Source organism: Erythrolamprus reginae, chromosome 2 (genome assembly GCF_031021105.1).
Source record: "Erythrolamprus reginae isolate rEryReg1 chromosome 2, rEryReg1.hap1, whole genome shotgun sequence".
NCBI classification, from domain to species: Eukaryota; Metazoa; Chordata; class Lepidosauria; order Squamata; family Dipsadidae; genus Erythrolamprus; species Erythrolamprus reginae.
Window position 1 is genome coordinate 329,588,711 of NC_091951.1, and position 143,754 is coordinate 329,732,464.

Genomic DNA, 143,754 nt, shown 5'->3' on the forward strand with positions numbered 1-143,754 from the left:
CTTTGAATTATTCATTAGTGTTATTTTTCTTTTTTTCTTGCTATTCTGTGTTGAAGATTTAGTGATGGGAACATTTGTACATCAAGAAAGACAAGATATACTTTGGGAATTACGAATAAACCTATAATTTGGTGTAAATCTGAAATGATATCTAACTTATGATGGTTAGCTTATCTAAGCTAGTAATTCCTGGATTTGTAACTCATACAGAAATGGGCCAAACAACACCCCAGCAGAAGCAAATTCAGTGACCTCTCATCAATCTTACTTGTTGAAACTGATTGGAGTTTTCCTCCCTCTATTTAAAATCCTTTACATCAGTGGTTCTCAACCTGGGGGTTGGGCCCCTTTTGGGGTCAAATGACTGTTTCACAGGAGTTGCCTAAGACCATGGTGTTAGGAACTAAAGCTTCTATTGTGGTACCTTGGAACATAGTTTAACAATCCGACCAATCAGGCGTTTACAGTGGGGGTGTCCCTCTGACCTTCCTGCCAATCAGCTTAAAGCTCTGTTGGGAGAATTCACTACACATGGTTGGGAGTCACCATAACATGAGGAACTGTATTAAGAGGTCATCACATTAGAAAGGTTGAGAACCACTGATCTAAGCAGTGATAAGTGTGGAAAATTGGGCAAAAGGAGGGTGAATTCAATCTTGCTATTGAAAGCCTGATTTGAAGCATCTGCTCAGAAGTGCTTTTTTGTTTTAATGCTGCTAGATGTATTCCCAAATGTTTATTTTGCAGCTGATTCCAGAGACTGGATCTTTCTAATTTAAAAAAAAATAAGTTGAGACTGGAAATCTAAAATATGTCTACTACTGCTGGTCCAAATTAAGAATATCACAATTGGGAAACAGTAGCCTGAATGTAGACTGCCATCCAACAGCCTATTCTACTATCTGTAGGGAATTAAGAATTTCTTTTGGGGATATGATCTTTTAAAGATAAATTTGAGCAGGTGGCTGCAGAAGCATTCTTGGTGAGATGAACATTTAACCATAAGCAATGTTTAGTTGGTATTTTATTTTTTTCCCTCAAAATGAACAGAGCCTTCAAGAATTATTCTAAACCTTCAAAAAAATTGACATGCCTACAGCAGCACCTCATTCCCCGTAGAGAAGCTTGTTTTTTGACCCTTTTTGGAATGACCATGTGATTGCCATGAATGATATTCAATTTAAAATAGTGGAAGGGGAGAAACTTATTGTAAGCATAGCAAGATTGTAAAAGGTTAAACAAGATTTAACCTTACTAGATAAATGGTCAAAGCAATGGAAACTGCAGTTTAATGTTTCCAAATGTAAAATAATGCACTTGGGGAAAAGGAATCCACAATCTGAGTATTGTATTGGCAGTTCTGTGTTAGCAAAAACTTCAGAAGAAAAGGATTTAGGGGTAGTGATTTCTGACAGTCTCAAAATGGGTGAACAGTGCAGTCAGGCGGTAGGAAAAGCAAGTAGGATGCTTGGCTACATAGCTAGAGGTATAACAAGAAGGAAGAGGGAGATTATGATCCCGCTATATAGAATGCTGGTGAGACCACATTTGGAATACTGTGTTCAGTTCTGGAGACCTCACCTACAAAAAGATATTGACAAAATTGAACGGGTCCAAAGACGGGCTACAAGAATGGTGGAAGGTCTTAAGCTTAAAACGTATCAGGAAAGGCTTAATGAACTCAATCTGTATAGTCTGGAGGACAGAAGGGAAAGGGGGGACATGATCAAAACATTTAAATATGTTAAAGGGTTAAAAAAGGTTCAGGAGGGAAGTGTTTTTAATAAGAAAGTGAACACAAGAACAAGGGGACACAATCTGAAGTTAGTTGGGGGAAAGATCAAAAGCAACATGAGAAAATATTATTTTACCAAAAGAGTAGTAGATCCTTGGAACAAACTTCCAGCAGACTTGGTAGATAAATCCACAGTAACTGAATTTAAACATGCCTGGGATAAACATATATCCATCCTAAGATAAAATACAGAAAATAGTATAAGGGGAGACTAGATGGACCATGAGGTCTTTTTCTGCCATCAGATATCCATGTTTCTATGTTTCTATTTGAAGAAACCCCTTTACCGCCTGATAGTAAATCCTATGCCAATTCATTCCAAGTGATCCAGAACAAGTTACTTTAAAGAAGATATCTCTAAAAAGTGACTAGGCTGTGTCCTCCAGTGTTGATACGAAAATGAAACAAAGTTCTGAGGACTCTTACATAGTCTGATGAACAGTTCTTAGAAAATAAATAGTAGTTATCTCTCAAACGTCTAGCTTAGATTGAGATTAGACTTAAATAGGCTTTTGAGGAGTATACAATTCTAGCCTTCCATGTCCAATTAATATGAGTCTTAGGTTGAGTTTTGAGCATGAAACTCTGTTCAAAGCATCATAAACAGTTCTTTCTTGACTGAACATGATCCCGGTTGAAATATCTAAATGTTACTTCTTTTTCAGATTATACTTGGATGCTAAAACTCACAATGATTGTCAGCTCATTTGAAATCTGACTCTTTTCCCCTTTCTCTTTATTCCTTCTTTAGGCGGGATAGTTCCGGCCAAAGATAATTGCAGTCTTGGGAAAAAAGAAGTGGATTCTCATTGTGTTTGCATATCCCCAGAAGAGGACTGCAAGTAAGTATAGGTGTGAAATATTGTATATCTTATTTTTGCTGGCTGCTGATTTTTCTTCAGCAGGGAAAGCATCCCTGGTTTTTGTAGATACATATAGAGAGCAAATTAGAAAATTTACATATATATGGGGGACTACATACACACACACACATACACATAGCAGGTGGCCAACAACCATAAGGTTTGTGCTTTATGTCATCAGTTACAGCTGAACTAATCAGTGATTTCCGAAAGGTTTGCAAAAGTAAGGTAAAATTCAATAACTCCTAAAGACTAATAATAAAATGGAGGATAACTGTTGTGGTTGGCTCTGCCCAGCTCCTACCCCAGGGAATGGGGAGGTGGATGCAGGGGAAAATTCCACATGTCACAGGCCTGTGTTATTGCCGACAGAATCAGATCAGAGTTTAGTTTCCTCGGACGAAGAAGAAGGTGGGAGTGATTCGGCAGAGGAGGGCTTGGCACACAGCCAAGGCAGTCAATCTTCCTTATCTTCTATAGCTTCATATGATTACATGTTGGACCCACGCAAGCGCAGAATTATGCGTAGAAGAGACCAAGTAAGAACATATTACAAGAAATAAGGGAGGCCACCTGTGTTTGGGTGGGGCTCCAGTAATTAGGGCTGCTGCTATAAATAGCAGCAGCCGGATTTGGCCATTGTGGAAGAATATCTGTTGCAGTTTCGTCTCAGGAATCCTGTGTGCTGGACTTTGTTGCTTTTTCATGCCTTTGAAACCAAAGCAGAGCAGCGTGTGTGTGTCCCTTCGTTGGAAGAAGAAGGGGTGTGAAGTTACTCCACAGCTGCTGGCTAAGTACTTAATGACTGCTTAAGGGAAATTGTACAGACTATCTGGTTGTTTTGGGAAGAGTGCTCTTTGCAATACAAAAAGAGTGCTTAGTTTATTTTGACTTTTGTGATAAAGAACATTGTTTTGAATTTTCAAATGTGTGTGTGTGTGAAATTTGTATCCTTGAATTTTCGGGAGGCTTCTATCAGAGAGCCCGGCAGAACAATATCCAAAACTATGTCAGGATGTCACTTTCTTCTAAGGGTCATTATGTCCCAGTGAATATACCTGGGTTGTTGAAAAGAGATAAGCTCAGTGAAGGGCTGCAAAAATTTTTACTACCTGAGGCCGTGGTTTATTTTGTGGGTGTGGCTTGCCAGCCATGTGACCAGGTGGGAGTGGCTTGGTGATCATGTGACAGGGATGGCTTAAATGTCATGTCACTGGCTTAAAGGTGGCCAACTTGACATCACTCACGTCAAGGGTTTGGGTTAGGGTGCCTGGCTTCTCTTTGCCTCAAAGAGATACAATTTCCCTAACTATTTACTATTACTGAACATCCAAAATATACTATTAATTCTATGTATATATGCCATTTGTGTACATACATATTACACACAGGCACACAAAAATATACATTATCTACTATAAAAGCTATATGTGTATGTGCACACACGCGCACATGCACAGATCTTCTAAAATTATACACATTCGACTTCAATTACTGTGATAGGAAAAACATACCCAGAGCCCAGGAGAGAAAAAAAGGGGAAAAAATTCTACCAGTTCTGTGTACCTGACTGTACCCGTAGGAGCCCATCACTAGATAAGCTGTCATACTGAAGTATTTAGAAGTCTTTCTATTTTGCAAAATTTTCAACTGACTTGCACTCTGCAAATCTCTGAGCTACTAAATGTTTTGCAGAATTTCAGAACAAAGTCTTGAAAGGAAAAACCTAAAATAGAGTTATTTTAACCTAGAAAACATTACACAATAGAAGTAAACAAAACAAAAACTCCATATGAGATTATTAGTACTCTTTTTGATAAAACTCAAAATACTGCCTGGTTTTCTCCTGGTAGTAATTGTGATCCCTCGCCTTTGTCTGTACAGATGTTGTTTAAAATTGCTGATAAGTTAAGGCCTTGTTAATATCTGGCTAGTACTCGGAGGGAAAGAATTTGTAAAAACTACTTAAGCACGTTTTAAAGAAATGAAATCACAGGAACATTACTACTGGTAGTTCACAGGGACATTATTACTGTTATAAATCAAGCAAACTAAAACATTAATTTTATATAATATTCCCAGGTTCAAAAACATATTGTAGTTCAGACAATTTATGATTTTTGCTACCTTAAAACACAGTGCCTGCTGGTGAAGGGAGATGAATGGTCCTTTAAAAGTTCCAATGGGATTACCTTCTGTGATATAGAGTTTAAAGCCTTGCCTATTGGGATAATAGAGTGCTAATTTCTTTTTAATGAGCCAGTTAATAATGTAAAAATTAACATCAGAGACATTGTAGAGGAGAGACAAATTGAACGTTGGTGATTATACAGGCTTAGTTGCACAATATGCTAAACTCTTGAATAATTGCAGATCGTTGGCCAATAACATATTTGAATATTGACTATTCAGGCAATGAAATATATTGTAGGGATACGGAAGTAAGGAAAACTAATGGCATCTTATTGTCTCCAAATATATAATTTGTATTTCCTGACTTTCCAGCACTGGCTCAGAAGGTATTTGTGTATTGGATGTACAATCGGAACAAACTGTAACAAATCCTAGCTGTCCTTTTCTGGCTGAAAAGTGCAGGAATGATGAACAGGTCCATTTTATCCACAATGGACCTTGCAATGATGACACCCGGTTGACCTGGGCTATTGAGAGGGCAAATCTTTCAGCAAATACAAGAAAGAAAGAGCCTTGTGGATATGATGTGTGCTATGACTGGGAAAGATGTTCAGGTAGGTCTCATGAACACTTCAATCTTTGATTTGTTTGTTTTTTTAAATTAAATGCATTAAAATTAGTACAAAATTCTGTTTATAAATAATGCATGTTACTGTTTTTAAAAAATATATATATGCAGAATTAGGTTTCAATTAATCAAATACTCGTTGTCCACATAAGTCAACTTCTATGATATAATGGGATGTCCCCTGCTTCTTCCTCCTCCTCCCTATCCACTTTGCTCTTCCTCTTTTCTCTGTCTACTCTGTGAGAAGACATCCTATATCTGTGATGGCAAATCTATGGCATGCATACCACAGGTGACACGTGGAGCCATAACTAAGGGCTGGCCAGCTGATTTTTGTCCTTCCAGAGGGTGGGAAAGGCCATTTTCACCCTCCCTAGGCTTCAGGAAAGCCTCTGGAACCTGTGGATGGCAAAAAATGGCCCAAAAGGCCTCCTGGAAGTTAGGCCCGTTGGCCCCATTTTTCGCCATCCACAGGCTATAGAGGCTTTCTTAAAGCCTGGGGAGGCTGAAAAACAGCCAGAAGTCTGGAGTGTTCTGAATAAGGTATCACTTTTAAATTGTCTTTTTGGAGACTTGTATTAATGCATCATAGTAGGGTAAAGTGATCAGATTTTTATTTTTTTGTTTTACATTTACAAGAAAGAAAGAAAAGAGAAAGAAAAGGAAAAAAGGAGGAAGGGAGGGAGGGAAGGAAGGAAGAAAATAAAGGAAAGGAAGGAAGGAAAGTAGGGAAAGAAAGAAAGGAAAGACATAAAGGAAAGGAAGGAAGGAAAGAAGGAAAGGAAGGAAGGAAAAAAGAAAGGAAAGGAAGGAAGGAAGCCACCCTCTTAGTCAGGGATTTGGATGCACCACACTTTCCACTGCTTGGCAGCTAGCACCAGCAGCTGAAAAAAGGCGGCGGTAAAAGTTGAAATTGCCATGTCTCCAAGCCACTCGCTTGCTCCCTCCTTCTCCGAAGGCACACTGTCCGTCCGTGCTCTTAGCGCAGTCTGCTAGGGACGGCAGCACCGGGCGAGCTGGAGCAGCCATTCCTGCCCATATGTGACCAAGCTCCCATTCGGGTCATTTGGGTGCGGAAGGGTGGTGGAGGGTGGCCGGCGCTGCTTGCATCAATTTCCCGCCAAAGCAGGTGCTCCGATGGCAGCAGCCCTCAGTGGCAGGCCGAGGCAAGGTGGTGGCGGCAGTGGCGAGGTGGGCGGGGGCTGTGTTCAGGAAGGGAAAAAAATGGGAAAAGTTCTCCCAGCCTTAAAACGGCCCCGAGGGGTCCCTGCGGTGTCCGAGTGGTTGCGGCTTCTGCCTGGGCTGCGGCATCCCTTCCCAGCTTCCCCGGTCTAGCCCGCCTGGTCTGCTCTTCCATTAAAAAATCGGGACATTTTGGAAAGCAGGAGACAAATAATTCAAAACCAGGACTGTCCCACCAAAAGCGGGATGTCTGGTCACTTTATAGTAGGGTCACATATATATTTTATTTCATGCAGTCCTGAGGCTGATGAGATGATGAATGAGCGAAAGCGTGATCTTTCTATGTAAATATGCAATTGACGTGCCAGTTTTTGAAAAATACACTCCTTAGTATTTTTGTAACGCAATACAGGTCTGGAATAAAAAATACTTGGATGACTTATTTAGGATTTTAGTGGTCACAAATGACAGCTAATGTTCAAGACCATTTACTGCAGTCCTCTGTCAGGATCAGGGCCTACCTGATATAATATTCCAAATTGCAGAGAAAAGAATTGTAATCATTGTAATGATTTTAACAATGTAAATACTGCTTAGTCACAATGAATCTGCAGATTGTAATGTAATCTGATTGGCTGACAAAAGTATATATACATAATGCACCTTTGCATAGTTGAGGCCTGGCTTGAAGGTATTATGGCTTAGTATGTTTTAGAGTGGCTTGTGAAGTAGTGTGGCTTGTGGTGGCTGAAGACTTGTAGCTGAATATTGTAACTGAGAATATAGGGTTACTACGAGGATTCATCGTTACGACCACCTGGGGACAGCAGCGGAGCCAAAGCTCCTCAAAGCCGCCGCCACCACCACATCCGTTCAGGCGAGGGAATCTCCACGGTGGGCGGTGTCGGTGACTTTGGAGATCCCGTGGAGACCCCCACGCCCAAATGGAAGCAGCGTCGGTGGCTTCAAGGGACCAACATCCGGTCCTTCTTGGTGCTGCGTTGCTGCAGACTCCGAAGTCGTCGCCGCCACCTCCATTCAGGCTAGGGGATCTAACAGCGCCAAGAAGGACCAGCTGTTGGTCCCTTGAAGCAGCTGCCGCCTCCATTCAGGTTTAAGGGATCTCTGCAGTGGGCAGCGGCAGTGGCTGCTTCAAGGCACCAACAGCCGGTCCTTCTCGGTGCTGCGAGATCCCCTCGCCCGAATGGAGGTGGCGGTAGCGACTTTGGAGGCTGCAGCAACGCAGCACCAAGAAGGACCAGCTGTTGTTCCCTTGAAGCTTCTGCCGCCACCGCCACCACCGTGTAAATCGAAATATTCATGTAAATTGGAATATTCCGACTTACACGAAATTCGACTTACGAAGTCCCATAGGAACGGATCGACGTCATAAGTCGGGGACTACCTGTAGAGAATTGTGAGTATTTTGTATAGTAATTTCTAGAGAGAAATAGCTACTATGTAAATAATTAGTGTAGGTTTGCTATGAAAGAAGTAAATATTTTCCTAAGAAACTCTGCAGTACTTATCTTCAATGGTTTGAGGCAGGCTGGCTAGCTGCTTTGGCTATATGGGTGGGCTAGCTTCTGCAAAACGTTACTCCAATATCCCCTGCATATTTAAGGAAGAATTAACACACCTTAAAGCTTTAGTGGGGAGAAGGAAAAATGTTGCTGTCCTTCTTAAAAGCATAGTATCAAATTAGTCTGTTAGATGCATCCTTTATTTATTTAGCTTTATTTAGAAAAGATTTTTAAAAATGTGTGGTTGTGAAATATTCCTGAAAATGATGCCCAGATCACTGTTCGTTATGCAACTTGTTTTTCACTGTGCTGTAGGATATGAGCTTTCCTGTAAATTGCCTTGGCAGAGATTTCTACAGAAAAAGATTTGGCTTGTCTTATTTTTAAAAAGCCTTCTCCGGTTAAAGTTAAAGTTTCCACCTGCTCTTGCTTTAAAATTCACTATTTAAAAACAGAATCTACTTTATATCTGTTCCTAAAGAACTGTTGGTAGAATTGTTTCACATTATATTGAGGCAGGGAAACAAAGAAATTGCAATTTTAAGCCTTAAAACATCTGGTAAGAAGGTGTAGGTCAGGGGTGTCATCAAAGCAGGATCACATGAAGTATCAGGACTCCCCCCCCCCTTTGCTAACCTGGATATGGGCGTGGCCAGTGCGTGACGCATCTGTTTCATGGGCCGGGAGTTTGACAGTCCTGGTGTAGATGAAGCTGTTGATGAAATAAAATTAAAACTCCCCAGTTCTATCTCATCTTCAACATTCTGAATAGAAACACATACACACTGAAAATTCCAATCTTTTTTAAGTTGTACAATATAACCTTCCCTACTCATCATCCATCTGCTGAGGAGCCCTTTTGCCACTCCTGAAAAACTGAATGTGCATCTCTGCTACAAAACCTTATTGCAAGTGTTGATTATAATCAGGCAGAAAAACCCCAAATCCCCAGCAACTTCTATTACAAGGATAGTTTTTAAAAAAAAATAAAACTTAAGAAGTTGTTATTATGGATCAAGAATCAATTTTTGTTAAGAAGATTTATTTCAGTCTTATGATGTTTACTGCAAAATAGGTCCAGCATTTAGATATAGGGGCATACTAAATGAAAATACACAAACCCACAAGATACTAAAGTATAAGTAATCCTCAATATAGATCATAATTGAACCCAACATTTTTGTGCTGACAGACCAAAGAGATATTTTAACTCAGTTTAGGAGCTGTTTCTTTAAGAGATTGCATCAGGGGAATGTAGTAACAGATTGCACTATGGGTAATGTAGTACATGTGACCCCTTCTGCCTATTCCTATTGGCAATCAAGCTATACCCAGGCTGCTAGGTAATGCTGCCATGCTTTCCAACGGCCATTTTTAAGCCTTAACAAAGGACCACACAATTATTAATAATAATAATAATAACAACAACAACAACAACAACAACAATAATTTATTAGACTTGTATGCCGCCCCTCTCCGAGGACTCCTTGCCCCTCTGCAATTGTTTGCAGATAGGAGAAATGAATCTCTTTTCACCAATGTGTAATGGGACAGATTATGGACATAAGATCTGAGGAATTTCATCTCTTAGTAAACCTATGATATGGAGATGCCAGACAATAAATATAATCTGTATGATTTACCATTCGTGTGGAGTTCTGGCTGAATGAGAAAAAGCATTTCTAAGCTTGGACCCGAACAATTTTTATTGTTAAATGAGACAGATGTTAAGTGAATTTTGCTACACATCTTGCCACAGTTGTTAAGTGAATCCCCGTAGTCATGAAGTAACATAATTGTTAAGTGAATCTGGCTTCTCCATTGACTTTGCTTGTCAGAAAGCAAAAGGTGGATGAATACATGATTTTGGATACTGCAACCATCATAACTGCAGAAAATACGAGCTCACCAATAGAGTGATCAACGCCTGGAATTCACTATCTGACTCTGTTGTTTCTTACCCCAACCCCAACATCTTCAATCTTGGATTGTCTACAGTTGACCTCTCCCCTTTTCTAAGAGGTCTGTAAGGGGCGTGCATAAGTTCACCATTGTGCCTACCATCCCTGTCCTATTGCCCTGTGGCCTTTTAAAACTTTACTTTTATGTTATGTTTATATAAACTACTATCCTATACTTGATTGACAAAAATAAATAAATAATAATAATAAATAATAATAAATAATAAATATTAATCAGTTGCCAAGCATCTTAATTTTGATTATATGATTGAGCAGATGCTATAGCAATAGCATTAAGACTTAAATACCACTTCACAGTGCTTTACAGCCCTCTCTAAGTGGTTTACAAAGAGTAAGCATATTGCCCCCAACAATCTGGGTTCTCATTTTACTGAATTTGGAAGGATGGAAGGCTGAGTCAACCTTAAGCCTACTGAGATTTGAACTGCCAAACTGCTGGCAGTTGGTGATCAACAGAAGTAGCTTGCAGTACTGCACTCTAACCACTGCACCATCAAGGCTCTAACAGTCATAAGTGTGAAAATGGTCGTAAATTTTCTTTTTTCAGTGTCATTGTAACTTTGGACGTTCACTAGACCAGTGTTTTTCAACCAGTGTGCCGGGGGCACACTAGTGTGCCGAGAGACGTGGTCAGGTGTGCCGTGAAGCTCAGAAAGAGAGAGAGAGAGAAAGAAAGCAAGAGAGAGAGAGAAAGAAAGCAAGAGAGAGAGAGAAAGAAAAGAAGAGAGAGAGAGAAAGAAAGCAAGAGAGAGAGAGAAAGAAAGCAAGAGAGAGAGAAAGAAAACAAGAGAGAGAAAGAAAACAAGAGAGAGAGAGAAAGAAAGAAAGAGAGAGAGAGAAAGAAAGCAAGAGAGAGAGAGAAAGAAAAGCAAGAGAGAGAGAGAAAGAAAAGAAGAGAGAGAGAGAAAGAAAGCAAGAGAGAGAGAGAAAGAAGCAAGAGAGAGAGAAAGAAACAAGAGAGAGAAAGAAAACAAGAGAGAGAGAGAGAAAGAAAGAAAGAGAGAGAGAAGAAAAAGAAAGAGAGAGAGAGAAAGAAAGCAAGAGAGAGAGAGAAAGAAAGCAAGAGAGAGAGAAAGAAAACAAGAGAGAGAAAGAAAACAAGAGAGAGAGAGAGAAAGAGAAAGAAGAGAGAGAGAGAAAGAAAGCAAGAGAGAGAGAGAAAGAAAGCAAGAGAGAGAGAGAAAGAAAAGAAGAGAGAGAGAGAAAGAAAGCAAGAGAGAGAGAGAAAGAAAGCAAGAGAGAGAGAGAAAGAAAACAAGAGAGAGAAAGAAAACAAGAGAGAGAGAGAAAGAAAGAAAGAGAGAGAGAGAAAAAGAAAGAGAGAGAGAGAAAGAAAGCAAGAGAGAGAGAGAAAGAAAGAAAGAGAGAGAGAGAGAAAGAAAACAAGAGAGAGAGAGAAGAAAGCAAGAGAGAGAGAGAAAGAAAAGAAGAGAGAGAGAGAAAGAAAGCAAGAGAGAGAGAGAAAGAAAGCAAGAGAGAGAGAAAGAAAACAAGAGAGAGAAAGAAAACAAGAGAGAGAGAGAAAGAAAGAAAGAGAGAGAGAGAAAAAGAAAGAGAGAGAGAGAAAGAAAGCAAGAGAGAGAGAGAAGAAAGAAAGAAGAGAGAGAGAGAAAGAAAACAAGAGAGAGAGAGAAAGAAAGCAAGAGAGAGAGAGAAAGAAAAGAAGAGAGAGAGAGAAAGAAAGCAAGAGAGAGAGAGAAAGAAAGCAAGAGAGAGAGAAAGAAAACAAGAGAGAGAAAGAAAACAAGAGAGAGAGAGAAGAAAGAAAGAAAGAGAGAGAGAGAAAGAAAGCAAGAGAGAGAGAGAAAGAAAGCAAGAGAGAGAGAGAAAGAAAAGAAGAGAGAGAGAGAAAGAAAGCAAGAGAGAGAGAGAAAGAAAGCAAGAGAGAGAGAAAGAAAACAAGAGAGAGAAAGAAAACAAGAGAGAGAGAGAAAGAAAGAAAGAGAGAGAGAGAAAAAAGAAAGAGAGAGAGAGAAAGAAAGCAAGAGAGAGAGAGAAAGAAAGAAAGAGAGAGAGAGAAAGAAAACAAGAGAGAGAGAGAAAGAAAGCAAGAGAGAGAGAAGAAAGAAAGCCAGAGAGAGAGAAAGAAAACAAGAGAGAGAAAGAAAACAAGAGAGAGAGAGAAAGAAAAGAAAGAGAGAGAGAGAAAGAAAGGCAGGGAAGGAGGGGAGAGATAGAAAGAGCAAAAAAGAGAGGAAGTAAGAGAGAAAGAAAGAGGGATGGAGAGAGAGAGGAACGAAGAGAGAGAGAAAGAGGGAGAGAAATAGAGCGAAAGGGAGGAAGAGAGAGAAAGAGAATTTTTTTGTCCAAACTTTTTTTAGCCCCCCCCACTCTCCCCCCGCTCAATGTGCCCCATGATTTTGTATATGTAAAAAAATGTGCCGCAGCTCAAAAAAAGGTTGAAAATCACTGCACTAGATGAACTGTTGTAAGTTGATGACTATCTGTAAAACTAAATGATGAACTGATCCCAATATTTTTATCTATTTACAGAAGAAAGGTCGCACTGTGCTTGTCTGCTTCCAAATCAATGCCCAAAGGGTGAAGAACAGGTCTATTGCATTCAATACGGGTCTAGAAACCAAAGAAGAACATCGACCCTCTGTGTACTTGGAGCAATGAAATGTGCCAACATGAAGGCAACGCTATTGCATCCTGGGACGTGTATGCCATAGACTAAGGTGGCAAACAGATACCAATGTATTCAGTATCATTTTCAATCACAGTTAAAAAATAAATTCATTGAATTAAAATGCTGATATAAGAACTGATTTTTTGTTTACATCCTACTAATTGTTTCAGTTGAGTCTATATGAGATTAATGAATCTCAGCATTTTGAGAGTCTTGAGAACAAGCGGTTAGCTCATTCATAATATAGCTACCATAAGAGGCTACTTAGGCATTGATAGTGCATAATGATGGGCATGGATATCACAAAATATCCTGAAGTCAAACTACGGCGCCTAACACACGATAACACACGATTTGAGTATTGCCCACAAGATCATATGCTACAACGTCCTACCGCTCAATGACTACTTCAGCTTCAACCGCAACAACACAAGAGCACGCAACAGATTCAAACTTAATACGAACCGCTCCAAACTTGACTGTAAAAAATATGATTTCAACAATCGAGTTATCGAAGCGTGGAACTCATTGCCGGACTCAATTGTGTCAACCCCTAACCCCCAACATTTCTCCCTTAGACTCTCCACGATTGATCTCTCCAGGTTCCTAAGAGGCCAGTAAGGGGCGTACATAAGTGCACTGGTGTGCCTTTCGTCCCCTGTCCAATTGTCTTTCCTTTCTCTCACTTATCATATATATTTTCTTTCTTTCATATATCCTCTCCTCTAAGTTCACTTTACCCTTATATATACTACTACATGTCTATTTTTCTTTCTATGTATTTGTGTATTGGACAAATGAATAAATATAAATATATAATATAGACTACAGTAAGCAGACGTCCCGCTTTTGGTGGGACAGTCCTGCCTTTCACCAATTTGTCCCATGTCCCGTGACGTTTTTTAAAAGTCCTGATTTTTTTTAAAGACATACGTTGTCTTGAAAGATTGCATTGGAGCCAGGAAGACTGGCTCTTCATCCTTTGATCTCGTGTGATCACATGGCTTGAAGGAACCAACCGGCAAGCAGCTCAGCTTCAACAATGAGTGGGGGGAGAGAAAAATGAAGCAGTGGTCTGAAACTTTGGTGCTATCGGCTACAGGTTGCTTTGTGCATGCCCAACAGAGAGAGAGAGGGAGATTGGAGGGTTGGAGAAGAGACCCAGCACGCACTTGTCATTCCAGTATAGAAGCAGCCTGAAAACAGAACAGGAAAGCTATTTTGCTCTCTTCCCTCATCTTACTTGGACCAGATTACCTCCGGAACTGCCTGCTACTGCACGAATCCCAGCGACCGATAAGGTCCCACAGAGTTGGTCTTCTCCGGGTCCGGTCGACTAAACAATGTCGTTTGGCAGGCCCCAGGGGAAGAGCCTTCTCTGTGGCGGCCCCGGCCCTCTGGAACCAACTCCCCCTTGGAGATTAGAATTGCCCCCACCCTCCCTGTCTTTTGTAAACTACTCAAGACTCATTTATACCACCAGGCATGTGGGAGTTGAGATATTCCTTCCCCCTAGGCCATTATAAGTTATGCATGGTATGTTTGTCTGTATGTTTGGTTTTATTATAAAGGTTTTTAGTTGTTTTATTATTGGATTGTTACATGCTGTTTTTATTATTGTTGTTAGCTGCCCCAAGTCTACGGAGAGGGGCAGCATACAAATCCAATAAATAATAATAATAATAATAATAATAATAATAATAATAATAATAATTATTATTATTATTATTATTATTATTATTATTATTATTATTATTATTATTATTATTATTATTATTATTACTGCACTTTCTACTGCAATAAAAGGGCCGGACTGAGAAACAATATACAAAAACAAACGCTGAGGTTAAAGTCTATAGAGATTTATCAGTTGTCTGTCCCCCCCCACCGTGCCCCCCCCTTTAATGGTGTTCTGCTTTACTGAAGTTATAATCTGATCACCTTAAACCAGTCTCTTTTAAAAAAAATTGCATCCTAGAGATTTGCTATTTCCATAAAGGCTGTACATGAAATGTTGAGTACAGTGATGCCTTGACTTTCGCGGGGGATATGTTCCAAGACCGCCCGTTGAAAAGTTCAAATTTCTGTGAAATGGAGATGCTGCCTTCCTTCTGTTGTGGTTAGCTCCGGCCCTGCTCCTGCCCCAAGGACTGTGGATGTGAGGGAGACACCCACATGCTGCAGGCTATTTTGCCCCTGGTGGAATCTGCTGATGAAGGCTCCTCTGACCAAGAAGACATGAGTGACAGGGAGGAGAAGAGTGTGGCAGACAGCTCAGAAGGAGATCAATTTATCTATCTCCTCCTTGGATTCAGAATAAGAGTTAATGATAGAGCCACACATGCGGAGAGCGATGCATAGGCAACAACAACTGAGAGATTATTATCAAAGAAAATGAGGCCACCTGTGGTTGGGTGGGGCTGTGGTAATTAGTGAGGCTGCTATAAATAGCAGCCTATAGATTTGGCCATTGTGAAAAATTATCTGATCGTTGTGTTTCATGACTGCTTTGCTGACTTTGATCTTTGTGTGCTGATTTTTCCCCACTTTGAAACTAACCCAGAGCAAAGTGTGTTTCACTTTGTGAAAGAAAAAGGACTGTCAATTGCCTCATAGCTGCAAGCTAAACTGATAAGGGACTTGTACAAATTACCAATTTGTTTGGAGACAAGTGCTTGACGTAACTCATGTCAAGGGTTTGATTTAGGGTGCTGGCCTCTCCTTGCCTCAAAGAGATACAATTTCCCTATCTATTTACTATTACTGAACATCCAAAATATACTATTTAATTCTATGTATTATATGCCATATGTGCACAAACATATTACACACAGACACACAAACATATATACATTATCTACTATATAAACTCTATGTAAAAACACACACCACGCATGCACAGCTCTTCTAAAATTATACACATTCAACCTTATTTACTCCGATAGGAAAAACATACCCAGAGCCCAGAAGGGAAAAAAATAAAAAAATTCTAAAGTTTGCTACTGGTACTCGCGTACCTGACCATACTCGTAGGAGCCCATCACTGGTTGGAAGGGACCTTGGGGGGGTCTTGTATTCCAACCCCCTGGTCTGGCAGAAAATCTAATACCATTTCAGACAAATGGTTATCCAGTCTTCTCTTAAAAACTTCCAGTGTTGGAGCATCCACAACATCTGGAGACAAGTTGTAAAAAATATAATAATAATAATAATAATTATTATTATTATTATTATTATTATTAATAATAATAATAATAATAATAATAATAATAATAATAATAATAATAATAACACACCAGACATCCTGATTGTGGAGAAAAAGAAAGTATGGATCATCGACATCGCAATCCCAGGAGACAGCAGAATTGAGGAGAAGCAGCTAGAGAAATTACTGAAATACGAAGATCTAAAATCGAGCTGCAACGACTCTAGCATAAGCCCGTGAAAGTGGTCCCAGTGGTACTTGGCACGCTGGGCGCAGTACCAAAGGATCTCAGCGGACATTTGAAAACCATCGGAATTGACAAAATCTCCATCTGTCAATTGCAAAAGGCCACTTTACTGGGATTGGTAAACATAATTTGCCGCTACATCACGCAGTCTTAGGTGCCTGGGAAGCGCCCGACTGGTGATGAAATACGAAATCCAGCATAGTGATCTCATTTGCTGTGTTTTATTGACATAATAATAATAATAATAATAATAATAATAATAATAATAATAATAATAATAATAATAATAATAATAATAAATAATAATAGAATTCCCACCACCTGGTATGCGTTTATTAAATCCAATTTTCTTTCTGTGGACATACAGTACACAGATTTTTATTATCATTCCTTTGGTTCTGCACAAAGAGAGCTAACTTTTCCCCCACATCCAGCTTCTTGAATCTCTTCCTCCTGTCTGTATTTCTGGAGCAATTCTGTCTTTAGTTAATTTCACAAACCAATTTCCAGTGAACAGCTCTTAATCTCTACTAGTCAATTTCAATCTGTTTCTTAACAGCTTCAGAAAAACAAACAAACCCTTCCTTGGGTTTGATTTCCTTGTAAGAAGTGCAGCATTACAGAAATAAGATTGATAGTATTGCACCCTTAGTTTATATTGGACCCAATTGTACAGATAAGCGGTATTTGCCTTTTAAAAAAAGATGTGATAAAAAGCACTAGAAGACAAAAATATTTTAAAAACTCACCTTTGCCCGCAGGCCTGGAGCCGTTGGTAGAATTCAAGTCTGCATACACTGTGGTCCTCAAGTTACAACCACAATTGAGCTCAAAATTTATGTTGCTAAGTGAGAAATTTGTTAAGTGAGTTTTGCCCCGTTTTACTTTTCTTGCCCTATTTGTTAAGTGAATCACTGCGGCCAGTAGTGGGTTCCAAGTTAGTTGCTACTAGTTCACATGCAGAGAAACATCCTGGGTGGGTGGGTGGATCCTCCTGCCATCGCTATCGGTCCGAACGGGGAGCAACCCAACGCTGCCTGCGGTTGTGAAATTAGTAATTTGGTTGTTAAGTCATCTATGTTTCTACATTGACTTGGCTTATCAGAAAGTCACAAAAAGGTGATCACATGACCCCAGGACACTGCAATTGTCATAAATGTGAATCAGTTGTTGTTGTGGTTCAGCCTGAGCAAGATCAAAGACCAGCTGCATCTCTGCTGGCTCCATGCCCGGGGGAGTCTGAGAGCAGAGAGGAGAGTTCTTGGCAGCCAGCCAGGGGAGATAGCAGTCAGGAAAGTGACGAGGAAGAAAGGCCTGGGAGTCCTGGGGAAGGGCTATCTCGAGCAAGTAGCTTGGATTCTCTGGAGTTCCTGGAGTCATTGGATGATGAAGCACAAGCTATCATTAGTATGCGACAGAGACGCATAGATCAAAGGAGAAATCAATTACGTAGATATTATCAGCGCTGAATGAGGAACACCTGGGGGTTGGGGGTGGTCCTCATTAGCAGGGAAGGGTTTATAAGGCATGCGAATCCTTTTGGCAGCGTGGAGTGTTATCAGAGTGGAGTTGCTGTTATCTGCATTTTCTCTCAGCGTTTTTGTTCCTGGCTCATGGCCCAGCAGTCTTGAAGACCCGTGGGAGGTGTATGTCTGTTATCTCAACAGCCTCGTCTGGCATTAAGGATCCTGTGTTTCTGTATGAACAATTACCTTCATGTATCTATTTGGAGTTCCAGTGTTTTCCTGATTTGTAAGGACATTTTCTGTTGGCTTCTTTTCTCTTTATCATTATAAAACTGTGTTTGGATTCAACCGGTGTGTCTGGCTTATCTTTTTGGGTTGGTCATAGCTTCCGGAGTGACCCAGACAGAACAGTTGTTAAGCATCACATGAGACTGCAACAGTCAGGAATGAAAAATTATCATAATTCACTTTTTTCAGTGCCGTTCTAACTTAGAATGATCACTAAGCGGAATTGTTGTAAGCCGAGGACATAGAGGGGGTTATGAGGGAGACTTGGCAATTATCTGTACATAAGGTGCCTCCTTTTGATTAGATCAGTGTTTCTCACCTTTAGTAGATTTAAGGTTTGTGGACTTAGAGGAGATGATATGTCGCCAAGCATGGGGCAGTTAGATCATGTCCCCCCCCTCTCTGACCATTAAATGTTATGTGTGGAAGTGATTGAGTTAATTGACTGCTTTTTAATGTAATGGGGTTTTAGCTTATAGTTTTCAATTATTAGATTTGTACACATATTGTTTTTGTATTGTATTCTGTGAGCCACCCCGAGTCTTTGGAGAAGGGTGGCATACAAGTCTAATAAATAATAATAATGAGGAGGAGGAGGAGGAGGAGGAGGAGGAAGAGGAGGAGAAAGAAGAAGAGGAGGAGAAGAAGAAGAAGAAGAACAAGAACAAGAAGAACAAGAACAAGAAGAACAAGAAGAAGAACAAGAAGAAGAACAAGAAGAAGAACAAGAAGAAGAACAAGAAGAAGAACAAGAAGAAGAAGAAGAAGAAGAAGAAGAAGAAGAAGAAGAACAAGAACAAGAAGAACAAGAACAAGAAGAACAAGAAGAAGAAGAAGAAGAACAAGAACAAGAAGAACAAGAACAAGAAGAACAAGAACAAGAACAAGAACAAGAAGTTGCTAAAATTGTTTGGACTTGTCTTGATGAAGGGGGAAGTAATTTCTTTCTTTTTTCTTTTTTCGCTATATTTCCCCTCCCTACTCCCTTTTTGTTTCTGCATTTTTATTTTTCAAAATTTTCTTCATTTGCATTCATTCCGTATCTTAGTATTTTTAAACTTTAGCTAAAAGTATTACTTAACAAGAGAGTATTACTTAACACTAGGTCCGACTGGTATTTGTAGAGCTTTCATCCCTTCTGCCTCAGTTGAATTTCCTTTTAGTTTTGACCCCGATCTGTACTATCCGACTTCTTCCTGATTCACTCTGTCTCCATAATGGAGTGCACAAGCTTTAGTGGTAGACGGGGTTAGATAATTCAGCCTTTTCTAACATCATATTATTTCCTAAAGAAAGGTTCCTGAGTTTCTTTCACACAAGTACCAGCCTTACAAATGCATCCTTCAAAAAAAAAGAAGTTATGTACCTAACTTTAATGTTTTTCCCCTCTTCTTTCTTTCAGTTTTACAAAGTTATCTGCTGATTTGGGTGGTTTGGATTGATGTAACCCTTGTGAAGCTTTACCTGACTTTTTGGACCTTTTGGAACTAACAACAGGACTTAACAGTTACGGGGTGGAAGGGTAGCAGTTTATGATCAAGCAAAGTGTGGCCTCAATCCAGGAGAAGTCCCTTTTCCCCAGCAGCAGAAATAACTACAAAGAGGAGCAGGGAGAGTCTTTTGAGGGGAAAGAAAAGTAAGAAGGAACCAGTAGCAGCCTCTGAGGGAGCCTTGACCTTATCAGGAGAGAAACTTACTTCTCTCGATCAGTTGCACACAAGTTCCATGGGAGTTTCAGTCATCCTATAGTGCAATATCGGGTTTTCAATTAAATTACACAGAACTTTTGTGTTTTCATTTTTATAATGTATTATTTATTTATTTATTCATTCATTCATTCATTCATTCATTCATTCATTTATTTATTTATTTATTTATTTATTTATTTATTTATTTATTTATTTAATTCGATTTTTATGCCGCCCTTCTCCTTAGGCTCAGGGCGGCTTACAACATGTTAGCAATAGCACTTTTTAACAGAGCCAGCATATTTCCCCCACAATCCAGGTCCTCATTTTACCCACCTTGGAAGGATGGAAGGCTGAGTCAACCTTGAGCCACTGATGAGATTTGAACCACTGACCTACAGATCTACAGTCAGTTTCAGTGGCCTGCAGTACAGCACTTTACCTGCTGTGCCACCCCGGCTCATATATGTACAATGTACATTGAAGACGGCATTTAATTTTGTTGTACGGTGTGCAATGACAATAAACTCAACCCAACTCAACTCAACTAAATTAAACCTTGAATCTATTGGATATAACATGGAGCAGAAAGAAATTCTGACAAGTTTTTAAGATCCTGCTATTCTGCCCTATAAAAATAAAGATCATTAAGGGATATGGTGTCCGCTAGCAGTTTAGGTGGCTTGCAAAAAGATTGGGTCAATTAATAGAAGTTTTTGGGATCAATATTATTAGCCTTGATATCCCTGGCACTGTCTCTAAAGACCATACACTGAATGTTTGTCTCCTTTCTACAGTTGATTGACCATTGTGAAACTTATAAACATAGAAGATTGATGGCAGAAAAAGACCTCATGGTCCATCTAGTCTGCCCTTATACTATTTTCTGTATTTTATCTTAGGATGGATATATGCTTATCCCAGGCATGTTTAAATTCAGTTACTGTGGATTTACCAACCACATCTGCTGGAAGTTTGTTCCAAGCATCTACTACTCTTTCAGCAAAATAATATTTTGTCATGTTGCTTCTGATCTTTCCCCCAACTAACCTCAGATTGTGCCCCCTTGTTCTTGTGTTCACTTTCCTATTAAAAACACTTCCCTCCTGAACTTTATTTAACCCTTTAACATATTTAAATGCTTCGATCATGTCCCCCCCCCTTTCCCCTCTATCCTCCAGACTATACAGATTGAGTTCACTAAGTCTTTCCTGATAAGTTTTATGCTTAAGACCTTCCACCATTTTTGTAGTCCGTCTTAGGACCCGTTCAATTTTATCAATATCTTTTTAGTGAGAACTGCAGTTCTAGATCAGCCAAGGATCATATCCAGTAGAGCATTGTTATATTCTTCTCTTGTTGTTGGAATGCCTGCTGTGTTTATTTCTTGGCTTTACTTTCCTCAAATGGCTTGCACTTTGGATTCCACTGACCATGATATTATTTAGCACTTCCTTGTACAACTTTTCAGGAATTAGACCTTTTAACATCCGGAAGGAAATGACTACTGTTCTTATCTCTCTCAAGCTATTCAACTTTTAGATGAAACTGCCAAAGATCATCCAGAGTTTTGAAGTGATATATCAGTGTCGATGGAACTTATCTGTACTGTTCCTTATCGTCTAGTTCCAAGGAAATAATAGATACCCTTGAAAATTTCTTACATTCCATAGCAGACTCGATGCGAGAAAACAAGCTAAAATTAGATTGAACTTGGTTCAGGAATTGAGTTCATCCCTTTTGGATGTAGTTGAATGCATATTCAACTACATCCATCTTCAATAGCCTTTTCTCCTTAAGTAAAGAGAGTTAATATGCTAATGTTTAAAGTGTTCGTCTAAGCTTCTAGAGAGCCACATTCAAGTTCACCCTACAATCATGGAAGTATGTTGAGCGACTTTGGTCCATTCATTCATTCATTCATTTATTCATTTATTTATTTATTGGATTTGTATGCCGCCCCTCTCCGCCTAACTCTCTCTAAGTCCAATCTGTTTCACAAGGCTGTTCTTGTGGAGAAAATTAATATGAGGGTGCAATTGTCAGCCCTTTGAGATAGTCCAGACCAGAAACATAAATCATAATTAATAACACTGTCTTTATTGCAAGGTTACATTAATAGAATCCTGCAAATCTGCATGTATTTCTCTTCTCCTTTATTTTTCCCCTTTATTCTGACTTTCCAGAAAACTAGGGAGAGCCTCTTCTGAGATGCTTCCCATATTCTCTTTCCCCCTGTAGGCTGAGATACCTTTTGCATGATGATTGTCTAGGCCAGTGGTTCTCAACCTGGGGGACCTTTGAGTGCTCAAATGACTGTTTCACAGGGGTCACCTAAGAACATGGAAAAAGGCAAATTTCCCATGGTGTTAGGAACTAAATTTTGTTGTATTCTGGTGTCTTGGAACATATTTTTACAATCTGACCAATCAGGCGTTTACGGTGGGGGGTATCCCTGTGACCTTCCTGCCAATCAGCTTAAAGCTCTGTTGGGAGAGTTGGCACCAGACTTATGGTTGGGGATCACCACAACATGAGGAACTGTATTAAGGGGTCACGGCATTAGAAAGGTTGAGAACCACTGGATAGGCTCTCCTTCCTGTTTCCCAAAGTCATTCCCACACACCATTACAGTTATAAACACTGGTTTGAGCATCTAGAGGAAAAAGGTAGGACATGGGGTGGCGCAGCAGGTAGAGTGCTGTATTGCAGGCCACTGAAACTTGTTGTAGATCTGCAAGTCAGCAGTTCAAACCTCATCACCGGCTCAAGGTTGACTCAGCCTTCCATCCTTCCGAGGTGGGTAAAATGAGGACCCGGATTGTGGGGAAAATATGCTGGCTCTGTTTTAAAAAAGTGCTATTGCTAATATGTTGTAAGCCGCCTGGAGTCTAAGGAGAAAGGCGGCATAAAAATCGAATAGATAGATAGATAGATAGATAGATAGATAGATAGATAGATAGATAGATAGATAGATAGATAGATGATAGATAGATAGATAGATAGATAGATAGATAGATAGATAGATAGATAGATAGATAAATAAATAAATATAATTGACTACGTGGATGCATTATTCATCCTAGAATCTTTATACTGATCTTAAATATTCTGGATCCCATTATGTTTTTTATAGCATTTGCTTGTTGGCATTATTTGAATTTTGTTCCTTTGGTAACAGTGCAAAGTAAGCACCCTGGATTTATCATTGTGCTTATTTCACAAGCTCAGTAAACTTTCCCAGAAGCTGAGCTGGTAAACAATCAAAGTGAAGGAAAAGTGCCAAACCTCTTTGATTAATGACCAAGCTCTGAGTTAGGGATTAACCTGAAAGCCCAATAATACAGATTTGCTTTTTATTGACAAGTTATCTCAGCAATAGGGAAGGGATTGATTTTCACATGAATATGCTTAGAATTGTAGCCATAAAGCCTAGAAACATAGAAACATAGAAACATAGAAGTCTGACGGCAGAAAAAGACCTCATGGTCCATCTAGTCTGCCCTTATACTATTTTCTGTATTTTATCTTAGGATGGATATATGTTTATCCCAGGCATGTTTAAATTCAGTTACTGTGGATTTATCTACCACGTCTGCTGGAAGTTTGTTCCAAGGATCTACTACTCTTTCAGTAAAATAATATTTTCTCAGCCTAGGGCATTCTGCCTGCTGCTGAGATATTAATAAAAAGAACTTACGATGGAACATTACAGAAGGTTGCGGTAGATCAAACTAGGTTCAGAGAAGAAGGCCTAGTAAGTGTGTGTTATATAATCCAAGAGACAATGCAGACAGACATAACAGGAACAAAATAATTACTCTGGAAGCAACACTATAATAGATTATCTATGTATGATCACTCTACGGCACTCGGTCATTTTGAGCCCTGAGCCATTAAAGAAGTGGGTGTATTATATATACAGTACAGTTCTTCAAAAAGTTTCAGCTAGACTTGCCTTTGTTCCATTATTTCTCTGAATTCCTGAGAGCTTTGAAAGTGCACAAAGGGGCAAGACTATGCATACATAACTAATTTGTGCCGGTGTGTTCTGCCCACTTCTTTTTCAGAAAACAATCAAGGAAATCATGGAATAAATGGAAGAGAAAGAGGAAACATCACAGGCAGCCTTACCCTTTAGGTAGTGTCACAACTTTCATGTTTCAGGGGAAGGTGTTTCTGTTTTCTGAGAGTACAGATGAAGCTTTCATAACAAAAAGAGAACTTCCAGAGTATTTATTTATTTTATTTATTTATTTATTTTGTCCAATACACAACTCGGTTACTGAAGTCATATTTTTTTACAGTCAAGTTTGGAGTGGTTAATATTAAGTTTAAATCTGTTGTGTGCTCTTGTGTTGTTGTGGTTGAAGCTGAAGTAGTCGCTGACAGGCAGGATGTTGCAGCATATGATCTTGTGGGCAATACTTAGATCTTGTTTAAGGCGTCTTAGTTCTAGGCTTTCTAGGCCCAGGATTGAAAGTCTAGTCTCGTAGGGTATTCTATTTCGAGTGGAGGAGTGAAGGGCTCTTCTGGTGAAGTATCTTTGGACATTTTCAAGGGTGTTAATGTCTGAGATGCAATATGGGTTCCAAACAGATGAGCTGTATTCGAGGATGGGTTTGGCAAAAGTTTTGTAAGCTCTGGTAAGTAGTGTGAGATTGCCAGAGCAGAAGCTACGTAGGATTAGGTTTACAACTCTTGAAGCCTTCTTGGCTATGTTGTTGCAGTGGGCTTTGGCACTTAAATCTTTTGTTATTAGTATACCGAGGTCTTTAACCGAGTGGGGATCATTGTGATAATTTGATTATTCAGTTCGTATTTGAAGTTCAGATTCTTTTTCCCAATGTGTAGGACAGAGCATTTGCTAGTTGAGATTTGGAGTTGCCATGTGTTAGACCACTCAGAAACAGAGTTCAGGTCTTTTTGGAGAGTAGTTGTGTTATCGGTGGGGAAGAAATCACACTGCCACAATTTTTAAAACAAGATTTACTGGTATGAAAAGTCAACTTCTTTTAATGTTTTAGGACTGCTTGCTTGTTCAAAAACATTTTTTTTATTAAAGTTTATTGTAAGATAGAGTCACAAAAAGAAACAAAAGCGAGAAAGAAAAGTGCAAAGTAAGAAAAAAAATAGTAGCAACTTCTAACTTTGTTCAGTGCGGTAGAGTACAAAAAAATAACGAATTACAACTCTTAACCTTTTGCTTCACATTTCTCAACATGTCAAACCATTTCTGCAACACAAAATCATTCTAATCATTAAAACCTAAAATCAAAGTTTCATTGACTTCAGTTTCAAGGGAAGCAGAATATTTCAGAATTGTTACAAAAAAAAATATCTATCAGCCCAACATCTGTCTCTTTATTTTAGTAAGACAAGGTGAAAGAGAGATGGGTTGCAGCAGGTGTCCAAAACTAACCATCTGCTTGGCAGAATGCAGATCACTAAATGCAATTGTTTAGCCTGCCAGATGCTAACATCATTACAGTTATTATTAGCTAGTCAAAATTTCTTTTATCCCTTACTGCAAGAAGTACTCAACTTAAATTCCTGGGACTGCACTTCAAGTGGCCCATAGAAGTGGAAATAATCTAATATACTGTATAACTGTAAGTAATTACATTACCAGCATTTAATTTGCAAACACAGTAAAACTTAATTAGTTTTGAGGTCATTTTGTCAGCTATTATTTTTTGGAGTGTGACCTCTAGCCAGTGTTTCCCAACCTTGGCAACTTGAAGATATTTGGACTTCAACTCCCAGAATTCCCCAGCCAGCAAATGCTGGCTGGGGAATTCTGGGAGTTGAAGTCCAAATATCTTCAAGTTGCCAAGGTTGGGAAACACTGCTCTAGCCTATCACTGATAAGCGAAAAGTGATTCTTGGTAAGAAAACATTGAGTATTTTTTCCCTACTGGGCTGCTTTAAATAATAAAATGTTTGCAAACATTCTTTCCATGTGCTATTTAACAGAAACAGATATTTTGCAAATTTGAATAAAACTCACTCTGGTCTCTATTTTTCTGCCTTACACATTGTCCGCCGAGTTCTAATATCAATGGGATTAATTATTGGGAAACTTGTTGTGTATGACAAGGCCTTATGCTAATGACACTGACATTGTCTCCCTTGCATCTGAGGATGCCGGCCTCGCATTCCGTCATAGTCTGTGGGTCAGAACTTCCATTCACATTGACACAAATGCTCGTTCCAGTTTCGCTGCATTGTCCAGCTTCTTTGCATGTGCACGTATTGGTGGACTCTAAATAACGAACAATTGCAAAGTAGGATATTAACCCAAGGACAACAGAAGATCAGATGTGCAATACATAAAGCAACCTAAAATTTCTTACCATCACAATTCTCCCACAACTGACAGGATTCACAACTGCTCTCAGATACGGTACGGGCTCTGCAGTTTTCTTCACCCACTAAATGGTATTGCCTACCTCCACATTCGAGGGCATGTAACTTGCAAATAGTTACCCACAAGCTCCTCTGAGTTTTGGGGTTAGTAGCACACACATCCAGGGAAGAGCTGGAAAGGAGAAAAAAAAATAACTGCAGCAAATCATCCGCAATACTCTTGCGACTTTTAACATTAGGAACACACTGTCTGAATTCTCCAGGCTGGGTGAAGTCCTTGAAAGTTTGGGATGCAACCTCCAAACTCTGCTGTCAAATTGTAATTCATTCATTCATTCATTCATTCATTCATTCATTCATTCATTCATTTATTTGATTTGCATGCCGCCCCTCTCCGTAGACTCGGGATGGCTCACAGCAATAATAAAACAATATAGAGTGCTGGTGAGACCACATTTGGAATACTGTGTTCAGTTCTGGAGACCTCACCTACAAAAAGATATTGACAAAATTGAACGGGTCCAAAAACGGGCTACAAGAATGGTGGAAGGTCTTAAGCATAAAACGTATCAAGAAAGACTTAATGAACTCAAATCTGTATAGTATAGAGGACAGAAGGAAAAGGGGGGACATGATCGAAACATTTAAATATGTTAAAGGGTTAAATAAGGTCCAGGAGGGAAGTGTTTTTAATAGGAAAGTGAACACAAGAACAAGGGGACACAATCTGAAGTTAGTTGGGGGAAAGATCAAAAGCAACATGAGAAAATATTATTTGACTGAAAGAGTAGTAGATGCTTGGAACAAACTTCCAGCAGACGTGGTTGATAAATCCACAGTAACTGAATTTAAACATGCCTGGGATAAACATATATCCATCCTAAGATAAAATACATAAAATAGTATAAGGGCAGACTAGACGGATCATGAGGTCTTTTTCTGCCATCAGTCTTCTATGTTTCTATGTACAACAAATCTAATAATTTAAGAAAAAAACACTAAAAACCCCATTATTAAAAGCAAACATACACACAAACTGTATAGGCTCGGGGGAGATGTCTCAATTCCCCCACGCCTGACGGCAGAGGTGGGTTGGAAGAGGAGAGTATTACACAAATAGAATTTAATCATGTGAATTGTCTTTAATATAAATAAGCTGCATACATTTATTAACTAGTATGATGTCCTCAATCTCCATACATTTCCCAACTTTGTGATGGAATTCAAGGGCAAGTCCTACTGTAGCCTGAGGCTGGGAATTGTCAACAGTCTAAAGGCAGGATTGCCTCCCAGGATATATCCTGGATTCAGTTGATGACATTGAATGAAGCTCTGCTTCTCCTAAAGCCTCACTTCTCCCATAAGATCTTCACATTAATTGTTTTGATAGGAAAGGAAGGGTAATCGCAATAATTTCCTCAAATCAAGCTTGTCTCACCTTGTGTAAAAAATGCAGGAACTAGAAGGGGAAAATTATGAATTTAAATTTTAAAATATTTTAAACTTTTTAAAAATCATATATAGTGGTACCTCTACTTACGAACTTAATTTGTTCCGTGACCAAGTTCTTAAGTTGAAAAGTTTGTAAGAAGAAGCCATTTTTCCCATAGGAATCAATGTAAAAGCAAATAATGTGTGCATTTGGGAAAACCACAGGGAGGATGGAGGCCTTGTTTCCTCCCAGGAGGTTCCTAGAGAAGGCCTACGGAGGCTTCTCCCCGCCTTTTCCAGTCCTGTTTCCTCCCAATAGATTCCTAGAGAGGGCCCATGGAGGCTTCTCCCTGCCTTTTCCGGTTACAGTTTCGGAGGCTCAGGTTTGTAAGTGGAAAATGGTTCTTGGGAAGAGGCAAAAAAATCCTGAACACCCGGTTCTTATCTAGAAAAGTTCAAAAGTAGAGGCGTTCTTAGGTAGAGGCACCACTGTAGTTCTAATCTAGCACAATGCCAGGCTATGTTAATGGCAGGGATTTGCCAGCAAGTCATTTTGTGCATGTTGGTCCTTGCGGGCACTGTAAAAAATGGATAGTTGTTTGAATAGTGACACATTCCCAGTAAATATCCTTGTCCTTAGGGAACAACCATGGGATCTTTAATTCTTTCGTAAACTACTCAAGACTCATTTATACCACCAGGCATGGGGGAGTTGAGATAGCTCTTCTCCTAGGCCATTACAAGTTATGCATGGTATGTCTGTGTGTATGTTTGGTTTTATAATAGGGGTTTTTAGTTGTTTTTTATTATTGGATTGTACATGTTGTGTTTATTATTGCTGTTAGCCGCCCCAAGTCTGTGGAGAGGGGCGGCATACAAATCCAATAAATTATTATTATTATTATTATCTTTAATTCTAGCCAAACCAGTGCCAAACTATTCCATTTAAACATCTCCAAACCATCCATTCCTTCTCCTAACGACTAGGCAATTCCTCAAGCGGTTCTATCCAACAACGAAGATAGCTTCTTGTTTTTGCAAACAAAGCTCAAGGATTGTTTCTCCAAAGCTTTTTAATTCATCCAGCACCCACATATTTAACAGAAATGGCGAATCTATTAAATCCACTCACCCGCATTCATTTGGCAACTTACACACACATTGAGTCTCAAAAACTCTCTCCCAGGGTTGGCACTCAATCACTGTTGGATGTGTAACTGGAGGAGCAACTGAAATGAAAGAAGAAGCATAGCAACGTTAGAAGAAAAGAGAAAGCCAAAAATAATTCCCCCAGCACAGCTTCAGGAGTTTCTCTGGAGGAGGATTTGAAAAAGGGATACGATACTTTAATGACTAAACTAGGGTTTACATTTTAGAACTGTTAGAGCAGTTTTATGGCTATTGAGAGCCCAACTAAATAACCACTGTTTAAAATAACTTCATTAAATGTTCTCTAGATGCAATTGTTTAATGGCTACTGCAGTAATAGGAAGGTTTAAAGCAGGGGAGTCCCACTTCAGCAACTTTAAGACATGTGGACTTTAACTGCCAGTATTCCCCAAGTCTGGCTGGGGAATTTTGGAAGTTAAAGTCCACATGTCTTAAATTTGCCAAGGCGAGGTACCCCTGGTTTTAACTATTCCCCTTTAAACGTGATTAAAACAAAAATTATGTTCCACCTTCCATTGCAATTCGATTTCTATAATGCCTATCCAATTTTAATATTTGCATTTTAGGCTATGCGGTCATTTTATATGAATACAATACATGTAACATACAAAATAACTGTTATATTTTTCATCCCCCTTTCAGTCTTCTGAAACCCAGCTTCCTATCATTGGATGAAAAATGGGGATTAAAACAAACTTTTAGGCTGCAAATTGGCTCATTAGAAGAAATAATTTAATGGAACACAATTATTGCACTCAAACAAAAAAAACAGAAGGTGCATGTGACCTTTTAAAAAAAGTCTAAAACTAAGGTACAAAACATAATATTAGGACTATAAAGTGTAAATGTTAAAACTGAATTTATCTCATGAGAGGCAGTACTTGAATCAGGGCTTCTGTTCAGGTCGTATGTGACCCGAAGCCAAGTTTGAGTCCCTGTAAAAAAATTTCCCTGCATATCTGAAACTTGAAATTTCATGACTTTTCATCATTTCAGGGGTTCTCTCTATGAGAATTTTTTTGGGGGTGGGGGTGGGGGGTTTCTTTCTTGCTGAAAAACAAAAAGTCACACTTCTTGTGTTCCCGGGTCACCCTGACCCGGACCGAAAACTCTTCATTTGAAGTGCTTATGTTTGGTCAATTTGAATACTTTTTTCACTTGGAAAGTAGTTCGAACATTTCTGCACACAATGATATGAAAATTGAAATGAAAAAAGTAATTCTTATTGGTTTATTTTGCTGATAGAATGCGTGCCCCCCCCCCCCCGGTTTTTGTGAAATACGTTTCAATTTATGGATAGTTTTGCTTGCAAAAACACGGGGGGGGGAGGCACATTTATGTGCAAAATAAACCAATAAGGATTAATTTTTTCAGTTCAATTTTCATTCCATTGTGTGCAGAAATGTTCAAACTTGTTTCCAGGTGAAAAAAGCTTTTAAAAAGACCAAATATAAGTACCTAAAATGATCAATTTGCAGTCCGGGTCAAATAGACCCGGGAACATAAGATTAGGGAGTTTTCTCGAACTGAGCAGCAGGGTTAAAACATATTGCAACCAGAAACAAAAAGAGGGAGCTCCCTTCATTTCATGTATAACAGTTTGTTGAACCAGCAACTGGGTTAAAAACCACTTTGGTGTCTCTACCAGCTCTGAAAATAGCAAACTAGCTTATGAGGCAGAGATGGTGATGAAGATGATACTAGCATCTAACAAACGGATGCTATTTTCTAACTATTTAGAACTGAAACGTACCTATTCTTCTACAATGGATTTCAGCATAGTCAGGAGACCATTTCAGACTAGGTTCACATAGAAGAAGAGACGGCCCGACTAGCTCCATGCCATCTGGGCATGACAGGTGAATTTTCTCTCCAATATGATAGGTAGGCTTCACTGGATTTCCTGTCAGTTCCCCTTCCAACCATGGCAAAAGACAAGCTGTTTCTAAGAAAACAGAAAGAGGCAAAGACACCAATATTTCAATTGCTGTTTTCTATTTTCCTGTTGAAGACAATCGCCCTTACTTTTTTCAGCTGCGTTTTGAGATTGAATCAGAAAATAACCAAAGATATATATATATATAAGTGTGTGTGTGTGTGCGTGCATGCATGCAAAGTCTACGAAAACATATATATATATATATATGTGTGTGTGTGTGTGTGTGTGTGTGTGTGTTTGTGATTCGACACAAAATGTAACCCTTCCCTGGTACAGAGCTGAAAAGATTGGATACTGTAGCCTGGAGGTTAATTCTCTGCCTTACAAGGAAAAGGTTGCAGGTTCAAGTCCCAGTGGGTATGGCTAGCTGATGTGGCCAAAATAAGGCCGAAATAGATCTATCCTAGTCTCCCTTAATTTTCAAATTCAGCAAAAACATGTGACACATACAGATAGAATTGTCGGCTATCAATAAAATTAACTGCCTTGGAAATGGCCCTGGGTTGGGCCAAGAGGCAAAAAAGGAGCTGTAATGTTCCTTCAATATACCAGGGTGATTCGACACAAAATGTAACCCTTCCCTGGTACAGAGCTGAAAAGATTGGATACTGTAGCCTTGAGGTTAATTCTCTGCCTTACAAGGCAAAGGTTGCAGATTCAAATCCCAGTGGGTATGACTAGCTGATGAGGCCAAAATAAGGCCAAAACAGCAAAAAAAACATGTGATATATATATATATATATATATATATATATATATATATATATATATATATATATATATATATATATCAAGAATAGTCCTAAAAATGCGAGTTCCAGGTACATACGTGAATGATGAGGCAGCAGCCATCTCGATCACCGGAACATAGAAACTTTAATAAAACCACTTAGCTTTCGTTAGCGTGCTGCTAACTTCGTCAGAGTATTAAAATGCCGTGGGAGACAAACATCTTTATAAAGCATTACTCAGTCTGCTCATTACCCGCGTCACGGGGCCACACCCTTCCCTCCCCCCTGCGGTAAGCCTAATTGTGGGCTTAATCCTGCTGGCTGAAGGGAGATCTACCGCTTTTGCTCGTGTTTGTTTAAGGCACCAACAACGACTTAAAGGAGATGGGTCATTAAGATTGGACACAGCCCCCAGCAGAATTCCCCAGGCCAGACATAGAAACCAGCCAAATGAGGGTGGGATAACCCCCCCATGAGAAACAAGGGAACATACTGGAGCAATACGGAGGTAGAGGTGGAGGGGCACAATTTAAGTCTAACATAGAGGACAAGGGGGGATTAGAACAGTGTAGACCTAGGACGAGGACATGGGTAAAAAAATTGCAAGAGCAGACATGTACCACTATAGAAAGTAACAACGACAATGGGGGGAAGAAAGGAATAGCAAACACCTCCGAAGCATTGCCTCACAACTCCACCCCCTCCCTTGGGGAGGGAAAAAGGCAACAGACACGAGTAAAAGCGGTAGATCTCCCTACAGCCAGCAGGATTAAGCCTCACAATTCCACCCCCTCCCTTGGGGAGGGAAAAAGGCAACAAACACGAGCAAAAGCGGTAGATCTCCCTTCAGCCAGCAGGATTAAGCCCACAATTAGGCTTACCGCAGGGGGGAGGGAAGGGTGTGGCCCCGTGACGCGGGCAATGAGCAGACTGAGTAATGCTTTATAAAGATGTTTGTCTCCCACGGCATTTTAATACTCTGACGAAGTTAGCAGCACGCTAACGAAAGCTAAGTGGTTTTATTAAAGTTTCTATGTTCCGGTGATCGAGATGGCTGCTGCCTCATCATTCACACATATATATATATATATATATATATATATATATATATATATATATATATACATACATACATACATACATACATACATACATACATACACACACACACACACACACACACACACACACATACATATATATATATATATATATATATATATATATATATATATATATATATGTTTTCGTAGATTTTCCCGGGTACAGGTATGACGGTCTTGGTATATTCGGGTTTCTTCCCGTGTAGGATTTGGAAATTTCTGGCGACGTTTCGACGAGGTCTCACTCGTCATCTTCAGGCTGGTGTTTCTGTCCTTCTTCTCAGGCGAACACTGCGAGACCTGAGCTGCATTCCTTCTATAAATACTGGTGGCTGGATGTGGTTTGATGGCTCAGCTGTAGTGTTCTGTTTTGGAAATTAATTTGGTACTGTCAAAATCAATTTTATGTCCTGTAGTTTTGAAGTGTTGGAAAAGGGAGGAGGTTTTTTTCTTTTTTCTTTAATGCATTCTTATGTTCTGCAACACGTGCATTTACTCTCCTGTTCGTTTGTCAAAACTACAGGACATGAAATTGATTTTGACAGTACCAAATTAATTTCCAAAACAGAACACTACAGCAAAAGAATAATCATGGAAGCAATCGAGATAGAAAAACATCCCCAAAATATGAACAAGCGGGATGATACCTCTCGCTTACCAGACATCTGGAAACCAGCCCTCAAACATATCCCAGCCATAGAAACCAGACTCAGAACACACATTGTAAAGCAATCAAGCAGCCTGCAAGTTCCAACTACTCAGGATATCACGCCTAATCTACAACCATTAACTAATCAGCATACCTCAGCTACATCAACGACCCCAATTGTTACCCCACTGACTCACCAGGAAGTTTCTACACAGCAGGCAATTGCTGAGCCATCAAACCACATCCAGCCACAAGTATTTATAGAAGGAATGCAGCTCAGGTCTCGCAGTGTTCGCCTGAGAAGAATGTGTGTGTGTGTGTTTTCGTAGATTTTCACGGGTACAGATATGATGGTCTTGGCATATTCCAACACGGGAAGAAACCCGAATATGCCAAGACCATTCATATATATATATATGTGTGTGTGTGTGTGTGTGTGTGTTTTATGTCGGATCACCCTGGTATATTGAAGGAACGTCACAGCTCCTTTTTGCCTCTAGGCCCAACCCAGGGCCATTTCAAGGCAGTTAATTTATTCATAGCCGACAATTATATTCTGTATATGTGTGTGTCACATGTTTTTTTTGCTGAATTTGAAAATTAAGGGAGACTAGGATAGATCTATTTCAGCCTTATTTTGGCCTCATCAGCTAGCCATACCCACTGGGAATTGAACCTGCAATATATATCTCTGTCTGTGTGTGTTTTAAATTGTATGCACTGTATATCTCTTTTTCCTGCAATTTTTTTCCTTTTCTCTAATTCCCCTCTCCCTACTTTCTGTTTTTATAATTTAGGTGATGAAAAATGTGAGGACCCAAATTAAATCCTGACATTTTAAAATATAAAAAATACAACAGAACTAAAAAAAATGGCTATTTATCCTATCCAAGCATATGCAGATACACGTGAAGAGATTCAAATGGTCTTCCAAAATTTTCAGTTCACATTGGACTACAATTTACATCATACTCTGAATAGTGAATAATAGAATAAAAGTTTTCTCATAGATTTAGAGCAGGAATGGGAAGCCATCACCCTTTTATGACTCATGGCTGGGTCAGGAATTCTGGGAGTTCAAGTCAGAAAAGGACCATGGTTCCCCACCCCTGATTTAGAGATTCCCAGGTTAGGTTCCTCGTTTTCATTCTAGCACTGTCTAGATATACTGACTTCAGCTTCCAAAATTTCCTACTCAACATATCAATTATTAAGAGGATAAAATTCTCATGTTTGAAAGGTGCCCACATTGGGTAAACAAAGTATTGGGCAGAATAAGGCAGAATAAGGACAGAATATTCTATATAACTATATAATATTTAACTAACCAGATTTTTAAAGAAAAAGATTTAAAAAGATTTATTGGGAGAAAAAAATCCTAGTGCATGATCATGGTGCATGATGAACATAAAACAAAGTGTTTGTGTAATGTGAAATTTAAAGGGGAATCATTTACATCTGCCCATAAAAAGACACAGGAGGATAAATATTATGGCTTCATCCTTTGATAAAATAAAGCAGAATGGTATATATTTGTATAGATATTTTAGTATGCGGAACATTTAGTTTTATAATAAGAAATCTATAAAATGATGAAGCATAAAGAAAAAGGTGACAGTTGTTTTCAGAATTGTTATGATTATATATAATTATTTCTGTAGAGTGAAATAAAATAAAATGATACATGTGGGAAAACCATAATGTATTACCCACTTTTTTCCCTTCTTTAGAACAGAGGTAGGAAGAAATTTGTCATAGAAAAGAAGAAAAAAGAATTATTGAGGACAACCACACAGAGAAAAAACAGAAGAATGCTAATATGATTTTGGCAGGAAGGGGAAGAAAAAGACCGAAAACAGAAAAGAAAGAATTATTATAAATGTCAAAAGCCGCTCCGAGTCCACAGAGTGGGGTGGCATACGAATCTAATGAATTATTATTATTATTATTATTATTATTATTATTATTATTATTATTATTATCTCACTTACAATAGTTTGTTAGTTGTATGAATTTCAATTCTGCCTGGGAAATTCTGGAAACTGAAGCTGTGGTTGTTGAGAAACACTGTCAACAAACATTATTTCTTCCAGGTGATAGGGCTTATTCCTCCCAATACCAATCTTTAGGGAATATACCACCAAAGTAATGATATCGTATTTTTATCCTACTTACAGTCATTTTAAGTTATCTCTTTGGCCATTTTGGGAATAGATATAGGACTAAACAGACTTTTGGTTTGTTTTAGCAGCTATTCTCTGCTATTCTGATACATACTCTGGCAGTTGATTGCTCCAATCGTCCATTTCAAGCCTTCAGCACAGGTAACAACTGGGTTTCCTACAATTACGTATCCAGTGTTGCAAGCATAATGGATGCTTTTCCCCACAGGATAGAATGAATCAGCGTCCTAGGAAAAACCAACAACCTTGAGAATCACTGAACAGAACAAACAAACAAACAAATCTTTATATGCAGAATATTCTTGGGGAATATTTCAACAATACAAGTGTTTTTTTCATTGGCCTATGCATTTTTGAAATATCAATAACAGTTGGAATTGAGTACTTTTTTCTGCAGAATAATAAGACCACAAAAAACCTTCTAGCAGTAAAATAGTCCCTGGACCTTTGGTGAAAAAAGTTAAAAACTCAAAAACATCTTGCATGTCTTCCAAAAAGAGGGAGAGAAGGAGGGAAAAAAGAGAAAATACTTTGTAATGAAGTATGTTGAGTATTGTAGTCCTTCTGTTCTAGCTGTCCTCCTTCCAAAGAGGTTGAACTGCTACGGTCATGCTACCAGGAAAATCAGAGTGTTGCAATGCCAATGCATCAAAGAACACCACATATGGGTGGGGGTTTTTTCTGAATAATTTAATATAAGATAAAGCTGCTACAAAAATCTATGCCACCAAATAAAAATTGAAACATAGAAACATAGAAGACTGACGGCAGAAAAAGACCTCATGGTCTATCTAGTCTGCCCTTATACTATTTCCTGTATTTTATCTTACAATGGATATATGTTTATCCCAGGCATGTTTAAATTCAGTTACTATGGATTTAACAACCATGTCTACTGGAAGTTTGTTCCAAGGATCTACTACTCTTTCAGTGAAATAATATTTTCTCACGTTGCTTTTGATCTTTCCCCCAACTAACTTTAGATTGTGCCCCCTTGTTCTTGTGTTCACTTTCCTATTAAAACACTTCTCTCCTGAACCTTATTTAACTCTTTAACATATTGAAATGTTTCGATCATTTCCCCCCTTTTCCTTCTGTCCTCCAGACTATACAGATTGAGTTCATTAAGTCTTTCCTGATACGTTTTATGCTTAAGACCTTCCACCATTCTTGTAGCCCATCTTTGGACCCGTTCAATTTTGTCAATATCTTTTTGTAGGTGAGGACTCCAGAACTGAACACAGTATTCCAAATGTGGTCTCACCAGCGCTCTATATAAGGGGATCACAATCTCCCTCTTCCTGCTTGTTATACCTCTAGCTATGCAGCCAAGCATCCTACTTGCTTTCCCTACCACCTGACTGCACTGTTCACCCATTTTGAGACTGTCAGAAATCACTCCCCCTAAATCCTTTTCTTTTGAAGTATTTGCTAACACAGAACTGCCAATACAATACTCAGATTGAGGCTTCCTTTTCCCCAAGTGCATTATTTTACATTTGGAAACATTAAACTGCAGTTTCCATTGCTTTGACCATTTATCTGAATGCACCAATTACCACATCAATCAAGAAGAAAACCTTCTGCACACGAAATCCACACGCGTGCCTTCTATAAACAACCAACTCAAAGACTCAAGATCCATCCCACCCTTAAAAGGACCAAATGGCAAAGAATATAATGATGAAGCCATTAAAGCCAACCTCTTTAACACATTCCTGGGCTCAGTCTTTGTAAACAGCAGTTACTCATGTCGAATATTTCAGAGTCATACCACAAATAACTACAACAATCTAACGCAAATCAATTTTACAGAAGATAATGTTGGAAAGGCTTTACACAACCTAAAACCATCCCTATCTATTGAACCTGATGGACTATGTGCATACTTCTTTAAAAAGCTCCCCTCATCCATAGCTGAACCTCTAAGTATAATTTATGAAAAATCCTTCAGGACTAGCTTCTTACCCAACTTATGGTCACTAGCTACAGTCATCCCTATTATGAAAAGTGGAGATCCAAGTAATGTTGAAAATTACAGACCAATCTCTTTATGTTACATCACCTGCAAAGTCATGGAATCAATCAATCAATCAATCAATCGTAATAGTCTAAGTTACATCTCTATATTTGCACATAAATTTGGAATCCAAGGAAGTCTTCTATGACTTACTTACTTGAACATATCCATTTTCCAAGGGAGGTGGTGATGGGCAGGATTCTCTGACAGTTCCAGAAGTATCAAAGCAATGTGGCTCAAGTGTTCTATAAAGCAAAATGTGATACCCTTCAAGATATTTGTCACCTTTGTTTCAAAATGTTTAACCTGTCATCTATCTATCTATCTATCTATCTATCTATCTATCTATCTATCTATCTTCTATCAATGCAAGTTAGCACCCACCTCTCTCCTAGGAGAATGAAATATTTTAGGAAATATTAAAAAGGCAGAATGTTATATTTCCCTTGATGAGAAATTGAGAAACATGCTCTTGGAGACAGAAACTCAGCCCCAGCCACTGGCAGATATTTCGGTGCCAGTTTATTTACAAAATAAAAGACGTCAGCTCCAGGGTGATGGAATTAAGACATGACCCTCCAGGACATAATAGGATTATCTATCAGTAGAACTCACCACATGGCACAACCAAGCCCCTTCATTACATCACCCAGCAAGGTTCAACCAAATTTGATTCAGGCAAACATGACTCCACATAGGAGTCTGGCCGTAACCAACAGGAACAGGAACAAGAATCTCAAATTCAAAGCCCAAGAGACTCTGCAATCCATGTGGACAACTACCCAGGCCTTCTAATCCATGTGATCCTGGTCACCATTAAACCATCTTTCCATGTTGTCGATGTTTTTCTCCCCTCTTGAACATTTCTTCCAATACTATCTATCTATCTATCTATCTATCTATCTATCTATCTATCTATCTATCTATCTATCTATCTATCTATCTATCTAATCTATCCATCTATCCATCCATCCATCCATCCATCCATCCATCCATCCATCCATCCATCCATCCATCCATCCATCTATCTATCTATCTATCTATCTATCTATCTATCTATCTATCTACACTGCCCAGTTCACTTAAGTAACTGGTTTACAATAAAAAGAATACTATAAAGTATAAACAAAAAAAAGTTCAAACAAACCTAAAAACAATATTAAAAATTTAGCTATTACAAAATTGCAGAGGCAGGGGGAGAACCCTCATGTCACACCAAACACTACCAGGGTTGCATATCCCTCTTAAATCACCCATGTCAGTCGAGAGAACCAGATCTTAACTCTCTTTCCGGTGGCCAGAAAAGTGTGGGGTCACCTCACTTCTGAAGGTAAAATGTTCCAGACTGGGGGCGAGGCAGGGGAGGCAGTGGCAGAGAAGACTCTAATTGAAGACACTATTTCACAAGATTATTCAACATTGAATGTATTCACATTATTTTTTGCAGAGTATAAATTATATGGTACTATGTACACTGCTCCAAAAAAAAGGGGGGAACACTTAAACAACACAATATAACTCCAAGTCAATCAAACTTCTGTGAAATCAAGCTGTCCACTTAGGAAGTAATACAGGGTTCAATGAGAATATTTCATTCATTCAGATCTAGGATGTGTTATTTGAGTGTTCCCTTTATTTTTTTTGAACAGTGTATACAGTGGTACCTCGAGATACGAGTTTAATTCGTTCCGGACCTGGGCTCTTAAGTCGAGCAGCTCTTATCTCGAACGACTTTTCCCCATAGGAATTAATGTAAATAATTTTAATTGGTTCCAGCCCTCAAAAAACTCACAAAGTTAGTCTAAATTATGCAGAAAGACATGTTTTTAATGAAGAAATGTACATGTACATATAAATGAATAATGAAGTTTCTTTCACTTAACTTGTAAACTTTCTTAAACTTTTAAATTTACATATGTTCAACTTCTCTGCCACCCAATCCTGTAGGACAGAGGTCCCCAACCCTTTTTGCACCAGGGACCGGCTTTAAGCGATCAAGAGAGGAATGGGTGAATGAATGGACGGAGGGTGGGAAGGAAGGAAGGAAAGAGGGAAGGGACAGAAACAGAGGAAGGAAGCAAGGAAACTTATTAAAGGGGAGAGTAAGAGAGGAATGAGTGAAGGGAGGGAGGGAGGGAAGAAGGTGGGAAGGAGAAAGAAAAGAAGAAATAGAGGAAGGGAAGGTAAAAGAGAGAAAGAAAAAGAAAGAAAGAAAGAAAGAAAGAAAGAAAGAAAGAAAGGGGGAAGGGACAGGAACAGAGGAAGGAAGCAAGGAAACTTATGAAAGGGGAGAGTAAGAGAGGAATGAGTGAAGGGAGGGAGGGAGGGAAGAAGGTGGGAAGGAAAAAGAAAAGAAGAAATAGAGGAAGGGAAGGTAAAAGAGAGAAAGAAAAAGAGCAAGAAAGAAAGCTGCAAGCACCCCCCCGAGCCCCCCAGGCCGGCTGCAACCTTTTAAAACACGCGCGCCGCTTCGCAGCTGTCTCCTGAAGCCGAACGCGGAAGTTAGCGTTTGGCTTCAGGAGACAGCTCCTTGGCGCTTGTATCTCGAATTTGGGCTTGTAATTAGAACAAAAATATCTCTCCCCTCCCAGCTCTTATCTCGAGTTGCTCTTAAGTAGAGCAGCTCTTATGTCGGGGTTCCACTGTATAGTATATATCCATGTACTGTATCATATGTATATGCGTGTATACACACACGCATATCCCATCTGCAACTGATAATAATTTGAATATGTTTGAGGCTGAATAGCTTTGTGGATGTGAGTGTCAAAAATATGTTTATATGTAGATCTTAAATTGATAATCGATAGTATTCCTACCGAAAATATTGCAACTCTTCATCCTCACACTGAGGGTTTTGAAAGCTTTCACCAATGCAAGATCTTCCACCACCCCGTGGGGGAGGATTATTACAACTCCGACTTCTGGATTTCCTTCCTTCAGTACATGGGCTCCAAGAAGACCAACAGCTCCAGCCTCCATTAATGACTCCTGTAACATGAAAGAAAAGTTGCAATTTAACACCATACTTCAAAAAACATTGAACCTCTGGAGAAGGTGCAGAAAAGAGCAACCCAAATGATCAGGGGTCTAGAAACCAAGACTTACGAAGAGAGACTGCGGGAACTGGGCATGGATAGCCTAGAGAAAAGGAGGGCCAGAGCGGACATGATAGCAGTCTACACGTATATGAGGGGTTGCCACAGAGAGGAGGGGATCACTTTATTCTCCAGGGCACCAGAGGGCCGGACGAGGAACAATGGCTGGAAGCTGACCAAGGAGAGATTCAACCTGGAAATAAGGAGGACCTTCCTGATGGTCAGAACGATCAACCAGTGGAACAACCTACCAGTGGACGTTGTGAACATATTCTGGACATTTTAAAGAGGAAATTGGACTGCCATTTGGCTAGGATGCTATAGGGTTCCTGCTTAGGCAGGGGGTTGGACTTGATGACCCGCATGGTCCCTTCCAACTCTAACAATAAATAAATAAATAAAACCCCCATGATCAGGGCTGGAACTGCAATATCAGCTATAAGACACAGAACCCCTGATGCAAGTCCATTAGTTTTCTATTTACCGTATTTTTCAGAATATAGGACACACCTTTTTGCCCCCCAAAAGAGGGTGAAAATGTTGGTGCATCTTATACACCGAATACAGCCAGTTCCTGAAGCCCTGCCCCTGCATCTCATTTTTGTGAAAAATGGGCCATGTTTCGCAAAAATGGGGTATGCAGAGAGTGTGGGAAGCCTATAAATTGCTCCTAGGGGGTAGGGGAAGACAAAAACACCCCCAATTGTGCAAAAGGTTGGCAAAAATGGGCCTTTAAAAAAAAAACGGGGTGATTTTGCCCTCCCTGACTCCCTAGGACTGCTCTGCAGGCTTCCCAAACCGTCTACATGCCCTGTTTTTTGCAAAAAAATAGGTGAAAAAAGAGCAGCTTTTTGCAAAAGTGGGTGTGGTTTCCCCTTCTAATTATGCCATCTAGTATGACTGGAGGAGGAATTCTGGGAGTTGAAGTCCACTATTCTTAAAACTGTCAAGATTGAAGACCCTGGGTTAGGGGTGCAAGGGTCTTCAAACTTGGCAAGTTTAAGACTTGTGGACCAATTCCCATTCCTGAGATAGCATGAGCGAAGGAGGAATTCTGGGAATTGAAGTCCACAAGTCTGAAGCTTGTAAAAAGTGTACAGGGTTGTTAAAAAGTGTACATGGTTGTTAAAAAGTATTCTGCTATACTGGTATTTTATTAAATAATATATTACTACACCGTTTGGTTCAGAATACTTTTTTCCTTGTTTTCCTCCTCCAAAATCTAGGTGCATCTTATACTCCGGTGCGTCTTATACTCTGAAAAATTGTGTAAATACCTCCAGAACTTAAGTCTTCACTGTAGGGATTTTTTCCCCCAATGGATGCTCCTATTTCTCCCTTCTTTTTCTGAAATGTTTAGTTTTCATCTTTTATTGAACTTGGATTTTTCTTGATCTGGAACATTTGTCAGTACTTTGTAGCATTACCAACTAATGAAGGAGGAAGCACATTAATCCTGCGAAAGGCCCTTCTGTTTTCCTTTGAAAATGTACTGGTGACTCATTCCTTTTGTTTTTTGCTAAGCTTCCTCCTTTTGCAATTGTGATTCAATTACCTCTATAACCTGAGAAATTACTTCCTGGCCTTGTGCTACTTTAAGAGAGAATAGAAAGTCTTTCCTTGTTCTTCCTTGACTACAAATTACATTGTATCCAATGTGTGTGTTTGTGTGTGTGTGTATGTGTGTTGGTGTATGTATAGTACATGTACGGTGATACCTTGATTTAACAACTTAATTGGTTCTGGGACAAGGTTCGTAAGGTGAAAAGTCCGTAAGATGAAACAATGTTTCCCATAGGAATCAATGGAAAAGCGATTAATGCGTGCAAGCCCAAAATTCACCCTTTTGCCAGCTGAAGCGCCCGTTTTTGCACTGCTGAGATTCCCATGAGGCTCCCCTCCATGGGAAACCCCATCTCCGGACTTCCGTGTTTTTGCGATTCTGCAGGGGAATCCCAGCAGGAGAATCCCAGCAGCGCAAAATCGGGCGCTTCGCTGGCAACGGAAGTCCAGAGGTGGGGTTTCCCAGCGAGGGGAGCCTCAGCGAAATCACAGCATCGCAAAAACACCGAAGTCCTCAAAACCCCACCTCTGGATAATGATAATGAAGGAAGAACTATGGTACTTACCTGGTTGATCTTGTACAAGAAATCCCAGTTCACAAGCTGCTCCAAAGGTATACGGTTTGCAAAAACACATGCATTGTGTTCCTTCCACAGCTGGCTCACCGCCGTTCTGACATGGCTTGCACTTGCAGGGGTCATTCTCAGTCAAATACTCTTCAATTGCCTTTTTCAGGAACAGTTTTTTGGATGCAGCACATGGTACTTCCTTCACCAACTCATAAAGCGGTGCTAACTAAATGGAAGGCAGACCATTAAGAATTGCACTATTCTGCCTGGATATGTTTGGTATACATTAGCTTGAATTCTAAATTAAATCTACGCAGATGAGCACTGTCTGTAACATTTCATATTTACATTGATATCCAAAGGACAAAGTTATTTATTTATTTGTTTGTTTGTTTGTTTGTTTGTTTGTTTGTTTGTTTGTTTGTTTGTTTATTGTTCATACTTAACTGCCAGAGAGGGTCTCTGGGTGGTATAGGGGTCCTGGGGTGCAATATTATATTAATATGTTGTTGTTCAGTCATTATGTTATGTCCAAAACTACACAACCCCATGGACCACAGTATGCCAAGCCCCCCTGTCATCCACAGTCTCCCAGAGTTTGCCGAAACTCCCACCCACTACGACAATGGCCCTATCTAACATCTCATCCTATGTCAACTCCATCTCCTTTTGCCAAGACTGACTTGATCTTGGGATTTGGGGATGATGGAGACATGACAGGGATGGGGAACAGATTAATATGACAATTGTTTGATAGAAAGAAAGATGAAAGGCATAATTGTGTGTTTGCTCTCTTTTAAAAATATAACAATAACAACAATAACAACAATAATAACAATAACAACAATAATAACAATAATAACAATAATAACAATAATAACAATAATAATTTCATGTTTTTCATATTTAATGAATAAAAGAGATAATAATATTTAACAATTGTCAGTAAGAAAGACAAAAAGTTTGGATAGTGGCAGCACTGGGAAACAGCTGAATAGGAGAGAAAGAACTGGAGAAGATAACAAAATGCAAAGACCTACAAATAGAAATAGAACGACTGGGGAAAATTTAAGCAAGACTAGTACCAATAGTGATAGGTGCCTTGGGTGCAATCCCAAACCACCTGTAGCACCACTTGAAATATTGACAAATTAACCATCAGTCAATTGCAGAAGGAATCTTTATTGGGAATAGCTTCCATCCTGCGACGGTATCTCTAATATAATCAAACATCCTGATCAGCTTATCCCAGGTCCTTAGTAAAGATTCAATATGTAGACAAAAATACTATACCCAGTCTGAACATCTGGCTGATTGTGTGATTATCAATAATAATTTTATGATTAAATGCATTAAATTAAATACTGCCAGACTCCCATCAATTTCTTTTCTCTTTCTTTTATTGTTTCTATTGTATAATTTTGTTAAGTTCCTTTGGTTCCATAGTGTACTTTAAAAATAGATTTTTATTATATAAATGTACCCATTTTTTCAGTGCAGAGCTGAAGGGTATATTTCTAGGGTAAGCTCCAAAAACAAAAACTCAAACCAATAATATCAAAAGTGAAAAAGAGAAAATAGAAAAATAAAAGCCACAGTTAAAGTAATTCTGATGCAAATCAAACCTTTTAAGAATTGAAATTACATTTGCCTTCCAAGATACCATCTGTTTAACATTTCTGAATAATGAAAAACAGAACAACTGTTTTGCATAATATAACATAAAATAAAGTAAAACAACATTTAGACAAATGCTTCGGGGGGGGGGGGAAACAGCAGCATTTTGACAGTAAAAATATAATCTGTAGAAGGGTTGGAGAGAAGAGGAGGGAACGATTACAGTTATTTAGAGACTTATAATTAATCAGTAATCCATGAAACTGCTTGCTGTAACTGACCTGCATTTAAAACAGTTCTCCTAGCTATGCTCCATACAAATCTATGTACGTTTTTGCATAGTTTATATTTGAGGTTGTATAATTTCTGCTGGCCCAGGAGCTAAAAACAACATTTAGACTAATTAAAATATTTTAACTAATTTGCTGACAAATGCAAAATGGTCACAAGGATGTTGCTTTCATTTGGTTGCTCTGCAAAGTTAATGGCAAGCTGCTTTTATTGTCAACAACAATTTTAGAGAACCAAAACAAACATAGAAAAGCAAGGCAAACATTTTATTTTTGTTTGAAATAAGAAAAGATGAAATCAACTTATTTATTTATTTATTTATTTATTTATTAATCAGATTTATATGCTGCCCCTCTCCGCAGACTCGGGGCGGCTAACAACAATAACAAGACAATGTAAACAAATCTAATATTAAAAACCAATCATACATACAAACATACCATGCATAAATTCTATAAGCCTAGGGGGAAGGGAAAATTTCAATTCCCCCATGCCTGACGACAGAGGTGGGTTTTGAGGAGCTTACGAAAGGCAAGGAGGGTGGGGGCAACTCTGATATCTGGGGGAAGTTGGTTCCAGAGGGTTGGGGCCACCACAGAGAAGGCTCTTCCCCTGGCTCCCGCCAGACATTGTTTAGTTGACAGGACCCGGAGAAGGCCAACTCTGTGGGACCTAACTGGTCGCTGGGATTCGTGCGGCAGAAGGCGGTCCCGGAGTGGATAGCTCCAAAATAGAAGCCTGGGGTGATGTATAAGAGTGGCCATAGCTATCATGTGTAGAAAGATTATATAGGCCAGGAATTCACAACCTAAAGCTTGGCAATTTTAAGACGCATAGACTTCAACTCCCAGACTTTCCCACAGCTTAAAGTTGACAAGGTTGACAAACACTGCTTTAGAACATCAGCAATTCCTATAGAAAGCAATCACATATCCCCCCCTTATGATTATTTCTTTTTTTAATGCTAAAATCTCATGTGAGATTGTATGCAACGAAGGCCTAAAATCCTAAAATCTAACAATATCCGATAATCTTGCAAGATTCAAATTATTTTATAAAACTCTTGCGAGAAGGATGTCTGCCCCTTTATACAAGACGGCACTTCATACCAACTCCCAATACTTTTGTTGCAGATGAATGAGCGTTACTCAACCTCAGGAGTTAAAGTTCATATGTCTTAAAGCTGCTGAGGTTCAGGAACATTGTGAAATACAGAGCTAACATATTTTGGCTGCAAAATCTAAATCACCACTAGATTGTAGCAAACAGATACACGAATCCCAGCGACCAATTAGGTCCCACAGAGTGGGCCTTCTCCAGGTCCCGTCAACTAAACAATGTTGTTTGGCGGGGGCCCAGGGGAAGAGCCTTCTCTGTGGTGGCCCCGGCCCTCTGGAACCAATTCCCCCCAGAGATTAGAACAGCCCCCACCCTCCTTGCCTTTCGTAAGCTCCTCAAAACCCACCTCTGTCGTCAGGCATGGGGGAACTAAGATATTCTTTTCCCCCTAGGCTTCTACAATTTATGCATGGTATGTTTGTATGTATGATTGGTTTTATAACAAGGGTTTTTAGCTGTTTTAGTATTGGATTTTTACATTCTGTTTTTATCACTGTTGTTAGCCGCCCAGAGTCCACGGAGAGGGGCGACATACAAATCCAATAAATAAATAAATAAATCTTCAGGTTTTCTGCTGCCATCTTACAGTGATCCGAATGTATGCAGCCAATACAGTAGGGCTAATGGAAGGAATGAAACACCTTACATATTAATGGACACCTTACATATTAAGCAATCATGTGAACAAAAATTATGTATGTAGCTATATGCAGATATAGTGGGATCACACATTTGAGAGAAGTCTTAATGTGACTTATTTGAAATTGGCCTACGATATACACCAATATACCAGAATAACCAGAAGCAAGATCCCATTCATCATCTTTTTGTACAAAAATAATCCAAAACCAATCATCATTCTTGGATTATTGCAAAAGGTTGTGCGTAATCTAAAGCAATCAAAGTCTTACCTTTTTTTTAATAACTTTGGGGAAAAGTGACACAGTATGAGCCCAGCTAGAATATCGTTGGGTGTTTGCAACCGGATTGTTAACGTCTATGAAACTTAAACCAGCCACAGTTCCAGGATCCCCTCCCTCTACATACGGGTCAGCTTTAATCCTATCATTGCGGACTCCTGGAAGGATAGACACAGCATTTTAAAATTGAACACTTTATATTGCCCAACAATAAGCCCAATCAAAAGAGTTATGAGCCTGGTCAATAAACATGGTAAGTGCTCTTAAGAAGTTCATATTTAATAAAAATGCAGAGCTTAGAAGAACTACATCCTCACTTTAAACACATAATTCCAAGTTTTTAGAGGAACCCAGTCTCCCTTAAGGTACAATGGCCTAGAAGAGCAGCAGAAGACTGCTGTGACCTTCTAGATGGGTATTTTGCAGATAAAATGAGTCTTATTTTCTCACAGCATTTCTACCTTGAAAGAAATGCACAGTGCTCAAGTGAGCTGAAATGTCCTTTTCTAATAATGTATGAGTTTAGTATTTCCAAAATCATCCTATTATTCAAAGCCCTTTAACCAAATCCTTTAACAAAATAATCAATGCTAACCATGAACATTCTCATACCTTCTTGGAGTATACGTGCAGTGCCTTACCTGAAGATTGCTTCACCAGTTCATTAATAGTTTCACATTCTACTTTCTTCTTCTTTACAATGATATAATTGTACCCAGAAGTTTTGCATTGATGAAAATCCAGTAGACTGAACCCTAATGAAATAGATAAGCATCAGAGAGGTTTCATTGCATGAAAGTGGATTATTTACTTACTTACTTGCTTGTTTGTTTATCTATTTATCTATCTATTTATCTATTTATCTATTCATCTATTTATCTATTTATCTTTTTATCTATCTATCTATCTATCTATCAATCTATCTATCTATCTATCTATCTATTTATCTTTTTATCTATCTGTCTATCTATCTATTTATCTTTTTATCTATCTATCTATCTATCTATCTATTTATTTATTTATCTATCTATTTATCTATTTATCTTTTTATCTATCTGTCTATCTATCTATTTATCTTTTTATCTATCTATCTATCTATCTATTTATCTATCTATCTATCTATCTATCTATCTATTTATCTTTTTATCTATCTGTCTATCTATCTATTTATCTTTTTATCTATCTATTTATCTATCTATCTATCTATCTATCTATCTATCTATTTATCTATTTATCGATCGATCGATCGATCGATCGATTGATTGATTGATTGGACTTGCTCCTCTTATATCTTTTAGTAATGTTCTTTTCTGTAACAAGGCACTTGCTTACTTCCAAGAAACTGCACTTTTGCGATATTGTACCAAAGATTCAGCAGTTCAGTGGTTCAAATCCCTAGTGCCGTGTAACAAGGTGAGTTCCTGTTACTTGTCCCAACTTCTGCCAACCTAGCACTTAAAAACACAAGTAAAAAAATAGGAACATAGAAACATAGAAGATTGACGGCAGAAAAAGACCTCATGGTCCATCTGGTCTGCCCTTATACTATTTCCTGTACAGTGGTACCTCAAGATACGAACCCCTCGTCTTACGAACAACTCATGATACGAACCCGGGGTTCAGAAAAATTTTGCCCCTTCTTACGAACTTTTTTCGAGTTACAAACGGGCGTTCGGAGACTGCTGGGAAGCCCCGCGGCTGTTTTAAAAGGTAACAGCCGAGCGGCGGGGCTTCCCAGAAGCCTCCCGAACGCCGGTTCGTAACTCGAACACAGTTCGTAAGAAGAGGCAAAATTTTGCTGAACCCCGGGTTCGGTTCGGGAGGTTGCTGGGAAGCCCCCCCAGGCCAGCTGCAACCTTTTAAAACACCCACGCCGCTTCACAGCTGTCTCCCGAAGCCGAACGCGGAAGTTCGGCTTTAGCGTTCGGCTTCAGGAGACAGCTGCGAAGCGGCGCGGGTGTTTTAAAAGGTCGCAGCCGGCCTGGGGGGCTTGCCAGCACCCCCCCGAACCCCGAACTTTTGCCGAACTTCCGGGTTCGGGGGGGTGCTGGGAAGCCCCCCAGGCCGGCTGCGACCTTTTAAAACACCCGCGCCGCTTCGCAGCTGTCTCCCGAAGCCGAACGCGGAAGTTCGGCTTTAGCGTTCGGCTTCAGGAGACAGCTGCGAAGCGGCGCGGGTGTTTTAAAAGGTTGCAGCCGGCCTGGGGGGCTTGCCAGCAGCCCCCCGAACCCTGAACTTTTGCCGATCTTCCGGGTTCGGGGTTCGGGGAGGTGCTGGGAAGCCCCCCAGGCCGGCTGCGACCTTTTAAAACACCGGCGCCGCTTCGCAGCTGTCTCCCGAAGCCGAACGCGGAAGTTCGGCTTTAGCGTTCGGCTTCAGGAGACAGCTGGGAAGTGGCGCGGGTGTTTTAAAAGATCGCAGCCGGCCTGGGGGGCTTGCCAGCACCCCCCCGAACCCCGAACTTTTGCCGAACTTCTGGGTTCGGGGTTCGGGGGGGTGCTGCCAAGCCCCCCAGGCCGGCTGCGACCTTTTAAAAGAGCCGCGCCGCTTCCCATCTGTCTTCTGAAGCTGAACGCTAAAGCCGAACTTCCGCGTTCGGCTTCAGGAGACAGCTGCGAAGCAGCGCGGGTGTTTTAAAAGGTCGTAGCCGGCCTGGGGGGCTTGCCAGCACCCCCCGAACCCCGAACCCAGGTTCGGGGGGTGCTGGCAAGCCCCCCAGGCCGGCTGCGACCTTTTAAAAGAGCTGCGCCGCTTCCCATCTGTCTCCTGAAGCCGAACGCTAAAGCTGAACTTCCGCATTCGGCTTCAGGAGACAGCTGCGAAGCGGCGCGGGTGTTTTAAAAGGTCGCAGCTGGCCTGGGGGGCTTGCCAGCACCCCCCAGAACCCCGAACCCGGGTTCGGGGGTGCTGGCAAGCCCCCCAGGCCAGCTGCGACCTTTTAAAAGACCCGCGCCGCTTCGCAGCTGTCTCCTGAAGCCAAATGCGGAAGTTCGGCTTTGCCGTTCGGCTTCAGGAGACAGATGGGAAGCGGCGCGGCTCTTTTAAAAGGTCGCAGCCGGCCTGGGGGGCTTCCCAGCACCCCCCCGAACCCCGAACCCGGGTTCGGGGGGTGCTGGCAAGCCCCCCAGGCCGGCTGTCACCTTTTAAAACAGCCGCAAAGCCGTTTTTTTGCGGGGGGTTTTTTGGTTGCACGGATTAATTGACTTTACATTGTTTCCTATGGGAAACAATGTTTCGTCTTACGAACCTTTCGTCTTACGAACCTCCTCCTTGCACCAATTAAGTTCGTATCATGAGGTATTACTGTATTTTATCTTAGGATGGATATAGGTTTATCTCAGGCATGTTTAAATTCAGTTACTGTGGATTTACCAATCACGTCTGCTGGAAGTTTGTTCCAAGCATCTACTTCTCTTTCAATAAAATAATATTTTCTCATGTTGCTTCTGATCTTTCCCCCAGCTAACCTCAGATTGTGCCTCCTTGTTCTTGTGTTCACTCTTCCCTCCTGAACATTATTTAACCCTTTAACATATTTAAACTTTTCTATCATGTTCCCCCTTTCCCTTCTATCCTCCAGACTATACAGATTGGGTTCATTAAGTCTTTCCTGTTAAGTTTTATGCTTAAGACCTTCTACCATTTTTGTCGCCCGTCTTTGGACTTGTTCAATTTTATCAATATCTTTTTATAGGTGAGGTCTCCAGAACTGAACACAGTATTCCAAATGTGGTCTCACCAGCGCTCTATACGGTGGGATCACAATCACCCTCTTCCTGCTTTGGTGGGAAGGTAACAGCAATCCGTGAGCATTTGTCATTTAGTCATGCTCACCACATGACCATGGAGACGTCTTTGGACAGCATTGACTCTTTGGTTTTGAAATGGAGATGAACATCACCTCCTAGCACATATGTGTGAGGGGAACCTTTATCTTTACCATATCAAAAGCAAACTCTCTTAGTTGTAAAACGCTATTATTTTTTATTATTTATTTTTTAAATATATTTAAATATTTTATTATATAATTTTATATAAAATAAAAATATTTTTATATAATAAAATATTATATAAAATTATATATTTATTATTATTTATTATTATTATTATTAAATACAGACTGAGCATTCAAGCTGTGGCTTTTAGTTGTCATCACAACTAGTCATTTCTCTCAGTCTACCTTTCTCTAACATATTATGAAGGAAGGCTGCTATTAAAATATGGAATATTGATAGTGGCACAAAGCTGTGCAGTAGAACATGAAGAAAGTTTCAAAATTACACTAATGTGTCTAACCACTTATGAAAGCTCTTCCCACCCTACTCAACCCCAATAAAACAGTGAAGTCCTAGAATGACCATGTTTCTCATCTGATTGACTTGTAAAAGAAGCCTGAGCCAAATAAGTAAGAATCTAAACTACAGTGATCCCTCGATTTTCGCGGGTTCAAACTTCGCAAAACGGCTATACCACGGTTTTTCAAAAAATATTAATTAAAAAATACTCCGCGGGTTTTTTTCTATACCACGGTTTTTCCCACCCGATGACATCATACGTCATCACCAAGAGTCACTTCTCTCTCTCTCTTTCTTTCCTGTCATTCTCTGCTTCAATCATTTTCTCATTTCTCTTTTTTCTCCCTTTTTCTATCATTTTTCTCTCTATTTCTACCTTCCACTCTCCCCCCTCTTGCTCTCTCTCTCTTTCTCCCTCTCCGTCTCTGTGAGAATGCCTGCCCCACCTCTCCTGCAGCCCCCTCGCTGATAGCTGGGACGAAAGCGCTCTCAGCTAAGGGACTGTGAGAGGGGTGGGGCGGGCATTCTCAAAGCGCTCAGAGCGGCTACCAGCCGAATGAGGAGGATGAGAATCCGTAGCCGCCAGCGCTGCTGCAGGAGGACCCGTGCCCGAAGAAAGCCGGTGAGAGGGGTGGATCGGGCGGGTGGGCGGTAGCGGTGAGGGGGCTGGAGGCGCTGGGGGGGCAGGGGCAGCCGACATTCAAAGCAATCTTTGCCGGCCTCCGCACTTTCGTCGCTCCCTGCCCTAATTTCAAGCCCGGCTCCTTGCGCTGCCTTGAAAAAGGGTGCGTGGGGGTAGTTTTTGGCTGTCCATAGCCAAAAATGGTGTTTTTACTTCCGCACCGCTACTTCGCGGAAAATCGACTTTCGCGGGAGGTCTTGGAACGTAACCCCCGCGAAAATAAGACATTTCACTCATAAATCCTTGATGTTGGCAAATGACTACCTTAAAAATTACCTCTTGAGTCAGCTCTACTTTTAGAGACATGAAAAATGGCTTTGTAATATCCTCCCAAAGATCCAGAATGCAGGTAATGTGTTCCATAAAGTTCAATTAGTCGATGGTATGCATTATATTCATAGAAGGAGGGCAGTCTAGAAAGCTCTTTCCAGAAAGGCTCCGCAAGGTATAAAAACGTGGGTTGATTATTGAGGAACTGTGCAACTTCCACTGAGTTTTCAATCACCATAAGAAAGTTACTCTGGAAAGATAAGACATAAATCAGACAGTTGTTTTTCACAAACATAAAAGGAGGCTGGATATGCATTGCATGTACCATACTCGCAGTGAAGGGCAATCAATTTTTTTACTACCACACTATGGGCGTGGCTTATGCATTTTCTTTCAACATCTTTCAGTGCAAATTGGGTGCTCTGGGGTATAGCTTCATTTTTGCTACCCCACTGCATCCCTCCCCCCCGGTGCGGGCAGTAGCCCACCCCTGCATACTTGGGTCATTATTCCAGCCTTCATTCTTCAAAATTCAATTATTAGTATCCTATCCAGCCTATCAGAGGTCCAAAATGGACCTCTTCTCTTTTCTCCTCTCGTCTTTGTCTCCTCCCCTCCCCTCCTCTCCTCTCCCCTCCCCTCTACTTCTCATTCCTGACATCTGGTTTCCTTTCTTTCTATTTGATCTTTCAATGATGATTACCAAAAATTCACACTCTTGGTTTGGTGTCAGTTGGTATATTGTACAGTGATACCTTGTCTTACGAACGCCTCTTCATACGAACTTTTTGAGATACCAACCCGGTGTTTAAGATTTGCTTGCCTCCTTTTGAGAACCATTTTCACCTGATGAACCTGAGACTGGGTGCATGGGCTCTCTTACTGTGTGTGTGCTCTCTTACTGTCGGAAGGGATTCCCCTGCCTTGTGATTGCCACCGCCGGGATTTCCTATTTGCTTGCCGCACCCGGCGGGATTCCCCGCCTCCTTTTGCTTGCACCTGCTGTCCTTGAGGCGGGAAATTCCAGATCTGCCCCATTTCCCTGCCACTTTCCTCTCTAGCCCTCCACTTCCTCTGCTCCCTGCAGCCGCCCCATCCCGTTGCCAAAATCCCCCTAGCCTACCGTTTTCTTTGCCCCATCTCACTGCCAAAGTCTTCCAAAATCACCTCTCCTTTCAAATAATAATAATAATAATAATAATCATAATCATAATAATAATAATTTATTGGATTTGTATGCCGCCCCTCTCCGCAGACTCAGGGCGGCTAACAACAATAATAGAACAGTATACACAATAATCCAATAATAAAAACAACTAAAAACCCCTATTATAAAACCAAACATACACACAAACATACCCTGCATAACTTGTAATGGCCTAGGGGGAAGAGCTATCTCAACTCCCCCATGCCTGGCGGTATAAATGAGTCTTCAATACATTTGCCTTTGTTAGGACCTCAATTTGGGGTGGCATAGTAAGTGAAAAAAGGCAGCAAGGAGAAACGAGGCAAACACTTACTATGCCACCCAAATCGAGGTCCTAACGAAGGCAAATGGAGTGAAGAAAGGCAGCAAGGAGAAAGGAGGCATTTTGAAAGGAGAGGTGATTTGGGAAGACTTTAGAAGCGATTTGGTGCGGCGTAGGAAGCTTTTGGAGAGGTGATTTTGGGAGCGATTTGGGGTGGCAAAGGAAGTTTTTGGAAAGGTGATTTTGGGAGTAATTTGGGGTGACGTTAGCCATTAGGACCTCCATTCCTCACTTCTCCTCGCTGTCCATCTCCACTCCGTTAGCCTTCACTTTGTCCACCCGCCACTTTTTTTTTAAGCCTTAAAATTTGGATTTTCCTAATGGATTTGCACGCATTATTTGCTATTACATTGATTCCTATGGGAAACAGTTTCATCTTACAAACTTTTCTACTTATGAACCTCGTGACGGAATAAATTAAGTTCGTAAGATGAGGTATCACTTTATTTTATTATTAAAGTGATAAGAGTACAGCTTGGGAAATTCTATTGAGGTTTTATTAAACATAATTAGTATGTTCTTTTTTCAAATAATCTAATGTTTAGTAAGCTCAAAATTGCAGGGTTTTAGGCAAAGGCACCTGCAGAGAAAATCTTTAAAAGTCAGTGTGATGGCTATGATCCCTCAGTCGAAGATCCACCCATGTACACTTTTTTTGTGATATGTGTACTGCAGAATAAAAGGTAGAACATTATTTCACGCTCACACCAGTCGCCTTGATTTTCCTATAGACATCTCTGGTTCTGATGTGTGGCATTCTTATGTGTCCCTCCCTCAACACAGCAACTTATATTTTGTTAGAAAAGCCAACAGATATTACATTCAGATTGTTATGGGTAACTTTGGAGATACCATAAAGTTCTAAAACAGGGATGTCAAACTCGATTTCATTGAGGGCTGCATTAGGTTTGTGTTTGATCTTGAGGGAGTGGGGTGGATGTGTCCAAGGTGAGCATGATCATCTCGATATCATTTATGTCAGGGGTGTTTGTTGTGGCCAGCTAAAACGTGCTCCCGAGTTCCATTTTTGGTTGTGATGGTATCCTGCAACCCTCTGCCAGCAAAAATGGAGCTTGCAGCCCCCCCCCCCCCAAGTTCCATTTTTGTTGGTAAATGCACCATGGGCCAGTTCTTGGCTGTTTCCAGGGCAGCCAAACATTCCTCAGGCCAGCTCTGGCTCCCGAGCCCTGATTTGATACCCTTGCTTCACCTTTCAGCTTGGAGAAGGAAGAAAGCAAACCAATAAGTACCTCTGATTGGTCTTTTTCATATTGTGCTGGGGTGTATCGATGGTAATCATTTCCAGTAACACGACCCTCTGTCTCTTTCTTATAGGACCAGGTACTGTTGTAAAATTCAGTACTGAATTCATTATCAATTGTCACCTGTACAAAGAAAAATCAACTTATTAAAAGCAATAAAGTTACATTCTGACTCTTGAAATGAATATAGATTGCCTCCATAATGCAGCTTTTGTCAAGATGAAATACTGTTGAGATAAATGCTACTACGGGCTCCTAGCATTCCCAGCAAGCTTGCCAAATAATGAAGAAGCATCCTGCTGGAAATATTTGGAACTAATACATCTGGAAGTTACTGGATAGGAGTAACATCAAATTAACTCCAGTCAATAAATGCACATTTCCTCCTATATTTTTTTATGACAGCTGCCAGATGGGCAACCCAGATGGTGTCTAAAGGTAATAATACAAGTGACGAGATGTTGGGCAAAAACAAGAAACAGCTACGGGGAGTGGGGCAGGTACAGCTTCCTCACAGTTCGGACCAGTTTGCCTAAACGAGTAGCAACCCACTGGAGATGTCACAATGACATCACAGACAATGTTACCTCTAATTTTTTTTTTGGTGTGGGCGGAAAAGTATAGTGTCTGAGCGGCAGTCCCCTTGGGACTGGGCGGCATATAATAATTAATAAATAAATAAATAAATAAATAAATAAATAAATAAATAAATAAATAAATAAATAAATAAATAAATAAATAAATAAATAAATAAATAAATAAATAAATAAGAAAAAAAATCCTTCTTTTTTATTAAAAGAAATTAATAATTTAAAAAAACCAAAATCCATTACTATTAAAACTAAAACAACCAGCAAAACCAAAAACATAACTATTAATAAAAACAGGTGAGGGCTGGGGTTTTTTTCTCTATTATTATTTAAGTGCTTTTACCATATGCTTTAAATCAAGAGTCACTTTTCTCTCTGTTTCTCTCTTTCCTGTCATTCTCTACCTCAATCATTTTCTCGTTTCTCTTTTTTTCTCCCCTTTTTTCTATCATTTCTCTCTCTCTCTTCCTTCCACTCTTCTCTCTCTCTCTTGCTTTCTCTGTCTCTCTCTCTCTCTTGCTTGCTTTCTCTCTCTCACTCTCTTCCTTTCTCTTTCATCTCTCTCTCTCTCGCTCTTTCTTTCTCTCTCTTTCTCTCTCTCCCCCCCTCTTGCTCTCTCTCTTTTTTCCTCACTTTCTCTCTCTTGTTTTCTTTCTCTCTCTCTCTCTCTTGTTTTCTTTCTCTCACTCTTTCTCTCTCTTGTTCTCTCTCTCTTGCTATCTCTTTCTCTTCCCCCTCTTTCTCTCTCTCTCTCTTTCTCACTTTCTCTCTATCTTGCTCTGTCTGTTGCTCTCACTCTCTCTCATTCTCTCTCTGTTCTTCTCACAGTAGAGACCGACGAAGGTGATTTTCAATGTTGGGCGCGCGGGCGCACGCGCTCCCCATCCCCCTGCCAGCCTGCCCGGAACATTCAAAGTAACAAAAACCTTCGCCGGCCTCCGCTGTGACAACGCCTGCCCTGCCTCTCCTGCAGTCCCCTCACTGACAGCCCAGGCCGAAAGCGCTCTCGGTGAAGGAACTGCGAGAGGGGAAGGGTGGGCATTCCCGCTGCGGGAGGAGCCGCGCCCCAAGGCGGGAAGCAGAGGAGGAGAAAGAGAGGCGGATCTGGCGGGCATGCACACCCTTGGAAAAGGGTGCATGGGGGGTGTCTTGGGGTGCATGCGCACAGGCACGCACAGCTTAGAGGGAACAGTGGTCACAGACCCAGTTGAGTGGGCATCGCCACCTTTTTAAATTTATTTTTATTATTTTTATTTTACTTTTTCTTCTGAGCATGGGCAGAAGCCGAGTTTCCAGCTCTGTGCATGCAGTTGCCATCTTGTTTTTGGCTTGTAAAAAAGTTTTCGGCATTGCGCATGAGCACGCAAAGTGCGTGCAAACTCTTGAGGCATGCTTACCCGGCTCAGGAGAAAGCGAACCGCTAAGTTAGAACCCACTCCTGGAGGGGGTAAATTTCTATTTTTACTATTGGTGTTAGTAACTGTTGGTAGGAAGAGATTGGATTAGCTGTTTATTATTCTGTAGGTAGCAGCACTATGTAATCCTAACACAGAATCTCTAATAACAGCTGTGCTATCTTTTAATGCCTGGCCATGGATAGATTAGAAATATGTTGTGGGACGCCAACCCCCCTCCCAAGAAAAATGAACCAATTTGAGGATTATTTTAAAAGGTAGGATAAAGTATTTCCACTAACAGAGAAATAAAAAATCTTAAGGGAGACAGAAACTCAGAGTCCCAGCTCCCTGCCCACAAGCAGATACTGAACTGGGGCAGCTTTTGGTAATCCCTTACTCCCTGCAGCAAAGTCTGAACAAAGGCAGAGTGATAGGATTAGCCCTCATTCAAGATCCAAATCAGGGCATAGCCATTAAGCCATAATAGGAATTTCCCAACATCCTTTCAGAAACACAAGGCTCTTCATTGCATAATCTCAGCAGAACCTTGGAGCTCAGACAACATATAGAGCCAGCAATGACCCCTACATAACTCCTACATGGCCCCATAGGAGTCTGACAACAGCCAGTAGAATACATGTACTTGCACAGAAACAGGAAGCTCAAGAGAAAAGCCCAAGAGAAGGTATAACCTCCCCATCTCAAGTCCTTGTGCTCAGCTGCCCAGAACCATCCACGTGGTTCTGCTTCATCAATAAATGGACCCTTTTTCCAATCATCCTCCAGCCTCCATTTTGTCTCAAGCTCTTTTCTCCCGGATTCGAACTGAACCAGATGGATATTTCTTCCAACAATGGCAATAAGAAAAATAAAGTAATCACACCTCAAATGTATAAGCAAGAACATTTTCACTCAGCCGATAATATTCTCTCCGGTCACCACTGAAGACCTTCCGACATTGGCCACCATAGCTCTTAGTGTCAATGACCACATTTCTCATTTCACCAGTAAGGGCATCAAAGCTGCAAACAAATAAAGTCACAACAGGATTATAAGTGCAGGATCCAGAATATGAGCTCTGGAACGAATTGTTGGTACATCTACAGTTAAATTATGGGCAGAAGAAGAAAGCCATGATGAAGTTCTGTAAGCCACAAAGCTGATAGCCTAGAAACAGCATGCTACATAAAGAGGAATAAAATTGCTCTCTGTATGTTAGAATACTAAAATATTTTAATCTCTATGGCAACTGTCTTTGATAAACTACATTCTAATCCCAAATTAACATAACAATGGCCAATCTCCTCTCATCTTTTTATTCAAGCGAAGCCATCCACAAGGCCACAGCAATGCACAAAACATCTAATTTATAAGCTTTGAAATAATATCCTAGTTTTGTGCTGAAGTACCAATCACCCCATCAAGATCAACGAGTCAAGAGACTGGAGAAAAGCAGTAGGTGTTTATGAATATCTCCACTTGTGGAAAAACACAGTTAACCATGGTTTGTTGAATAATCCCCAGTTAACTGAGTTCATACAAGCCATATATCAAATCACAGTAGCCAAACAGCCAAAGCCAAGTGACCCCATTATTACTCTGCATGGTGGAGTCATACACCAAAGGAGCGATCCAGAATAAAAGGCATCCAAGCAATTCAGATGGTATTTTTACTGGTTCTCTTCCTTCTTATAGGACAGTGTGGGCAAATCTTTTTGTCCTTGTGTGCCAAAAGGGTGTGCGCATGCAGGAGAGTGTGCGTGGGCCTATCCACACCCATAATACAATGCACTCCTGGTCCTCCTGCGCATGTTGATGTGAACCCCTCCTGCATCCCATTTTGGTGACCAGATGGCATGTGCATGTGTCCCTGTGAGATTTTGCTTCTACGCATGCTTCTGCACATGCACCAAAGCAAAATCTCACTTATCCATGCACACGCGCATGCCAGAGACGCGGAGTTCCCCGCGCGGCTCTATTTTCGCTACCAGAGCTTGTGGCCCGTACCGGTAGCAACCTGCTACTGCCCTGTGTGCTCCATATTGGGCCTAGCAAGTCCCCCTGAAGCCTCCTGGGATGAAAAAAGAGGCTCAGGGGACAGCCACCCCCTCTGTGCGCTCCCCCCCACATGCCTAAACTGTTACAGGTTTTTTATGTCCTTCCGGATTGGGAGGCATAGAAATCGAATAAAATAAATAAATAAAATCAAAATAAATGTTGGCCTTCCTCTCTAGTATTCATCTCTATTGTTCAGTGATTCATTTCCTGCCTCTCTAGGATTTATCCCATCTATTCCTGTGATGCACTTCCTGTTCCTGTTGGATAGAATTATATTCTCGATGCCTTATATAGTGTTTTAACTGTAGCAATGGGGCTCAGCTCAGTGACACCTCGCATGCAGGCAGAGAAGCTTCCACATGCCACCTGTGGCATGTGTGCCATAGGTTTGCCATCATGGTTATAGGGCCTATAATAGCCTTCCCCAATCTAAATGCCTTCCAAATATTCTCAATTAATTTTGAAATCTATTAAACAGAATTCTGAGAATTAAAATCATGCACATGGTAGGCATGCAGATAGAACAAGATTGACCTAAAAAAAAATACATTGCCCTAAAATGCCAAAAATATGATTGGATCTGACTGTTCAGTTAATGCAATTTGCTAAGTGAATTGAACAAATATTGAGCTGTTTCCATACTGTTCTTACACATCTGAGCATTCACTTTCCTGCCTAAATCTTTTTTTATTTTCAGGTTGGCAACTGTGACTCAGTTCAGATAAAAATGTTCTCCTGTCCTTCTATAAATAAAATATCAGAATAATCAGCTAAAAATGCTTTATTAAAACACAATGACATATTAAATGATCCTGAACACGATAGTCTGACTTAACATGAAAACCAGAATTCAGTGCCTCAATTAAGAGATTGAGGAGCTATTATGATCTAATTGTCCAGAAATTCCAACTTAGGAAAAGAGTAATTGTCCTTTAAAAAAACATGGAGAGGAATTCCTTTTTAGCCATATAGTTAAAAAAAGAAGATAATGTGGATTATTACAAATAATGCTAAATAGCAAATATTGTCTGGAGATGTGCAGATGTACACAAAAAGGACTGATGTGCTGAGTATGGAAATTGGCTTGACCTGCATCTCAAAAAGATTCTTCAGGCTTAGGCAAAATGATATACATTGACTTTAGACTTTAGCATGCTACTCGTTTTCAACACAGGAAAATATACTGCTCAAAAAAATAAAGGGAACACTTAAACAACACAATATAACTCCAAGTAAATCAAACTACTGTGAAATCAAACTGTCCGCTTAGGAAGCAACACTGACAATCAATTTCACATGTTGTCAGCACATTCAACTTGGTACAGAACAAAGTATTCAATGAGAATATTTCATTCATTCAGATCTAGGATGTGTTCTTTGACACATCCTAGATCTGAATGAACTGCCTATAAAAATAAAAAAAACCCACAATATTTTACCATCCCCAAAGCACATAACAGGGACGATCAATTTCTGGGCACAATTCAAAGTGTTGGTTATGACCTATAAAGCCCTTTATGGCATCGAACCAGAATACCTCTGGGACTGCCTTCTGCTGCACGAATCCCAGCGACCGGTTAGGTCCCACAGAGTTGGCCTTCTCCAGGTCCCGTCAACTAAACAATGTCGTTTGGCGGGACCCAGGAGAAGAGCCTTCTCTGTGGCAGCCCCGACCCTCTGGAACCAGCTCCCCCCAGAGATTAGAACTGCCCCCACCCTCCTTGCCTTTCGTAAAGTTCTTAAGACCCATCTCTGCCATCAGGCATGGGGGAACTGACACATCTCCCCCGGGCCTCTACAGTTTATACATGGAATGTTTGTGTGTGTGTTTGCTTTTAATAATGGGTTTTTTAGTGTTTTTTAAATTATTAGATTTGTTTTTACATTGTTCTTGTTATTGTTGTGAGCTGCCCCGAGTCTATGGAGAGGGGCGGCATACAAATAAATAAATAAATGAATGAATGAATGAATGAATGAATGAATAAATAAATAAATACAAATAAATAAATAAATAAATAAATAAAAAGTAAAATTCATTCAACAACACATGTCAAAAGCCAAAAGTGGCTCCAACTATAGCAATCAAATTTGATCTGAGTCTTCCTCCAATGGTGCTTGCAATGTCTCTTCTGGTACTTCATCTCCAAGAACTCTTTGTTAAAGCAAGGAACATAGGCACAGAGAGAGGCCAAAGAAGTATCAGTTGGAAGAAATAAGGTGGTTGCGATTAATTGTAATAATTAGTACAATACTTATTCAATGTGCTGCCCAGAATTCTTTAACAAGGGATTGATAAGCAAAAATTATAACTTTTTTTCATTCATAAGAACTATGAGAGCAAATTACCCTCTTCCTGTAAGCTCTACATTAGGAGGTGATCTAAGTGGAGGCTTCTCAACACATATTTTCTTGATTTCATCGCATCTATCTTCATCAGAGCCGCCTTCCAGGCAATCTTGATCTCCATTGCACTTCAGTGATTTGCGAATGCATTGTCCTATTGCCATAAAGATAGACCATATTGATACTTTCAAGATACTTTGGTAGGGCAATTGATAGGGAAAATCAAAAACGATGAACAAATTGACATCTTTGTCAACGTATAAATAACGTTTCCTAATCTGGTAGCATTTCGTTCTGTTTAGACTACAATATCCCTAATCCACAGCCAGTACTGAGAAAGGAAGCCCAACAGTAAATGATTATATTTCACCATGGAATAGCTATACATAACTGACTCATAAAAACGCAGTGTTGTTTTATATCTTGCTCTGGTATTTTGGCACTGGGTCTTATCCAATGGTTCACTCGCCATAATCTAGCAAACAAACCTGAAAAGTAATTATATTTGATAATTCTTTCTACAGTCTCCTACTTATTTCCATTTGATGTCACTACAGAGCAATCTGTAAGGCTGAGTCTGAGGTCAAAAGCATCATAAGTGATGAGTCTCTGCACACCTGCAAGAGAGCTAAGTCCAGCCCACCTTGAATTCCCGTGACTCTTATTTCTATGGCCAGTTTGCTTTGGCAGTTAGTAGCTCAGATTTTTGTAGAGAACTTAAGCATGCAATAAATCTGAACTGCCCGGATCTCCTGATTTCCTGACACAATCAGCCAATCACTTAGACTTTTGAAGCTGTATACCTGAGGAACATCTGAAACGGTCACCGCATCCTTCTTCTGTTGGGCAACCTCTTGTGGGAACACATTCACGAGTTTCAAATGAATTTCCTGAGCATGGATTTCCCCCAAACTGTGCATAAACTGCTGCAGTCCGCCTGCGGATCTAAACCAAAGACACATTAATTTAGGATTGAAAAAGGAGTGCTTTCAATGAGAACATTCTCTTGGGCATAATTCATCATTGAATGTTGGTGAGTTCTGGGCATAAGTCCCAAAGGTGATTTTTCAAGAGGCAACTGAAAAATTCTGGTTTTTCTTTGAAGATGTTTCACTTCTCCTCCAATAAGCTTCTCCAGTTCTGACTGGATGGTAAGAAACAGAAAGGATTTATATATGAGGATACAGATAAGCCTCCAGGTGGCCTCAACTGAATGCAAATGACCATCTGAAAGGAATATAAATCCTTCCAGTCAGTGCTGAAGAAGCTTCAAATTTTCCACTACCAGGTCACCAAACTTCTCAAAATTTCCACTACCAGTTCAGCAACTAATCAAAATTTCCACTACCAGTTCACCAAACTAATCAAAATTTATGCTACTGGTTCTCCAGAACTGGTCAGTACCTGTTGAATCCCACCCTTGGATAACTTTAACACTAGTTTTAACTGGCAAGTGCTAAATAATCTTTCATATCCTACTATTAAGGCCTGGTTTGGCATCTCCAGTACAAATAGTCCTTAACTTAACAACAGTTCATTTAGTGACCATTCAAAAAAGTGACTTATGACCATTTTTCACACTTATGTCATTGCAGCATCCCCATGATCACATGATTAAAATTCAGATGCTTGACAACTGGACTCATATTTATGATGGTTGCTGTCTCCTGGGGTCACATAAGCCCCTTATGATACCTTCTGACAAGCAAAGTCAATGGGGAAGCCAGATTTACTTAACTGAACAACTGCACCAAGACCAATTCCTTGTGTGTCCAATCACACTTGGACAATAAAGAATTATATTCTGTTCTGTTCTGTTCTACTCCGTTCCAATCCATTCTATTCTATTCTATTCTATTCTATTCTATTCTATTCTATTCTGGGCTCAATTGTAGCTGTAAGTTGAAACTATATGAAATATTTTAAGAGTCCAAAAAGGAAAATCAGCTTATGATTTTGGAGAAATGACTGAGCAATTAGATATGCAGACAATATTTATTATACTATACCTGTGTTTTAGTACAGCCATCACACTCTGACCAAGGACCATATGGATTCCATCTGCAGTGGACAGGATCAATTCTATTGGATGTTATGTATGGAAAAATAAGCATATTGTCAGTTATTAAAGCAATAAGGAAAGAGATCTACCGCAATAACAGAGTATAAGTTTCCCATAGGAATCAATGTAAAAGCAAATACAGTGATCCCTCGATTTTTGCGGGGGTTACGTTCCAAGACCTCCCGCGAAAATCGATTATCCGTGGTATAGTGGTGCGGAAGTAAAAACACCATCTGCGCATGCGCGCCCTTTTTTCCATGGCCGCGCATGCGCAGATGGTGGTGCCAGTAGTCTGAGCACTAGCTATTTCTAGCTTTAACTTGAGGTTTGACTACAGTTTGCTAGATACTTTCAATCTATCTATATAAAAGTCTGAAAAGGCCAGTAAAATAAATATGGTGATCATGCTATAGAATGATTCCTAAGAATTTGGAATAAAACAATATAAAACAATAAAACTTTAAGATGAGTTGTCCTGTTTACAAGGTTATTGAGATAGGAACTATCTTCCTTTTCTAAAAATTCACCATAACACAGTGCTGAATTTGTTTGAGTGGCAGACTTCCAGGAATGTTTTGGGATTTGGCTTCTACATCTATACCTACATACCAAAGCCATTCAAAAAAGACAATCAAATAGCCAAAAAGGAAACAAAACATTAAAACATCTCCTCACCATCAGTCAACACCCAGATAAGCAGAGATTAACTCAATCAAGAACAAAACAATACCCTACTAATTCAAACAAAGAAGCTAACAATAAACTACAACTTAATCAGGGAATCACCTGGACCAGGGGTGTCAAACTCAAGACCCAGAGTCCAGATCCAGTCCATGGGGTGCTTAGATATGGAAACAGTGAAGGACTGGCCCACATTGCCTCTGTGAGCAAAAGCGGAGCTTTGTTTTCACTAGCAGAGGGTTGCAGGAGGCCGTCACTGCCAAAAATAGAACTTGGGAGCCCATTTTGGCTGGTAGAGTGCTTGGGCTATCACACATACCCCTGACACGAGTGATGTCTGTCGCGCTGAATATTTGCCAGCCCCTCAGAGACATTGCGTAATGAAAGAGTTAACTATGTGTGTCTTCTAAGATCCTCCTATTAGGATGTAATATCCTGCCAATCTCACATCACTTCCTCCTTCTCCTTCAGTTCTCAACTCTCTCCTCCATTATCCACCATCATGTAAGACGTATTTGTTATGTTGTCCCTCGAGACATGTTTTATTTCTGTTTTTTACAATAAAGAAACATTGTTTGAATAAATGAATAAGGCTTCTATCATCGACTACGTGGGGTTAAGGTCCTAACAGACTTTAATCAATTTTAACCAAACCGCGACAATGTCAAGCTTCCCTGCCCCCCCGAAGTCAAACACAAAACTGATGCAGCCCTCAATGAAATTGAGTTTCACATCCCCAACCTAGACCATATCTACCAACATTGGTGGGGCAAGTGACTGGTATAATGAGAGAAAATCTCACTTCCTTTAGCACTGATATTGTAATCTAGGGTGGTAATGAAACATCTGCAAGGAATCAACCAGAAAGAGAAAGCACCAAGGACCAGATACAATTGAAAATGCCAGGGATTCCCAATGTTTTTTTTAAAAAAGACAGTAAAACACACCAAAAAATGGTCATATTTTAAAATGTATATTATGTTAGTATTGCTGGTGCCTCACGTTTTAGATCAAGGGGATTATTTTTAAAATTACTTGAAATAAACAAAATTGGATCATACCTGTTCAAAATGGAAGTGCATTGTATAGCTATTTAGTATATGTCGACATTTACTCATGCATGTGTGTTTATTTTCTTTTTTAGTTTCCTTCTCTTGCTATAGTGTTTTCACATATTGTTTTGTATTTTGTGGAAGTAATCTGTCTAGTTATTTGGTAATTCAAAGACTACTGAAACCAAAAGTAATTCAATTCCAAAGGAATAGCTTGAAGCAGGCACCCCTTTCTGCAGCTCTTTAAAACATACACATTTCCCTCCAGGAAGAATGTAGCTGCTTTAAAGAGTTGCAGCCAGAAGTTAATCTTGCATTCCTGAAAACATAGGAAACTGACAAACAGAATACGACAATGTTTGCACCTGTATAAAATTTTGTAAATGAGAGTAAATAAGTAATGTGTGGAAACATTCAGTGCTCCAAATACAATTCGCTCATGTTTATTGGATTTGGTCCTTGGTCCTTGAAGCCGTCATCCAAATCTTAGTGTCCTTCAGATGTTGAAACTGTCACTCAAGATTCTCACCACCATCCTGAAACTATTGTAACAAGGAATTCTGAGATTGCACCACAGTTTCATCTGAATCCTTCTTTATTTCTGGAGTGACTGCTCAAAAGTGCTAACAATTGAAACTGTTTGTTTAATACCAGAAATCACATGGGAAATGGCAATCTTAATAGTTTCATATTATTGCGCAAATAACTGAGAAGGGACTGTGAAAGCATTTTGTATGCTTTAGATCAGTGTTTCCCAACCTTGGCAACTTGAAGATATCTGGACTTCAACTCCCAGAATCCCCCAGCCAGCATTCGCTGGCTGGGGGATTCTGGGAGTCGAAGTCCAGATATTTTCAAGTTGCCAAGGTTGGGAAACACTGCTTTAGATTATACACACACACACACACACACACACACTGGTATTCAACATCTTACCAGAGGAATTACAGACAGAGTAACCACTTTGGAAAAACTCCCACACTTTTATAATGAAAGTTGTTTCCTCCACCACTCAGCTAAAATAAAATAAACTGGCAATCAAGAAAAAAAATGGTTTTCATAAATCCTCGGTGTGTAAACTGAACAAACTAGCTTCTCTTGTTCTTGGGTAGTGGGAAAATCTCTCTTTCTCTGACTAATGGAATTAAGGCAGTAAGTGGTGCTGATGGAAAAAAGAGACTCAGGACTCAGCAGTTCCCATATTGATGGGAAAAGGAATCCTCAATCTGAGTATTGCATTGGCAGTTCTGTGTTAGCAAAAACTTCAGAAGAGAAGGATTTAGGGGTAGTGATTTCTAACAGTCTCAAAATGGGTGAGCAGTGTGGTCGGGCGGTAGGAAAAGCAAGTAGGATGCTTGGCTGCATAGCTAGAGGTATAACAAGCAGGAAGAGAGAGATTGTGATCCCCTTATGGTGAGACCACATTTGGAGTACTGTGTTCAGTTCTGGAGACCTCACCTACAAAAAGATATTGACAAAATTGAACGGGTCCAAAGACGGGCTACAAGAATGGTGGAAGGTCTTAAGCATAAAACGTATCAGGAAAGACTTAATGAACTCAATCTGTATAGTCTGGAGAACAGAAGGAAAAGGAGGGACATGATCGAAACATTTAAATATGTAAAAGGGTTAAATAAGGTTCAGGAGGGAAGTGTTTTTAATAAGAAAGTGAACACAAGAACAAGGGGACACAATCTGAAGTTAGTTGGGGGAAAGATCAAAAGCAACGTGAGAAAATATTATTTTACTGAAAGAGTAGTAGATCCTTGGAACAAACTTCCAGCAGACGTGGTTGGTAAATCCACAGTAACTGAATTTAAACATGCCTGGGATAAACATATATCCATTGTAAGATAAAATACAGGAAATAGTATAAGGGCAGACTAGATGGACCATGAGGTCTTTTTCTGCCGTTAGTCTTCTATGTTTCTATGTTCCTATTTTTTTACTTGCGTTTTTTACGTGCTTTTGAAGTGCTAGGTTGGCAGAAGCTGGGACAAGTAACAGGAACTCACCTTGTTACACGGCACTAGGGATTTGAACCACTGAACTGCTGAACCTTTGGTACAATATCGCAAAAGTGCAGTTTCTTGAAAGTAAGCAAGTGCCTTGTTACAGAAAAAAAGTTACTAAAAGATATAAGAGGAGCAAGTCCAATCAATCAATCAATCAATCAATTAATTGATCAATAGATCGATAAATAGATAAATAGATAAATAGATAAATAGATAGATGGATAGATGGATAGATGGATAGATGGATAGATGGATAGATGGATAGATGGAGAGATGGAGAGATGGAGAGACGGAGAGACGGATAGACGGATAGACGGATAGACGGATAGACGGATAGACGGATAGACGGATAGACTAGATGGACCATGAGGTCTTTTTCTGCCGTCAGTCTTCTATGTTTCTATGTTTCTATGATGTAAGACTGTGATTTACCGGGTCCAAATTCCTTAGGAAGTTAACTGGAAAACTTCAGTTCACCTTTCATCTGAACCCAGCTCACACTTTTGTTCCAAAGATAAACTGAGAAAACTAGGTATATTTCCTTATATGCACGCTGGGGTAGGGCGAAGGTAGTGGAGAAAGAAACCCCCCCCGAAAAAATGGAATATTTTAGAAAAGGTTATGGGTATCTTCAACATAAGCACAGGACCACATCTCTCATTTTAGAGAATATGATGAAGAACCTCACTGCATATCCCATTTTTGCTTGAGACACATTCAGATTTATTTTTAAGACATGTTCTACTCACCTTGAAAAAACAGGAAAGCAGCCTGTAATTTCTAACAGAATTAAAATGGTTAGAACCTAAAGAGAGAAGAAGAAAAAGACAGTACTAAAGTTTTGAACTACTTTTTTAACCCAATTCCCCAATACATTAATAAAGAAAAGCTTTGCTGAGAGATGCTTTGCTAACAATAACTGCTTACAGTAGCTTAATAAAGAAGCAAACCAACAAAAAGACCCAATGACTTTCTTACCTTCATGATTCGAAGAAGTCTGCCTTTTACTAGGAGAGTGAAAAAAACAATCTTCCTTTGAGAGAAGACTGCACTTCAGAACGGGGCGGGCCACTTGTCAGTCCAGTTATCTGGAAACTGATTCTGTGCCCAGCTGCTTTGCTTTTTCTTTCATAAGATAAACTCCAAGCAACACTATGGAATGCTAACACTAACTCAGAATCCCCAGGGACAAATTGTTCTCCAATTTCAAAACTAGTTTTTAAATTTGTTCCATATCCCATAAAGACGTGGAGTGCAGTTCTGGAGAAATATTTAGAATATTTAGACAACCCCTCCCCCCAACTTAAGAAACTGTTGTCAAATCTATGAAAGCCGGGCAACAGATCTGATCTGCAAACATCCAGAGGATCACTGCCATCTAGCAGTGGTCCAGAGTTTTGAAGTCCAAGTCAGATAGCTCTAATCATCCCGGTTGCTCTTCTCTGTACTTTTTCTAGAGTCTCAACATTTTTTTTTATAGTCTGGTGACCAAAACTGGATGCAGTATTCTAGGTGTTGTCTTATTAAGGCTTTATAGAGTGGTATTAGTACCTCACTTGATCTTGATTGTAGCCCTCTGTTAATGCAACTTAGGGTTGCATTGGCTTTTTTAGCTGTCGCTGCACATTGCTGGCTCATACTTATTTATTTGATTTTTTTTTATGCCGCCCTTCTCCTTAGACTCAGGGCGGCTTACAATATTGTGAGCTGCCCCGAGTCTTCGGAGAGGGGCGGCATACAAATCTAATAAATAATAATAACATAATAATAATAGCAGAATCTCCTGACCGGAAACAGGGCCGGAAAAGGTGGGGAGAAGCCTCTGTGGGACCTGTCTAGGAATCTCCTGGGAGGAAACAGGGCCTCCACCCTCCGTGCGGTTTCCCCCAGTCACATGCATTATTTGCTTTTACATTGAATCCTATGGGAAAAATTGCTTCTTCTTATGAACCTTTCTACTTAAGAACCTGGTCACGGAACAAATTAAATTCATAGTAGAGATACCACTGTACTGGTTATTCAACGTCTTCTTAAAAACTTCCAATGTTGTAACATTCCAAAATTCTGGAGGCAAGCTGTTCCACTGATTAATTGTTCTGTTAGGAAATTTCTCCTTAGTTCTAAGTTGCTTCTCTCCTTGATTGGTTTCCACCCATTGCTTCTTGTTCTACCCTCAGGTGCTTTGGAGAATAGGTTGACTCCCTCTTCTTTGTGGCAATCCCTGAGATATTGGAACACTGTTATCATGTCTCTCCTGGTCCTTCTTTTCATTAAACTAGACAAATCCAGTTCCTGCAACCATTCTTAATATGTTTTAGCCTATGTTACTTAAGATTTACTTTACAAACCAACTTTGTAAAGTACTTTGATCCCATTTAAAAATCTTGAGAAAGGGAGAATTTTTTTTAAAAAAACAGAAATTGGCCCTGAAGAAAGTATAGTGAATTATAAATATTACTTTGCTAGCAATAAACTAAACATTAGCTTAATTAATTAATTTTAATTAGTATAATTATAACTATTAAAATGATATTTTAGTAATGTATTGACAAAAAATTATAGATATTAGAATTGATTTTAATTATATGAATTATAATATAAAAGTGGAAAAATAAAGAAAGATTTAATAAGAAAGCAGAGTACTATAAACTGTATTTCTGTACTGATCTGAACATAGTCAGGTTTTTTTTCTGTATTATTTAGACTTCTAAGATTAGTGGAGCAATGGTAGCTCCTTAAATGTTAAATGTTGTATGTATTGTTTGTCTTGAAGAAAAATAATAAAAATATGTTTAAAAAAATAATAAAAATCTTGAGAAAGGGAGAAAATCCAAAAAAACAGAAATTGGCCCTGAAGAAAGTATAGTGAATTATAAATATTACTTGGCTAGCAATAAACTAAACAAGAAGGCAAAAGAGAACTAGAGTTCTACAATATATCACTGTCAGTCTGCTGTGTTTGGCCAGGTCAACAGTCATGGCAAATTTATTTATTATTACAGCGTGCAATAACAGAAAGTTGAAAGCCTGCCAGAAATTTTGCTTCCCATTTCATAGCAAACAATATCTAGGTGGGTCTGATGAGAATCAACTAGAGTTTTTCATGCTCCCTTCTTTTTCAAAAGCATTTTTTTCTCCATAATGGTTTACTCGTTCCTAAGGTCGGGTCTACATTCCTTCACTTCATTATTAATTATTAATATTATTAATGCATTCATATTGGATGGGGTATCCTGGGAGTTAAAGTCCACACAGCTTAAAGTTGTTGAGGTTGAAAAACACTTGAATTACATGTTAGCTAGCGGTACCTGAACACACTTGTAAGTGGATCACAAGCTTCCTAACAGACAGGAAGCAGCAGGTGAAGCTAGGAAAAATCACATCAGATATATGTACAATTAGCACAGGTACCCCCCAAGGCTGTGTACTCTCACCACTTCTCTTCTCTCTATATACTAATGACTGCATCTCATACGATCCATCTGTTAAACTACTGAAGTTTGCAGATGATACAACAGTGATCGGACTCATTCGAGACAATGATGAATCCGCATACAGACGGGAAGTTGAACAACTATCCTTGTGGTGTGACCAGAACAATCTAGAACTGAACACACTCAAAACCGTAGAAATGGTGGTAGACTTTAAGAGAAACCCTTCCACCCTTCCACCTCTCACAATACTAGACAACACAGTATCAACAGTAGAGACCTTCAAATTTCTAGGTTCTATCATATCTCAAGACCTAAAATGGTCACCTAACATCAAAAACATCATCAAAAAAGCACAACAAAGAATGTTCTTTCTGCGCCAGCTCAGGAAGCTCAAACTGCCCAAGGAGCTGCTGATTCAGTTCTACAGAGGAATCATTGAGTCTGTCATCTGCACCTCTATAACTGTCTGGTTTGGTGCTGCAACCCAACAGGACCGACACAGACTTCAGAGGATAATCAGAATTGCAGAAAAAACAATTGCTGCCAATCTGCCTTCCATTGAGGACCTGTATACTGCACGAGTCAAAAAGAGGGCGGGTAAAATATTTACTGACCCCTCGCATCCTGGACACAAATTGTTTCAACTCCTACCCTCAAAACGTTGCTACAGAGTACTGCACACCAAGACAACTAGACACAAGAACAGTTTTTTCCCGAACGCCATCACTCTACTAAACAAATAATTCCCTCAAAACTGTCAGACTTTCTACTAAATCTGCACTTCTATTCTACTAGTTTTTCTCATCATTCCTATCACCCATTTCCTCCCATGTTGACTGTATGACTGTAACTTGTTGCGTATATCCTAAGATTTTTATTAATATTGCTTCTTCATTGCTTATTTGACCCCTATGACAATCATTAAGTGTTGTACCACATGATTCTTGACAAATGTATATTTTATTTTATGTACGTTGAGAGCATATGCACCAAGACAAATTCCTTGTGTGTCCAATCACACTTGGCCAATAAAAATTCTATTCTATTCTAACATGTCGACAGCTCACATCATATGAAATTAACAGGAAGAAAATTTTATATGAAAAGAAGGCAAGTTTTACTTTTCATTTGAAAGAATGACCTTGACTCCAACTTCCCATTTTTCTTATTAAAAAATTTTTCATCACTTTTCCTTTACAGTCATAGCAGTTTTAAAATACAATGGTACATCTACCTAAGAACGCCTCTACTTAAGAACTTTTCAAGATAAGAACTGGGTGTTCAAGATTTTTTTGCCTCTTCTTAAGAAACATTTAATACTTAAGAACTTGAGCCCGGGAAAATTTCCCAGGATACTTGAGAGCGGCACGAAGGCCTGGGCAGTTTCCTGCCTTTAATCCCGGCCATCCTGGGTTTTTCGGGGCTGCGAGAGGAGCCTTTTGGTGGCGCTTAAGGAAGCCTTGGCATTCCAGAGCGAACGAAGCATTTTCCTTTCTCTGGGCGCTTGGAGAGGGTATGAACCTCTGCCAGCACCCAGAGAAAAGAAACGCTCCCTTTGCTCTGGGCAGCCCAGAGCTAACAGAGCATTTTCCTTTTTCTGGGCTCTTGAAGAGGGAATAAGCCACTTTGCTGTGGTGACTCCCTCGCACTGCCTCCCATACACCTGGTGCGAGGTTGCCTCCTGGAGCATCTGGGTGTGGAAAGGAAAAAGGGGGTGCTTTGCCCTCGTCAGATTAACTCGGCTTCAGCCAAACCGAGGAGTCACCACAGTGAAGGAAAGGTGCCGGCTACAAAGCGAGTGAGAGGAGAGGGGATCCCTTCAGCATGGGAAGGAAGAGGAAGCAGGTAGCAGCAGCAGCAGCCACCTTTCAGTCAAAGGAGTGGGAGGTTCCTTCCCACCTGGGTTTTTCTCTCTCTGGCGCATTATATGGGAGGCAGCCTCACACCGGCTGTATGGGAATGCTCCTCCTTGCCGTCTCAGAGTCCCTCTTTTTTAAAAAAACCTTAAAGTTTTGGATTTTTTTTTATTCCCTTCACCTCAGTTTCTTCCTTCAGCAGTGACTGTCCTCCTCCTCCCTCTTCCTCCTCCTCCCACCCAAATTCCGAGCTTTTATTTCTTTCCTAATGGGTTTGTACGCATTATTTGCTTTTACATTGATTCCTATGGGAAAAATGGCTTCTATTTACAAAATTTTCTACTTGAGAACCTGATCACGGAACGAATTAAGTTCTTAAGTAGAGGTACCACTGTAATGGCAAAAACTTCAAAGGCCACATTGGATGTAAAATGGAAAGAACTGCCAATATTTCTGGGGTATGTGTGTGCTAGGAATCAGTGTATTTTTGTAACACAAGCATTTTCATCTTGATTTTCAGTCTAAGATGTAAAAAGAAAGGAGGGAGGAAGGGCCAAAGTACATCGGAAAATCACTATTTTACTACCCAATTTTGATATCCAAATATTTGGGAAGCTGCAAGAGAAAGGAGCACCTTCCTCTAGAATTGAACATGACTAAACGAGGGAAACTTTAAACTCTCTTTAAAACAGAAGAGGAAACCATATGTACCGTATTTTTCGGAGTATAAGATGAACTGGAGTATAAGACGCATCTAGATTTTAGAGGTGGAAAACAAGGAAAAATTTATTCTGAACCAAATGGTGTAATGATATATTATTTAATAAAATACCAATGTAGCAGAATATGTTTTACAAACATGTATATTTTTTTACAACTATGTACACTTTTTATAAACTTCAAACTTGACAGCTTTAAGATTGGTGGATTTCAACTCCCAGAAGTTCTTCTCCAGTCATGATAAATGGGGTAATTAGAAGGAAAAAATATATTTAAAAAAAACATTTAAAAACATTAGATACAAGAGCAAGAAGCAGAAAGGTAAGATCAGTGATGGGCTCCTACGGGAACAGTCAGGAACACAGTTCTGGTAGCAAAATTTGGAACTCCACCCCAGAGCACCCGATTTGCACTGAAAGATAATAATAATAATAATAATTTATTAGATTTATATGCCGCCCCTCTCCGCAGACTCGGGGCGGCTCACAACAATAATAATAACAATGTACAATGTAACAAATCTAATATTAAAAGAAAGTATTTTAAAAAATCCATCATTTAAAAAACATACAACACAAGCATGCCATACATAAAGTCTATAAGCCTGGGGGAGATGTCTCAATTTCCCCATGCCTGGCAATATAGGTGGGTCTTAAGCAATTTACGAAAGGCAAGGAAGGTGGGGGCAGTTCTGATCTCTGGGGGAGTTGATTCCAGAGGGCTGGGGCCGCCACAGAGAAGGCTCTTCCCCTGGGGCCCACCAGACGACATTGTTTAGTCAACGGGACCCGGAGAAGGCCAACTCTGTGGGACCTTATTGGCCACTGGGATTCGTGCGGCAGAAGTTGAAACAAAATGCATAAGCCACACCCATAATGTGATAGTAAAAATTTTGGTAGCCCATCACTGCATAAGACCAATTTATATTTTAGGTTTTACTAACTTCAGGTAAAATTATATAGAATGCTGGTGAGACCACATTTGGAATACTGTGTTCAGTTCTGGAGACCTCACCTACAAAAAGATATTGACAAAATTGAACGGGTCCAAAGACGGGCTACAAGAATGGTGGAAGGTCTTAAGCATAAAACGTATCAGGAAAGACTTAATGAACTCAATCTGTATAGTCTGGAGGACAGAAGGAAAAGGGGGGACATGATCGAAACATTTAAATATATTAAAGGGTTAAATAAGGTCCAGGAGGGAAGTGTTTTTAATAGGAAAGTGAACACAAGAACAAGGGGACACAATCTGAAGTTAGTTGGGGGAAAGATCAAAAGCAACATGAGAAAATATTATTTTACTGAAAGAGTAGTAGATCCTTGGAACAAACTTCCAGCAGACGTGGTAGATAAATCCACAGTAACTGAATTTAAACATGCCTGGGATAAACATATATCCATCCTAAGATAAAATACAGAAAATAGTATAAGGGCAGACTAGATGGACCATGAGGTCTTTTTCTGCCGTCAGACTTCTATGTTTCTATGTTTCTAAATCAAAATAGCCTTTGGAACTCAAGGAGGAATTGGGCAGCCTATAAATATAAATAATAAACAAACAAACAAATAGTCCTTCCACTTGATGAACCTGGACTGGTAAAGGCCTCTTTTCTCCTGTGGTATCAATTACAAGGGAAACGTAAACTATTCTGCTGAGGAAATGTGCAACTTGTACTTTGTCCTGTGGACAAAATGATGTATCAGACTCATGTTCTCACATGACCTCACCAGGGATTTCTCTATCCAGTTACTTGACAGTAAAACCCCTGCCTGAGATTTGCTTCCAAATACACACAGCTAGAATTGTACTGTAAACACACAGCGAGCATCAATATGAAAAAAGTAAAATGTTAAGATACTGTAGTCCCTCAGTATTTAAACATACTCCTTATTGCTACATGGCAGAGTGATTATTTTGGATCTATTTTTCTATGATTTATTTCTAACTCACATATTTAAAGCAGCCAACTGCTTGATAAATGAAACATTTGCATTGGTATTATTTATGGTTTAAGTAAAAGTGTTTCAGCGAAAGAGACGCGTGCCAAGATTGGTTTGGAATATCCCTTGGGACTGAGATTCCCATATTTTGCAAAGTTCATAAAAGATTTATATATGGACTCATTCAAATATTGAAGATAGTATTGTTAACTTACACTGTCTGGTTTTCATCTGTTCCTGTCTTTGCATTGTAGTGTAATAAATACACTGATTCAACTATGGGGTTTTTTTCAAGTTTTTTATTTTGTTTTATATATATGTATCAATGCATGAACTGTGTGGGACCCGAACTTCCGGTTGATGTTGCAGTGGGATCGGACATCCGGAGCAGGTCTCCATGCTCCCGTGCTGAGTTCTCCCTGTCAGTGGGCTCCGAAAGGAGCCAAAGTCACCCTGTAGGAACAGTGAAGCAAAGAGGAGCACCTTGTAAGGTTGTGGAGAGTTGCAGATCTCCTGTTTTACCCAGGGCTCTTTTTCCTTTTCAGCCATGGCGAGAAGAAGCAGTCTAAAGATGGCTGCCATAAAGCAGGGACAACTAGGGAACAAGTATGACTGGCGCTGGAGCAAAGTAGGTGAACAGTGACTGGAACTGGGGGAGAAGATTCTTTTTCATTTAAAGCCTAACCCCAAAAAATAATTTAGAACTATTTGCTCAGAATTATTTGTTAAAGTGGTGACTGAACATTCTGAGGATAATAATAATAATAATAATAATAATAATAATAATAATAATAATAATAATAATAACGATGATGACAATAATAATAATAATAATAATAACAACGATGATGACAATAATAATAATAATAATAATAATAATAATAATAATAATAATTTATTAGACTTGTATGCAGCCCCTCTCCGAAGACTCAGGGCGGTTCACAACAGCAAATACCAGACCAGAAGGAAAAGACATAAAGGGAGAAAAATAATAAATTTTTAAATATACAGAAAATTGGACTCTTAAACTGGGAAGACATGGCAATGGGAAGACATTTTAAAATGCTGTAATCATTTACTTTAAAAATGTATCCTGCTTTTATAATTGAAGTACAAATAAAATAACAATTGACTAGTGGCAATATTGAAATTTAAGTTGAGAATGCCATCTGCTGACGAAAGGAATATATACAAATCTGGGAATACTTATGTGAAAAACAGTGAAAATATTTATTGGATTATACCCAACTACCCGATGATTACTGGAGACTCAAATATGAAAACAAGGAAGTTATACAATTAAAGGGACTCCTTTATATTATATTAGAAGATTGAATTTGCAATGGGGACTTTAAAAAGGCTTTTGATAACTTCTGGGACTATTGAAACAGAATTGATTGTTTACCTATAGGATATAAAGAACTGTGATTAGTGTATTCCTTGAGGGCAACTTTAGGACTGAATAAATGGTTCTTGGACTACTGGACAAATGTTGGACTTTAAAAAACAAAGTAAGATGCTTTATAACAAAGAAATGAGTGGAACCTTAAAGGAGATGGCGTTTCTTTTTCAAAACACAAAGGACATTGTGGAGAAAGGATTTAATGAGATTATGTAAAAAATGGAAAATACTGTACGAGGGATGATGAGAAAAGACCAAGATGCTCAGGAAAAGGAGGAGCCAACAGAAGAAATGGAGGAAACGAATGAACCGAAGAACCACCGAAGAAAAGAAGTAGACAAAGAGGAGACAATAATGATTCAACTATGTTAATTAACCTCAATTAACTGAGTTAAATTTTGGGGTATCTTCTATTTTTCAGTCCTTCGACTTTTTTGTAATTACATTGTATGCATTGAAGTGACACATTTAATGTATATCCTATGTCACTAGAAGAAAAAACTTACTGGCTTATAAGAACAGAAGATATAGTACTGTGCAAACATTGCATATGAAAAAAAAACATATAGTGTACTACTGTGCTCTTCACTCCCAACTGCCATAGTACAATTACACTATGATCAATCACATTTGCGCTGGACAGGGAATGAAAACTCGAACACAAGAGCTGGATGAAAATGGGTCACTTTATTGATTACAGTAATAGACCTGCAGAGGGAGCTAAATGGGGCGGAAAAACCTGAACAAAACATACCTGGGCAACCAATGGGCGAACTCCTTGCTTGGTAAGGGTGAAGCGAGCCACGCCTTCACCCAAATGGAAAGCCACGCCCAGCGTGTGGGAGGGCTCACCTCTATGACCCAGAACCGGAAGTGACGTAGATGAACCCCAAGCACTCCTCCTTCTCACCGCTCTGTCCGTGGAGGAGCCATGAGTTGTGAGACGAAGGAGCCCATCACCTTTTAAAAGATGCCCAAGGGAGAACACACAGTTGCAACTGACACCCTTTCCGCCCCGTTTTTGCCATTAGTGACCAAAATAAATTAAATTCAATCAACCTATTTACAACCGATACACCCCCTAGCCCATTAAAACCTCACACCTGATCAGGATGGAGAAGGCGAAAAAACAATCTGAAATAAAGCTTCCAGACTGCCAAAAATTCCTTCTCAGTCCCAAAGGGTGACCTCTGCCAGACACCTTGGGTAGAGTGAAGGGCAGGTGGGTGACCCTTCTGGGAGGCGAGCAGGAAGCAAAGGGGTGAGGGCAAGGGGTGCAGGCCCTGAAATAGGCCTGCAACCCCTCCCCTCGCTCCCGGCGGCCCCTGCGAGCCAACTACATCTCGTGGGGAGCTCTGACGTTTGGCGCCTTGCCAATCAGCTGGGAGGCGGTGCCCTGCCCCTCCCAGCCGAAACGGACATCCGGCCGGGGTATTTCCCCCCCCCCCCTCCGACCCAACAGGAACAGCTTTGCTGCAAAAGGCAGCATGTGGGCGAGCCTGCGCTCACCCCTCCCTGCCATTGCAACTATCGGCCGGGCAAAAATTGCCCGGCCTCTTAATTAAAGCATTGAGAAAACAAGGCTGTATCACCCCATCCTAGTTCTACCAAAGATAATAAACAAATACACCCAATGCTATTTTGGTACTCTTTCCTGGCTTGAAACTGGAACAAAATGGATCTAAATAATCACTTTCCTCTAGGAACCTCTGGCATTGATGCCTAATTATCTTTTTAACACTCTTCAAAAAGAAAAGCTTGGAGGCTGGACAACATTGTTGATGAAGCCAATGATCCCTTCTTGAAAAGTCATTCTTCAAAGCCAGAGAAATTACCCTCTTTCTCAAAGAAGCCTTTCTAGATAGTTTTCCATGGCTACAAACAAGACACAAAGCAAAAAAATTCTATATGAGATATACACCTGGAGTGTGATGCATACTTTAAAATAAGTCACATCTCCTTGAATTTTGTACAGAGGAAAATAGCTTCTATAAGGAGGGAAGTATTAGGAGAAAGGTAATGCTCTTATTTCTAAATCCAGAGGTATGCCAGAGGCAATGATATGGAGAACGGATTATCTCTCAGGGCCACAAGTTAATTTCTGCAATGATGTTTTCAGATCTCTGCCCTGGGAAATGTAGATTATTATATTTTTTGCACGCCTGTTAGAAGCACTGAAGGGCTTCCAGGGTTGAAAGGATTAGCCGGTGACATCACTGTTGCCCTGGGGCAAGAGGTAGGCAAAGTTGGCTCTTCTATGACATGTGGACTTCAACTACCAGAATTCCTGAGCTAGCATGATTGGCTGAGGAATTCTGGGAGTTGAAGTCCACAAGTCATAGAAGAGCCAACTTCACCTACGCCTGCTCTGGAGACACCTGGTTGGGGGCTCCTTTCATGTCCTTGGCAAGAGCTGGTTTGAAGAACGAGAGCTCAACCCCTCCCCACAGCAGCTTTTGAATGGGGGCTTGCTATCCTCCTGTCCAGTGTTCCAACCACTGAAGCCATCCTGTTCCTGAGCCACTATGATCCATGTAGAATTGAGCAAAGTAAAACTGAGTGACCAAAGGGATACTTTGACCACCTCATTCTTCATTTATCTGCCCAGTGAAATGACGTGATTCAGATGTGGTTTACCAATATACAAAACCTTTAAGAGAATACTTCAGAAATTGCTGTATATTAATAATTAGATTTCTTGCTGCTTATGTTCGACATTTAGCACTGGCATAAAAAAAGGCACTGTTTAAAAGTTGACAGTAAGTCTTACTTCTGAATGGTGTATTCCTGTTGTTCCCCAAAGGTGCTTTTTCAAGAGGCAACTGGACTTTCTGGTTTTTCCTTGAAGACATTGTACTTCTCATCCAAGAAGCCTCTTCAGCTCAGACTCAATGGTGGGGAATAGAAGGATTTATATTCCCTGCAGACAGCTGGTCATTTGCATTTTTTAAGTGAGTTGTTAAGGCCACCTGGAGGTTATCTGTGTCATCCGAGTCGCCTGAATGGTGCAAATTCACTCCAGATGATCTAAACAACTCGCTAAAAGAATGCAAATGATCAACTGTCTGCAAGCAATTATAAATCCTTCCATTCTCCACTATTCTGTTAGAACTGAAGAAGCTTCTTGGATGAGAAGCACAAAATCTTCAAAGACAACCCAAAAAGTCCAGTTTGTTTGTTTGTTTGTTTGTTTGTTTGTTTGTTTACTTACTTACTTACTTACTTATTAGATTTGTATGCCGCCCCTCTCCGAAGACTCCGAGCGGCTCACAACAATACAAAATACAAATCCAATGATTAAAAAGCAAAACAGTTAAAAACCCTTGATTTAAAAACACTCATACAACCCAAACAAACCATACATAAAATGGAGCGGCTGAGGGGGAGTTCAGAGGGTCGGGGCCGCCACAGAGAAGGCTCTTCCCCTGGATCCCGCCAGACAGCATTGTTTTGTCGACAGGACCTGGAGAAGGCCAACTCTGTGGGACCTAATCGGTCGCTGGGATTTGTGCAGCAGAAGGCGATCCCGAAAGTATTCTTGCCTCTTGAAAAAGCACCTTTGGGACAACCATGACCAAGATGACTGAGAATCTCCAAAATTCTATTGTTTCCTTATTTATTTTCACCTATTTTGATATGACTGATGTTTTTTTCCTTTACATTTCAATTTTTTCCTGGGCTCTAAAAACATCAACCCATCAAAATAAATTTTAACTTACGCATCTTGCAATGTTTTCTATTTATGATCTGAAGACTGCTGCTGCTGAACTATCCAATCCCTCGATGCCCTTTGACGGTAAACATACTCTAATCTCTCTCTCTCATTTCATTATCTTTTTGTTCCCAAATGCCAGCTCTTTCTCCTTTATTACTTCCGCAGATGGCAAGGATCAAATGTCTGGAAACAGATAGAATGCTGACTTGTTACATTTTAAGCTTCTAAAATTGGTTTTCAATAAGAGCTTCTTAGGCTCCCTTCTTCTAGCAAATGTCATCTGCCTTTTTCTAATTAGCTGTAATTAGTTTCAGAGCTCTTAAGGTATTTATCACATTTGGGGGACTAATAGAACACGCCTGGGGGGAATGTGCCTTGTATCAACTTGTCAAATGACACTGGTTTTTTGAGGGTGGGGTGGTGTTTTTTTTTGCTATTTCTATAGTCCAGATTTCTATTTCTCTTCTCCTAAGGGAATCATTTTTTTAATCAAGAAAAAAAAAACTTTTTATGACACCCAAGGAAAACAAGGAATTCATAGAGACCTTTGTGTAGGAGGTTAAGTGCTATATTTTGGGGGGGGAGGGGTTGTTTTTTTTAACATAGTGTTTTTTTCCAAATGCATAAAATAAAAGTATCTTAAAATAAATTTGAAGCTGGAAAGAGGATAAGGGTTGTGAAGAAAACACAAGCTGTTGAGTGCCTGGAAAGTGTGCAAAGAAGAACAACAAAGATGATAAAGGATCTGGACACAAAATCACATGATGGACAATTGAGGGAGCTAGAGATGTCTAGCCTATTGAAGAGAAGGATTGGGGAGGAACATGATAATTGTGTCCCTGTGTTGAGGGGCTTCAGAGAGGTACAGTGGTGCCTCTATCGAAGAACGCCTCTACTTATGAACTTTTCTAGATAAGAACCGGGTGTTCAATATTTTTTTGCCTCTTCTCTAGAACCATTTTCCACTTACAAACCCAAGCCTCCGAAACTGTAACCAGAAAAGGCGGGGAGAAGCCTCCGTGGGGCCTCTCTAGGAATCTCCTGGGAGGAAACAGGGCCGGAAAAGGTGAGGGGAAGCCTCCATGGGACTCCTCTAGGAATCTCCTGGGAGGAAACAGGGCCTCCACCCTCCCTGTGGTTTCCCCAATCACACACATTATTTGCTTTTACATTGATTCCTATGGGAAAAATTGCTTCTTCTTACAAACGTTTCTACTTAAGAAACTGGTCACAGAACGAATTAAGTTCATAAGTAGAGGTACTACTATATTAAGAAGTAAAAGGAAATGTATTTTGCTAGAATCTTCAAATGCAACCTTTCCCAGTCTGGCATCTTACAGTTCTGTTGGCTAAAATTTCCATCATACTGTGTAGAAGTCCATTTAGCAATTTAGTAAAAGTTAATACTTTTATACATTGTTTAAGTGATCAACAAATAAGTAGGGTAGATTGTTTAAAGATTTAAAATCCACAGACATGTAACCTTTTTCTTAGAAACCTTGGATACATTTATTTATGGTCATCCTAACTAAACAACATCAGTCCTGTTTTTGGATTTTTTTGAGTTTTTGGAAGGAAGACCAACAGGAAAATTCTAGGATCTGAACTACAGTTAGAAGTTCTAGACCCCTCCCCGAAGAAAACAGCAATGATGACCCATTGCTAGTAATCAAGCTCAACTGAAAGGAGACTTTACATAAATCAATTTATGAAAGATTCAATACTTTTCCATTTTCATTCATCCTTTATTTTAAAGGGACCAGATTTTAAGATTGGGAAAGAGGGACACCATTGAGCGGGTGGGTGGGGGCTTCTAAAAGAAGTTTAGCAAAAAAAAAAATCACAAATTCTTTTTCTCTCTCTCTCCCTCCTTTTTGCTCTCTTCATCCCTTCCTCTCTTTTCTCTCTCTCTTCCTTCCTCCTTGTCTCTTTCTTCCCTCCCTCTCGAGATTTTTCTCTCCCTTCCTTCCTCTCTGTTTTTCTCTCTCTTCCTTCCTCCCTTTCTTTCTCTCTCTCTCTCTTGCTCTCACTCTCTCTCTCTTGCTCTCTCTCTCTCTCGTACACCATGCTGCCACCTCTCCCGTTGCAACTCTTGGGCAGCGGGAAGGTGGGCCTGCAGGGGCAGTGGGGCCGGGCGGGGCAGCGGGATGAGCAGTGAAGGCGGCGGCGCCAAGCAGGGGTATAAATAGCTGCGAGCAGGAGCTCCATGGCGGAGGCACCAGTGGGGGCTGCTGGACGCCATACATGCTGGCGCTGTGCTGGGTATGGCCGCGGGGCTGGCACTGGCTGGGCCAGGACAGTGGTTAGGCAGCTGGGACCCCCGCTGCTGTGCCCAAAAGCTCACCTGCTGCTGCCAAAGAAGCTTCAGCCGTGTGGAGCACTGCAGCTGCGAGAGAGGCCGCCTCCGAAGCCTAAGGGAAGAAGCTCAGCACCTCCCTGGAAGGGCTGTGTGTATGTTTGGCTCCAAACTTTTTGCACACTTTGCCAGGCTTCGGTATGGGAGTGGGGGGAACCAGCTCCAAAATCGGGACATTTTTGAACTGCCACGGGACATGGGAAAAATCATTCAAAAGTGGGACTGTCCCGCTGAAGGCGGGACGTCTGGTCACCTTGCTTTATTTATATCACAATAGAAATCATTGATTTCTGCTATCATAGAAATGCTGGTATAGATTTTAAGAACCAATGAATTTACAAGAATGTAAATATACTGACCTCTAGTGGTCGTTGTAGGAGAACCTTGTTAGTCTACTCAGAACTGATTTGATAAAGATCAAATGCATCTCCCTGCAATCTATATCTGCACAATGATCCTGTCTTCCCCTCCCCAATTCAAACTGAAGTCTGCCTATGTCAAGACACTTTGTGTGACTGATAAAGGTGAACTGCAGTTCACAAAAATCTATGCGATTAAATACATTTATTAGTTGGAAAAGGTTCTATCAGATTCCTTTTGATTTTTTTTACTTCTAGTAGCAATCTTTGTGTTTGTTGCATTAAGTTATTCATAAAACTATAAGTAGTTATTGTTAAGCATTAACAATACTTCCTAATTCATAAAACAAAATATACAATCAACAATTCATAAAACAAAATATACATCCTCACTTGTTTTCATTGTTTCTAACTCACATTAAAAGAAAATTTAATACTGTGTTAACTACATAAAGGCTGGGAGATTGTGTTTTGGTTGAGTGACAAATGATTGTGGTAAATAATTAAAGTAAAATATGAAACAGGAGCAATGTACCATGTTGTTGAAATTGAACACCACAATTCCTTGGGTTATTTCACCTTCTCATGACATTTAAAGATTTTCGTAGTTATTTTAATATGGCCTTTGATACAACCTATGTTTGAAAGTACAATTTGAACACCCACCCCTCAGCCTTTTCAATACCAGGAAGCTAATTTAGAGAAATAAACTAGTTATTATTTTAAAATTTCCAGCTATAAATATGCAGTTCCTTTTTCTTTGCTCCCGAGTTTCTTTGCTCCTGTTCTTGGTTTCCCCTATCTCCTCAAATATTTTTAATAGTTTGTAAAACTGTAAAACACTGCAAGTTTTTAAGAAGATGTTGGATAACTATCTGTCTGAAGTAGTGTAGGGTTTCCTGCCTAAGCAGGGTGTTGGACTAGAAGACCTCCAAGGTCCCTTTCAACTCTCGTTATTATTATTGTTATAAACCGCCCATTAGGAGTTAGGCAACATAATCAATGTAGTAAATAAATTAAAATTTAGTTAATTAAATAAGCATAATGGTTTGGAGAGACAACATATCGCATTAATTGATTAATGCATTAATTCTTGGAGTTACATCTGATCACGAGAGGCTGCGTGGCTGTATTTGTACGATGCTCTGAGCTACAAAGCAGGCAGCTATATTTCAGCCAGTCACCCAAATACTGTAGTGTTTATAATTCATTTGCCTGCGCAAAACCAAGGGAGTGGGTGGAGCTAGTTAAAGTCAAAGGAATCACGCCTCACTTCTTTGAGTTCCGCCCTGCGGAGAAGGCGCCGCGGACGTCATTTCCCAGGCAGCCCAACGCCTGGCATGTTATATTCCTCTCTTCCTTCCGCCTTGGCCTCGGCGGACTTATTCAGTTGTAGCCTCTCTATCTCAGTCTCTCTTTTTACCGGAAGCGTGTGGAAGACATAGCGGAAGTGAGGGTGGGATTAGTTCTTTCTCGTTCTGGCGGCTGAAAGAAAATGGTGAGTTGGTGCTTGTGCTGATGGAAGATCGGTTTCCATCCAGCCATTTTGGAGACTTTTGGTCCCGGGATACGGGAGGGGAAAATTGCCTAGAGTTTACCAGACCTGGAGAAAGGAGTATTTTCCCAACAGGCTTCCGTAGTTTTCACATAATGGTTGACAATGGGAGATTTCTGCCCCAAGTCCAGGCCTAACTATTATTTTTCCGCCAGGAGGCTTGTTGGGCGCCGCTGGGATGGGATGGAGGGCCAGGCAGTCCTCACCTTTAAGAGCAGGGAACAATATATGAGATATTGTGCGCGGTTGGTTCAGGTTTTTCCTCTGCTTAAGTTATATTGGAACTTCCTTTAGATCAGGGGTCTCCATCCTTGGCAATTTTAAGCCTGACGGACTTCAACTCCCAAAATTCCCCAGCCAGCTTTGCTAGCATTTTAAACGTATCTGATGCAAACTATGCACACTTTGCTGGCTGGGGAATTCTGGGAATTGAAGTTCTCCAGGCTTGAAGTTGCCAAAGTTGAAGACCTCTGCTTTAAAGTTTTTTTTATTTTTCTCCACTCACAAACATGCAATATATACCTTCAATCTTCAATTACAATACAATAATTCATATCTTTTTACATTCCCTATTCATCTATCAAATGCTGCCTCTTTTTTAAATTTCATCACCTGGATTTACCCCCACCCCCACACCAAAAAAAAAAAAATTCTGCTTCCTTATTCAAATTTAAAATGCTATTAGCTAATATATCCTATAAACTGCTTCTTAAACATTTAGGCCATAATGCTTCGAAAATCACCATACATTCTTATTTTTTTGTTTCTTATATATTTCTGAACCCTTATTTTATAATAATTGCCCTTTAAGAAAGAAAAAACAAATTTTCCATGCTTAAATATCCATTCATTCCGAGTTTTTGGAGAAGGGTGGAATACAAATCTAATAAATAATAATTCATATCAACTAAATTCTACATTATATACAGAGACCCCTGCTTTAGATGAAGTGTGGTTTTGCAATCCATTAATAATAATAATAATAATAATTTATTAGATTTGTATGCCGCCCCTCTCCGAAGACTCGGGGCGGCTCACAACAAGCAATAAAACAATATTGTACAGGCACAAATCTAATATTAAGAAAAAAACTAAAAAACCCTATCAATTAAACACCAAACAGCACATACATACCAAACATAAATTATAATAAGCTTGGGGGAAAGGTGTCTCAAATCCCCCATGCCTGGCGGTATAGATGGGTCTTAAGTAGTTTACGGAAGACGAGGAGGGTGGGAGCAGATCAGAGTTTAAAAGACGGGGTAGAGTGCATGGGTTCATGGAGGCTTTAATCTCATATCATCTTCAGAGGCATTTGCTTGAGCTTGGGATGGTGGTGGTGTCTATATATGTTGCAGTTTGATCATTCATGAATCCTTTAGTTCTAAAGGAAAGGAGTAATAAGGGAAGGACAGGTATGGATTTGCAGTTTTTCCTCAACCAATGTGGCTTTGTTATTTCTGCTGCTCTTTGCCATTAAGACTTGCAAGCTTCTTCCAGCGTGCATAATTTGTGCTAATTCTCACAAAGTCTGATTTGATGTTTTGGGATACATTACCCATCAAGCTTGATCATAATGGGATATTGCAAAGTGTTTAGGTCTTTTTATCAAATGGCATCCCTCCATCCATCATCTTTTCTATCTATCCTATTATCTATCCTCATCAATATCTATCCTATCCATATTCTGTTCTCTAACTATCTATCTATCCATGTATATAATACACATGCACACATTAATTTACTAGGACTTACCAGTGAGCTAAGTAATAGTTAAAAGCATATAGTACCTTTATTTTGAATGTAAAAGTGATTTATAGTTGATCCTGAATAATTTTAATTTCAATGTTTTGCTTCACCTTTGTGATCAACTTAAATTTAATTTGTTTATATGATGGCTGAAATAATGCATTGCTGTTAGTAAACAATGCATTGATCAGGTAAGGTTGCAATAAGAGCATACATAGGATTATCTCTACTGTTAAATTCAGTTAACTGAACAGTGTGTCAATCTTTATGTCAACACAGCCATAAAAGCTGATTATGACCTAACAAAATAGAAAACTTGTTAAGGTTGGTGGGGAATCTTCACTTTACTTTTAGGAAGTAGTAGTTACCAACTTAACCAAGAAAAAAAATTCCAAAACGTTCTGCTCCTGTAATAGAAGGCAGTAAATAGCCATAATTATTGTTGACAAATTGACAACAAATTCTCAATTTGTTTACAGACTTTTGAAGACCACATACTTTATAAAATTTATGACTGCCCATTTTAAAATGCATAACTGTGTGGCTAACTGCCAATTTGTGGGAAGAACATTTTTTTAAAGTTAAAAATAACCCAGTACAAAAGAAAACCAAGGCAACATATAAGACTTGCAAAACAGGCACTTCTTGTAACTTCCTTATACTAACACCTAAGGATGAAGCCTTAAGCCATGAGGGTAAAGTTAACACATGGCTTTCTAAGGAGTTGTGTTGTACTTTTCAAATAAGCATACAAAAAAGGTTTTTCTATAGTGAGAAAACAACTCAATAAGCTTTGATAAAGTATTGCTTTGGTTTTCCAACTTAGCAGTTTGCTTAAACTTTCCACAGAACTTGCAAAAGTGAATATTTCATAGGCACCGTTCTTTTAGCTATTGAGCTCGTCCAACTTCATGCAAATCATTTTCTCTCCTGTTACTGTGGCTGCATCAAAGTGTCTTTTAAGAGTCACCCAGATGTTATAATCCAACAGGTAAAAGTTACAGTATGGTAATGATGTCATTTGTGTAAAGTTAATTTCCATGTCTTTCAGACAAAAGGAACGTCATCTTTTGGCAAGCGCCGCAATAAGACACATACTTTGTGTCGGCGATGTGGATCTAAGGCCTACCATCTCCAGAAGTCCACCTGTGGAAAATGTGGATATCCTGCTAAACGCAAGAGAAAGTGTAAGTTTTTCCATTTTTCAAAGTACAGGAGTAACTGGTATTTAGAGCAGGGGTCCCCCAAGGTGGCAACTTTAAGACTTGTGGACTTCAATACCCAGAATTCAGGGCATTGAAGTCCAGAAGTCTTAAAGTTGCCCAGTTTGAAGACCTCTGATTTAGAGCATGGGACTACTTTGCATTTGTATCGTCAAGGATAGACAATTGGGCTGCTGTTGCTTTTTTTCTCCAGAAAGTTAGCTTATGTACCTGTGATTTCCTTATGCCTGTCCTTCATGGTACTAATCAGATCCCTGATTTGTGAATCATGACCAATTACAGCCAAGGTTGTGTATCAGTGGTTGGTTACATACTTCCATCTGGAATAAAGCTGCTTCCCCACTACATTATTGCAATAACAGCTAGCTTCTTAGCAAGATGTTAGTTATTTCTGTAGGATGTTTTTGTTTCAGGGTTTTATTTATAGAAGTTAATCCAAATACAGAGTATCGACAAAATGCTTCATATCCCTGACGTTTATGCCTAAAGAATAAGTGGAACTCAAGACTTCCCTGCAACCACTAGACCAAATTGGTTTTCATCGTAATTTTATTGTATTTAATTTTTCTCTGATTTGGGGATTGTTTTCAACCACAATTATTACTGGTCTAAAATTATATCAATAAAAATATTGTTATTGTTTTCCTTCTTAGACTTCCAAAAAATTTTAACATGAATGTGGGAAATAGAAGCTTGGATATTTGTGGGGATAAAATGGGACAGTGTAACTGGAACTGTGGAGTAAAAGGGATTATAAATTGTGTGCCACCATTTTTTGTTTAGATAACTGGAGTGCTAAGGCCAAAAGGCGCAATACTACTGGGACTGGCCGTATGAGGCATCTAAAAAAAGTCTACCGAAGATTCAGGTAAGATCCTTCTAACTGTACCTTGCCTGAAATTGAGAACTACCAAGTTGTTTGGCCAGAAATGTGTAATACAATTACCATAAGTACCGCCTAGATTTGGTCTATTCCTTGTAAAAGTTTAATAAAATCAAGTCTGTTGAGAGGAGCTTGATTTCTAATGGTTCACAGACACATCTGTGTAATTTTGGGGGTAGCAGTATTGAGGTAGCTTTGTATTGCCTTCTTTTAGGCTGTTGCCTTCTTTCCTGATGGTCTCCTATGAGGACTGCACTAATAAAGGCTCCATTTTGCCATTCTAAAGAAGGTTAAACAAATTCCTGTGGAGTAAATTTTAAATGTTTTCCCAAGTCATAGTTAACAATTAATTTCTTCAAGACACTTTAAAGCACGCTAACCTTGTGCTTAAATGTAATTATTCATTTAAATGACTTGGGAGTCACAACTTCAGCTTACTTTGACGTGAGAATGAGGTTTCTATATGGATTTTAGCAGCTTATCTGTGATGTTATTAAAGCCAAAGTCTGAACATCTGATTTCCTAAGTGATTTCATTTTGTAACTGAGATAAGCTGGGGGGTTTTAAAGAAAAAGAAAATCAAGTAAATAGAAATGCTTCAATTCAAAAAGTCCTGTTTCTTCTTTGCCTTATACAGGAATGGATTCCGTGAAGGAACAGCGCCAAAGCCCAAGAGAGCTGCTGTTGTGGCTTCCAGCTCATCTTAAGGACTCAGATGTTGATTTAAAATAAATGGATGCTCTACAAAAACAAAATGTCATCTTTATGCAGTTTATTCAAATTTGGCGATTCATTTTGTTCCTTCCTAATCTGAAATTTGACTGTAAAATGTGGATTTACCTCACTCACATACACAAAGCACATTTCTTAAATCTAATACAAAATTCAGCTTTGTTTTAACATTCAGTGGAATGTTCATAATTTGATCTTTATATTCATAAATACATAATAAGGCCATTTGAGATATAATTGGAATCTTGAACTGGTCAAACCTGTCCCCGGTGGGAGATTCGGGATTTGTTGGTCAGTGTCCTTTGATTTTTGTATTTCAGTATCTGCAATCAGGCTACAATTTTTATAGTATAATCGTAAAATAGACTGGTGTTTCTGAGTCTTGGCAATTTGAAGGTGTTCTGGACTTTACTTCTCAGAATTCTCCAGCCAGCAAATTTTCAAGTTGCCAAGGTTTAGAAACACTTAATTCTTCAAACCCTGTTCTCATGTGGTGGTATGCAATGGAGGAAGCTGTCCTGTGGAAATGCAGAGCAAGATTTCTATACGAAGGGCTAAAGGACAATAACATCTTGAAAGGAGATGAATGGGAAATGGCTTCCTTATAACAGGGTGTCCAGCAAACCTGGAAAACAGGGAAATCACAGAATTATCAGGGAAATTGGTGGTTTGGGAATTATCAAGGAATTCGTGAAAAAAACAATAAATTGGGGGAAACTATTAAAATGTTTAAAAGTTGGAAAAATCATGTTAAAAAAACCCAATGCGTTGCCTGGCAGAGTCAAGCAAATATGAGCATAACTGGCAACAACTTACTTCCTCAGCTACCGATATTTCTCCACGGCTTAGCCGTTTGGTATAACGTCATCTATGACCAGGCCTTAACTAGATCGCAAGTTACAGGGAAATATCAGGGAACTACAAAATGCTTTCTCCCTGGACACCCTGATTATGACTTTTTCACATTTAATGACTTACAGTGTCCCTGCGGTCGCATGATCACCATTGGGACACTTGGCAACTGGCATGGGTTTATGACAGTTGCAGTGTCCCAGGGTCACGCGATCCCCTTTTGTGACTTGATAAAGTCAGATTCACTTAACAACTATATTACTAACTGCAGTGATTAACTTAATTGTGGCAAAAGAGGTCATAAAATGTGTCAATACTCACTGTCTCGCTTAACAATGGAAATGTTGGGTTCAATTATGGTCATAAGTCAGTGAGTTATGCTTTTAGCCAGTTAAGTAGTTTACAACTTTTGGGGGAGTTGGAAAGCTCACCTAATATTTAAAGAGGACATTTGTGTACCATGTTCTCAAAATTGCTGAACAACCCCAAGAGTTAAGACGGTTGATAATGGTGGTTGGTATAAGTGTCATAAAATTGAGTTCAAGCCAGTCAAAGAGTTTTCCAATAGTTCTTTTATTCTTGTGCTATTCTTGTGAAGCTAGGCAAGTGCAATTAGTTCCTTTCTGTATTGTCTAATTTCAAAGTTAATTTACAACAGTAAGCCATGCCAACTAGGCTATCAAGAAACTGCCCAACAAGACTACTCATAACTATACCCCACAAGGCTATTCAAATAACTGCTCAACAAAGCTACTCAAATTGCTGTTGCCCAACTAGGCTACACTTTTACACAATACTTGCGTACATTCATTTATTTATTCATTCGATTTTTATGCTGCCCTTCTCCTTTGGCTCAGGGCGGTTAGCATGTTAGCAATAGCACTTTTTAACAGAGCCAGAATATTGCCCCCACAATCCGGGTCCTCATTTTACCCACCTTGGAAGAATGGAAGGCTGAGTCAACCTTGAGCCGGTGATGAGATTTGACCTGCTGACCTACAGATATACAGTCAGCTTCAGTTGCCTGCAGTATAGCACTCTACCTGCTGCGCCACCCTGGAGGGGAACAGGCTGCATTACAATGGGCTGGGAACCAGACTGGGTGTCCCTTGCTCATCTTGGTTCTAGGTCTGGGTTCATTCCAATCTTCTCTAAATCCAGCTTGTTCATTCTGAATTCATGTACTGTATATGATATATCTTGCTCCGATCACATCAGGAATTTCACTTTCTTATTCCCTGTTCCATGATTCCAAGAAAATGCAACCCACTGCATTCCTTGCACCCACTAATATTCCACCTAGTATCATCAGCAATAATTCACTTATACAGACGGCCAAGATCTTGCGCTATTGGTAATACAGTACATTCCAGCAACAAGTTTTTCAGTGGGTTCATGAAAAGGCTAGATGGGGTGGTACAATAGGCCAGCTTTACTCATGACATATTCTAATATATGTTATACATTATGTATAATGTATTACATTATGTACATTATGTATTATGTATATTTGTAATACTGTATATTCATAGCACATAACACCATATGTAACAACTATTGAAAAATTGCTTTGGAGACCTGAAGGATTCTAAAGAGTTTATAATTTGATGTATACTATATATTTGACTATGGTTGCATCCAGACTTTAATTGGGCTTTAAATTCTTACACAGAACTAATAATTTTATTTAGCTAAACAGAACATTTCCAAAACAAAATGTAATGTAAAGCCCTACTGGTAGTAAAACATTACAGCATAATAAATAATATAGATATATCTTAATTCCAGCACAAGCATAATAAAAATTTATAATGATTATCAACTAAATTCCTCTTCTGGCTTTTTATGAAAATTAACCTAGTCTCTCAGAACAGGACTGCTGTCCACAGAACAGACCTTTCTGCTATTCTCATCATCACCAGATAATAATAATAATTATTATTATTATTTATTAGAGTTGTATGCCGCCCCTCCGGGGACCCAGGGCGGCTCAACATACAATGCAAACAATATGTATACAAATCTAATAGTTACAAATATAAACAGAAAACCCATTAATTTATAAAACGGTCAATTTACTCAATCACATAACATTAATGGTCAGAACGGGGGGGCATATACTAGTTGCCCCACACCTAGCGACATAGAAGGGTCTTAAGGATTTGCGGAAAGCTAGGAGGGTAGGGGCAGTACGAGAAGGATCTTCCCCAAGGTTCCACCAAATGACATTGTCTAGTTGACGGGACCTGGAGAAGGCCAACTCTGGGACCTGATTGGTCGCTGTGATTTATGCGGCAGAAGGCAGTCCCATATGTAATCAGGTCCAATGCCATGTAGGGCTTTATAGGTCATCACCAACACTTTGAATTGTGTCCGGAAACCAATCCTTAATAAAGGTTCATATATTTACCTATTCAGATTATAACTGGGACTTAACATGTTCAGCAGTATCAGAGCATAATAGTATACTCGTAGGGGATGCGTGTGGTTCAGTAGCTCTGGATGGTCTTTTCACATTAAAGTAAACCATTGTGCATGAGATTTCAAATATGAACTGAAGTGCAAAAATTCCCTATACTGTATATAATACAGGAACTGCAGGATTCACATTTATCTGAATAGTGTTCAACATTAGTAACTTGTTTCTAGAATAAAGATGCATTCTGGATGCTAACGAGAATGGACATATCAGTGGGATGGTAGAGATTATATATCAGTGATGGCGAACCTTTTTTCCTTGGGTGCCGAAAGAGCATGGGTGCACGCTATCGTGCATGCGCGAGTGCCCACACCCATCATTCAAGGCCTGGGAAGGGCGAAAACAGCTTCTCCTGCCCCCCAGAGGCCAGAATTGGTCTGTTTCCCAACTTCTAGTGGTAGAAGAGCCCAGTAGACTCTTGTTTTACCCTCCACAGGCTCCAAAGGCTTCCCTGGAGCCAGTGGGATAGTAAAAATGCTCTTCCCATCCCCCCCCCCCCCCGGATGCTCTCTGGAAGCCAAAAAAACCCAACAACCCCAGAGCCTCTATGCAAGCCAAAAATCAGCTGGCTGGCAGATATGTGCACGTTGGAGCTAAGCTAGGGCAACGGCTCACGTGCCAACAGATATGGCTCTGCGTGCCACCTGTGGCACTCATGCCATAGGTTTGCCATCACTGTTATTTATGATTAGCTCCTATAGTTTAATAGTTAGACAGTTTCATTATTATTATTATTATTATTATTATTATTATTATTATTATTAATTGGATTTGTATGCCGTCCCTCTCCGCAGACTCGGGGCGGCTAACAACAGTAGTAAAACAACATGACAATCCAATATTAAAACAGTTAAAAACCCTTATTGTAAAACCAAACATACATACAGACATACCATGCATAAAATTGTAAAGGCCTAGGGGGAAAGAGTATCTCAGTTCCCCCATGCCTGGCGGCAGAGGTGGGTGTTAAGAAGCTTACGAAAGGCAAAGAGGGTGGGAGCAATTCTAATCTCTGGGGGGAGTTGGTTCCAGAGGGCTGGGGCCGCCACAGAGAAGGCTTTTCCCCTGGGTCCCGCCAAGCGACATTGTTTAGTTGATGGGACCCGGAGAAGACCCACTCTGTGGGACCTAACTGGTCGCTGGGATTCGTGCAGCAGAAGGCGGTCCCTGAGATAGTCTGGTCCGGTGCCATGAAGGGCTTTATAGGTCATAACCAACACTACCAGCCAAACAATAAAATACCACTTTGCAGTAAAGTAGAAAAGTCCCAGATTGATTTCATTTCAATACTATTAAAATGGCAATTGAGTGATTGGAAAGACTTTGTCACTAAGTGGAGAGCTTCCCCAAAATAGGGTGGACAATAGATCTGTGCAAATTAGCTCTGATTCAATTCACATGGGAAGTTTGAGATTCAAAGTGGGCTTGATTTGAATACTGTACCATAGGATATAAAAGATTGGTCTACAGACAATAATTGGGGGAGACTTCCAGACACCTGAAGCCGCTTTATTTTTTGGAGAACAAGATGAAAAGAACAGAGATGGTACTTCAGAAGGCAATAAACCCGCTGTGATTCAGTCAGATGTGCTCAGGTTTTATTGCAATTAAAAATGTATTTCTCCATAATGTCTTTTTATGGCAGACAGAGTAGGATTGGAGAAAGTCCAACTTGGCATCAAATGTGTAGTATACTTTATAAATATTCAAATCTCTTTTATTAGTAAGCACCTACTTCCCCTGCTTTTTGTGTGTGTGTGTTGTGAGCTAGTACAACCCCACCACTGATCTCTAGGTCAGTGATTTTCAACCTTTTTTTGAGCCACGGCACATTTTTTACATTTACAAAATCCTGGGGCACACCACCAACCAAATTGACACAAAATGACACTCTAACACAATACATATTATACTTATAGTTAATAATATACTTTCATAACCAGCTGAGGCTGAGGCTTCATCTAGTGGTGGCAACATTTACCTCCAGTCCTGACCAGGATTAGAAATTGGGACCACGGAGAGGAGTAGCGGCTTCAACTACTGGCCACGGCCACACAATGACAAGTGCGCAGCAGCTCGAGAGGGGACCTTCCTGGGTGTGGATGAGAGGAGGCCTGCTATTGGTTCATCGCTAGTGGTCGGGATGAATCCTAGAAGGTGATTGGTCAGTGAGCGTTCCTTGTGCCTCCACTCTTCCTGTCGCTGATAGTTGGAGAGATTGTGAGGGGAATGTTTATGTTCGGATGGAGGCGGCTGGTGTCTGGCCGGATAAATTTATTCATTAATTTATTAGATTTGTATGCCGCCCCTCTCCGTAGATTCGGGGCGGCTCACAGCATATAATAAGACAATTCATAACAAATCTAATAAATTTAAAAAAACATTTTAAAACCCCATTATTAAACCAGCCATACACACAGACACACCATACATAAATTATATAGGCCCAGGGGAGGGAGGGGGAATGCCTCAATTCCCCCATGCCTGATGGCAGAGGTGAGTTTTAAGGAGTTTACGGAAGGCAAGGAGGGTGGGGACAGTTCTAATCTCCGGGAGGAGCCGGTTCCAGAGAGTTGGGGCCACCACAGAGAAGGCTCTTCCTCTGGGGACCTGCCAGACGACCTTGTTTAGTCGACGGGACCCGGAGAAGGCCAACTCTGTGGGACCTAATCAGTCACTGGGATCCGCGGGCTGTAGTTTGGGGACCCATGTTTAATTTCTCCACGACACACCTGACCATGTCTCAAGGCACACTAATGTGTCGCGGCACACTGGTTGAAACACACTGCTCTAGGTTTTGGAAGGAAGGAGGAAGCCTAGCACGGGTGACTGGAAAGCTCTTCTCTTCTCAGAAGGATGTCTTCCATATTGCCATGGTTTGATGGTATCAGGGCTACAGTCTGCAGGCAATATAATGCAGGAACAGGCTGACCGAATGAGATACAGTGCCATAGAGAGAGGCTGGCACCAAGTAAATGAATTCATTGCCTTGCTTTCATCTGCTTCTTAAAAGCAGGAAATGGTTCAGACCAGCATCTTCACAGATGAACTTATTATATGGAGAGACTCAAAGTAGCCTTAATCATGCAGCATCTAAAAATAACGTTGGACCCAGAGTGTGCATGGTCAGCCTTGAGTTCATATTCAGAGCTCTCAGAGATGAACTTAATTCCATTTATGCTGACAAGACCATCAAGAAAGATGTGCAATGTTCCTTTAGCACAAGAGAGCGCAGCATTTAAGATTTTTTTATGGCTGGCTGGTCAGCTATAGTAAAGTTGAGAACTGAGAAAGAAGAATGATAGTCAAAACAACATTAATCTTACTGGCTGCAATACATGTTTGGAAAAAGAACAAAGACTTTGAGCACTCAAATGGTCAATTAGCAAATATCCAATTGCTATTATCAGATCTCATGTTATGAGAACTCAGTTATTCACATCTCTAATCCTAATACATTTTTCAGGAAAAAGTTGCCTTACTGGGTTTGTATGCTTTTTCCATTTACTTTGAGATTTAAAGCTTCCTCAGAGCAATTATGGATGTACTGGGTTTTCTTAAGATCAGTGGCATTTGGGTATTTGGGCCATAATAACATTGCAATAAAATCAGATTAGTGAACTATTTAGTTAGGCAAACATTCAGCCAGATTTTGTATGACATTTTAGGAAGATGCAACTTCTAAAATATCTAACTTTCCTTTCCATTTTCCTCCCACTTACTCTCCCTTCTCCATCCTTTCCTTCCTCCTTCCCCTTCCCCACCCCTTTCCCTTATGCATACAATAGCAATAGCATTTAGACTTATATACTGATTCACAGTACTGTAGTTTACATCCCTCTCTAAGCCGTTTTTACAGAGAGTAAGCATATTGCACCCAACAATGTGGGTCATAATGCATACATTTGTATGCCTCGTACTGCATACATTTGTATGCATCCTACTCATGATACTAGATTGCTTACAATTTATAAAGTTAAAAACACACCCATACAGTAAAACAATTCACAAGCTCACTATTCTACACCCTACTATACAATTACTTTCTTGCCTGCCACCCCAAGCTATACTTTCTGACAGCTTGCCAACTATGGTTTCTTATCAGAAGGAGCCTGAAAAAAAGGTCCTACCCTAATTGCAAGTAACTTTAACAACTTAAAATTCCAAAGTTATAGCTTGGTGATATTATTCTAAATTCTTAATAATTTAAAGCCCTGGTTTTTAATGTGGGGCCCACACCCCACGGGACAATTTCATTTTTAATAAGTGTGATTGGGACCTTGTTTAAACCTACTTAATGACCTTTTAGGTTTCCTTGGCATGAGTAGTTCACTTGTTGAATAATAAGAATTATATGTCATGGGGTGGGGAGGCCTCAGGAATTTAGAGATGCTTAGATGGGGCATGGCCAAAAAAAGGTTGGGAACCACTGATTTTATAGGATTTCTCTTATAGAAGATTTTATACTAGGTAGATTCCTAGTAATGTCATCACACACGTAGTCCCCTTAATTCTTAGGAGGTATAGAGCCAACTTTTCATCTTATTCTTTCAGTCCAGGGCAGTACATTTACACTTACATTTTGAAAGCAAAACTTACCTGTCCTAATATTAGCAGAGCTGAAGACAAGCATGTTTGCCACTGCTTAAAAGGAAACAAACCACTTGGGGTCAATTTGAAAAAGGGGTTTCAATGTTGAAACTGCCCTACTTATCCCAGGCAAACTAAAGGAGGAATTGTCTTCTTCTTCTATTTTTAACTTTTCCAAAGCCTATTGAGCCTCTGTTCACAATCTCCACCAAGGAAAATGTTAAATGGCTAGGCTCCAATTTAATCTCCAGTGGCTTCATTGCTAGAACATATCAGCTCTCTTTCCTTAATAATATTCTTAAGTTGCAATATTGTGTGTGGGAGACCAAGTTAAACCATGTGGCCCAACATTAATAATGGTGATTGTATTTTGTTAGAATCTCAAAGAACTAAAGAAATAATAGAATCTCCCTAGAGTGTTTAGAACCTTAGAGCTAGATTTAGCCTTCTGATTCGCAGTATTCAGTTCAGATCCACATTTTAATTTGATGGGATTCAAGCAAATCTTCATTTAATCTTAGATGGGCAAGCTGCCTACCTATGTACAAATAAGAGATTTTAGATAATGCTCCAAATCCTATCAATGGTTAAGAGTGCAGTACTGCAAGCTGCTTCTGCTGACTGCTGACTGTAGTTCAGTAGTTCAAATCTCACCAGGCTCAGGGTCGACTCAGCCTTCCATCCTTCCGAGGTGGGTAAAGTGAGGACCCAAATTGTTGGGGGTGATATTCTGACTCTGTAAACCACTTAGAGAGGGCTGTAAAGCACTGTGAAGTTAAGTCTAAGTGCTATTGCTATTGCTATAAGAGATAGGACCTAATACCTTTTTGGAGAGTGGATGAAAATAATAAAAAGCAAAGGAAGGCAGGTGTGGTATTGCCTATGTACAAATCGATAGTGAGACCACACTTGGAGTACTGTGTACAGTTCTGGTCACCGCACCTCAAGAAGGATATAATGGAACTGGGAAAGGTGCAAAAAAAGGGCAACAAGAATGATCAAGGAAATGGAGCACCTCCCTTATGAAACCATGTCACAACACCTTGGTCTCTTCAGTCTTGAAAGATGGCGTTTAAGAGGTGACTTGATCCAAGTGTATAAAATCATGCATGGGATAGAAAAGCTGGATAGAGAAAAATTCTTTTCTATCAATGGTTATCAATGGTTTTCTCTATCACACAATACTAGGACGAGGGGGCACTCCCTAAAGCTCATCGGTAAGAAAGTGAGGACAAATAAAGGGAAATATTTCTTCGCCCAAAAGGTCATTGGTTTAAGGAATTCACTTCCAGAAGAGGTTGTGACAGCTGTCAGTCTGGATAGATTCAAGGCAGGATTAGACAGATTCATTGATGCCAAGTACAGTATATCGGTGGTTATTGAAATGGATGTCCAAGATAAGACAGATTCATGGATGCCAAGTGTATCAGTGGTTATTGAAACGGATGTCCAAGTGCTGCCTCTATGTTGGTTAAGGCAGGCAGGATTCCCTTGGCTACCATTTGTTGGGGGTCAAGGGAAAGGGAGGGTTTTGCTTTCTCTTTCTGCCCAAGATCCCCATGGACAATTGGTGGGCCACTGTGTGACACAGAATGCTGGACTCAATGGGCTTTGGCCTGATTCAGCATGGTTCTTCTTATGTTCTTATGCAGTGGATCTGGCCAGGAATTTTGTGCATATCTGTGCATTTGAGATTTTAAACCTTCCCATTTTTCTTTGCATTCCCTTGGAAAACTGTCAGGAAAATCATGCCCTACCGTTTCTAATTTACTCCTGAAGTCCAATAGAATAACTTTCAGGGCTTCTAAAAGCTGAAACTGGGGTTGGGGCTACAGATAGTCTATCCTGAACTATGAGAGTTATTTGCTAGGCTGAGAAGTTGCAGTAAGCTATATAAGGTAATGGTTTAACCAGATGTAGCAGCTTCCTGTTTTAGTGTTCTTATGCTTTCCAGTCTGATGCTTTCTGTTTCCCACTTTAATAAGGGAAGCAAATATTTCAGCTATTGATGGAAATGAGTGTCAACACATACAGGGATCAGGGATCATGGATATGTCGGATCTGGCATGGCTGGCATCAAATGGCTGCTCTGCAATCAAGACAGACATAGCTGCCTTTACCCAGTTCTGTGCAGATAAGTGTTTATGTTCAGAACTGTATGTTGCTGTTGGAGGATGCATCCTATTTTGTTTCAAGACTTACCGCTATTCCTAAATGACATACTGTGTACATACAGAGAACTGCCCTTCTGTGTTGAGCTACCCATTTTTGGTTGGCTAGGTTCAGAAACTAAAACTGAGATGAATTTGGTGAACTCTTGAAGAAGGAAAGTTGTCAGGAAATGCCAGGACTATAGGATAAAGTGGAAAATTAAAAAATGACTTGTGGCCAAGGATCTAGTGGTTCTCAACCTTTCTAATGCCATGACCCCTTAATACAGTTCCTCATGTTTTGTGAGCCGCCCCGAGTACTCACAGAAGGGCAGCATACAAGTGTAATTAATAATAATAATAATAATAATAATAATAATAATAATAATAACAACAACAACAACAACAAAAACAACAACGTCGTCTGGCGGGACCCAGGGGAAGAGCCTTCTCTGTGGTGGCTCTGACCCTCTGGAACCAGCTCCCCCCAGAGATTAGGATTGCCTCCACCCTCCTTGCCTTTCGTAAACTTCTTAAAACCCACCTCTGCCTTCAGGCATGGGGGAATTGAAACATCTCCCCCTTGCCCATGTAGTTTTGGTGTATGATTCAATTGTGCGTTGTTTTTTATATATTGGGGTTTCTTTTTTGGACTTTTTAATCTAAAACTGTAATCTAGATTTTTAAATATTAGATTTGTTACTATGTACTGTTCTTCACCATTGCTGTGAGCCGCCCCAAGTCTGTGGAGAGGGGCGGCATATAAATCCAATAAATCTAATCTAATAATAATGATGATGATGATGATGTTGTAGTAACCCCCAACCATAAGTCTAGCGCCATTTCTCCCAACGGAGCTTTAAGCTGATTGGCAGGAAGGTCAGAGGGACTCCCCAACTGTAAACGCCTGATTGGTCGGATTGTAAAAATATGTCTCAAGGTGCCAGAATAGAAGCTTCAGTTCCTAACACCATGGGAAATTTGTCTTTTCCCATGGTCTTAGGCGGCCCCTGTGAAAGGGTTGTTCAACCCCCAGGCTAAGGACCACTGATCTAGGAAAAAGATGGCAAGAGGTTAGGGAGCAAATGTATTTATTTATTTGTTTATTTTATTTCTTTTCTCAAGTACGTATTGGTGGTATACAGAGATATAATAATATTTATATACATGATACTACGTAGTAAAAGAGAAACATTAGGATAGGGGACGGAAGGCACTCTGGTGCACTTATGCTAATAAATAATAGAATAGAATTATTTATTGGCCAAGTGTGATTGCACACACAAGGAATTTGTCTTTGGTGCATATCCCCTCATTGTACACAAAATAAAAAGATACATTTGTCAAGAATCATGAGGTACAACACTTAATGATTGTCATAGGGGTCAAATAAACAATGAGGAAACAATCAACATTAATAAAAATCTCAAGGATGCAAGCAACAAGTTACAATTCTACAGTCATAAGTGGGAGGAAATGGGTGATAGGAATGATAGGAAAAACCCAGCAGTAATAGTAGTGCAGACTTAGTAAATAGTTTGACAGTGTTGAGGGAATAATTTTTTAGCAGAGTGATGGCGTTTTAGGGGGAAAAAAACTATTCTTGTGTCTAGTTGTCTTGGGGTACAGTGCTCTGTTTTGAGGGTAAGAGTTAAAACAGTTTATGCCCAGGATATTTTTTTGTTTTATAAAATAAATAATAAATAAATGAACAATATATTTTGTTTTATAAAATAAGACAAAAGGCTCTTAAAGGTTATTTCATTGAAAAAAAACCCCAAATATTTTATTTTGCTCCTTATAACCTGTTGCAATTCCCCCCCCTAAATCCTTGGCTACAAGTCAATTTTTTTATTTTTCCACTTTTTCACTTATATAGTCCTGGGATTTCCGACAGCTTTTGCCTCTCCAAAATATATTTTCTTTTATGTACAATGAGAGCATATGCACCAAGACAAATTCCTTGTGTGTCCAATCAAAGTCGACCAACAAAATATTCAATAAAGAATAATGTTTCCAAATGTAAAATAATGCACTTGGGCAAAAGGAATCCTCAATCTGAGTATAGTGATCCCTCGATTATCGCGAGGGTTACGTTCCAAGACCTCTCGCGATAATCGATTTTCCGCAGTATAGTGGTGCGGAAGTAAAAACACCATCTGCGCATGCGCGCCCTTTTTCCATGGACGCGCATGCGCAGATGGTGGAGCCGGGGAGCGATGAAAGTGCGGAAGCCGACAAAGATTGCTTTGAATGTCGGCTGCCCCTGCCCCCCCAGCGCGACCGGTGCCCTCGCCGCTACCGCCCGCCCGCCGCTCGCCTGCCTGCCCGATCCACCCCTCTCACCGGCTTTCGGACACGGGTCCTCCTGCAGCAGCGCTGCCGAGCAGATCAGCTGCTGGGCGGCCGAAGAAACCTTCCCTGGGTCTTCCCCGCCGCCCACGCAAAGGGGAAACCCCGATGTTCGGCTCCTCGCTGCTGCCCGCCCGCCCGCCACTCGCCCGCCCGCCCGAGAGCAAGAGGGGGAGAGATAGAGAAAGAGAGAGAAGGAAAGAAAGAGATGAGAGAGGGAGGAAGAGAGTGTGAGAGAGGAAGAAGCAATATAGAGAAAGAGAGAGAGAAAGAAAGATGAGAAAGGAAGAGAGTGACGTCATCGGGTGGGAAAAACCACGGTATAGCAAAAAAACCGTTGAATATTTTTTAATTAATATTTTTTTGAAAAACCGTGGTATAGCGTTTCGCGATAATCGAGATCGCGAAAATCGAGGGATCACTGTATTGTATTGGCAGTTCTGTGCTAGCAAAAACTTCAGAAGAGAAGAATTTAGGGGTAGTGAACAGTGCAGTCAGGCGGTAGGGAAAGCAAGTAGAATGCTTGGCTGCACAATTAGAAGTATAACAAGCAGGAAGAGGGAGATTGTGATCCTGCTATATAGAGCGCTGGCGAGACCACATTTGAAATACTGTGTTCAGTTCTGGAGACCTCACCTACAAAAAGATATTGATAAAATTGAACAGGTCCAAAGACGGGCTACAAGAATGGTGGAAGGTCTTAAGCATAAAACTTATCAGGAAAACTTAATGAACTCAAACTGCATTCGCTGGCTGGGGAATTCTGGGAGTTGAAGTTCAAAAATCTTCAAGTTGCCAAGGTTGGAAAACACTGGTCTGGAGGACAGGAGGGAAAGGGGGGACATGATTGAAACATTTAAATATGTTAAAGGGTTAAATAAGGTTCAGGAGGGAAGTGTTTTTAATAGGAAAGTGAACACAAGAACAAGGGGGCACAATCTGAGGTTAGTTTGGGGAAAGATTAGAAGTAACGTGAGAAAATATTATTTTACTGAAAGAGTAGTAGATGCTTGGAACAAACTTCCAGCAGTCGCTAAATCCACAGTAACTGAATTTAAACATGCCTGGGATAAACATATATCCATCCTAAGATAAAATACAGGGAATAGTATAAGGGCAGACGAGATGGACTATGAGGTCTTTTTCTGCCGCCAATCTTTTATGTTTCTATTCTATTCTATTCCAAGCGTTCGCCAAATTCACCTCCACTTTCGTTTCGTTCTGAACCTTGGCAACGCTTAACCTCTCCGCGCCCTCCTTTGCACAAAGGCAAGAATAAAAACAACGCTCCCGCAATTTAGGACCAGGCGTAGGTTTCGCGCCATTGCGAGTCGGGCGGGCGCTAGAGGGGATAGTGTCGTCCGCCCGCCCCGTTTCACAGTACACGGACCGGAGGGAGTTGCGGGGAGGGAAGGGGAAGGGGGGGGGGGGAAGGGTGACACCTTCCAGGCCCCGCTCTTGTGCGCAGGCTCGGTTTTCGGCGCAAGATGGCGGCGGCGGATAAACAGAAACACGAGCACGGGCGGGTGAAGATCGGGCACTACATCCTGGGGGACACGCTGGGCGTGGGCACCTTCGGCAAAGTCAAGGGTGAGCGCCGGGGAAGGGAGAGGCGAGAAGCAGGGAGGGCGGCGGCGGAGACGGCAGCGGGAGCGGCGAGGAGATCGGACTGCCGGCCGGCTTCCCCCACCCCGCTCCCAACCCGCCCCGTTCAAGGGGCGACGGTGGTGAAGGTTGAAGAACGGGGTTGTGCTGCGTCCTTTCTCACCAGCGGGGGTCCCGAGGAGGGGAGCCACCCCCCATTTTTTTCACCCGGGAGGAAGGGTCGTTTAGCATTAAGGGATTGCACCCCCTCCCCTTTTGCAAAAACCGCCCCCCTTTTTTAGGGTGGAAAGTTAGGGGGTGATCTAATGGCTCCAGCGCACTGGAGCATCCTTAAATCCAGATTCTCTCTCTCTCTCTCATCTAATCTACCTACCTACCTACCTACCTACCTATTCGTATCTATCTAATCTATCTGTCTGTGTCTATATCTAAGTTGAAAGGGACCTTGCTGGTCATCAAGTCCAACCCGGTACTCAAGCAGGAAACCCTACACCCACCCAGTCAGATGGCAATCCAATTTCAATCCAATTTTAGCTCATCTATCTAATCTATCTGTTTAATATTACAGATTATTTTACTGAAAGATTAGTAGATGCTTGGAACAAACTTCCAGCAGACGTGGTTGGTAAATCCACAGTAACTGAATTTAAACGTGCCTGGGATCAACATAGATCATCCATTCTAAGATAAAATACAGGAAATAGCATAAGGGCAGACTAGATGGACCAGGAGGTCTTTTTCTGCCGTCAATCTTCTATGTTTTCTAATATATGCCTGTCTGATTGCCTGCCTGTCATCTTCCTGGGGTTTCACATCCACCAGCCCAGAAACACCCCATTCCTTCCCTCCCATACTTTTGGCTGGGGAGGTGTTTAGTTTTAACTCTGCCCCCCCCCCATGGGCTGCCCAGGAAACAGCCAGAGATTTCCCCCCCTCCCCCCCCCCGCCCCTCAAGCCCAGCCCCAGGGCCGGCTTGGGTTCCTGCAATCTTAGCGGAAACCGCGACCTTTCAAAGGGCTTCTTCGCTGCCTGGGACTGCAAACGCGTTTTTCTAATGTTCTATGACTCCTTGCCTACTTTTATTTTTATTTTATTTTTTTGCAAGGGAGCCGCACAGAATTTGCTTCCTTATTATTTCTTAAATATATTTTACTATGAGTATCTCCTCTATAACCTTCATCATGTATTTTACTATGTGTATATAGGTATACAGTATACCCACTAAAACCCTCATTGTGTATTGGACAAAATAAATAAATAAATAAATTGCACTGGATTGTCTTGCAGGCAATTGCAGCCTTGGCTTGGGGGGGATGCAGCCGTTTTGAGACCAGCTGGGAAGCGGGAGCAAAAAGTAGCGCCGGGGTCCAAGTCCTCTTTTAGACTCTCCCAGTTGCTGTTACAGCCCCCCCCCCCCACCGCCCTCCCAATTTTGTTCTTCCTGCTGGGTTGAGTTCCGTATTATTGCCCCATCTAGTTTCAGCCAGTTCAGTGCTGCATCCTCTTGCTGTTCTCTCTCCTACCCCCATAACTGAGTCTGCTAAGATCTCTTGTAAACAATGAGTTAAAATGAGGAGGTACAAGAAACAATAAAGGTGTCTGAGATAGAAATCAGTTGCGTCTCCTTGGAACACTTTCATGGAGTTGTTTAAATTCTCTTTTTAAAAAATAAAGAATGGTTTGCCTGGAAATTAAGATGTAATTTTTGTGTGTTTGCGTGTCCGTGCCATTTCTACTTCATTCTGGTCAAGGTTTTTATTTTTAAACGGTATTAAGTGCTGAAGGAAGAGATGTTGTTTTTTTCCAAAATAATCTGAAATCATTGTTGAAAGCATGCTAAAAGGACAGATTGCTTGATACAGAAACTTAAAGGGACTTTGCTCAAGTGTTACTCATAGATGATGATGACGATGATGACGATGATGATGATGATGATGATTATTATTATTATTATTATTATTATTATTAATTAGATTGTATGCCGCCCCTCTCCGAAGCCTCGGAGCAGCTCACAACAGCAAAGCACAGTACAAATTAGATTTTCACTGAAAGATGCAAAGATTTTAAATCTTAAATCAAATCCAAAGGCATTTCTGTGCATCAGCAAGGAATGTTGGTTTTGTATGAGGCATGTTTTATTTACAAAAATATCTTGCCTTTCTACAATTATATATATTGATGATACAGTAAATAATCCAATATCACAATATAATTGGGACTCATTGAAAGAATAGCAGGGTGTTTAAAGTTAAGCTTGAAATGTGGTGAACTAAATAAGAATTTACTTGTCTTCTAAATTCTGAAGTTGGTAGTCATGTCTTCTTTGGGAGCATATTCCTCACTTGTTGCATCAAGATAGATAAGAGAGTCCAAGAAATCATCCATGACATAGATCTTACTGAGTTAGCGTACATAACAAGTACAATGTTTACACTTGTGAATCAAGGACAGAGGAACATTTTGAAGGAGAATACTGTAATAGTTTCATTCTTCATTCTGTAAGCATTTATATTATTCCTTTCGTATTTTGGAAACTTGGCTTTGGGTTGAATTAATTCACTGTGTATTGTAAGTGTGATGTGTGGCATAGTGCTTGTCCAAAACATATGGAGAACATGTTGCTTTAAACATATAAGCTACAGTATATCTAGAATTGCTCAGCTGCAGTATAGGTGAGCCATAACGAACATTTTGATTTTCAAATAGCTGTATTCTTTGGGTTGAATTAATTCACTGTGTGTTGTAAGTGTGATGTATGGCATAGTACTTGTCCAAAATATATAGAGAACGTGTTGCTTTAAAGGTATAAGCTCTATCTAGAACTGCTCAACTGCAGTATAGGTGAGCCATAACAAAAATAATACACGTTTTGCACCTGACCCCAGGGAGTCTGGCTGTATTGTAAAGTTAAGTACCGTACCATTTAGATCCTCAAGCTGTTTACATTATAGGCCCAATCTTGGAATTACTGGAACATCAATAATTCTGGAAAATTCCTGTCCTCAGGGATGGTATGAGAAAGCTTTATTAAATGCGAGTGGTTAAATTGTGTACTTTTTAAAGCTTTGTCTGCAAAATTTCCATAATTATTTGATGGCTAATATTTAACAATATTTGCTCTTTCACGGCAGATTATCTAGGCACTATGGGAGGTTAGACTAATGGAAAAAATCATTTTGAAAAGAGTCTGATTTTGAAGAAACAGTATGACAGCCTATTATTAAAACTCTGTCATTCTTTCAAAAAGATACAAAATGACAGACAGACCTTTTGAAATGACTTTTGGGCTTTTAGTTCAATACCAATTTTCACACAATCCTACAGAAATTCACTGCTGTTGCTAAATAGCATTGAATTTTTTAAAAAAGTAATTATACATTTACTCTTTAATCAGCTTAATTCATGCATATGGCCATATTCTCACTTGCTCACTAGAATGCATCAGGCAAAAGAATTGGCCACTTCTTGCCTTTGCTTAATTTGGGCCCAAATGCTAAGACTGAAGTGTTCTCTAATATATCTATATCTCCTATATCTCCTATACCTTTCTTCTATTCCTACATCTCTTCTTCTATTCTTTCATTGATATGTGCTATTACTATATCTTCTTTTCTGTTCTTTCTTAGATATATTTACTATGAATATCTCCTCTATAACCTTCATCATGTATTTTACTCTGTGTGTGTGTGTGTGTATTTTGCCTAGAGGCAAAAAGGAGCTGTGACGTTCCTTCAATATACCAGGGTGATCCGACATAAAAAAACACAGTAGTCCCTCGCTATACCGCGCTTCACCTACTGCGGCTTCACTTCATCGCGGGTTTCTGAGGAAGTCGATCGGCAGATTTAAACAGCCTGCCAAACTTGATTGGCAGTTTTAAAAAAAAAAAAATAAATCTAAAATTGTAAATACTGTATTTAAATACTGTATCTAAAATAAATACTGTGTGGGAAGGGTTTATAAACACTTAAAACAATGAAAACTTACCAAACAATTACAATATAAATACTTAAATAAGTACTATCAGTCGATAAATTCCCCATCGCGGATTTCACCTATCGCGGCCAGGTCTGGAACGTAACACCAGCGATAGGTGAGGGACTACTGTATAGCCCCTACCTGGTACAGAGGTGGAAGGGATCTGATCTGATAGCTCAACTGCTAAGTAAAAACACCATCTGCGCATGTGCAGATGGTGTTTTTACTTCCCAGCAGCGAGGAGCCGAAGATTGGGGTTTCCCCGCCGCCCATGCAAACTCCTCGCTGCTGCCGCGCCCGCCGCTCGCCCGCCCTGAAAGGGAAAGCCCCCCCAGGCCGGCTCCGATCCCCCAGGCCGGCTCCGATCGTTTTAAAACTGGCGCGTCGCTTCTCCGCTGACTCCTGGCGAACTTCCCCGCTTTAGGAGTCAGCGGAGAAGCGGCGCGCCTGTTTTAAAACGATCGGAGCCGGCCTGGGGGAGCTTTCCAGCAACCCCCGAGCCAGCAAGAGGGGGAAGACCCAGGGAAGCCGCCCAGCAGCTGATCTGCCCGGCGCCATCTACGCATGCGTGCCCATAGAAAAAAGGGCACGCATGCGCAGATGGTGTTTTGACTTCCGGGTTGAAAAATCGCAAATTAGCCTGTTCGCAATGGTCGGGAACGCAATAACCGGGGGATCACTGTATATAAAAATTAAGGGAGACTAGGATGGTACCATTTCGGCCTTGTTCTGGCCTCATCAGCTAGCCACACCCTTCCTTACTGGGATTCGATCTGGCAGCGTCTGCCTTGTAAGGCAGAGAATTAGCAGTTGAGCCACCAGACCTTGATCCCTCCAGCTCTGTACCAGGGAGGGGCTATATGTTTTTTTTTATGTCGGATCACCCTGGTATATTGAAGGAACGTCACAGCTCCTTTTTGCCTTTAGGCCCAACCCAGGACCATTTCAAGGCAGTTAATTTATTCATAGCCGACAACTATATTCTGTATGTAGAATATAGTATACAGAATATAGTTGTCGGCTATGAATAAATTAACTGCCTTGAAATGGTCCTGGGTTGGGCCTAGAGGCAAAAAGGAGCTGTGACGTTCCTTCAATATACCAGGGTGATCCGACATAAAACACACACACACACACACACACACACACATGTATGTATGTATGTATGTATGTATGTATGTAGATTATTCTGAGTTCAGGTTTTGCCCCGTGTAATATTTTGAGTGTCTATGCGACGTTTCGGTGAAATCACATTCACCATCATCAGGCTGAAGTTATAAGCTTCGTGCTGCTGTAAATATATATATTTACAGCAGCACGAAGCTTATAACTTCAGCCTGATGATGGTGAATGTGATTTCACCGAAACGTCGCATAGACACTCAAAATATTACACGGGGCAAAACCCGAACTCAGAACAATCTACATACATATACCCGTGAAAATCTACGAAAACAAATATCTACGAAAACAGGTATAGGAGATATATATACCAACTAAAACCCTCATTGTGTATTGGACAAAATAAATAAATAAAAATAAATAAATTGTAATGCTAATAAACTAGAGCATTTATGACAACCAATAGTAAAAAGTAAGAATTGTTATGTGGTGTAACTTCTAAAGTAATTATTAAGCTTTCCAAACTAAACATTGGTATAGCATCTGAGTTCATCTTCATTTTCTCCTTTTCTTTCTTATTCAACACTTAAAATGCTATTTATATGCATGTCAAGTTGCTAGTTGCTATAGTACATTTTAGTTAGCTTAGCCAACAAGGTCAAGCCTTAACAGCTTGATTCTTCTGTGCTCCTTTACTAGAAGGTCTCCCAGAGCTAAAACCAAAGTATCAATTTGTGTTCCCAGTATATATGCGTATGAGATTTGCTTGATCGGATTGCTTTGTGGTACTATTAATAAGACAGTTAATTGGCAGACCTGCTGCTCTAAAGCAAGATAAGAACAGCGTCTGCAACATAGCTGTCTAATATATTTTTTTAAAGTGGAATATGCAATCGGATTAACCAAAATCTCAACTGGGAAATTGACTGTGTTCCAACAGTTACTGTCTGGGCCGTGTTCAGAAATCTGTTGTTATTCTTAACTGCTGTTGTAGACAGGATTTTTGCATTGGATGAATCACTAGATGCAAGATCAAAGTGCCAGCTTCTAATGCTTCTAATGCTTTTCCAGCATCTATGACTAATGCTAACAAAGCCGAATTGACATAAAGGGGAAAACTGATAACTAAGTCAGGACAAGTTCTCATATGTAGCTTCATATGTAGGAATCACTGTGTATAATGTTTTTAAATCAGTATAAAGCATTTATACTTTGTCTCTTTTAGCCACATGCTGGAACATTTTGTAAGTCATCACTTGTTTTATTTTATTTATATTATCAAGTACGTATTTGTAGTATACATAGATGTAACGCTGTTTATATACATGAGATGGGTACTACGTAATAAGAGGGAAACATTAGGACAGGGACGGTAGGTACGCTGGTGTACTAATGCACACTCCTTCCTAACCTCTTAGGAATCAGGTGAAGTCAACAGTGGATAGACTAAGAGTAAAGTTTTGATGCTTTGATGACGAAACTACAGAGTTAGGTAGTGAGTTCCAGGCATTAACTACTCAGTTGCTGAAGTCATATTTTCTAGTCAGGTTTGGAGCACTTTACTTTGAGTTTGTATCTGTTGTGTGCTTTGTGTGTTGTTGTGGTTGAAGCTGAAGTAGTCATTGACAGAAAGGACGTAGCAGATGATTTTATGAGTATGCTTAGGTCGTGTCGAAGGAGACGTAGTTCTATGCTTTCTAAGCATAGGATTTCAAGTCTGGTTGCGTAATATATTCTGTTGTGAGTAGAGGACTGGAGGGCTCTTTTTGTAAACTATCTCTGGACACATTTTAATGTATTTACAGATGAGCAGTATTCAAGGATTGGGGTCTGGTGAAAGTTTTGTATGCTCTGGCTAGTAGTGTGATATTACCAGAGAAGAAGCTATGTAAGATTAGGTTAACAACTCTTGAAACGATGTTGCAGTGGGCTTTGGCACTTAGGTCATTTGGTATGAGTATTCCAAGGTCTTTTACAGAGTGAGGGTTGTCTGCAAGGTCTTTGTCTATTCAGCTTGTATTTGGTGTTCTGATTCTTTTTGCCAATGTGTAGGACAGAGCATTTGTTGGTTGAGATTTGGAGTTGCCAGATTTTTGACCATTCTGACACAAAGTCAAGGTCTTTTTGGATGGTAGCAGTGTTGAAAAGTTTTACATCATCAGCGAAGAGAACACAGTTGCTTGTAATGTGATCGCAAAGGTCATATATAGAGAGTATGAAGAACGATGGACCTAGTATGCTACCCTGGATTAGATAGGGCAGTTAACAGGAACAGGATTAGATAGGGCAGTTTCTATGTTGACCACTTTTTGTCTGTTTGATAGGAACACAGTTATCCAGTCATGTAGGGGTCCAGAGATGCTGTAGTATTTCAGTTTTAGAAGTAGTTTATTGTGAATCACTGGAAATTGCATCTATTGATTTGCCCTGATCGAGATGTGTAGTCTCTGTGTTTTTGCAATGTAGGAGTTGCAAGTTACAGGATAATTTTTTTCTAAAATCAAATTGTTTGTTAGAGAGTAGATTGTTAGTTTCTAGGTGGAGGGTAATGGATTGATTTATGATTGATTCCATGACTGCATGTGACACAACATAAATTGGTCTGTAATTTTCTACAAGATTGGGATCTCCTTTTTTGAAGAAAGGGATGACTGTGGCTAGTGACCATAGCTTTGGTTGGAAACTGGTCCTGAAGTATTTTTCAAAGATTATGCTTAGTGGTTCAGCTATGGCTGTGAACAGCTTTTTTAGGAAGTATGAACATAGTCCATCAGGTCCGATTGACAACGAAGGTTTTAGGCCGTGTAGTGCTTTTTTCTGGCTGTAACTCTGCCGATGACCTCTACAACATCCTTTTGCTCGAAGTCAAAAGAACTATCAGACTACACGTACCACTAATAACTATCATCACCAAGAAAAACAAACTACCCATATCGATAAGAAAACTATGATCCCAAAAAATCCCTCTGGTGAAAAAACAAAGCAGGCTATGTAACCAACTATGTAGCCAAAACCGCTACAAAAATATATGCCAACAAATAAAGATGGAATGTTTCAATTATTACAGCAAATGAGGTTTCCAAGAAAGATAAGGGGGTATGGGCAGGAGCCTGTTCACGTTAGCAGTGAGGTTAATTTGTTCGCATGTGTGATGTCATTTAAAGATAGATCACAGACAATGCTTTCGGGAAGAGTGAGATCATACGTAATCATATATCCAATGTGTAACTTGGATATTTGTTAGGTTGAGTGTCTTTTTGTAGAATATAGCTACTCCGCCGCCTCTGTGGGTTTCATGGTCAGACTGGAAGACAAGGTAGTTTCTTCCTGTGATGATGGAGTTAGGAAAGGATGAATGTAGCCATGTTTTGCAGACAAAAATGATGTCAAAGGTGTCAGTATTTAGTAGTAGGAGGAATTCAGACATCTCGTTAATTACACTTCTTGCATTGATTAGTTTGCATTTGAGATTAGTATTGTAATATAATATTTTTGTAATATATTTTGTAATTTTATAATATAAGCTCCTTCCCACGGTGCTAGTCGTGAAAATAGTTTGAATTGCCTTTATATTTCACCTTGAGCCCTGATTTCGTTAAAGATAGTTCCGTAAATACTTAAATGCTTTGGAAATGGCTCTAGATCTTAAGAAACACAGGGCAAGCACATGCCTGACAGATTTTTGACTAATGTAATGCCATGCTTCAATATTGTGTTGAACTGGCTTTATTTCTGTTTATAAGCAAGTGGAATCTTGCTCTCATCTCAGCTTGTGGTTCAGCATTTCTGAAAACAAAAATGTAGTCTTTGTGCTTAAAAATGATCCCCCCCATTATTTCCAGGTGAATTACCTCAATCAGAAATTGAAGCCTCTGGATCAGTGGTTCTCAACCTGGGGGTCGGGACCCCTTTGGGGGTCGAACGACCATTTCACAGGGGTCGCCTAAGACCAAGGAAAAAGACAAATTCCTCATGGCGTTGGGAAATAAAGTTTCTATTCTGGTGCCTTGAAACGTATTTTTACAATCTGACCAATCAGGCGTTTATAGTGGGGGTGTCGCTCTGACCTTCCTGCCAATCAGCTTTTTATTTTTTATTTTTTTTTTAATTTATTAGATTTGTATGCCGCCCCTCTCTGTAGACTCGGGGCAGCTCACAACAGTGATAAAGAACAATATATATTGACAAATCTAATAATTTAAAATCTAAAATAGCAATTGTACATTTAAAAAATCTAAAAACAAGGAACCCCAATATATAAAACATACATACAGTCATATCATGCACTAAAACTACATAGGCAGGGGGAGATGTCTCAGTTCCCCCACGCTTGACGACAGAGGTGGGTTTTGAGGAGTTTACGAAAGGCAAGGAGGGTAGGGGCAATTCTAATCTCTGGAGGGAGCTGATTCCAGAGGGCCGGAGCCGCCACAGAGAAGGCTCTTCCCCTGGGTCCCGCCAGACGACATTGTTTAGTCGACGTGCGGCAGAAGACGGTCTCACAGGTATCCTGGTCCGGTGCCATGAAGGGCTTTATAGGTCATAACCAACACTTTGAATTGTGACCGGAAATTGATCGGCAACCAGTGCAGACTGCGGAGTGTTGGTGTAACATGGGCATATTTGGAAAAGCCCATGATTGCTCTCGCAGCTGCATTCTGCACGATCTGAAGTTTCCGAACATTCTTCAAAGGTAGCCCCCATGTAGAGAGTGTTACAGTAGTCGAGCCTCGAGGTGATGAGGGCATGAGTGACTGTGAGCAATGACTCCCGGTCCAAATAGGGCCGCAACTGGTGCACCAGGTGAACCTGGGCAAACGCCCCCCTCGCCACAGCTGAAAGATGTTTCTCTAATGTGAGCTGTGGATCGAGGAGGACGCCCAAGTTGGGGACCCTCTCTGAGGGGGTCAATAATTCCCCCCCCAGGGTGATGGACGGACAGATGGAATTGTCCTTGGGAGGCAAAACCCACAGCCACTCTGTCTTAAAGCTCTGTTGGGAGAATTGGCGCTAGACTTATGGTTGGGGGTCACCACAACATGAGGAACTGTATTAAGGGGTCATGGCATTAGAAAGGTTGAGAACCACTGCTCTGGATAATCCAGTACCTGAAGGGAATTAACTTGTCCCACCTTTATCTTGGTATAATCCAGCTATGGTGAACATCCCATCCCCTTCTCCAATTTTACTTCTTAAAAAAAGAATCAATATACAGCTAATATGCCTATTGAAATAAATCTTTTCTTCCATGAACTTACTGACATGTTCATATGGTGGTGTATGTGCTATCATCGCAAAAAAAAATTAATGATTCTTCAAACCTGTAAATTGGATTGCTTGACTCCTAGATGGAAGGCCATCTACTTCTGTCTTATATTTAACGTGGCAATAATTTGCTGGGGAGTGGATTATATGACCAATGTATTCTGAAATATTCATTTGTAGCACAGTATAGTACAGTGTTTGTTAAGATTGGCAAATTTAGGATGTGTGGACTTCAATTCCCAGAATTTCCCAACCACGCTGAGGAAGTAAAAGTCCATACATCATAAAACCAAATTTGAAAAACACTGATTTAATGTCTATTTCCATGCAAGTAAATCCAATTATAGGAGCCTACAGTCCTTAGAAGTGGTATTTTTTCTGTCTTAAAAGATTTGAAATTATGAAATAAGATTAGAAATTACTGGGATAGAAAAAATAAATATTTTATTGCCCTTTATTTGTCGCTAAAATGTTTATTTTGTGTTCCAACTGGCAAATAAATTTATATAACAAAAAAGCAAGGCATTGCGTTGTTTGTGCCATGCAATTGCTTTGGAAAATGTTGTGTTGTACTATCTATAGTAATAGTGAGAGAAATGATAATTACTCCAGGTCCAAACTATGGCAATTGTGCTGTATGTCTTTGCTAGATTTATAGTGCCATAGGTCCTTTTTTTAGATTGATGGAGACTCAAGGGAGAGACAAAAGCACTGGACCTCGGACCAATGTGTGTGTGTGTGTGTTTATATCTTCCTATAAGGGGTTGGGGAGATGTTTTATTTTGTAAAAAGGAACATAAACATAGGTGAATGCTTCCTATATTTTTTCTATTGCTATCTCTATATTGTATTATCACTATGGTTATTATAGCATACTATTACTATTATCTTATTGCTCTATTATAATGATCTATATATTATCCTCTATACCAGAGTTGTCAAACTCAATTTCATTGAGGGCCTCATTGGAGTTGTGTTTGATCTTGGGGTGCTGTGTAGGGCCAGGGTGGGCGTGGGCATCTCAACATAGTTTGTATCGTGGCTTCTGCGGTGGCCCAAGCACTCTGCTAGCAAAAATGGGCTCCCAAGCTCCGTTTCGGCTGAGCTGGCAGTGAAAGCTCTGTTTTGGTCCTTCACTGTTTCCAGGGCAACCCTGTGGGCCAAATCTAAGCACCCTGCGGGCCGGATCCTGCCCCTGGGCCTTGGGTTTGACACCCCTGGTCTATACTATTACGTACAAGCATGCATTGTTTCTTTCTCAAGCCTGCTGTATCTTAAATCCCCTGTCTCTGGTATTTCTTCTTTTTCTGTTGATGGACAGCATGTAGATCTCTTGAATCTCTCCCATCCCCCATTATTTTTCTTCTGTTTTGGACCACCCACCCCTGAAGGAAAAACAACTTCTTCCACTTACATAGAAACATAGAAGACTGACGGCAGAAAAAGACCTCATGGTCCATCTAGTCTACCCTTATACTATTTTCTGTATTTTATCTTAGGATGAATATATGTTTATCCCAGGCATGTTTAAATTCAGTTACTGTGGATTTATCAACCACGTCTGCTGGAAGTTTGTTCCAAGGATCTACTACTCTTTCAGTAAAATAATATTTTCTCATGTTGCTTTTGATCTTTCCCCCAACTAACTTCAGATTGTGTCCCCTTGTTCTTGTGTTCACTTTCCTATTAAAAACACTTCCCTCCTGGACCTTATTTAACCCCTTAACATATTGGCTACTGTACTCTGCTACTGCACTTGGCTACTGTACTCTGTTTGCTAGTGGCTGCAGAACTCCAAAATACATGTCTCTTCCAATGCACTTGTGTCAAGATTTCAGTTTCATTGGCACCTCTGCCATGATGATCCTGGAGAGATGGATCAAATTGGAAGTCAAAAAGGCAGCACAGGGGCCTGCAACTTTGCTAAGCAACCTCTGTTCTACCTACAGGGAGCTCTTACATGTAAATATGGCCCAATCTGCAGATTTCTGCTTATGGAATTACATTAAGTGAACTAAAAACCTTTAGAAAGACAATGATAATCTTAATTAAAGGAACATAGTTTGATGGTCTCTAAAATTTGGCTGGACAGCAGCTTACAGGAATTCTAACCAACATGGCTAAGATGTCAAAAATTCAGCAAAATGTAGAAGTTCACAGATTCTTCATAAAACATCTAATTAACTAATCTGATTGATGCATGGATTGCCAGAACTCCTTTGGTGTCATTTTTTAAAATAGGTTGGACTTTATATTTTCTGTTCATAAAAGTGCAACATCTATTTTTAGCAAGACTCTTGACTGGAATTCGTGTTTTGTGTATCTTAACTTGGATTCCACCTAGACTTTGTTGGAAAAACAATATTTGTGCTCTAACGTTGCTGTTTTCTCTTTTGTCTCTTCTGCAAAGCTTTTAAACTTTTGTTCCTTTGTAATGCAGGACACATGCCAGTCTAAACATATCTTTGTTGTTGTTGTGTTTTATGGGGCTTGACAAGTTAAGGATTATGGGAACCTAGTGCAATATTATAACATTCCTTCCTTATTTAAAATTAATATGTGCCGAAGACAGGCAGTGGTCATTCTGTCTATAAAATCTAAAATCTGTTTGGGTTCTGCTCATCTTAATGGAGGGTTAGCATGTTCAAATCCACTTTGTACTTGTAATGTTTGCCTATTTGTAAACAGAGACTGATTCATGCTTATAAACAATTGGTCAGCTGTGATAAGAGATATAACCTTCAGAGAGGAATATTTTGATGAATAGAAAAATAGCTCCTTTAAAAAAAATATTACTGTATTCCTAATAGCCATTGGATGAACTTTGAGATCAAGGCAAACTACCCAAATTTAAGAATGTATTTGGATTATTTATTATTATTTAAAGTGTACATATTCCACTCGGGCTCTAGAACAGTGTTTCCCAACCTTGGCCACTTGAAGATATTTGGACTTCAACTCCCAGAATTCCCCAGCCAGTGAATGCTGACTTGGGAATTCTGGGAGTTGAAGTCCAGATATCTTCAAGTGGCCAAGGTTGGGAAACACTGCTCAGTGTAGAAAATATTGATGAACACTATTAGTGAAATAGAATGATACATTAACTATAGAGAAGTAGCATTTTCTAATCTCATTCATTGGGGCAAGATGATCCTTCAAGAATAAAATGAGATGGAAGGGACCTTGGAAATCTTCTTAAACACTTCCAGTGTTGGAGCATTCACTGATTAATTGGTCTAACTGTCAAGAAATTTCTCCTTAGTTCTAAGTTGCTTCTCTCCTTGTTTAATTTCCACCCATTGCTTCTTATTCTACCTTCAGGTACTTTGGAGAATATCCTGACTCCCTCTTCTTTGTGGCAATCCCTGAGATACTGGAACACTGCTATCATGTCTCCCCTGGTCCTTCTTTTCATTAAACTAGCCATGCCCAGTTCTTGCAACCATTCTTCATATGTTTTAGCCTCCAGTCTCCTAATCATCTTTGTTGCTCTTCTCTGCCTGAATCCTGCTTTTCCCATTGATTTTGTTGGTTGGAAGTTAACAGGGAAAGTTGAAAATGGTGATCAAATGATGTAGCACGCTGCAACCATTATATACATGTTTGTATGTGCATTAAATAACATGCTGGTTTCCAAGCATCTGAATTTTGATAACCAGTTAACCAGTTATGTGAATACCAGTCGATAACCAGTTAACCAGTTATGTGAATACCAGTTAAAAGTCTTTTTTTCCATACAGTGGTAACTTCAAATGGTCAATGAATGGATGGTTGCTAATGGAGGAAACCTTTATTCTGATTCTGAAAGTCACTGTTTTGCAACCCTTAAAACATTCTCAGAATTTTGTATGGTAATATGGTGGTTGAATATCGAAGACATGTTTTTTTGCCATCTTACTGCAGATATAATGCCTGATTACTATAGCAATAAAGAGTTTTTAAAATGCAAAGACCTTATCCGTCCCCTGTTCCCCACACAATTGGCAAAAATAAGCAATTCAGGCTCTGCCCAATTCATTGTAGAATACATTTCTATCATCCCTTTGTCCATTGTAGGTTTACACAAGAGATGGTTTTCAACAGGTTCTGACCACTTCTGGAGAATCGGTAGCGGAAATGTGAAGTAGTTTGTAGAACTGCTGAATACCACCTCTGGCTGGCCCCGCCCCCATGTGTTCTCCGCCTCCCGAGTCCCAGCTGATTGGGAGGAAATGGGGATTTTACATTATCCTTCCCCTGCCACGCCCACCATGCCACGCCCACCATGGCCACAAAATCGGCAGGTTTTTGTTTTGTTTTGTTTTTGGAAACCCACCATTGGTTTACACTTTCCAAAATACTACATGTACAAAGGTTAGAGTGAATAAGAATTTCTTTCTTGCCTTGTTTCGTGCTGAAAATCTTGATGAGAGAAGAACTTATGCCTCTATTCTGACTTTCCACATGCAACTATTGTAGGAATACTTGAACTCTGCTTTGAGCTTCTTGATTCAGACGCTGAGCTGCAGAAAATGAACAAAATATCAATGCATTTTGAGTCACTCCTTTTGGAAATGCCCGATTACCAGCCAAAGGGTTTTTAAAAAAACAATATTGTTTTTATTAAAGTCTGCTGATAGACTTGATTGGGGTTTTTTTTTCAATCTTTGAAAAATGGTGCAATAAAGCTTAATGACACTTGTCTTTGAAAAACGGTGAAGAAATTGCCAGTGGCAAAAAGAGGAGGATTTCATTGCAAATGACCAAAAGCAACCTGAGTAGAGAAAGGTAATATTCAATTTTTCTTTCTTTCTTTATTAGGAAAGAAAAATACTCACTTCAAATTCATTACCACTAATGTCACCAAGGCCTATCTATTCATTTTTGATGTGTATCATGCCCCATTATGCTACTTGCTGTATACAGTCCTGTGGTTTTATTTTAAAATGAAAATAGTTTGCACTGTTGGTTGAAGAACACACAGTTCTGAACTCTGTCTTTGCAGGCCTACTTGATCATGCTGTTTGAAAGTTTGGTTGAAAAATGTGGAAATTGGGCAATCTGTTATTTTTCTCAAAATTAAAAATTAAAAAAAAAAGCACCACCCACAAAGAAAATAGGCATATTAAATCTGATGTATCTGTTGCTATAAGAGAGGAAGAAAAACAGATGGAAATTTCAGCTCTGTCTTGTCTGTTGATATGGTCATGTCCTGATCACATGCCCTGCAAGCCTTGGAGGCTGAAAATAATATTATATTTGTTTTAATCAAGGCAGAAGATCTTATTGTATTTTTTTAGAATTTTAGGGTGACCTTTCCCTTTTAATGGGGAATTATTTGGGAAAAGAACCTTCCTTTTAAGGAGAACATAAAGTAGTCTTTAGGTGCAACCTTTATCTAATGTCATTCATATCTCTGATGTCAGATATAAAAATGTAAGTACAGTGGTACCTCTACCTAAGAGAGTCTCTACTTACAAACTTTTCTAGATAAGAACTGAGTGTTCAAGATTTTTTTGCCTCTTCTCAAGAACCATTTTTCACTTACAAACCTGAGCCTCCAAGACTGTAACTGGAAAAGGCTGTGAGAAGTCTCCGTGGGGCCTCTCTAGGAATCTCCTGGGAGGAAACAGGGCCAGAAAAAGTGGGGAGAAGCCTCCATGGGACCTCTCTAGAAATCTCCTGGGAGGAAGCAGGGCCTCCACCTTCTCTGTGATCTTCCTAATCACACACATTATTTGCTTTTACATTGAGAAAATGTGAGAAACATGAGAAAATATTATTTTACTGAAAGAGTAGTAGATCCTTGGAACAAACTTCCAGCAGACGTGGTAGATAAATCCACAGTAACTGAATTTAAACATGCCTGGGATAAACATATATCCATCCTAAGATAAAATACAGAAAATAGTATAAGGGCAGACTAGATGGACCATGAGGTCTTTTTCTGCCGTCAGACTTCTATGTTTCTATTGATTCCTATGGGAAAAATTGCTTTTTCTTACAAACTTTTCTGCTTAAGAACCTGGTCATGGAATGAATTATGTTCGTAAGTAGAGGTACCACTGTACATACAATTTGGTCTGGTCAATAATAAGAATAAGGTAAGACTGTAAAAACTGAGCTTTTGTTTGGTTCCTTGCAGGATTACATCAAGGAGGCTTCATTTCTCTTTGAGGTATCCTTGTCCTAACAGGTATATCTGTCTGTCTCCAAGTTGAAATATATAGCCTTAGACTAAACTTGCAGGCTTGCTATTTTCTTTGTTTCGGCAAGTTTTTCATTGTTTTGGCAGATCTCCCATTTTTATAGACAACCCCATTTTTATTCTTTAGGACTTCCTGAGGCAAAGTGCTCAAGGGCAGTGACATCTATTTGTGCATTATGTACAGTACTTGTAGCAGGCTGGATTATTTTTTGTTTTTAAAAGTCAAGGAGCTGCATTTTATTGTTCTGGAGAACTGAGTAGTTCCAAGATGTATTCAGTGAACTTTTGATTCATCTTTCCGTGTTACGTCATACTGTTCATAAAAATTGTAATTCCGAGTATCTGTATGAGATCTGATTATTGCAAGTCATGTGGGCATATGAGATTCTTTCCTTCTATATTGCTTCCTGCTGGTAGGTAGATTCATTAAGATTCATTGTTAACAAAGCATACACAAATCAAATATGGAATATCTATTGCATGCCTAGATACTATAAATATACACAAGTAGTCTTTGACTTATGATCCCAATTGAGACCAACATTTCTCTTTGCTAAGCAAGACAATTGTTAAGTGGGTTTTGCCCCATTGTACAAACATTTCTTGGCACATTTGTTAACTAAATCTCTGCAGTTGTTAAATTAATAACATGGCTATAAAGTGAATTTGGCTTCTCCATTGATTTTGCTTTGTCAGAAGATGATCAGATGACCCTAGGATACCCCAACCATCATAAAGACATGCCAATCGCCACACATACAAATTCTGATCATGTGGCCATGGGAATTATTAAAGTTTGTTGCAAAATCAAAACCAGAAGCACACATTGATGACTGAGTCAGCTGGATTCAGTAACTTCTTTATAAACACAATAACAGATGAATTTGCAAAACCGTTAGTATATTATTTCTTCAGGCAGTTACAAACAGCAGAGAACAGTTAGTTTTGTTTCAACAGAGTTCAGAGTGGACAAGAGAGCAGAGAGTGCAGAGAAGGGAGTGCAGACTGAGCCACACCCAGCCTTAAGCTTCTCAGTTTTGATTCTCTGCACAGACTCAGGTGTGTTTAACTCTCATTGGTTGACTTAGTTGCTATGACTATTCATTGAGTGACTTGTTAACAAGGGCTCTATATTCTAACAGGAATGCTGCAATGGCTGTCAATGTGAAAAATGTTCCTGTCACTTTTTTCTCGATATGTCACATGACGCGATCAGGTTTGACACCTGTGGAACAGACTATAAACGATAAGCGCAGGGAGAAATAGAAAAAATTAACTCATCTTTTCCCTAAACGAAAATAGAGTCCTTAAACTAATTTGATAAGTGAGATGCTTCCTCCCCAACCCCCCTCTCAGAACTCCTAAGATGGTTGGTTGGACACAGTGAGGTGAATAATGATTAAAGGAAGGTTTATCTGTTATACTTTCCCCCCTATTCTGCTTCCGAATACAAATGATGGAGAAAATGATGATAATCTGATTACTTTGGATTTTGAGGACAGAACTCTCAATTAAGGAATCAAATGCTGCTCTTTCTCCTAGTAAATTATTTCAGTGGATTAACATTGCCAGAAGGTACTTTTTTCTAAAACAATTACATTACTTGCAAAACAGTCACAGAACATAAAACAGGCCAACAGAATTGGGATCATCAGAACCCAGAGTGGATAAAATTCAATGATTAAAAAAAAGTTTTAAAAAATCAAATTTTGTTATTTAAATCAGATTTTTTTCCATATGTTATTAAATTTATTTTAATGAAATGCTTTTGGAGTAAAAATCTATCTAACTATCATTTTAATGAAATGCTTTTGGAGTAAAAATCTATTCTATTAATAATTTCAGCATTAAATGGATCTTAGTTATGTTTTGGGACTGTCGTGAGTCAAGGAGGGTCAGAGGAGGAGCTGCTGTGGGACAGGGATGACAGTTGCTCATTTGAAAGTATGGTTTAAATATAGTTGATTTAAACCAAGCCTTTTTACTGGTGATTTAAATCAGGGCTCTCCAACCTTGACAACTTTAAGACTTGTGGACTTCAACGTCAGCTTTGCTGGCTGAGGAATTCTGGGAGTTGAAGTCCACAAGTCTTAAAGTTGCCAACGTTGGAGAGCCCTGATTTAAATCGTGATTTAAACTGACTTGATTTAAATCAAATCTACCCTGTCAGAGTCTCAAGAGTACCATGGGTGGGAGTGTTCCATAAGGAAGGTGCATCAATAGAGAAGACATATTTCTTGGATCCTATTGATAATACTGTTTCATAGAAGGGATTTGGAACCAGTGAATGGCTCCACTTACCTTTTCCTACCAGTACCGGGTTCCTGAGGTCAGCATGCACAGAAGCAAGAGATTTGGCTTCGGGCGCATGCACAGAAGCAAAATCTCACGCAGGGGCGCACATACATATGCCAGGCATGCACCCCGCCTGCTCCGAACTCCGGAGCCCACTAAAAAGTCCTAATGGATCACCAATCCCATTCATACCGGGTGGGGCCCATTACTGCTTGGAACATATCCACCTGTAACCCCACAAGTAACCAGGGTATGTGCCACCAGCTTTAAAGGTGACACAACTTAGGGTCCCGTTGACCAAACAATGTCGGCTGGCGGGGCCTAGGGGAAGAGCCTTCTCTGTGGGGGCCCCGGCCCTCTGGAATCAGCTCCCTCGGAGATTCGCATTGCCCCCCCCCCTCCTTGCCTTCCGAAAGAGTTTAAAAACTCATTTTTGCCGCCAGGCCTGGCGTCGTTAGATCTTCCCCCCCGACCATCGAATGTTTTAGTGTTATTTATTGAATGAATGTTAATGAAGGTTTTAAGTTAGAATTTTAAAATATCTTTTTAGTATATTAATTGGATAAACTGTATTGCTATGCCTTTTATATTTGCTGTGAGCCACTCAGAGTCCTCGGAGAGGGGCGGCATACAAATCCAATTAAACTTAAATTTAAATAACAGCATCCTAAATTGAACACAGAAATCTGCTGGTCCAAGCCAATGAAGCTATGTATGAGTGGCATTACACATAAATACGCAAGTGTACAATCTATCAATTCTCGAGCATCTACGTCTTCTTAAGCATCTACATCTTCCAGTGCTTTTTAAAGACTGTCGTGTGCAGAGCAGGACACAGGAATCCAATGGAGAAACGACCAAGGCATGATTTATCACAAGTAGAGCCTGGTAATCCAGGATTCATCACAAAAAATGGATTTGTGCAAAGGCCTTTGTGGCTCCCGTCTTATTTCTCAAGCAGGGGCTGTGAGTCCAGAAAGATAGCCAAATTATGCACCAACTCTAGTCTGCATGAGTGTTACCCCATCTATGTTTAGTGAAAGAGTTCTAGATCTGGAGAACCCTAAATCACAGTCTTATTAGTCCTGTTAGGACTGTTATTCCCATTCAGACCCTCACAACCACAAATGGCCCATCACTTGGATAGTTCAGAACAGAGACAGGTATTTGAGTTATCAGCATAGTGAAAATACTTAGCCCTTTGTAATTAATTACCTCTCTAGCAGTTTCACTTAGGTGTTAAATTGCTATTTGGATACTTGTGGGAACCCAGAGGCTCCTGCAAAATAAAGGCCATGGGAAAGTCCCACCCCACCTCATAATCACCCAGAAAGAGAAACATTGTAAAAATGTGGCCCTTATTTCCCCCCTCCCCTCCTCCAGATGGATACCATGAACCATGAAAATCTACTTTTTAGTTCAGATGGATACTTTGATCAAGCTAGTACACCACCCACATTCCAAATCTGCCATAGGTTATCTATAGCAGGGGTCTCCAACTTTGGCCACTTTTAAGATTTGTGGACTTCAATTCCCAGAAGCTTTGCTGGCTGAGGAATTCTGGGAATTGAAGTCCATAAGTCTTAAAAATGGCCAAGGTTGGAGACCCCTGATGTACAGGCACAAGCAAAGTTTTCTCAGTGCTCTAACCCCAGCCTGAAACCTGACTTGGAAGACAATTTATTTTCTTCCATGAGCTGCAAACCACACTTCTGAAGAACTTTCCCTAAAAAAACAGGCCCAAAATTTCCACAGAGAACTCTTTAGGCCAGTGATGGCGAACCTTTTTTTCTTTGGGGGCCGAAAGAGTTTGCACATGTGCTATTGTGCATGTGAGTGCCCACACCCATAATTCAATGCCTGGGGAGGGTGAAAACAGCTTCCCCCGTCCTAAGGAGGCCTCTGGATGTCAGAAATGGCCTGTTTCCCAACTTCTGGTAGGCCCAATATGTTTGTGTTTTGCCCTCCCCAGGCTTCAAAGGCTTCCTTGGAGCTGGGGGAGGGTTAAAATGCCCTCCCCATCCACCCAGAGCTCTCTGGAAGCCAAAAATACCTTCCCAGGGCCTCCGTGCTTGCGAAAAATCAGCTGGCCGGCACACTCGTTGCTGAGCTAGGGCAACGGCTTGCATGCCAGCAGATATGGCTCCGCCTGCTACCTGTGGTACCTGTGCCATAGGTTCGCCATCACTGCTTTAGGCTACTAGGAGCAATCTGTTCCTGATAAGGGACAGATGACAAATCTCTTAACACAGTGATGGTGAACCTATGGAATGCGTGCCACAGATGGCACGCAGAGCCATATCTGCCGGCACACGAGCCGTTGGCCTAGCTCAGCTCCAGTGCACATGTGCATGCCAGCCAGCTGATTTTCAGCTCACACGGAGGCTCTCGGTGGGCGTTTTTGGCCTCGGAGTGGTGGTGGCAGGAGAAACTTCTGGAGCCTGGGAAAGGCGAAAAATGGGCCTACCAGGCCCACTGGAAGTTGGGAAATGGGCCATTTTCGGCCTTCAGAGGGCCTCTGCGGGGGGGGGGAGGGGGTGGAGAAGGCTGCTTTCGCCTTTCCCAGAAATTAAATTATGGGTGTGGCCACTTACACGTGCGTGGTAGTGCATTCAAATATGCTTTTGGCACCTGAGGGAAAAAAGGTTCACCATCAATTAACACATCACTATCTTGAGGCAAAAACCGAGTTTGAGAATTGGGGAAGTACACTACGAGGCTAGGGATAAAACATATCAGGCTTGCAAGCTTCTGATATTTTAGACAACGTTAATAAAAGTAATTTGAGTCCTTTGGTGGGGTTACTTGGACACCATTCTTGCAAGCTTAACTCTGATCCATTCTTTTCCTTGTGTGTCTCTACCCCCCTCCACCCAAAATCCCTATAAAATGTGAATTAATAATAATAATAATAATAATAATAATAATAATAATAATAATTTATTATATTTGTATGCCGCCTCTCTCCGAAGACTCAGGGCGGCTCACAACAATAATAAAAGGCAATATAACAGTAGAACAAATCTAATATTAAAAGAAAAAGATATATAAAACCCCAACAATTAAAACCATACAACACATACATACCAAACATAAAATATAAAAGCCTGGGGAATTAGAGAAGCGTTACCCGAAAGTATGCACGTACTTTCTTCTTGAGCCATTAAGTATTTTTTCCCCTTGTCGCTTTAGTAATGGACATGTTGTATCTCTATCAAGGTCATCTTTTTAAACTCATTTACACATTCGGCCTAGCAAGAACTAATGTCTCTCTCCTGGCAGCCATTTTAAAAGACTGCTTACGAGATGTGCAACATACACAGTTCTGAGGGCAGAGTTTTTCACCCCACTTCCCTTCTCCCCAAAACTATGCTGGTCTGGTCCCTAAAAGAATGGTCCTGTAGATTTCCAGAACAGAATTTCGTTTGTGGATGTGAAGTATTCTATCCTTAAAATGGTATATTCTGCACACAATATTCTCTCAGAATCCTTCACTTCCTCCTTTACTCTGCCAAATAACATTCTCTGGATAAAAACGAATTCTCTTGACTTCTGGTGACTAGAGGAGTGTGCACATGTTGTTTTCTTGACAAAATAGTCAAAACATCGTTACAAAATCACAATGTAGTTTCTTTGAGCTTATTGTCTCAATCTAACCACAGAGGTCTATAAATGATAGTTTCTGCTTTTGTGTAAATTGTATGAAATCAGCCGATTTCCCCCCCCCCTTATTCATTGACCCCTGGTTCAGCAAACAGTGACTTTATGCAGTGTGCTTTTTGTTAATATTTGTTTATGTTTCTTGCAGTTGGCAAACATGAACTGACGGGGCACAAAGTTGCAGTGAAGATCTTGAATAGACAGAAAATTCGGAGTCTTGACGTTGTGGGGAAAATCCGTAGAGAGATTCAGAACTTGAAACTTTTTCGGCATCCACACATAATTAAACTGTAAGTTTCTTTCAGAATATAAGCTCTCTTATTTGGGGTGTTTCTCGAGAGACTGGGTGTTCTTGTTCAATAGATAAAAGAAATGTAGCCTGTTTTTCAGGTACAGTCCTATTTGCTTACTGTGGTATAAACCACTAATAGTAGACCACCATTTATAATTTGGATAGAGTTGAGAAACTGATGACTTCAATGTCCAATAAAGGATTATTGGCAGCCCGCCCAGTAATGAAAATGAATAGTGCTTCCTCAGTGCCCGAGAAGTGATGTATTTGATGGTAACAAGGAAGGCTTGAAATACTTTTACCTAATAAGAGATAAGGTTCCTTTTGCCAAAAATTGGGTTGACAAACTGGCCCTGCTTTCACTAGAGACTTAATGGTATGTAATAATTGCCTTGGGAGCCTCAAGCCAGTGTTGCTCTGTGTTTTTGCCTGATGAGAAAATGCAGTGATTGTTATCTGAGTAAAGGAAAGGTTATCCTTTGTGGTTAGAGAACAAAGGTCTTTAGCAATGCAGCGGTTGGCTTATTGCAGAAACTTCCCCTAGTCATCTTGTTTTTCTCACCTATTATGGGGTTTGGTCCTTGGAATAGCAGTTATCTGTGTGTGCTTCTGAAATTGATTTTTATGCAGCGAACTTTGAAAAAATAGGCTTCTATAGATTCTCCCTTTCTTATGAATTTGGGTTTTTATATATGGTCAACTGATCAATTCCAGATCAAGTAGCATTCATGAATTGTCTTATTGTTACCAGCTTTATGTTAAAATTTAACAATAGGAAGAGGAATGTTTGAGTCTAATGGGGAGTCTTTTCCTTACTGAATTGCTTTAAATCCTGGTAATGTTTAGGCTGCTATAGCAATTGCTGTAAAAATGTTACCATAGCGTTAATTAATAGGAGCCATGAAATTAAACTTTTTCTTTTTTTGAATACTTTTGGTGGTGAGGGAATGTTGATCATGAGGGAATAATCCTGTTTTAAACCTTTATGTGGTAGGGCTACTCATCTATGTGTAGTTTTTGAAGACCTCTTTAATTTCATATACTGAATATATATATTAGCAAATTAATTAAATGCTTCTCTCAGATACCAGGTTATCAGCACACCGTCTGACATTTTTATGGTGATGGAATACGTTTCAGGAGGAGAACTGTTTGATTATATCTGTAAAAATGGAAAGGTAAGGCATGTCTAATTTCTCCAAAAGTGTCAGCTTTTCATTTTGAACACTTGCATTCTTCTTTTACACACAGTTAGTTCAATTAAGCCCCCAGAGACTTTGTACAAAATTGTGCTCATGATGCATCACCTGTTCTTGTGAGTGTTGGTCTTTTCTCTATATAATATGAACAAAATCTCAATTGCACACTTTGTAGGAGTGACCAAGTAAATGCTTCCTTGCTTGCGGAACACTTAGGCAATAAGCTGCCACATTCTTCAGAACTTGCCATAAATTAGCAAGTACTATTTTCTATTATTTTGAATCTGGACTCCCACAAAAACTAAACTGAAACTTTAAAATATTTCTATAGACAGTCATTTCTTAAAATTATCCCTCTGAAACCAGCTCCTACTGACACGCATGACACAGCCCCGCCAGATTTGCATTTTTGGTTTTATAGCTGTGGCTGTCATCTTGACTGTTTTTATTTATTATGTTTTTATTGCTACAAAGCTCAAAGTTTAGCGAGCAGTAGTGCTAACTTCCCTGTTGTATGCCAGTGAGACTTGGACTATATACAGGAGAAATACTAGGCAATTGAACCATTTCTGAGGACCCGGTGGCAGGATAAGTTGCCTGACACTGAGGTTCTCTCCAGAGCAGGCCTGCCATCAATCCCCCCCCTGCTGATGAAAGCCCAGACAAGCTGGGCAGGCCATGTTGCTAGGATGCCAGACCATCGCATCCCTAAACAGTTCCGCTATGGTGAGTTGTCTGAAGGAAAGAGATCACATGGGGGACAAAAGAAGTGATACAAAGACACGTTGAAAGCCTCCTTCAAGTCCCTTGATATCGACACCACCTCCTGGGAAACTGGCACAAGATCGACCAACATGACACATGCTGATCCACCAAGGCTGCCAGACATCTAAAGGCAGAAGAACATTCATAGCAGAAGATAAGCGATCACTCCGCAAAGCCAGAACTGCAAATACTGCAACAATGGTGCCCACGCATGTCTGCCCAACATGTGGCAGAACATTTCATGCCTTTATAGGCCTTATCCAGCCACCTGTGAACACAGCGCATACAGCCCACACCCCATTAGATGTCAAGGTCTTCTTCGAACACGAAAGAACATCATTCAGCTTATGAAAACTGCTAAGCTCAGAAATTGCTTTCCTCCTTTTGCCTAATTTTACTTATTCTTTTTTTTTTCTTACCATTTTCTTTCAAATACACTTTCTTTTAAAAATCCCATTGGGCATTCTGATTATGCTGTAAAACATTCCCCTTTGGTATTAATGCTGAGACAGTTTGTGGTGTATGCATTTTTTAAAAAATGTACTTCTTGTCTCATCCCATCTCTCCCCCCCCCTTCCAACCCCTAATAATTAGCTTGATGAAAAGGAGAGTAGACGTCTGTTCCAGCAAATTCTTTCTGGTGTGGATTATTGTCATAGGCACATGGTGGTCCATAGAGATTTGAAGCCTGAAAATGTACTACTTGATGCACACATGAATGCCAAGATTGCTGATTTTGGTAGGTTCTGTTTAAAACCTGTCTTTATCATTTGCTTGTTTGTCGGGAGTTAAGATTCAAATGCCTGTGTTGAAGCCGAGAGAGGTCTTTTATTTCTAGTATTGAACATTTCTTTGTCGATTTAGGAACTGTGTGGTTTAATGTAGCTGTTACTCTTGCTTTTAAGTTCAGGTTTTTACCTTGAATTGATGTTCACTTTATTTATATTATTGTGACAAAATGCTCTTGTATCTACACATCTATCTATCTATCTATCTATCTATCTATCTATCTATCTATCTATCTATCTATCTATTTGTCAAACAAGTATAGTATTATGGTACATATTAACATAACATAACGTAACGTAAGTAGAACGTAGTAATAGAAAGGATAATAAGACAGTGGGACAGGGACATTAGGCACAAAAGTGCACTTATGCACGATTTAAAGCAACCTCAAAAGCTGTGGAGCTACAACAGGGAAAAATAATTTTTAACCAGGAATAAAGAAAATAGAATCAGGCTCTGACGCTCACAGAAACCACAGACCAAAATATCTGGGTAAGAGAAATAGAGAAATTTGCTATAAGAACCACGGTGGTGCAGTGGTTAGAATGCAGTACTACAGGCTACTTCTGCTGACTATCGGCTGCCTGCAATTTGGCAATTCGAATATCACCAAGCTCCAGGTTGACTGGGCCTGCTATCCTTCCAAAGTGGGTATAATGAGGACCCAGATTGTTGAGGGCAATAGACTTACTCTTCAAACCTTTTAGAGAAGGCTGTAAAAACACTGTGATGCAATATATAAGTCTAAGTGCTATTGCTATGATCATTTAGAGAACTTTTCATATCCTGTCTTGTATGATTTTAATTGATTTTAATTAGTCAGGGTTTTTTAAATTCTTCCTCGGCCTCTATCTCTCACTCATACTCTTTAGAATAAAAAGCAAGGACTTGCAGCAAAATTCCTTGTTTGTTTTTCTTCCGTTGATAAGCTGACTTGCAAGTTTACTGTTCACAGTGGATAACGTAGTCTCTCTTTCACTTAACAAAACCCAAATCTCCATAAATTTTCACAAAGTATTCATTATTTTCTTTCTACTTCCCACAATAAACATGAGTCATTTATCAGGCATTTAGCCTAGCCCTAGATCAAACCACAGCTCCCACCTCTAAACAGGATTGTAACTTGTTGGCCTGGAGCCCACAATATTGAATCCTTCATTGGCAATGTAATTGCTAATATTCCATTGCCCTGACTTGGTTGCTCTACTACATTTTCCTGAGCAGAGATAGGTTTTGTCTCACTTCCATGCACCTTATGGGAAAAGTTTTCTCCATACTTTATTTGGAAAATAAACAAAAACATCTTGTGTGGCCACAGACCTTTGTAGAAAAACCTACAAGCTAATTCCCCAAGGGAAAGAATGAAAGACTAAGGGATGCTGATAGATGATAAAATGGATTGATTGTGGATGAAAAGAGCTGATTGCAGGAAGCTAATATTTTTCTTACTGTTAATGGCTCAGCTTCACTGGGTCCAGGTTCATTTAAAATTAAATTTGGATTTTTGGATTAAAAAACATGCATTGAACAATGCAACTATATAGATGTTTTAATTAAAATAAATATTAAATGTGAAAAGCAGAACTCTTAATTAAATTTTACATTCTTTGAAGTCTAGATTTTTAATTTGATTAAAATATATGTCATAACTTTCTGTTTCTGGGTTGATATTACTAGGTATGCAATAGAAACAATTCAGTAACCCTAATCCTAATCCCCTTTTGTTTTGTATTTGGATTATAAGATTTGAAGCTCAACACATTTGAAAAGCATCAGGTTGAGCAAGGATTCTTGCTCTCTCTCTTTTCTCTTCTCTCTCCTGTCTAGTCTCTCTCTGTCTCTCTCTCTCTCACGCATTACACATACCACACACAGAGACACACAGATTCTTATCTCATCTGCCTGACTCTAGATAATTATACTTAACCCTTGAATTATGAAAGTTTCACTGAGCACGATTTCCTGTTGTAAAGTTAAGCCCCTTCGGTAGTTTATCTTATTTAACTTCTGTTAGATAGCGGCATCTAGCAAATTTTTATTGATTTTGAAAATCTAAAAAGAGGTTTATACTTAGCTGTCATACTTCCAGGAAATTACAGGTCTGTAAGCTAAACAAACATTCTAGAAGCAACAGTGTAATCACAAATTTCCCAGTAGTTATACTTGATTTCAATTCAGTTCAATTCAATTTATTGGATTTATATGCCGCCCCTCTCCGAAAACTCAGGGCGGCATATAAATCCAATAAATTGAATTAAATTGGATTCAAGGAAATATTTGAGCTGCCAACAAAGTTGATAAAACAAGTATGATTTTTTTTAAAAAAAAGTAATGCAATTTTCTTTCTTTATTTTCCTCACCTGGCATTTGCATACTAGCTACTTAGAATAAAGGCATTTTGTCTTTTTCATAACTCTTTTTCTTGTCAAAATTTTATAGAGGTTTTTCAATATTAATTTCTATTTAGAAAACCATTTTTTTAAAATTAAACATATGATTCTAATTTTATTTCAGCCTGTAGTGCTGTCATTGAATAGGGTATGATGCATTCTCCCCGCGAAAAGGTTAAATATCTGTTAATCTTTTTTATGGGTGTTCATTTGTACTTTTGTGCATTTTCAGGTCTCTCAAATATGATGTCAGATGGAGAATTTTTAAGAACGAGCTGTGGTTCTCCTAACTACGCTGCTCCAGAAGTAATTTCAGGAAGGTAGTTTCTCTTCTTGGATAAATGTATATATGTATTCTCAAAATCAAAGCCCTGCTCTTCAGTGTTAAAGCTGCAAGGTAGATTGAGAAACTTCCAGGTTTGGAAATTTGAAATTCCTGGCTTTGATGGCTTCTTTTTATTTTATTTTAACTGTGTCTGTGCACAAGACCACGATTGTGATCACACGTCACATCAAACCATGACTTATCAAAACAAATTCATACAATATCTCATTTTTATTATCCTCCTGCATACCAGGACTTCTGGAATTTTAATTTTAGCTTTTAAAATTGTATTTCGAACAAGCCAGATTAGACTTTTAAAATGTGAGTTTAGACATTTATTAACTATCGTTGTTAAACATGATTTTTTTTTCTCTGAATATTATGGCAAACTATTAAAAAATGCAAATTAAAAGCTTCCAAACTCATTCAATCAGTGAGGAGGAGATGAGGGGGAAAGAGCCTAGAAGTCAAAGGCTGCTGTGACATGTGCACATTGTGTTGAGTCACTGATGCCCAAGATTTTATGGGCTGAGGACAACTTTTGAACGGCAAGCCAGAATCTGCTTTAGACTCGCTTTTCATTTAATTATACCTAAATTTTAATAATAAAGTTGGAATACAATTACTGTAATAAGTTTTAATACGATTAATATATTTAATATAATTGTATATATTGTCTTTCTGTCAACCACAATGCGAAAGTATCTTCGCAAGGATCTTAGGAGGTAGAAGAGGGTACTTCTCTGTTGGACCATGATATGCAAACTGATTTCTAACATGCCTAAGTTCAAAGATACCCTTTTGCCAATATTTTAAATGTTTTACATACAAATACCTGACCCTAGAAGAAGACAAAAAACCTCCAGTCTTTTGATTGAAGTAGCAAAATCACCTGCAATCAGACAGGAACCCAAGACTGGTTGCCTTTTTGCCTCAGAATAATTATAGCATGATGTATATTGTCAGAAATAACATTTTCCAGATTATAGCGACACCTCGTCTTACAAACCCTTCATACAAACTTTCCGTGATATGAACCCAGTGTTTAAGGTTTTTTTCCCTCTTCTTCCGAATTATTTTCACCTTACGAACCTGAGCCGCCGCTGCTGGGATGCCCTGCCACCGGACTTCCATTGCCAGCCGAAGCGCTGGGATTTCCCTGAGCCTCCCCTCGCTGGAAATCCCCGCCTCCAGACTTCTGTTGCCAGCCAAAGCACCCATTCTTGCATTGCTGGGATTTCACTGAGCCTCCCCTCGTTGGGATTCCCTTCATTTTTGCCGGCGTGCTTGGAAACCCAGCGAGGGGAGGCTCAGGAAAATCCCAGCAATGCAAGAATTAGCGCTTCGGCTGGCAACGGAAGTCCAGAGGTGGGGTTTCCCAGCGGTGCGAGGCAAAAGGGGTGACTTTGGGGACGGGGTTGCACACATTATTTGCTTTTACATTGATTCCTATGGGTAAAATAGGTTCGTCTTACGAACTTTTCTACTTACGAACCTGGTCACGGAACGAATTAAGTTCGTAAGACGGGGTATCACTGTATAAGGATTTCTTTCTGCCATTTTAATTTTTAGGTGCAATTTGATAAAAGGCTATTGGTACTTTGAAAATGCTTTCAGGGCTCCCAGATTACTCTATACACAGTTCTATGATTGTATGTCAAATCGCTGAATATAAATTGAATTTGAACTACACTCTTCATTCAAGGAGCTCATGAGCATATTTTGTTTTTAACCTCAGAACAGTTCCTTAGATATGATCTATACTAGTGTTGGCTAATCATTTCTGGACTGAGTGCCCAAAGTGCACCCAAACACCCAAAATGCAATGTGCGCTTGGCTCCCATGCATGTGTGCAGCCCTCGCATGTGCTCCCGCATGCGCCCTGCCCCCATGCATGTCCACCTCGCATGTGCGTCAGACCCGAAGAGTAGCTGGTTGGTGGGAGGCGTACGCGCATGCATGGCAAAACTGAATTGTGGTGAAAGCTTGTGTGCCTACAGAGGGCGCTGTGTGCCACTTCTGGCATTAATGCCATAGGTTCACCATCATGGATCTATGCTTTAACTGCAGCTAATAAAGTCAGGAGTGGGCAAGAGGTTCCGTCTTATATTTACTTTAAATTTCCTATACCTCTTACCTTAAATCGGTCACTACATAATGCTAATGAGGGCTAAAATAATCAAAGCTTGCATTTAACTACTCTGTGAAACTTGAAGGCTTGGTTCTGCTGCTTTAGACATGCTGATTAATCCTAGATTAAGCAAAATATGTTAGAAAGAACGTTGTTCAGAGAAGGGGAGAGACTGTATCCTGCCATCAATGTGTAAATCAGGAGATAGTATTGGACTTAATCAGATATCAGCCCATTATATTTGCCCAAACCAGGTCAAGGCCTTCGTCTTTCTGACTATTCTCTTTCGCTCAGTTTACCAGTTTTGTTCTATTTTATATAACAAATCAGGATGTTAACTGCATGAATATTAGTGCTTAAGTAGCCTTTCACAAACATTTGCTAAAAGGCTAACAATCCAGTGTAACAGTTGCTTATGTTGTGTTTTTTGCTTGGAAAAAATATTATGATCTCCATTTTACAGGTTATACGCAGGGCCAGAAGTAGATATCTGGAGCAGTGGTGTTATTCTCTATGCTTTATTATGTGGAACCCTTCCCTTTGATGATGATCATGTGCCAACACTTTTTAAGAAGATATGTGATGGTATCTTTTATACGCCTCAATACTTAAATTCAGCAGTAATTAGTCTCTTGAAACACATGCTACAGGTGGATCCTATGAAGAGAGCAACGGTGAAAGATATAAGGTATCTTACAGCATCTGATTCCATCAGGGAGGCAATTATCATCTAAAAAGTTTTATTCAATCATTAGCTTCACATTCGCTTGGTCATTTTGTGATTAGGCTGAGTTGAATCAAAAGAAAATTGGATCAAAAGTTGAGTCCAATACACTCTGATGTTATGTTTGTTTTAGGTTACCTGACAGTTAGCCCTGCATATGAATAGAAAACATCTATTTCTGATGATGTTTACTTAGTTTGGTAATGAAACTTCTTTGCTTCATTGTTTCAGGGCCCCTAAAAATGTTTGAAAAACTGGCCTAATTTTCATTCCATTTGGGAGTTTCTGGAGGAGCAGTTTAAGTGGGAATAGGCACTTGAGATTTCTGTAAGACAAAGCATTCCTGTTCCAAATTTTCTCTCTCCCTCCCATTTAAAAAAAAGAAGTGTGTTTTAAAGTTGATAAGTTTGGGGGGTCCTGAACTAGAAGGCCTTTTCCAGTGTACTACCGTGTTTCCCCGAAAGTAAGACAGTGTCTTACTTTCTTTTTACCCCCAAAAGCCCCACTACGTTTTACTTTCGGGGTATGTCTTACATTGGAAAAAAATTGAAAGGGTCGCGTTCCCGAAGGCATCTCCCCAGAGTCCAGAAGGGCAGCCGCGGGACAGGAGCCTCGTGAGCCCTTTTCCAAATTCAACCTCAGGGCTCCAAGCGGCGTGCACGCGTGGAGCCACAGACGCGTGTCGGGGAAGCGTGTGTCTGGAGGGGAGGAGCCGCTCTGCGCAGTTGGGCAGCCCCACCTGCCTGCCGGAAAGGAGGCGGGCGAAGGAGGGCGCAGCTCCGGCCGCTCGCCTCGGAGCTGGTCGGCCTCACTGGCCGCTTGCAGCCAAGCCTCGGCAGGACTCGGTTGCTGGGATGAGCGCCTTCGCTGCAAGCCGCCGCCCACTCGGCTCGCTTCGGACCAGCGCCGTCCTTCGCTTTGCCAAGCCGGGGAAGAGGTGGTGGCGCCGCGGCGAGGCGAAGGCGAGGGGCGTGCGGGGAGCTTGGAAGCGACGTCATCGGGCTCCCCCCGGCAATAGCCCCGTGTTTCCCCGAAAGTAAGACATATGTCTTACTTTCGGGGTACGGCTTATATTAGCCGACCCCCCTGAAACCCTCGATGCGTCTTACAATTGGGGGTGTCTTACTATCGGGGAAACAGGGTAGCAAATCAGAAAACTCACTTCCAGGCTTGATATTTAAACTCCTTTGCTGAGTTTTAAAAATATAAAATGTAACATATTATGTTTAATTATTATTTGAATATTTGCAAATAACTTTAATATGGAATAGTTCCACTGTAGTGGTTAAAGAAAAACTTAAAATATTTTTGTAAGTGTAGTACTGTAACCTATTCCAACTGCCTGTTTTAATTATAAAGGCGATTTTATACCAGCGAGAAATCTGATGCTAAGATCTTCAGATTTTTAAAAGGGAAGAGAATATTGTTTAAAAGATTATGTTTGAATCTGGTGATTATTAATACTACAGTCACAGCATCTAATTGGACTTTAATTTTAAGTTCTGGCAAATCCATACATGGATTGAAATAGGAAGTGATTTTCTGTATACTTTGCATGTTCTGTCAGTAAAACATGGCAAAATGGTTGAACCAAAATGGTTGAACCGACTAGCTTTTAAAATGGTTCTTGCTTTCATCTAGGGAACACGAATGGTTTAAACAAGACCTCCCCAAGTACCTCTTTCCTGAAGATCCTTCTTATAGTTCAACTATGATTGATGATGAAGCCTTAAAAGAAGTCTGTGATAAGTTTGAATGTACAGAGGAGGAAGTGCTAGGCTGCTTATATAATCGCAATCATCAGGATCCGTTAGCGGTGGCCTATCACCTCATTATAGATAATAGAAGAATAATGAATGAAGCGAAAGACTTCTACTTAGCTACAAGCCCACCAGATTCCTTTCTTGATGACCATTTCTCCCGACCTCACCCTGAAAGAGTGCCGTTTTTAGTTGCTGAAGTACCAAGGTCACGCCATACACTCGATGAGCTAAATCCCCAAAAATCCAAACATCAGGGGGTCAGAAGAGCTAAATGGCATTTAGGAATTCGGAGTCAGAGTCGGCCAAATGATATAATGGCGGAAGTTTGCCGGGCAATCAAGCAATTGGATTATGAATGGAAGGTGAGATTGCTTATATTGTCTCCCTGCAAATGGTGATTTTCAAATAGAGATAATGACAATCAGTGTAATAATTCTTTTGATGTTTTCTGTTAAGTTTCTATTTTGTTTTCCTAGGTTGTAAATCCATACTACTTGCGTGTTCGGAGAAAGAATCCAATAACAGGCACATATTCCAAAATGAGCCTGCAGTTATACCAGGTGGATAGCAGGACTTATCTACTGGACTTCCGTAGCATTGATGGTACGTCAAACTGGTTATTTGCAGGCAGCCTCTTACATAGCATATATCAGTTTTTATAAAAGGGGGAAGAAAGATAAACTGTCTGCTTTCTGTGGTGCTTATGGTGGATCACATCACTGCTGATTTAAAATTTCATGCAAAAGTTAAAATCCATATGAATAGAAATGAGTCCATAAAAATGAAGATGGCATTTAGTTTAGTTTTATTGGATTTATATGCCGCCCCTCTCCGAAAACTCGGGGCGGCTAACAGCAATCATAGGCAGTATACAGTAATAACCCAATACTAAAAGCAGATTAAAACCCTTTAATATACAAAACCAAATACACATACAAACATACATTTTGTTGTACAAGGTGCAGTGACACTAATGCAACCCAATTCAACTCAACTAAACTAGAAAGTGTTCTGGTTTCTGGTAGAAATTTAGCAATTACAAATAACTCTTATTAAATGCTTTATTTCATGAATAAAGAAACTCCATTTATTTCTCTGCTCTTCTGGAATTCAAACACATTTCATACAGGTCCGTTATCTCCCCTAACTGCATTTCTCACATTCCTTCTCCTTCTTCACTTAACAAGATTTATTTTCCTAATAGCATGATTTCTAAAACAGCAGCCCTGACTGTTAATCAACACAGAATACTTTTGCTTACTTCAGAGCAGCAAGAAAAACCTCCATTTCTCTTCGGCAACGTTGAAACTCCACCCTTCTTCCCCCCCTGACCCCCTGATGTGCCAAATACATCACTACAATATTTAACTCATTCCTCTCGTTTTTGGGCCCTTCTGAATTTAGGGTTAACCCAGCGAACGTCTGATTCTCCCTCGCTAGATCCTGAACTCATAGCCCCATCCTGTGTCTGGCCTCTCACCTGTTCTACTACCTGTAACCCCGGGCCCACCACTAATTCATAAACACTATCTGAATCTGAGTCCTCAATATTTTCATCATCCTCCAACTGGCCAGGAGTATGTACAACAGAAAGTAGCTGGGATCTCAGGTTGCTTCTCCCATTCATCCAGTATCTGCATACGAATAACAATATGTGCTTTAGTGGTCAGCGCATATACGACCGTCAGGCACCACATGGGAAAATATTGGGGAGAGTTTTTCTAATAAATGTTAATAATAATTAATAGAAATAGGCACATTCTCAAAAGATCTAAAGCATCACTTGAACACCATTGGCATTGACAAAATCCCCATAAGTCAGTTGCAAAAGGCACCTTTAGTTGGAATTACACCCATCCTTGGATGATACATTTAACACCATCAGACAACAACATCTGCCTATCCCAGAACCTGGGAAAGCACTCTCTAGATCAGGGGTGTCAAATTCAAGGGTGCTTAAATTGGTCCGCGGGGCTGGCCTGGAAATAGCAATAGCCTCTGGCAGTCAAAATGGGGTATGGGAAGGGAACAGTGCATGGCCCTTCTGTGCCCCATTTTGGCCAGCAGAGTGCTGCAGGAGACTATTGAGGTCAAAAACAGGGTACCCCGTTTGGGCTGGCAGAGTGCTGTAGAAGGCAACCATCCCCCCCTCCGCCCCACGAAGGAGAACTACAATGCTGATTGGCCCTCAAGGAAATCCAGTTTGATGTCCCTGCTCTAGATGGATTAAGAAAGCCAAATACAGTCTAAACACCTAGCTCACTGTACAACCAATTAGAAAAAATAATAATGATAAAATGTTCATTCCGGATGCATAGAACGGTGACTTAACATTTTGTCTTTCTTACTAATGTTTCAAATTGTTCTAGCCTTTAAATTCTTCTCTTTGCTTGCCCTAGATGAAATTATTGAAGGAAAATCGGGGACTACCACTCCCCAAAGGTCAGGCTCTGTGACTAATTATAGATCTGGTCGGAAGGACTCGGACCCTGATGTTCAAGCAAAACCATCTGATGCATCTCTTACCTCTTCAGTGACTTCTTCACTTGACTCTTCTACAACCGAATTGACCCCAAGATCAGGGAGCCACACGATAGAATTTTTTGAAATGTGTGCAAATCTAATTAAAATACTTGCGCAATGATTTATAAGGTTGGCTTTTTTTACAGCAATAAGCATGCCGAAAAAGGAAAAAAAATCATAGTCAAATGCTTCCAATTATAATCAAGTTACAGTTAACTTTGGCACTGAGAAGACTAGCTACATTGCAATTTGCACAGGAATCGAACTTGCATTTAGAAGCAGTCTACACCTCATACTGCATCCTTCCCAAATCAGACGTCCTCCAGATGTGTTTGCCATTCTGTCTGCAGATTAGGAAGGGCACATCTGGAGGTTTCCAGGTCGGGGAAGGCTATCATTAATGTACCGAAGCAAATTATGATTAAATAGTCTATTGGTATGATGTGCAGGTACAAGAACAGTATGTTTTACATTGTGTATCATTAGGGCTTCATGGAGTTTGACCTTTGTATGCTGATAATTTATTCCTTTTACAGTACATGTGCTCATTTTTAAGATCAAAAGGCAATTTTTGGACACCGTCTTTGCTTGTATTCTGTTGTGTCAACAAAAGTGTTCCCTCTATCAAACAACACTTCATCTATCTGGCACCTAGTTTTCAACAGCCAGTGGTGCACTTGAGTGGAAAAGATATGTATAGGGTACTCTGCTTTGACCAATCTGGACTTTGTCCTGGAAATGATAATACCAAACATAACAATATTCAGTTTAATTCAGTAAAGAGAAAAGCAGGGTCTGAAAATAAGTTGCGTGGGTTTTCTCTAACATTTGTTACATGTGACAAGTTTCGGAAGCACTTTGTAAAATGGTGAGATGAGTGGGGTGTTTTATTGTTTTATTGGAAGGCAATCAGAATTTATACTATGAATGCACAACTTCCCACCATGGATCTAAGCAGGTGACCTTAGGGAGGATTCATGAGATAGGGCTATTTTTCCCCGCCACCACAGCACAACTGATCTGCGCGAATGATACTATGCTTGACCCAGATTGCAACTCTGCAGGTTTTCTGACCCATGTTGGGTGCGTGGAAGCAGTTATTTTGCAGCCACAACAGGATATGGATTCTGTGCCTGAATCTAAAAACAATGGTTCCATAGCTGATAGGATATCCCAGACTGGTGTATCCAATTCTTGGAATCGCATCCTGCCCTGCCCTGGGTTTTCAGTGGCTACTGTTTTCATATAGCTTTCATACAGATATCTAGTAGATAACTCTTCTAGTGAGAGTGATCTGGATTTTGCCTGTGTTGCATAATCACTTTTTTATACTGCTTTTATATATACTGAATTAAGATTTCTAAAAGTTTTGAACGATGAAGTAACTTTGGTTTTGTTTTGATATGTATAGACTTTAATTGGTTAGGTCAGAAATGAGTCAGCTGCCACAAATTAAATTTTCTTATTGAAAAACTGTTAGAGAAAATCTCCCCCTCTATACTGTGAGAAATCTTGGGGTTTTTTATTGGATAAAATTACTCTAAAAAGTTAAAGGAGGCTTATTTTGAACTGATTAAAATTATAGAATGGTGTTCCAATAGAAATACTGTATCATGTTTCAACAATTCTTATTTGGTGAAGACATAACACTTAATCATGATTTGCACAATTTGATTATTCTTGGCATATGAATTAAGATTCCAAATGTATAAATCCCATTGAAATGAGATGATAAACCAGATTCTTGTGTTTATGAATTCGTTTTGGTATACTCTGTTCCTTTTGGCTTCCACAACTTCTATAACAAACTAAGATGTTGATCCCTCCTCCCCTATTTTTATTGTTAACAAAAATTCTGTTTGATTTACCCACTGTAGAGGATCTTTCAGTAATAATTCTTGAGATCAGTTAATGTGACTTACTATACTAGATAAATTGGTCCTAATTTTGTTATCAGTTGTGTTAATGATGTGGGAAAAATATAAATCCTGGGATATTGGTCCTTGACACCAAGCCCACAGGTAAGATAAAGCAGCAATCTGAGTTTTCATCTTAAAAACGGGAAAAAAGCTGAAATTGATCTTTGCTTGGTACAGATGCAACACTTTAGTTCATGGGTAATGCAATTGGACTAAGTGAAAATTTCAGAACACAGGCAAATCCTTCACTGTGATTTGATATGCATATAATTAAGAAAAACATTAATAAGTGATTATTAATGAGACTTAGGTTAGGTTCATATATCATGCTATGGCATAACAGTTTCTGCCTGGCTTAGCATGTTATGCAACCCCAGCTGTTACTCTGTAAAGCTATGCTAGTTGTAGCTTATTTAACAGACTGATTCAGCAGACATGGATTATGATATGTATGCCCAGCCAATTGTGGCTTATTCAACAAACCATGGTTAAGCAAACAGTGACAAAGTAGCATGTGAAGCTTCTTATAAGATGCGCAGATGCCAGAGAGCAGATCTCTTAATTTCTCTTGCTTAATATTGTGCCTTTGGAATGTCTTGCAGTATGATTTCGATTATTATTAGCCTCTAATTTCCATGCTAGGCAGGGTAGTAAAAACTGTACACCAGCCATTATCAAAGAAATACTAGCTTGGCTTCATCTTGTAAAGTCTTTTACTTTAATGGGAATATATAGCAGAGGTACACAACTGAATTGTGCCAGCAAAAACTTTAAAAACAGCCAATAAAGGGATGCTTGGATTTGAATACAATCATATGTATCTAGTGAGTTTGTACCAGCAACTCAAGATGCACTGAAGAAACCTGGCTCAGCCTATAAATGCATGAATTCAGAAGCTGCATTGTTTCAATAATTTAATTAAGTAAACTTTGAACTTCAAAATCAGTGCTATGGTCAGGAGGCCCTCAAATATATAGCCATGGGCTTTTGCCATGTGCTGGCCTTTTTAAGAGAGCAAACACTTAAGGTGGTGTTATGATATAGTTTCATACTTCATTACTTCCCAGAATTTAAACAGCGATTTTAAAACTGAACTTGCAGTTACGAATATGTACTCCAAAAGAGATAAAATGTGTGGGAAGGAAAGGGCGGTGGGGTGTGTATATGTGTGTGTAAAAGGAGTCAGTAGCTAAATAGTGTTGCTGTGATATATAAAGAGATGGTTGTCTTGGGGACCAAGGAGTAGTCCTTAATTTACAACAAGAAAATAAAACTACTTGTTACATCTTGCTCTGCTGCATCTATACAATTACTGTGATTTATATTTTTATTTATGCTATCTTAATTTGGAATTGTCAATACTGAGCTTGGCAAATGACATAAATGACCTTTCCCCCCCTTCATAGCTCAAAATGTTTTTTGCAAGCTACAATCTTAAATTTGAAAAAAAAAAACCAACCTAAAAATCAATGTGTGTAAACCATAAAGTGACATGTTTCTCTGTTTCAGTGGATCCAAAAGTCCAACCCGAAGTAAAATTGTGTTGACTTCAGGGATCCATATTTTTAAATCTGTCTGCATATTTAACTGTAGCTTTGGTATGTTTCCTGCTCAAATCCAACTGAAATGAGCTTGATTTTATATTTGGTGTCTACATTAAGAAATGTTATCATGTATAAAACTTTTAATTTTTTTATGTATATAAATTTTATTGAGTGTTGGGTGTGTGTGTGTCACATTATCAGGCCTTAACTTCTTAGGAATATGAGGGCCAAAGTACATAGCAAAAAGGTACAGTTGCCTATTCTTAAATACAGAATTTTGTAATTTTTTCTTTAAAAGACATTTCAACGTTCCCTTTTAATTTTTTTGTTAACTTGGGCAGAAGGAATAATTGGGTGTATTCAAGCAAAAAAAAATGAATCAATGTTTTTGTAACAATTTTTAGTCTTGGATTAAAACATCAATGTTGAAATTACTTTTCCCCACCTTTTAACTCAGGCCCCGTGTGGTCCTATAGTGGAGGTTTATTTGCTGGCACTTCTTAGTGATACAGGAAGGTCAGGGCCATTGATCATGAAATACAAGCCGCTTTGCAGAACTGACCATGTTGGGAACTGTTTGGCAAAAAAAATGTGTTTTAAAAATGAAAAATAACAAGTATATAGCTTGACTAAGCAGCCTATTCAAATATTGTTCCATTGGGCTCGTTCCAGTGGAAAAGCCCTTCAGATGACCTGTTTTAATTGCAAACACTTCATAATGTGATTGCTCAAAGAGGGGTGGGGGGGGTGATGATGTAGGAAGTGGAAACCTTGTGCAATGTAAATTTTTAATATTGGTAAAAAAGTAAAAATCCCATCCATCTTCGTAGTGCAATCTTTCCAAAGGCTGACTTTCACATGTTTTGTCATTTTAACTTTTCGATCAGTATAAAGTTTGAGATAATTTTGCCAATTGATTTTTACCATTGTATTGCTTACGAAATGGATGATCACCATTTCTCAAAAACAATATGTGCCTACTTTTATTGCATATTCTCTCTCTCTCTCCCTCTCTCTCTTTTTGGGGGGGATCAATATTGAATGAAATTGCTTGTGATAGCTGTATATGACCTGTTACTTTTAACAAACATTAAACTGTATGCAAGTAAACCTTGAAATTCCATGGTACAGTTTCTTAGCTTCCTTAATTCATCTGACTGTTCTTCTTAATTGCTGGAGACTTTTTCAACATCGATGGAGGTTTACTACTATTTTGACCTTGGGTTAATAAGAACTTCTGATCCTTCAGTTATTGATGGAAGTAGTAGCTCAGTGAAGAGCCTACTTTATGAGTCTCGGAGAGCAGTGGGTGACAATGCTTTCAAGATGTCTTTCTGAGGAATCCCAGGCTTCCTAGAAATTTGCTATTATTACCATTGCCAATCAGCCACTAAGGTTAGGGGATTTGGTGAGCAAGTTACAAATAACTACACATGAAACACCTTTGTACAGAGGACTGGTGAAACCAGGGGTGGATGTATCATAATATTGTCAGTCCTTGTGGTCCAGGCTTAAGAGCTTGGTATCCTATTGTACTCCCATCAGCCCTAGTAGCTTATGGGTCTAGTAGTGCGAGATAATTGGAAGGGGCAGATCAGATTTCCTATTCCTGACCAAGCCCAATATAATTTTCTTTGATTGGCAGATGTTCTCTGGGTAGAGAAGCTGAAGTCATCATTATTAAATTATTAAAACACACCATCAGTATGAACCCACTTTTTATATGGAATATACCAATTTACTTATCCGCCCCTAAAGTGGATGTCTCGGACTACAGACTATGTTGCCACCACAGTTCTGATCTGGTGAGAAATGAGAGAGAAAACTCCATAGTTTCATCATTTGGGCTGGTTTTTTTTTGGGGGGGGGGAGAGAAGTGATCTATATTGGCTGATTTAGGATAGAATTGAATTATTAATTGTATGGGAGATCATCCCCAAATCCTACAACTATGATTTTGATTGATAGTTTTTTTTAAAAAAAAACATTTTCTTTGATTGGCAGATGTTCTCTGGGTAGAGAAGCTGAAGTCATCAAGTTAAATTATTAAAACACACCATCAGTATGAACCCACTTTTTATATGGAATATACCAATTTACTTATCCGCCCCCTGAAAGACTTATTCTGCCACTACAGAAAGACATGATCTCATTATTGCTGTCAAGAAAATTATCCAAATTTACTGTGAAGATTCCTGGAATCAATCTTGTTTTAAAACAAGGGTGTACAACCTTGGTAACTTAAGATATCTCTGGACTTTTAACTCCCATAATTCCCATGCTGGCTGG

At 39.8% G+C, this 143,754-nt stretch overlaps 4 protein-coding genes and 1 non-coding gene across 6 annotated transcripts in view; 4 read left to right on the plus strand and 1 right to left on the minus strand.

Annotated features, from left to right (window-relative positions):
* LOC139162716 (complement component C6-like) overlaps nt 1–12,859 on the plus strand; it is a 44,534-nt gene extending 31,675 nt beyond the window's left edge. Inside the window, exons 16-18 of the mRNA XM_070743402.1 lie at nt 2,547–2,637; nt 5,164–5,405; nt 12,600–12,859. Of these exons, the coding sequence (XP_070599503.1) occupies nt 2,547–2,637; nt 5,164–5,405; nt 12,600–12,781 (515 nt within the window). The 3' untranslated portion in view covers nt 12,782–12,859. The remainder of the gene's footprint in view (nt 1–2,546; nt 2,638–5,163; nt 5,406–12,599) is intronic.
* Nucleotides 12,860–24,606: 11,747 nt separating this feature from the next.
* C7 (complement C7) lies at nt 24,607–67,830 on the minus strand. The gene is made up of 18 exons (XM_070743405.1): nt 67,619–67,830; nt 67,390–67,445; nt 62,840–62,912; nt 61,634–61,775; nt 60,834–60,984; nt 57,313–57,451; nt 54,431–54,565; nt 51,658–51,901; nt 47,046–47,159; nt 46,396–46,562; nt 42,455–42,683; nt 40,047–40,218; nt 37,385–37,472; nt 35,302–35,434; nt 30,356–30,547; nt 28,565–28,661; nt 25,989–26,173; nt 24,607–25,897 (listed from the first exon to the last, which is right to left on the minus strand). The coding sequence occupies exons 1-18, from the start codon at nt 67,622–67,624 to the stop codon at nt 25,704–25,706; spliced, it is 2,517 nt and encodes an 838-aa protein (XP_070599506.1). The 5' UTR covers nt 67,625–67,830; the 3' UTR covers nt 24,607–25,703.
* Nucleotides 67,831–83,835: 16,005 nt separating this feature from the next.
* On the plus strand, nt 83,836–88,590 carry RPL37 (ribosomal protein L37). The gene is made up of 4 exons (XM_070736389.1): nt 83,836–83,923; nt 86,781–86,916; nt 87,736–87,820; nt 88,473–88,590. The coding sequence occupies exons 1-4, from the start codon at nt 83,921–83,923 to the stop codon at nt 88,540–88,542; spliced, it is 294 nt and encodes a 97-aa protein (XP_070592490.1). The 5' UTR covers nt 83,836–83,920; the 3' UTR covers nt 88,543–88,590.
* Nucleotides 88,311–88,390, plus strand: LOC139163282 (small nucleolar RNA SNORD72). Its single transcript, XR_011558447.1, has one exon. It is a non-coding gene; the product is annotated as a small nucleolar RNA SNORD72 (small nucleolar RNA).
* A 13,870-nt stretch (nt 88,591–102,460) lies between the features above and the next one.
* On the plus strand, nt 102,461–142,583 carry PRKAA1 (protein kinase AMP-activated catalytic subunit alpha 1). 2 transcript variants are annotated; one of them, XM_070743406.1, is made up of 9 exons: nt 102,461–102,580; nt 125,250–125,391; nt 126,478–126,571; nt 127,952–128,096; nt 130,769–130,856; nt 133,456–133,680; nt 135,358–135,841; nt 135,956–136,082; nt 137,879–142,583. In XM_070743406.1, exons 1-9 carry the CDS (start codon nt 102,478–102,480, stop codon nt 138,121–138,123), a joined length of 1,653 nt encoding a protein of 550 aa, XP_070599507.1. In that variant the 5' UTR covers nt 102,461–102,477; the 3' UTR covers nt 138,124–142,583. The 2 variants fall into 2 exon arrangements, with proteins under 2 accessions (XP_070599507.1, XP_070599508.1); XM_070743407.1 differs by lacking the exons at nt 102,461–102,580; nt 125,250–125,391; nt 126,478–126,571; nt 127,952–128,096 and having other exon boundaries at nt 130,849–130,933; nt 137,879–140,061.
* The last annotated feature ends 1,171 nt before the right edge of the window (nt 142,584–143,754 follow it).

Excerpts from the sequence above, each read along its gene's own strand:
- C7 (XM_070743405.1), bottom strand. Across the intron at positions 40,219-42,454 it reads TCTTGTACAAGATCAACCAG|GAGTCATTAATGGAGGCTGG; the intron begins GTAAGTACCATA and ends TTCATGTTACAG. Across the intron at positions 25,898-25,988 it reads GTTGTGGGAGAATTGTGATG|AGTCCACCAATACGTGCACA; the intron begins GTAAGAAATTTT and ends TTCGTTATTTAG.
- RPL37 (XM_070736389.1), top strand. Across the intron at positions 86,917-87,735 it reads TGCTAAACGCAAGAGAAAGT|ATAACTGGAGTGCTAAGGCC; the intron begins GTAAGTTTTTCC and ends TTTTTTGTTTAG. Across the intron at positions 87,821-88,472 it reads AAAGTCTACCGAAGATTCAG|GAATGGATTCCGTGAAGGAA; the intron begins GTAAGATCCTTC and ends TGCCTTATACAG.
- PRKAA1 (XM_070743406.1), top strand. The coding sequence starts at position 102,478 with ATGGCGGCGGCGGATAAACAGAAACACGAGCACGGGCGGGTGAAGATC. Across the intron at positions 125,392-126,477 it reads CATCCACACATAATTAAACT|ATACCAGGTTATCAGCACAC; the intron begins GTAAGTTTCTTT and ends TGCTTCTCTCAG. Across the intron at positions 128,097-130,768 it reads TGCCAAGATTGCTGATTTTG|GTCTCTCAAATATGATGTCA; the intron begins GTAGGTTCTGTT and ends GTGCATTTTCAG.